Source organism: Porites lutea, chromosome 1 (assembly GCF_958299795.1).
Source record: "Porites lutea chromosome 1, jaPorLute2.1, whole genome shotgun sequence".
NCBI classification, from domain to species: Eukaryota; Metazoa; Cnidaria; class Anthozoa; order Scleractinia; family Poritidae; genus Porites; species Porites lutea.
In genome coordinates, this window is record NC_133201.1 from 45,636,067 (window position 1) to 45,779,229 (window position 143,163).

General features: G+C 39.3%; 8 protein-coding genes across 10 annotated transcripts in view; 6 read left to right on the forward strand and 2 right to left on the reverse strand.

Annotated features, from left to right (window-relative positions):
* Positions 1-3,500: 3,500 nt before the first annotated feature.
* On the forward strand, positions 3,501-18,341 carry LOC140938970 (uncharacterized). The gene is made up of 8 exons (XM_073388518.1): positions 3,501-3,521; positions 9,312-10,009; positions 11,743-11,837; positions 13,611-13,764; positions 14,200-14,263; positions 15,002-15,270; positions 15,945-16,107; positions 16,998-18,341. The coding sequence occupies exons 2-8, from the start codon at positions 9,332-9,334 to the stop codon at positions 17,228-17,230; spliced, it is 1,656 nt and encodes a 551-aa protein (XP_073244619.1). The 5' UTR covers positions 3,501-3,521; positions 9,312-9,331; the 3' UTR covers positions 17,231-18,341.
* A 3,987-nt stretch (positions 18,342-22,328) lies between these two features.
* Positions 22,329-58,149, reverse strand: LOC140952639 (activating signal cointegrator 1 complex subunit 3-like). Its single transcript, XM_073402076.1, has 34 exons — positions 57,842-58,149; positions 56,551-56,596; positions 54,841-55,521; positions 53,159-53,226; positions 50,923-51,089; positions 50,030-50,171; positions 48,538-48,663; positions 47,684-47,884; positions 46,472-46,612; positions 45,943-46,107; positions 44,818-45,066; positions 44,489-44,623; positions 43,552-43,743; positions 42,401-42,625; positions 41,602-41,721; positions 40,586-40,750; positions 39,658-39,744; positions 38,827-39,003; positions 38,109-38,334; positions 35,773-36,026; positions 35,076-35,311; positions 34,403-34,556; positions 33,968-34,053; positions 33,534-33,846; positions 32,709-32,972; positions 32,235-32,372; positions 31,364-31,617; positions 29,478-29,715; positions 28,783-28,917; positions 28,291-28,346; positions 25,893-26,061; positions 24,687-24,953; positions 23,853-24,059; positions 22,329-22,710 (listed from the first exon to the last, which is right to left on the reverse strand). Exons 1-34 carry the CDS (start codon positions 58,055-58,057, stop codon positions 22,414-22,416), a joined length of 6,597 nt encoding a protein of 2,198 aa, XP_073258177.1. The 5' UTR covers positions 58,058-58,149; the 3' UTR covers positions 22,329-22,413.
* Positions 58,150-58,248: 99 nt separating this feature from the next.
* Positions 58,249-63,835, forward strand: LOC140938977 (uncharacterized). 2 transcript variants are annotated; one of them, XM_073388530.1, is made up of 5 exons: positions 58,249-58,294; positions 61,040-61,359; positions 61,851-61,870; positions 62,274-62,395; positions 63,261-63,835. In XM_073388530.1, the coding sequence occupies exons 2-5, from the start codon at positions 61,064-61,066 to the stop codon at positions 63,390-63,392; spliced, it is 570 nt and encodes a 189-aa protein (XP_073244631.1). In that variant the 5' UTR covers positions 58,249-58,294; positions 61,040-61,063; the 3' UTR covers positions 63,393-63,835. The 2 variants fall into 2 exon arrangements, with proteins under 2 accessions (XP_073244631.1, XP_073244641.1); XM_073388540.1 differs by lacking the exon at positions 58,249-58,294 and adding an exon at positions 58,342-58,465.
* Positions 63,836-67,899: 4,064 nt separating this feature from the next.
* LOC140952648 (uncharacterized) lies at positions 67,900-84,815 on the forward strand. The gene is made up of 10 exons (XM_073402086.1): positions 67,900-68,904; positions 71,375-71,529; positions 73,030-73,172; positions 74,026-75,389; positions 76,096-76,245; positions 77,248-77,382; positions 78,487-78,643; positions 79,825-80,045; positions 80,724-82,246; positions 83,702-84,815. The coding sequence occupies exons 1-10, from the start codon at positions 67,980-67,982 to the stop codon at positions 84,281-84,283; spliced, it is 5,355 nt and encodes a 1,784-aa protein (XP_073258187.1). The 5' UTR covers positions 67,900-67,979; the 3' UTR covers positions 84,284-84,815.
* Positions 84,816-91,293: 6,478 nt separating this feature from the next.
* LOC140952658 (E3 ubiquitin-protein ligase TRIM71-like) lies at positions 91,294-94,701 on the forward strand. The gene has a single exon (XM_073402097.1). The coding sequence runs from the start codon at positions 91,510-91,512 to the stop codon at positions 93,709-93,711; it is 2,202 nt and encodes a 733-aa protein (XP_073258198.1). The 5' UTR covers positions 91,294-91,509; the 3' UTR covers positions 93,712-94,701.
* A 15,929-nt stretch (positions 94,702-110,630) lies between these two features.
* On the forward strand, positions 110,631-113,719 carry LOC140952666 (E3 ubiquitin-protein ligase TRIM71-like). The gene has a single exon (XM_073402105.1). It carries the CDS (start codon positions 110,668-110,670, stop codon positions 112,882-112,884), a length of 2,217 nt encoding a protein of 738 aa, XP_073258206.1. The 5' UTR covers positions 110,631-110,667; the 3' UTR covers positions 112,885-113,719.
* Positions 113,720-120,704: 6,985 nt separating this feature from the next.
* On the reverse strand, positions 120,705-129,136 carry LOC140952675 (dehydrodolichyl diphosphate synthase complex subunit DHDDS-like). Of its 2 annotated transcripts, XM_073402118.1 has the most exons (7): positions 128,832-129,136; positions 127,276-127,418; positions 125,896-126,012; positions 125,326-125,427; positions 124,457-124,571; positions 123,467-123,574; positions 120,706-121,097 (listed from the first exon to the last, which is right to left on the reverse strand). In XM_073402118.1, exons 1-7 carry the CDS (start codon positions 129,012-129,014, stop codon positions 120,741-120,743), a joined length of 1,125 nt encoding a protein of 374 aa, XP_073258219.1. In that variant the 5' UTR covers positions 129,015-129,136; the 3' UTR covers positions 120,706-120,740. The 2 variants fall into 2 exon arrangements, with proteins under 2 accessions (XP_073258227.1, XP_073258219.1); XM_073402126.1 differs by lacking the exon at positions 125,896-126,012 and having other exon boundaries at positions 120,705-121,097.
* Positions 129,137-129,171: 35 nt separating this feature from the next.
* Positions 129,172-143,163, forward strand: part of LOC140952689 (PH-interacting protein-like) — a 29,130-nt gene continuing 15,138 nt past the window's right edge. The window contains exons 1-22 of the mRNA XM_073402136.1: positions 129,172-129,329; positions 129,407-129,465; positions 129,533-129,562; positions 129,750-129,809; positions 130,634-130,784; positions 132,727-132,819; positions 133,609-133,694; positions 134,156-134,230; positions 134,848-134,988; positions 135,621-135,701; positions 135,809-135,837; positions 136,803-136,874; positions 137,129-137,199; positions 137,582-137,682; positions 138,549-138,589; positions 138,929-139,027; positions 139,276-139,327; positions 139,505-139,606; positions 140,838-140,904; positions 141,450-141,517; positions 142,256-142,384; positions 142,971-143,048. Of these exons, the coding sequence (XP_073258237.1) occupies positions 129,299-129,329; positions 129,407-129,465; positions 129,533-129,562; positions 129,750-129,809; positions 130,634-130,784; positions 132,727-132,819; positions 133,609-133,694; positions 134,156-134,230; positions 134,848-134,988; positions 135,621-135,701; positions 135,809-135,837; positions 136,803-136,874; positions 137,129-137,199; positions 137,582-137,682; positions 138,549-138,589; positions 138,929-139,027; positions 139,276-139,327; positions 139,505-139,606; positions 140,838-140,904; positions 141,450-141,517; positions 142,256-142,384; positions 142,971-143,048 (1,716 nt within the window). The 5' untranslated portion in view covers positions 129,172-129,298. The remainder of the gene's footprint in view (positions 129,330-129,406; positions 129,466-129,532; positions 129,563-129,749; positions 129,810-130,633; positions 130,785-132,726; positions 132,820-133,608; positions 133,695-134,155; positions 134,231-134,847; positions 134,989-135,620; positions 135,702-135,808; positions 135,838-136,802; positions 136,875-137,128; positions 137,200-137,581; positions 137,683-138,548; positions 138,590-138,928; positions 139,028-139,275; positions 139,328-139,504; positions 139,607-140,837; positions 140,905-141,449; positions 141,518-142,255; positions 142,385-142,970; positions 143,049-143,163) is intronic.

Sequence of the window (143,163 nt, forward strand, 5' to 3'; positions counted from 1 at the left end):
ACGTCGTTACGCGGGGAAACCAGTAGTGGCGTCGCGAAATGTCGACTGTTTTCTCAGGCTGATTTTTTAAATATGATTTTTGACAATCGACTGTGATACATGTAGGTTCCATAAAATACAAAGCCAATGTATTGAACCATGCAATACAGAAACTCTACGGAACCAGTCAAAATATCCGGGATATAACGAAAACACAGATTCCTAACTCATAACTCTTTTTTTTTTTCAAGAACAAACGCACGACTCCGCATTCAAGTATAGGTCTTAAAGGCAACAATGACAATGATTTGCTGAACATGCTGAACTCGGGTATATAAAGAATGAAATATTCATTTTATCTTATTTTATTTTTTGTAAAGAGCCTGTTGTTTCTGAAACAACTTTCCTCTTATCATATGCTTTTGGCTTCGATGAATTAAGTATGAGTTGGTTTCTGATAGACGTGACACTTTTGCCATTCAGTAAATCTGCTCATTTCACTCGTGTATCTTTTCTGCTTAGCAAGATAGCTTAACAGGCCACAATACCCTGTCCAAATCCATTCCTCTCTTATACCCGGTCTGCTAAACGTTTGGATCACTGGAATGAAGATGCCGAAGAAAATATATTGGGTAGTTTCTAAAGAGTTTAATGGTGTTGTGTGCGTGGGGGAGTAATTGATTTTATCATCCACCGTGGAGATGACGTAAATGGTAACCATGAAAGATGTTTTTCAAGAGTAATCCGCTCTTGTTCAGAGCCACTAAATGTTATATAAATATATATGTTCGATATTTTGGTGTTGGTTTAACTGTGCAGCGCCAGTCGGTGTGGTGCTAGAGCCATCGAATATTATATATGGTAAGTTAAAATTTTATCCATAAAAAAAGCACCGTCAGTTACCCTCAACATGCCTCTCGAATAAAGAGTTGAGAACGTGTTTCGATGCGTCCAATTCATTTCCCTAAATATTATCATGCAGTAAAACAAAAAAAACAAAACAAAATGAGAGAAAATCTAGGCAATCAAGCAGGTGGTAAAAGCTCGCTTTTGTTTTTGTTTTCAGTGAAATGCATGGCGGTTTTGAAACACGGAATTTTTTTCTGCGCATTTGAATGCATTTTGGCCACTCAGATCTGTGAGAAAGAATAAAAGAAGTTCATGTCTTCAATTTATGCCTAGTTACAATTAAGGCACATGAATTAATGTATACTGCCGCCCCGTTGGGTTTTAGCGTGTATGTGTAAAATGAAGATTTATTCAACCTACTTGTGTTTTTAAGCGACCAGTCATGTTTTGCTCAAAATTGCAGTGTTGAGAATTCTAATAAACCGGGATTTGGTCCAAAGAAATACGCGATTATTCTTTGCATCAAATGTGCGCTGCATTCAAAAGTTGACGTAAATGTCGAACCAAAACTCATCGTCAAACGACATTAGCATTTTCAATTCGTTTTGTGGATTCATAACGAGGCACAATGAAAAACCATCCAAACTGAGTATTTTTGTGCGATTAAACGGTTTTCACTCAACTAACAGGAAATATCATACAAATACCCGGCATTGTTTTTTCCCATTTATGAGGAAAGTAGCTAGTAGCTCTTACCCGGCCGCACAAAGACCATCTCAATTAGCCGCTCAGTTTTCGGAGCTCTCCGGTCATTATTTATTCAAAAGCAATTCGCGCTTTGAGTTACAGCGATTAATAATCTAGCAAGAAAGAAGACACCTAACTCCACGCAATATTCCTTTATTGCCTTTGGTACCGAGATCAATGCTTGCAGTGACACTGAGTTTGTTTTCTGTGTCAATTATTGGCCGTCTTGTCAGTTGCCTATATATTCCCTTCTGTTCGGACGTGGCTTTTGGCTCAAAATTAAATCTCTAGTGGACCAGTATCAACAAATCGGATGGCAGGCAAATTGTTGGCACTGAGCTGACTGAGATAGAAGCCGGCTCTGAACACATGAAGGTAATGATTGTTTTCATTTATATTTTTTTAGCGTTTGCGTGGAAAAGGAATAATCGGATATAACGGATTCCTGGGGCAAAAAGCCACGAAAAAGGCTAGAAATTATCGGACACTAAATGCTAAATTTCAACGTTTTTTTATTTGTACATCCAGCAAAATACATTTCATCAAGATGACCATAAAATCTTTAAACCATAATTGTGTAAAAGTGCCAGAGTTCAACGTTCGAAACTGTTATTGACAATTTTATGTATCATCTAAAGCAAAAACTCCTCTATACCCAATTAAATGCCGTTGTTTTACGATCAGGCTAGTTTGACAGCGTTTACTTTGAATAGGGTATTTAGTTATTCGTACTCGCAGATGAAATAAGTAGAATCCGGCGTGTTTAGTTTTATTGAATACTTGTAAAGCAATCTTATCAGTTTTTATCCCATGATTCTGGAGTCAAATGTTTGATGGCTACGTCGATTATTTGGGAGTTAGTGGAATTAAAGTTGGCGGAATTTTTGTGAGCAAACGATGTCGATCAAGCTAAAGACCGACAAAAGCCCTCATCGAAACAAACAAATATACAGGTTAGACATTCGATTGGTACATATTTTCTTTTCCGTTTCTAGCTGTCTTCGGGCAATCACACCGATTCTATCGACTGGATACGGGTTTTCCCGTTTAGGGAGAAAACTTAGCTATATATCAACATGGCACAAAAACAACAACTGAGGTGCAATCCTCGACGTGTCACAAATTAATGCAAAAAGACTCAGTCAAGCAGTTACTGTTTAGTGCTCTTGCTGTTAAGCCGGTGACCTGAGTGCGGTACATGATAGTAGGACTAGCTATAGCCCATCTGACAAGTCTAATAAGGTAGCGTTGAAAAGTAGTTAGTATCAGGTTATTCTTTCTCATGGCTACAGGACTGTTTTTTTTTTTTTTTCAGTTTTCAGTAATTATAGTATTTCCCGTCACCATCAACTCTTTTTCTCTTAACGGCCCTTGAGGATGGCCGTGTTTTAGCTAATTTCAAGGCAGTATTTACCTTGAAATCATCCGCTACCCTTTGCAGTCTTGCTCTGTGTTTAGATTTTGTTTTGTTTACTTTTTCTAACTGGAAACGGTTAGAAAATTGTTAACTTTAAACATTATTTCTCGGCCAAATCGTTTTGAGTCATAATATATTTTTGGGCACTGAAACAAATAAAAAGACGCTAATTAAAGAAAAACCTCATTTCATTAGTGTCGCCGAGAACAGTTCATCTTTGCGTCATGTAATTATCCCTGCATCAAAAAATTATATTATTGAATAGGAAAGGTAATAAAATAGATAAAGTACGTTCGTGCTATTGGCTAGAAATGGTGATGAAATACTTAAATCAGAACCATCTAACGAAGCCATTCGCTCGACTATCTCGCGGCAAGGTCTTCGGCACTTCAGTAAACTCATAACTAATTACATAATGAACAAAGAATTTCTTTATTAAAAATTATCCTTTAAACTTTTCTAAGATCGGACGATAAAATGAATTCCTTTTGTTTTGCAGGGATAACATGTAAGGCTGGTACCTATTAAGGTAAGCCAGAGTTTTTTATAACGTGGGAAGAAGCATAACTAAGTCCATTCTTAGGTTAATTATCGCTTATTTCTGAGGCTATTTTAAACAATTTCTTGTGCATTCTTGGCTGGGTTCTCCCTGATAATGAGGTGATAATTGTGTGATTGTTAAGTTCAGGCAGAACCCAGGCGGTGTGCGTCACGAGATTCGACCAATCAGAATGCGTTATTCAATAGAGTGATTTTCGCGCTTGGAAAGAGCCGTTTTCAGAGGTGATATGATGACATTTTCGCTTTATACCAAGCTTGTGTAGGTAATTTCGGCACTATACCGCCGTGGAAAGTTGTTGGGACATATTATCTTGATAGTAGTTACGTTGCTTTTCAATATTTTGCTTTCTTGAGCGTTTGAGACAAGTTTGAATTGCTCGGTAACAGCAAGCCGCCATGATGATGTGAGTGTTCTTTTCGCCGTTCTTCTTGGATTCACGTCTCCTGAGGGACACAGTTATTTTTACAATGGGACGATAATAGTGATGATAATGATGATGATGATGATGATGATGATGATGATCACGATGATTAGTGCATTGCCTTGAATATTTCCCCGCAGCAGGAGCCCATAACTCAATACTCAAGCTCGACCATCTCTATAAAGAGAAAATAGAGAGTTTGTGAGCACGCTATCATTCTCCAAAAGGAGCCCGTAAACAAGGTTCAGAACAGAATGAACAAACAGCTGAAACGTCTGTAAGGACTTCATTTCCGCATCAACTAGCTTTAAAGAAGCATATAATTTTGAGTCAGTTTATATATTGTCAGATTGAATTCGACACGTCGCAATGCAATCAGAAGAAAACTGACACCAGTTTTGAAGGTCATTCAGAAAGACATCATTCGTATAGGTAATAGCATGATTAGTAACGATATTTGGAATAAATACCACGAGTGATATTTCGAAATTGTTTTACGTAACGGCGAGTGAAATTTGAGACAATTTTGAAATATCACGAGTGGTATTTATGCCAAATGTCACGTACAAATCATGCTATTAAATTTTTTCATTTGTTTGTACTACTACCCGCAAAAGGTTTGTAATTTTCACGTGTAGGTATTTCAAATTAAGTTCTCAAACTCATTAATAATTCATTAAGAAAATACAAAGGAAATTAATGTTTAATGAGTGTTTGGAAATCGGATGAAACACTGCTTAGTATTTGCATCCTTAATTTCTCCTTCAAAAATGATTTTGTTTGAGAAGAAATATCAAACATTCGACACAGTGTTTCATCACCAGATGAAACACCTCGAAGTTCGTCAAAAATACTCCGCTGCGCTTCGTATTTTCAACTCTCTTCTCGGTGTTTCATCTGGTGATGAAACACTGCATCTCATGTTTGATATATTACCTGAAATACCACTGCTCTCAGCTAATCAAATTGCAGAAATTTCTCATGCAGTAGCATAAAGTAAAAAATAATAACGATACCGCGATAGAAGCAGAAATAATGGAAGAAAACTGATTGAGGTGTCAAGTAGCATTGGATAGTTACTTTTAAGTTAAAGCACCAAGTATTCGAGAGAACGTAATTCTTAATTTCTTATAGTGGTCGAAGGCTTCACCCTGTATTAGAAACAAAAACATTTCAATATTCAACATTCAGAAGCAAAAATCTTGTCATTTTCCGGATAAATATATTAAATGATTTCGTTTCTTAACCAGAAAAAATTGAACGTTAATTTTTACATCTTTATAATAATTTGTAAATAAGAAATAAAGTAAATGTAAAGGTTTTGGAAGTAACCTTTTATCCGAGAAACCGTAACGCGCCAACTTCTTTCTTTTTTCTTTTCTACCTCTCCTCTCAGTGTTGACAATCTTTCTCCTGGTTTTAATTTTACCATCTTTTAGCACTCTCTTGTTGTCATGATTTTCCAACCTGGAAAAGCACTGGCTACGAGTGGATAGCTTGCCTTTTTTTCCCAATACTTAACAAAGACTGAGTTCTCTCATAAAAATCCACATTCTCCTGCCTGTGCTTAGAAATGCGATTGCCTTTTAATGTGCGAATGAGGACACCTCTATCTTGTCGATCGGATTTTCTTGGTTTCTGATTCAAGCGTAAAGTGTTAAGTTCCTTTTCTGAATCCCACACGGAGCTCCAGGCTAAACCTAATGTCAAGTTCGTCCGTGCACACATTTCTTTATTTGATATTTTTTCCGTTTAACAAAGCCGATTATGCGCTGATAAATTCCATTTTTTATTGCGTTCAGTTATTATTTAGAATATCTATCACTTAAAAGTAGTTAAAAGGTAGCTAACACTGAAAGCTGGCCGGCCATAGAGTACAATCATCCGCATGCGGTAAACATCAGCTCCAATAATCTGGATTCATTTTTGGTGAAAGGGTGTAGCGATTTAAATTCATGACTTATTCCTGATACGACTTACACATGTCTTCCTTACACAACTTATACCTTGTCGTTTCTACTCTTTTAATGATTTAGTTGCTTTAAGGTTACAAAACCACTCGTGGTAAAGTTGCGAAATTTATAGTTTGTTAGTCAAGTCCTAAGCGCTAGACAGTCATTTCAGCTCACAATATGGGTGACTTCTCCTAAAATGTTCTTCAGTTGGTATGCAATTAAATGGATCTGAAGCCAATTGTGGAATTGTACACATTTAAAATCCTACTGATGAATAGTTACGACGTTTAGACATGCAGATATAGCAAAAAACTATTTCCAGTCTGGCCTTCGAATTTACTCACCTGGAAGTCCATTTAATAAATTTTGAAATGTTTATTAAGCTTTAGTTTTTAATCGCCTTGTTTTACGAAAGGTAGCTGTAACTTCGCTACAAACTTGATGCATTTTTAAAACGGTATTACTAAAGGTTAACTGTGCCTTCAAGCAACTGGTTCTTCTTAACTGTCATGATAATTGAAACCCACGCTCTGTGTCAGTGTGCTAAAATTGTGAGTGAATATATTCTGCAGGAAACGAAATTTTTTGAGATAAACCTAAGAAGTGATTTTATAGTTCTCGTTAGAAAATCTTTCTGACTTTTTCTCTTTTTTTATAACACATCCCTATTTGTATCCAAATGATTGCTACTTAAAAGTGGGTGCGACTATGTGGCGTAATGTTCCCCAGCATCAACATTACCTTTTGGGGGACCGGTTTTTTTTAATAATCTTAGGAAGATCCAAGTTAATGGTTCTTTTTCATCCGTTTAAAGAATAGCTAAGCTGTGCCGGTGTTACAATATCCGCAAAGTGATTTGTCGCTCATCCTTGGGGGATTATACTACATGGAAATGAAAATTTCTTCAGTGAAGCTTAAGCCCAGTTTCTCACAAGCATAATACATTTGCAGTCGGAGTTGTTTTGAATAGCTCTGACTGTTAAGTTACATTCATTAGTGTATTTTTTTATAACCTCTACATTATTGCCTATCAAAAACAAGTCTCAGCGAAAACTATTTCTAAAACCATTCTCAACAATACGCCTTGGCTATTCACTGACAATGACCCAAGCTTGCATTTTAATGCCTGCAGTATCAATTAATGTTTATTTATTTATTTATTTATTTTTCAAGTCTCCTATTTTGGACTGTGTTATCTACAAGTCCTAAACGAGCAAAAACGATTCTTTTTTCTTCTATTATTTGTCAAACGATTTATGTTTGACAATAACATTGCATGTTGCGTTTAACTAATAACACTTTGGGCAATAAATAATTTGCTGCAACTTTCCAAATACTTTATAGTGTATACGCAGAATGTGAGCCAGACTCTTCAAAGTCTTAAGACGTAAATCTTGAAGTTTTTAAAACCTAGTTGTTAGATATTGCCATCCATAGTTTAATTTTTCGCAGTCGTTTAAGTCTCTCAGGTATTTGGTTGGCTCGTGAGAGGCTAATACGCTACACTTACAGGTAGAGTACAGGGGCACCCAACGACCGAATGTTTCCAAATACGCCAGAAATGTTTCAGATGGATTTCAATATGCTTTAGAAGCCTGTTTGGTTCATCTGGAGTTGCCCTAAAAACGGTTTATCTGTTCGGATGTCTTAGGGGAACTTTGGTCGTCACGAAAGTTTTAGGTGGCTTTTTCGTCTCATCCGAAAGTGTTAGCTACCCTTATGGGTCTTGGTCGAAAGTTTGGGGACATGAAGTAGCCTACAGCTTTCATTAGAAAATTATAGGGGACGTTTTTTCTTTATACCGAACGTTTTAGAAGACCTTTTTTCACAATAATCGCAATACTTTGGTATTCAAGTGTGAATAATACAACCTCCGAAAATCATAGTCAAGCTATTACAAAACCTCCGAATATTTTAGACATATGGAACGGTTATCCAGAAATTTTTAGCTTTTCCGAAGCTTTAGAAAGTGCTAGGCAATATTTGCTCCTTCGAACAGTTATTTTGCAGAAAAAAATTGCTGGGTGCCCCTGAAAACGGCTATGTTTGTTAACACCTGCTTTTCCCTGTAAGAAATAAAAGAGAGATTTTCAATTACCCGATAAGTTGTCTTAGTATAATTATAGTATCATCAACATTAATTTTACTCAAAGCGCGATCTAGCATTTTCTTACTCCCGCATGATCGCGTAATAAGGACGAAAGTGACTCAACGCTGTTTGGACCATTCTCATCACAAAGCGGTTATAGTTCTTAGTTTCATAGCAGGACAGCGTCACAAATCATAACAGACAATTATTCTGTTTTGAGATGCACCTCAGTCAAAATAACCGCAAATCCTGAAGATCTTCAATTAGCAACTTTAATAAAGAAGTGAAGATTACAGGACATTATTAAGATTTTGTACGTTATATAAATAGGCGAAGATTTGGCGCAAGGGGTACGAAAAAGGGTTACTATTACCCGATTATAATGTTCGTAAAGAATTCTTCTCAAATGTCTGGTTAAGTTTGACTTTTGATTGAGTCTGTGATCGAGGTTTGCGGGGCGACACTTTCCTTCGCTAGCTTTCAAGCGCCGCTGATTAACATTATTTGTTGCAACCCACAATTCTGTATCAAACTACTGGATGGAGTTCCCTAAATGTATCGCGGCGTTTAACCAGAATATCTATATTTCCGGTCGGAACAAAGTTACATTTGTTACATTCAAAGTTACATTTACCTTTCAAGAAATTCAATTTTCTGCTTCGAAGACAGCAGGTGGGAATAATTCCGTTGGAATTAGACAAGTTGTGAAAACAAAATATTGCGGTTGTGGCTCCAGACGTTCCAGAGTATCATCAAAAGCGTTATACCGGCGGCTGCAAAGACCTTTTTCTTCAAAACACTATTTTGCAGGGAATTATTTTACCTTTGAGTTTTGTATTTGGTTTACCGCCTGCTTGGTAATATCTAGGAAGCCACCTAACTTCTAAGAAAATTGCAAGCGTTGTTTCCTTTGCTTTGGTTTGGTATTGTGTTTTGATTTGGTTTTACATGGTGGATCGTCGGACTTGCGTCAATCTTGTACAACATAAATAAACCGTAGCAAAGTTTTTAAAAGATTAGTTGATTCATAAACTGCAGCTGCAAGCGCCAAGTAGATAATTCAGCGAACTCAGAAGGTTATATGTAAATTAAAGGTGAGAGGCAACTTTTCAATAGCGACTCTTCGTCTAAAGGCAAGGTATTGTGTTCTCTTCTACAATGCTTCTTGAACAAAAAAAAGTTATCTTAAATTCGTTAACGCGTTTAATGGCATAAGCCATTAACAAGATGAAACACAAGTTTAAAACTATGAGGTACCTAACAACAAATCATGTTCTTTTAATTCTTTATAGGGAACTAAATAACTTCCTCCATGGATGCAGTATTGGCGAGCGTTGCAGTGCTGTTTGTCGTCGGCGGACTGCCGGCCAAGGGAAATGAACCTGAAAATTCGACCACATCCAGGAGTAAAATCCCTGAGGGTTTCTATCTATCAACCAGTGATATTCATGCTAAACATGTCACAATTTTAGAGATGAAAAATGTTAGCTTTACTGGAAGAGAACTAGGTGCTTCTGAAATATCACATTTATCTGTTGACGAGAAGTGTTCCAGGGGCCTGCCACTGTCTGCAGCCTGGCAGTATTACGGCCCTTATGTGAGGCCAGGAATGCGGGATGGAAAAGTTGCCGTTGAAGGCATTTTTCCTCACATTATCAACAAAATGCTCCATGTCTGTTGTAACAGCTCAACGACAGTGAAATACGGGAAGATTTTTGACTCTATTCGCGGTCTAGAAGGACAGCTAAATCAACCAAAGACGGCTTACGACTTTAGCTTTCCAGTCACTGGAAAAAGCCTCGGAGATGAGTCGTTTAAGGACTTGCCTTATATACCAATTGTACAGGCTCCACGAGTAGCACTGCTTGTTCGGGACAAGACGGAAAACACCAAGACGGCGCAGCTGATGAACACGGTCTTCAAGGCCTGGCCGATTCTCATCTTTATTCTCGTCGCTGCTACTCTGTCTGGTATTATCATCTGGTTATTGGTAAGTGTCTAATTGCATTTAAAGGCTCTTCTACTTTTTGCTTTGGAATGCATCTTTACTTGCGCAAGTTTATGGAAAATCTTAAGCTAAAATGTAAAGGTAATTAAATCTTAATCGTTGAAGAAGTATGAAAAAAAAAATTCTATTTTCTTTCCACAATGTCTTCTGTGGTCGACAGAAACCGATCTGGGAAATGGCAACGGAAAAAATCAACAACAAAAACAGAACAAAAACCGTACCAGACACCTTCTCAGGCTTCTCTTCTTAATATATGTAAAATCAAACTTTAGCTACAAGGGTAATCGTCGATAATTCCAAATTAGCTAGTAAGTACAGTTCAACCTTACAATCGGTTCTTATGTTCAAACTGTACATATTTTCACAAGAAAAACGTAAACATCATTTGAAAAAAAAATCTATCTTTTATTCTCTTCTATACCAAGGACAGCTTTTGATTTTATTTTTTCCACTGATCGATCATGAATCAATATGAACGTACTCGATATTCAGCGCTAGTGAATGTCGTTATTTTCTGTTCAACCTTGTATTAAGGCGAGTTAAGGGTCGATGGTTTATTGTGCTTTACTCCAGTGGGACTCGCTTATCTAAGTGGGTACGGAGATCAAACGTCATCGATCTTCATAACTTCTGTGATGATACTGTTTTGACTGCTCAAAAGAAGATGTCAATTGAAAGGCTAGATTTCAAACCTCAAACTTCTCGAATGAATAGCACTATTAACAATATATATTAGAGCCTCAAACTAAAAACTGAACTTCAATGTCAAATAGCTGGAAGTGATTTTGGCGTAAATAATGGCAAACGGAAAATTTTAGACCCTTCACCACAAAAGCCGTTTTTTTCCTTAGACTGAAGAAGAAGTTGTTACTACTGTCCTCAAAAACGGGATTTAAGACAACAACAGTAAGACCAGAGGTTTACATCTTACCGCTGGCATTGACCCAGCTACTAGAAAAATCATTGTCAGTGGCTTTATCAGTGAGAATGACATAGTGACATATCATGTTTTGCGCTTTCTCCGTCAAAGTTCAATTTGTTAGATTTTGATTTTTTTTACCATGAACACGTTACGACCAAAGCCAACTTTTAGGATCATTATATTTTGTTTGTCGGAGCAGAATGTAAAACAGTTTTTTTTCTTGTTTCTTTCTTTTCTTTTTTATTGTCCCCCCGACTCGTTGTTTTCTTTTTTGGCCGATTTAAAAATTAAAAGTGCCTAGATTATCTCATCTGCTTTATTATTTCTTGAGCGCCTGTTGAGTCGGTCTTCTGAAAGAGCTTTAGTTGCATTGATTCCATAAAATAAAACGATTTTTGGTAATTACCGGTAATATATATGTATTTTTTCTGGGGAGATGCATGGTGATTCAGGTTTTTGGATTGACGGTCATTTGTAGTCAAAACTGACTAATGAATAGGTCGCAAATAAAGTTACTTCTTTGAGCGATTAACTTTACCAATATTTCACAGCACGATTCGGGCAATCTAATCAGTTAATCAGTTTTGATTGGTGGGATTTTAATGGAATTGGAAGATTCTTAGCCATTAGGCGTAATTGCATTGTTACTAAGTGACTAGAATTTTTGCAAATTGAAACTCCTTCTCAAAGGATTTCATTCAAATTATATGTTATCAAGTGGCGTGAATTCGTTTTTTAAGTAAAGAGGAGCGATCACCAGTTGTGATGAGCCCCGTTGATTTTTGTTATACAGGACCGTCTTAAAAACCCGGACGAGTTTCCGAGGCCCTTCATCAATGGAACATGGGAAGGCTTTTGGTGGGCGTTCGTTACTATGACAACAGTAGGGTGAGTGATTACTTCCCGATTACGAAAGACCATGCCTTTTCTTATTTTCTCTTTGTAACTGAAATAAGGGCTTGAAAACTTGCATTGAATTGTCGTCAATTTCACTAGAATGTTGGTAAGTTGCAATTAACAGGGAACTTAAGAACCACGACGAAGTTCACGACGACGACGTCTGTTGACTTGGAAAAGACTGGAACGAGAACGTCAGTTTAGGCGGGAAAAACGATACTTAAGATGCAGTCGATCGGTAGGTCGACGACGTCGCCACTGAATGTAAAACACAAATGTAAAACTGTGATGTTCGTTCGCAACAAAGTTTTTGGCAATGGTGTCTTTTAAAACAATGCAAGATCTTATTTCTCAAGCCGTACGTCTAATTTCATTGATGATGAATAACTTTTTGCGTTGTCTGACCTTTTCGAGTGGAAAAACACCAGCTTTCCGCACGAAGATTATTCGACTACTTTCAACTTGAGTGAGATAACCGAGTCCGAGCGTCTGTCAGAGTAATAGATTTGGAAAAAGAGACATTCTGATGTGATAGCTGTTTTCCATGTAAAGTTTATTTCCTCTATATTAAAGATATATGATTTGCCTTACCGAGTAAATACGTACAAATAAATTTATCACTTACGAGTTCGCTCGCTCGGCCTCCACAGCTGTTGCCATTCTTCGAAGTAAAAACAATTCATTAGTCGAATTTTCAATCAACATCGCTTGTTAGGAGAAAAAAGGAACGATACCTGGATTTACGAGGATAAGAAAATGCAAAGGACTTCAAAAAACGCCTAAAACAGTGAATTTACACCTGCCGAAGCTCTTGTGGATTGCAGGGGACGTGATTCTACTTTGTTTGGCGTCGTCGACGACACCACGACGACGAAATCTACTGGTCGCGCTTGCGCAGGACACTGTAACTCACTTCCGGTCGTCGTCGTGGTTCTTAAGTTCCCTAATAACATACAGTGAAACCCGATTAATTTGGGTACCAAAGGCACATGCCAGGGTGTCCGTATCATCCAAGAGTCAATTTAATAAAACTTTTACACGTCTAATTTACAAGTGTAGCTATTGTTCTCAGACTCTAAAACAATCCCTACACTTGTAAATTACACGTGTAAAAGTTTTATTAAATTAACCCCGGTTGTCTGTTTTAAGAGGGCTCTCAGAAAAAGACCTTACGGATATATGATTTGTCGATGAACAAAAAGACTAATGCAGACATCATTTTTTACTAGAAAACGTTTTCTAATTTCATTCTTAACTGAAACTGTAAAAATTTCCTCCTGAAGAAACCTCATAATCATTTAGCATAGTCTCGGGCTAAACTTAAACCTTTTAAATATTATACTTTAAGCCCGACACTGGTGGTAAGATATTCAGTCATAGCCAGCTCCCAGAATAACAATGTCCGTGGAGTGGGTCGACGATATATGACAGTTTGAGACTCGGGACACCGGTGTCCGAATTAAGCAGGTTAATTTTTAAGTTTTTTCACTGTTCATACTTACTTTTTTCGTTGTTTCGTTTCTTGATTTTAAAAAAGCATTTTAAGTGCGATTTAAACACTATACTAGAATTAAGTGGGTTTAAAAAACCCACTTACTTCTAGTGTTTAGACGGATAAAAACTATTCCTAGAGTCTAAATGTTTTGGAATGTCTGTTCATAAAAGTACTGCAGCTTATACTTGAGCGCCACTGATTAAACATTTTTCGTTTATTTTTGCAGCAATATTTAGTCTAAAATCTCCATAATGTTTTCTTGGTTACAGATATGGTGACCGCGCACCTAAGTCGTTCTTAGCGCGTATTTTTTGTATCTTATGGATCCTGGTTGGAATCATCATCATTGCTATATTTACGGCAATCGTAACAGCCTCGTTATCAGCCAGTATTCAGCACCACTTCACTGTGCATGGCTCTGTGGTAGGTTCTGATATTAGGCTGAGAAAACAGCCGACATTTCGGAACGCCACCAGAACGGTTTCCACGGGCTATGACGTCTGAGGAACGAGCGCAGAAAGTTTCATACTGAAGTTGGGTCACTACCCAGATTTGGTTTTGGTTAGTGCTTCTGATTGGTTGAATGGAATTTCTGGCCTCTTTCCTCCGATTCCTTTCATTCGGAAGCCGCTGGTGGAGTATTTTCAAAGCCATGAATTCCAGATTCTACAAGCGAAAATTTCCCGGATTTTAAAATCGAAAATACTTAATATTTACTTGGCATGCAAGTTCAAAGTTTCAATTGAGTAAAAAATATCCCGCTCTCGAAATATGTTCGATTTTAATATATTTCTTGCCTATTATTCCCCTTCTGTTTTATTCAGTGCAAAGCTTATTGATGTCTTCATTCAATTTCAGATCGGTGCAGTAAGTGCCAGCGAGGAGTTTCGATTCGGAGTCAGTTTGAACGCGGATTTGAAACGTAAGTTTGAAAATTTGTGTGCTTAGTTTTGAAGCTTCTACTTGGAACGTTTATTTTTGGGAAAGTGATTAAAAAGGCGCAAACGGGAGAAGTAAGAATTAAAGCAGTCGCAAGGCAAATGAAAACAAAACACTGCTAACACTCTTGGATACGAAAATGAAGAGTCATAACCGATTACCTGGTGTCCCTGTGAAGGTCCTTCTGGAAAATTCGGGTAAAGGTATGCTGCGCATGCTCCCTCATACCTTTACCATATATCAGGAGAAAAAAATGATAAAAGCAACAGCATACCCAGAACGTAGCTATAGAGCGTTTTCACATGCCGTCACGGCGGCCATATTAATGGTATTCTGAAACAATGAAACGGCGGCGGCCATGATGGTGTTCCAAACAAATCTTGTGGGAGTTGAACTCTTTTCTTATGTAAACAATTCCTTTTGTTCGCACAGATTTGCATAGATGCTGGCCACACGTGAGTAAAAACGCTCTATACCTTATTTTACACTCAAAAATCTATACCCAGTTCCACGCCAAAGGGGTTACAAACCACAGTCTTTGGCGCTGCACATACTTGTATAGCTTATACAGCGCATACAAGGGAATTTCCCGGACTTGGGGTGCTGGCAAAAATGCGAGGTATTGCTCATTAGTCGATTTAGGGATGGCACACGTAATAGGAACTTGAGGTAAATACCATTAGACACATTTGAAAGCTGCAATAATTTTATTTCTTTGTAGCATACCTTTCCATACCAAAGATGAATGAAGACCTAATGACTGACAAATTGAAAGGCTCTTTGATTGACAACTACGTTTTGACTTACTACAGTGACTTTGTAAAAGAAAACGATGTTAGAATAGAGACCACATTTGAGCACTCGATTACCTATGGCCTTTCTATTCGCTCTAATGCCTCATCGAACATGTTGGCTTGCTTCAGACGCTATGTGCGTAATCATCCCCAGGAAGCCTTCGAAATTATTGCTCAGAATCTGGAGCCCCTCAAGGTGAGATGTCTTGTTCACTGTTGGTTATTTTAAGGCTAGAAGTGAGTCTGGGCCGATGCTGACGATTAACAGTTTAGCCCATTGTGACCCTCAGTTTCTGGATTATTTGAAAAGTAAAAACGCGAACTAATCTAAGAAGATGAAATGCAACTATGACGAACTTTTCAATACGTGAACGGTGTTTCAGTCAGATTTTAGATTATTGAACAAGAAAGATATGTATCCTTTTCGGGAAGATAGGATATGCTTTGGGTGTTATAATTGTTCAATTGTGATGTCAGAAATAATTGTTTATTTCAATTTACCGTAAAACTCCGAAAATAAACCCATCCATGTATAAGCCCCTCCAAATATAAGCCCCCCAAACTGATAACATAAAAAAACCCTCCGTTCAATCGCCCCTCCTAATATAAGCCCCTCGGGGGCTTGTACTTTGAAAATTGCCCTTAAATACAAAGTAAAACAAAGCAAAAATGGTAAATTTACTCTCAACTATAAGGCTAGCCCAATCGATTTCGAAACGCAAATTTCCCTCGGTAGATAAGCCCCTCCAAAAACAAGCCCTCAAAAAGGACCCTAAAAAAATATAAGCTCCGGGGCCTTTTTTCGGAATTTTAAGGTATGTATTTATTTTATTATTATTATTATTTTTTTTGCGAATTTTACACGGTTAGAACCCTACAGATGAAGTGAGTCAGGAGGTGAAGGCATCTGAAGGATTGTTCTTTTACAGAGAAAGAGAATTCAAAAAAGTTCTATTCATTCTGTTGGGCGTGCTAGGATTTCTTCTGTTTGTCGGAGGAGCCTGGGAATTGTGTTACAATCGGCCAAGAAGACGTAAGCAATTGAATTGAATTAATTTACTTCAATCAGCGTGCGCAAATACAACACTTTGAAAAATGCCATAATATTCTCTAATATTTAGAATTAGATGAAGCGGCTTCTTTCCAGTCTTCTTTGCTGGAATAGCGCACTGGAATTCAGAGTAGGTATAGGTAGCTTGCGCTAGATAGTAGCTTCTTTTGTGCCGAGGGATCTTTTGTTTTGTGTCCCCCAGAGCGTGAAAACAAAAGAAACTTACCCCACTAGACCCGGGTCCCCCACTCCATGTAAACAGGGTCTTAGAAGCCTGTTAAAGCCGTATTCTCAAACACGTCGAACAAATGGTTCCGGAACAGAATAAACACAGTATCTGGCAATCCTTTCCTTAATAATTAAATGCAATAAACGCGAGCAAAGCTGCGCTAGGATGCAAATTTTACTGGCTATGCAAATTATTGAGAAATTGATGCATAACACTTGCAATTCGAACAGACCAGTTTGCATGATGCACCACCCAACGTAACCCTTTACGAGAAGCTTATTTAGAGATCTTTATTTGCATGAGTGTAAATATGAATGATAAGAAACTTCCTCCATTGCTTTAATTTTTTTAGTTAACTAAGAAACATCCTCCTTTGAGCCTACTGGCACAAGAAGTTGCCATGAAAAGCACCCATCGTAACGACAAAATTCTGGACTAACTTAGAAAAACTCATTCTCACTTGGAGTTTTTGTGAAACCGGCCTCAGTTCGTCATTTTTAAATTGTCAGTTTTCTTTTGTGTTGACTCCCAGATGAGTGTATCGTGAAATGTTTCTGGGAGGTTAACTGGTTCCAAAATGGTGACGAAGCGTAACTTCATAGAGCATTTAAAGTTTGCTTTCTGAATGTTTCCTTTTTTGTAGGACAAAGGAAGGAAAAAGAAACTGATGGCGCGTTAATCTCACTGACGCCAGCACAAAACAAATGCGACTGCCATGAAATGCTACTGAGCCATCAAACAATCCAAAGTATCAAATACAAATCCGCAAAAATCAAAGAACTCATCCGCGAGTACGAAGAATTCTACGACGAATGGCTACAACGAGTCCGCGCAGTGGAGCACAATGAAAATGGTATCACACCACAAATGGTGTGAACAACCCAACAACACGTGACAAACATTACAACAAGTAACTTTGGGCCAACTTGTTTTGGAGGATTGTAGCTTCAATCAAGAATGACCTGCTCTTGTTTCTTGGGCCACATTGTTTAAAGCTAAAGTATGCTGGGAGCCATGCCTTTTTTATGGCGGAAGGATGTGAGAGCTGGTTATTTTATCACTGGTGTTTTGATTCTTTTCACAGTTTTGACAACAATTTCAGATCGCTGCTTACTCATCTACACTCACGGTATTCCCAAGACAACTTTGATTTTTTTTCTTTCGAACCAAAAAAAAAACCTCACTGTGTTTTAGTTTTATATTTAAGTAAATTATATTTTTTTGCACGCAGTTAGGCACTTGTTCACTTAATCTTGTGTCTTGACCAGAATCTTCACATGCCTTGATTCATTGACCAGGCAAGCTTCTATCCTTCTACCTTCACTTTTTGTTTGAGGGGGCAAATAGTCTGATTTTCTTTTGCCTCCTGGCGCTTCCAACCCATGTTCTCCCTTAGACCTGGTTCAGACGTAGAAGTTTTCAGCTGAACCTAATTCGAATGAAGGCCGACCCAAATTATTTAGAACGGCTGCATTGATTCAGACGTCGATCTTAATTGCAACTGAACTAAGTTCAAAGGGCGAAAAATGCTCATTTCGGTCAAACTGCCTACAAAATACGTTATAATAATTTATGCATTAAGTTCGGTACATGAATGTTCGGCGTCTGAATCAAAGCCGTTCCAAAGTCGCTCCAAAGGCGAAATTCCTGGCCGGGCTAGGCGAAAAGAACGGATGAGCCGTTCCAAATTGAAACAGGCTTTCCTAACTGACCCAGACGCCGAACGTTTCAAGTACTTTATTCAATGTATTAGGTTCGGCTGATGAAAAGTTCGGCGCCTTAACCAGGCCTTGGACTATCGAGGGCGTAAGTAGCTTAAAGCAATATTATGGTGTCCATGGACTCGATTTCGGTTTGGGATGACAAAGTTAATTGTTTGCAGAGTATTTTTCTCAGTCATAACTACTGTAAATAGATTTGCAAGAGATAACTTGTCAGGACGATTTTTCGCCTTACTAGTATAAGAGAATGCACCAAACAATATTCATCGCACTGTGGGCCTCTGACTCGAAAGAGTGAGGGCAGCAATGACACGATTATTCGAAAGATTGAAACATTTTAAATCATAAAGCTTCGCAAAGCACTATTTCGTTTAAGGTGATTCCATAGTAAAAGAACCTAACATAGATTTTAGCTTAAACTTGGTACACTGATGTAACAAGTCAAGAAGATGATTAAAAAGTAATAAAAAGTGGGGGTCACCGTGCTCGTTTTGATGTCACAATGCTGACAAATACGGCTATTTAGGACCCTTTTACAAAAACCGCGGGCGGCGCAAAACTAGACAAAAAGGAGAGATTTTTTTGATGATGCATGTGACATCACACAGAATTTGACTTTAATGTATTGTTTATCCACTTACGTACCAGAAAAATGCCTTTTAATGCCCTTGTTTTTACTTTGCGCTCCAAAGTAGAGTTAAATTGGACGCGCGCTTTTCGACCCGTGATGGCTCAATCCGTACAATTTAGTAAAATTGCCAAAAAACTGAACATAGATTTGTGCCAATTTTTTTCTCATCGAAAGGAAGCACTGTCCTTATTATAATCATGAAATAAAAAATGGGGGTCACCGTACTCGTTTTTGCGGTAGAGCTGCAGAAAGTGCGCACCAAACGCATTTTCTCCGATTTTTGAGAGAGGACTGGGGCGAGTTTCAAAATAGAATGTATGTGAAAGGGGGAAGAAAGTGTTAAAAAATCCGTTTTTACAGAATTTACATCGAGATATCACATTTAGGACACAATTTGATACAGAAAGTGTTTAAATGAAAATCAAAGTGAGTAAGCACAAGTTAAACATCCACTATCGAGGTTCTCCGAGAGGAGGTCAAACTCAGCAACACGCGTACTGCTTACGTTATGCAGATTCCCAACACATTGAGTCTCACCTCGGCAAGAAACAACAGCAAGCAAAAATTCCAATAGCGTTTCTCATCAGTCAACTTCATTTTAATAATATTACTTCACATGCTCTTTTTTACGGCGGCCATCTTGTTATGCGCAGTAAGAGATGCGCAGTGCAAAACTAGGGAATCACCTTAAAGCACTTCACAAAGAGAAATTTTGGAATTTTTGTTTTATATTTTGATACTTAAATTAGCTCCTTTTGGAGGTAAAACTAAGACAATTTTCAAGTTAAATTTAGTTTTAGTCATGATTAATATATTATGGCAAAGAAGAACTTCCCCTTTTTCAAAATTGCCACTTAATCCTTGCAACCAATCTCACTTTGTTGTCAGCATTTGTTTGATCGCAAGTTATACTCGTTTGTTTTTATTCACTGTAAAAAGAAAATAACTTAATTTCATGCACAATATATACACATCTGATTTCCACAGACGAAAGGGACGGACCATGCTATAATAACAGAGCCCACGATTTTCTTTACCAGCTCCTTAATTCCTCATATGTAACGTTCCTATCCTGACCAAAAGGAGCGTGAGTAACTAATTGCACAATTGAAAGGGATTTACACAAAACGAACCGTGCTCAGTAGTAGATTGTAATAACTAAAGAAGTATAAGGACTAAATTGCAATGAATATTAAACTTGCATTAAAATGACAAAAGTTGCAATCAACTACAAAACCCAACGACTTCTTTTGGTTTTGGTTGAACCGTACATTACTCTGAAAGTTTAAAGCTTTCCTGCATCTGAAAAGTTTGTTAAATCCCATAGTTGTCCCCATGAAAGGAACCGGGATTCTGGAATTCGGGAAATTTTGCCTGTGGAATCCTGAATTATGGGCTTTTGAATACGGAATACAGCTTAAGGAATCCGGAATCCCACTTAAGATTGGAATCCAGGATCCAAGTTCCACTGACAAAGACGGGAATCCAGAATCCACGGACTGTGCCATAATGATGGCCGTTTATGAATGTAGCTCGTTTTTATAAATGTGATATTTTTGCGCAATTTGATCACACCTAAATATAATTAAAAGGCGCCCAGATACTTAATATGATGTGGGACTTTCTTGTTATTTGCATGTTCTGTAAATTTGAGGTTCTGGAAAGCTGTTTTACAACCTTTAAGTATGATTTTTTCACTCTGTTTTCTTAACGAAACAAACAAATTTAAGAACGTAAAACTACTTTAGCGAACTTCAAATCGACATAACAAACAAATAACATCAACGCTCAAAATTGATTTAGAATCAGTATTAAAGCTATTGATACAAAACACCGTTTACCAACACATGAAGAGATGATAGAAAGTCTGAGAAAGACGGAGAAGCGGAGAAGGCGAGGCCAGGAACGTTTAGCTTAGCCACCTATCGATAAAGGAGTGCCCTGTGTAATGGAAAGCCTGAGGTAGACAGTGGAGCATGGAGGGGGAGGGAGCGTTTGGCTTGGCCACCTATCGATAAAGAAGTGATCTGTACTCCTGACCTATGGAATGTGACCTGTTGAAAAATTTCTCAAGCTGGACAAAATTCCTGGTCACTAGAAACAGCATAATATGCGTAAAATGCACCGTAATTTCTCCTAAACACAAGGCTCCAGTGCTTATGTCAAGCTAAGTTTACTGGGTCTAGCAGTTGATTGAGCCTGTGCCTTTCATTGATCTGAGCAGCCGTACATCTTTCTGTTAAGCTACGTGCAAACGGACGTAACAACTCCCAAAATTGTTGGGCTAACAATGTTGGGAGTTATTGCGTCGGTGTTGGCAGTGGTGTGTAAACGGATGCAACAACGCAGTTAATGAACAGTTTATGATACAGACGCTATATAAATAAAGTTTATTATTATTATTATTATTATTAACAACTCCCGGCAATGTTGGTTCCTTCAGTGCATCATGGGAAGGATACAACCCATAAGACTCTGGAGACCATGTGTAATGCGCGTGCGTGGCCCCAACAATGTTGGAAGAGCTGTGCAAACGGATCCAACATTGTTGCGCTACGCTTCAGCGATCACGGAACAAACGAAAGGTTGGGAGTTGTTGGCTCAGAAGTTTGATCGGTTTCAAACTTTGCGCAACAACTCCCAACAACACGCAACAACATGCAACAGGGTGTGAGACGGACGCAAACATGTAACATCCAACAATGTTGGGAATTGATGAACAACAATGTTGCATCCATTTGCACGGGGCTTTGCACCTTAGACTTCTTCTACAACCAAAAAAAATGCGTAGAAAAGTGACTGTGTTGGTAGGACTGTGGTGCACATGCTCAGCGGTATTACGCGCCAAGCGTGTGTGTGTGAAGACGAATATGCCGGAGATCGTTGTGTTTACCGTTCCGTCTACGTGTTTGTATACAGTGGTACCTCGATATCACGAGCCTCTCGTTAAATCGAGGTTCCACTGTATTACACCTAAGAAATGGCCTTTCCGGCTGGTTAACAACAGTGACTGTATTCTTCAACTCTCCTTTTCAGACCCACCATTTGCCCTGAGAAACGACGATCATCGAGCCTCTTCTTTATTCACTAGGTACTCAAAGAACAAACAAAGACTAACAATAAAATAATTTAATAGACTTTTTATTATAGAGAAGCACAGCCGCTGGAGGTCCGTTTTGCATTTTCAGTCATTAGGAAAAAAAGGATGAAGTAAAAGTGTATTTACGAACCAAATATGGTCCTAAATTTTTTTCAAACTGAAACTCACGGGAAGTTTACGTCTATTATTTTTGTTTTCGTTTCGCTGGTTCCTTACCGGTTAATTGAAATAGAACGCAGGAGAAACTCAAGTTTGCTTGGAATACCTGTAGTTGGGCCCGCGGAGAAGTTAACAATTGGAATAAACACTCAAGGTTAGATATTCAACGACGACTTATTTAGTCCGCGGTTTACCAAGAAGCAATGCACTTCCAGATTTGTTAAAATAGAGATCATTTAAAGATGTTTCTTAGCCGAAATATTTCAGTTACGGTTGGCCGAAGAGGAAATTGTGTTGAAGTGATTTTTTTAAATAACCATCTAACTCTGTTTTACTTATTAACTTCTCCTTCCCCCCCCCCCCCCCCCCCCCGCCCCCGGAGGACGGAAATTTTTTACTACACTGCAAGATATCTTTTCTTACTCAGTTATACATCTAGGCTTCGTATTCAAAAGTCCACCTCAGTATTCACTTGACTACTTATATCAGATTCAATTATCTCCAAAGGAACATCATACTGCTGGTCCATTCCCATGTAAGCGTCGTTGATGAGGTACACCGTGTAGATCTTTCTACCTAGGTCCTCAGGCATGTAGCACGACAAGGGCACGGTACTTGTCGCGCGCACTTGTCCCACTCTCTTCACGGCCAAAAGCTCACCTGTGTCCATCTCGCCAAGGACCACCCACCAACCCACATCTTTCGCTTTAGGGAAATATGGCGCATGTGCTTTTGTGTTAGAGCGCTGAAGAGAAAGAGTAGCTGTTAGGGTTAGGGTTAATATTTGACAAATTAAATGAAACTAAATAAGATCGATGAAGTTTGAAGCAGTGCGAATCTACTTTTAATGACATTTTGATTTGCTGTCATTCAGGAATTTTGCTACCGTGGCAAAGTGACGTAAAGACTTCTCCTCTCTATTTATCAATTATCGTCAAATTATAAACTAGGGGTTACAAGTTACGATCAGATGCTGGGTGCTAAAACATCGATGAAACGATGAGCTGACATACACATTTTACTAATTACAGACGCTTTTATAGAAAAGAGAAGTCGTTACGTCACGTTGCCATGGTAGAAAAATTTTTGGATGACAACAAACCGAAAAAGTCACTTAAAAGTCTATTCGCACTGTTTTAAACCTCACCAATCTTATTTAATTTCACTTAATTTAGCAAATCTTTGGGACCGTATCTATCGTTATCTAAGTTTAGAAAAAGAAAGGGACAATTGTTGTGTTGTGTTCACCTACTCCATAAAGCGGGCTCGTGAAATTAGGAAGTTTCACGTCGTAGTGGTGCAACGACGGCAAAGAAGTGTACAAGATAGCGTGTGCACGTGCAAAGTTGTTGTTTGTTAATATAAACATATTATTTTTCGCTATTCTTCTTGCCTTCGCCGTCGTGGTTGGTTTTGTTGTCATCCAGAAATAGGGCTGCCATGGTAACGTGACGTCACACTTCTCCTCTCTATTGAGCCACTAGACCATTTTACAGGTATGGGCTTAGTGTCCTAGCCTTTGACTCGACATGAGGTTGAGGTTGACCTTGTTTAGCTACAACCTCCTCCCTTTTCTAATGCAAATCTTGCTTAAATGCATACTGCATAAAAAATATATACATAATAAAGCAGGAGGGGTTGTATCAAAACAAGGTCAAATCCGGCCTCGTTTTCACTTGTAACTGTAAAATGGGCTATTAATAAGTGTTGGATAAAGGATTTCGAGGAAGTGCTACAATAACATGTTCTGTGTGATTTGGGTCTCAATTGGCCTGCTGACAATTATACGAAATTAATTTGAAACTACCTTCGCGCGCCTCAATGTTGAATTACTACAACAAAAAACAAATTAAAAAAAATGTTAAGTCAAAGTATGCAACGTTTTACCTTAAAACCAAAACTTTCTCTGGAGATTTCAATTATTATGACGTACTCTTGCTCGGCATGCACTGGGAACCAATCCTTCACGTATCCTTCGGTCTGCGCTGTACTAATAGCTTTAGTTTCCTTCTGTCCGGTCTCATTCTCGGCCCAGACTCCGCGAACCTTTATCTTCACGCTGATTTGAGGGAGACGACCTAACACATTGAACACCTATAAAGATACAATAAAACGAGGATAAAACATTGATTTACGGTCACTACATTCCGAATTTACTAAAGGTGAAAACAAAATTATCCTCAGCAAGGGATTTGACTTTATCAGGCCCATAACTTAACACAACATAACACTTGTTAGAGTCGTTAATGCCTTTGAATAATGATGTGCCTTACCCCTCCCCTCCATATTCCTCATTCTTCTCCACCCACAGCTTTACAGTGGCAACAAGGTCCCCGCTTTTTTAGTACGGGCACGTGCGTGCTCATAAAGTGTCTTACTAGTAACCTGGAGGCCAGGGGTCAATTTAATAAAACTTTACAAGTTTAATTTAACTAATGTTTTCAGACTCTAAAACAATGATTACATTTGTAAAGTACACTCTTGCAAAAGCTTTATTAAATCGACCACAGAGTTAAGTCCACCTAGCAATCTTTTCATCAGTCTTAAGTTAAACTCTTGGCTTTAAAATATGCTTGTTAATGGCCAAGTGGTCTTCCTCCAGTCCGTAGGGGTTTTCAACCCTTTAAATTCAAATTCCAGTCATTTGTTCTAGACGTTTGCTCGGCCTTATGCCCTCCCCTTTTTCTTTTTCTTATGTGCACATTTGTTTAGCGTTTGTACCTCGTTTATTTCTCCAGCACTCAGAGCATCTTCCAGCATAGAATGCAGAACCTTTCTCTGACCTCTCACTGCATCCAGCAACTCAGGTAAACATTCTAATGAGCGGCCCTCTACTCTGAAATACCGCAAGAGGCCTGGGTCAACACAGGGCAGAGTGAGGAGAGTGCAGTCATGAAGCCAACGGCCTTGCACCACCATCTGCACAAGATGCATGCAGCGCAACGCTGTCGCCAGGCAGCCTTCAGCAGAGGCAACGTCAATCATGGCCTGAGAAGAATAAACAAGGCATGCGCTGTCAATCATCTGTGCTCGTGTTTAATGCTCTCATAATAGGGACTTTAAGATCCCATAACGCCACGGCAACGAAAACGTCAAAACAACAACTTTGCAAGTGCATGGCATTTTTCTCTACATTTCATTGCCGCTTTTGCATGACTACGACATGAAAATGCCAAATTTAACGTTTTATGGAAATTGTAAACAGGTGGCGACGAATTTTTTTTTTTTTTTACCTTTCAAACTTTTACTAAGTACTCCACAGCGTTACAATACTAACGTTACATGACATTGCATGATATTACGTTATTACAAATACATTACATTACATTACACTATGAACTTTAAAGTAAAGTAACTATACAAAAAAAAGAAAAATACGTTCTAAATACAGACGAGACTAGGGTACAAAGTACCAGTGCAGAGCCCACTTGTTATTAAATTTATCCATTTTATTAGTTTTAACACATAGGTACTTTTCTGTTTCATACTTAATTTTAAGCTTGGATGAAAAGGCAGTCATGACTGGAAGAGTCTGATTTCTTCTACAACCTCATAAGTATAGTTTAGTTGTCAGTATCAAATAATTCAGTAAAGGGCAATTTGTATATAATATTCCTGTAGGTGGTATGTAATATTCCTGTAGGTGGCGACGAATTTGATTTCTCTTTCTGGCCTTGGACATGTTTCTTAGGAGTTCATCTCCAGGAGGGTTCGCCTACATCAAAGTGGCTTGAAAAAAATCGCGATGAAGACTGAAAGAACGCAAATTCCCTTTACATGCGACGTTTTCGCTGCTGTCGCTTCCTCGAATCTTTAAGTCCCTATTGTTTAAATAAATGACGCTTGAAGCAGCAACTGAGCCTTAATCAGTGCTCGTGTTGCCCACCTCAAGAATACCATGCTTCTATCTCCATTTCTTTGACGTACCTGTAAGATCCTGATGGCTTGATCAAGCACCGAGTTCAAATCCGTCAAATAATCAGTACTGGGCAGCGGTGTCCGAGAGAAATGAGCTTGGAATAGCAGATGGGCCTTGGTATGCGGGCTATCGTACGTGTGAGGGTCTACCTCAAGAGGGAGGCTTGGGGCCAGTTCACTGCAAATACAGAAGAAAGTGCTTAGGGAAACTAAATTACTGATAGCTCGAGTTCATTAAACATGACCAAAATTCACTGAATTACGCAGAATTTTCCAGCAAAAAATGCACGCAAACGAAGAGTTAAAAAAGCAGCATAGGAAAGTATTCGTCTTATCTTGATGTACAGTATGTTGCCCAGTATGCGGACGGTACCAGTATCTGGACACATAAAACAAAAACTCAATTTTTGAGCGCCCTTTTCAGTTATCGGTAAACGAAGTATTTCGAATGAAAGCTGAACATTTCAGCTTTAAGATGAAGGTTTTGGCGAGTTGAAAGCATGCGAAACAGTCGCAGAAGACGCCGTTCTGTTCAGGTGAATAAACATTTCATGGCTAATATTTACGCTGCTTACTGCGCAGTAAAATTAGTGCTGCTCACAAAAGGGAGGGTAATATGTGATATTTTCAAAGAAACGGTTTTATATTTAAAGTGAAGATACTTAAAGAAGTCAGGTTTTCAGGAAGTTTATTAATTCTTCTTGAAATTCGATTTGTTTGGAATAACAGAGCCCAGGAACATTCACTAAGTATTGATGTGAGGTTGCCCAGTATCCGGACAGTTTTTTCTTTGCTGTACAGAATCGATGAATTAGCTGTGTACATTATCCAGATAAGATTTATTTCATATCTATAACTATAATTACAGCTTAGGATATATGAGATAGTCGTAAAATGTAATTCTACTCAATTCCGTACCGAAATTTTCTTCACTCATTCGGAGGCGACTTGATTTCGTGTGCACCGCTTGTTTCGCGTAACTGCATTTTCTATATATGACCGAAAGAGTCGGAGTTGAACCTGGAATTCTCATACTTTCCCCAGTTGTGACTGCTAGAATGGGGTTGCAACGGTCTAAAAAATTTACAAAGGGATTGAGAGATGTGAAAGAAGGAGGAACTAGTGCTAGAAAAACAGGCTTATTGTGGGTCTGTAGGGACTGAGCATGAAGAAATCAACACTGCTGGTCAGACTAAATAGGAGGACCTTTGACCGTCGCATTGAGTTCCCTTCCCCAAGCTTTTTTTTTAAATCAAAAATGAAGAAAAGTCTTTTGCAGATTGCCTAATTGAGCTAGCAAACCGCGGCTTCGGCATGTCCACGGATGCCTTCCTTACATGATCAGTGAAAAAGTTCCTAGACAAGGAAGTAAGAATTATGCCATTTAACAACCGCTCTCGTTCCCCACCATACTCCAGTCATTTGTTATGTTTTATTTCACGATGCTAGGTTATATTTTTGGAATCGATTGCCAGACTACTTTGCAAGTGCAAGAGAAGCTTATAAGTCGCGTGGCTGTCGAAATTTATGTACAATTACGTTGTTATTGTTGTGTCCGGATACTGGGCCAGCTGTCCGGATACTGGGCAACATAGGAGCTCTGCAAAAATATTAATTTCGCGATGGAAACAAAGGCAAAATAGTTAAACTGTCTTTCGTCATATTAAGGATTAAATAGATTTTCTCTGGGCCAAATTTCAGAGCTCTTGGGATTAACAAAGGAAAGTTATTGCAATGTTAAACTGAAGTGTCCGGATACTGGGCAACATACTGTAGCGCAAATTTGTTAGGTTATTTCCCTTAAGTCTCGTTAGGCAAAAAGCAGCAACTATTGAGAAGACACAGCAGCAGCGCGTTGCCAAATCAAAAGCAGACACATTTTCCAGGAAGGAGGAAGGATAAGCGGCGTTCCAGTTGTGAATGCCCGCGGCGCGTAACGACTGAAATGGCGTCCAAGGTAAAGTCAAAATAACATCGACCTGGAGGAGGTAGGACACCCTACGACGGTTACATAATGTAGGACAAACTTACATAAAGTTTAGTGATTAGGGATAGGAGACGACATGAATGATGTTTCACACACAGTCGAACCTCCACTTACAGCCACCTCTCTACAACGGTCACTTTCTTCAGTCCCTAAGGTGGACGTTGTACAGAGGTGCAACTGTAGCCTTCGCAACGAGTCCAGAGTCCAAACTTTCCTACGAAGCACTCGAGCCTAGTATTTTAAGAGCATATTTCTCTGTTGCAGACGCTAATTGGAAAATTAATTTTGGATTTTCAGAGTTGTCATCATGTCTAACTGAGGGGAGGTAACAGATTAGAATTTTCTTGTTAACTGCACACGATGTCGAAGGAAAAGAAAAGAAAAATAAAATTCCGGTTAAACACGCTAAGGAAAACCCACCCGTTAATGATGTCTTCATTGTGACGAACTGGGAGCTGGGAGTATTCCTCTGCGTCCTATCAAATGACAAATGCAAAGGAAAACAAAAAAAGATAAACATAAATAAATAAATAAAAACAAGAATATTTTCATAACAATAGATATCCCACAATTCTTAGCACTGTATACATAGCAACCACTCTTCCAATTGTGTGCATTTGTCAACATCTCAAAGGGCGGTCATCGAAACACCCTCCCAGCCCCCAGGCATGACGCGGTGCACTGCCTTCAATGCACCCGAATGTGCTACTGTCCACACCTGTGAACAGCGACCATTTTTTTACCCCCTCATATCTTATTGTATATTCATGTACATTGTAGGTAGGGAGAATACGTTACTAAATGTATTTACAACTCGCGCTCTGTGATGAGAAATTCTTCGGATCGTGCACTGCACCTGGCCAAAACTCATAGAAAAAGGTGGTTTTTTTTCATAAACAGACTTTCACTTACCGCTAAAATCTGGATGAGTTCTGGTAAGCTACAGTCAGCATGTAACCGTTCACTGAACATGCGCAGCGTCAAATGATTTAAATAGTAGTAAGAAGAAATTCTCCCCAGTGTTGTGGCAGAAATTGACAAACCGTCCTACAAATGAACAAAGAATAATGCTTCTAGTTCTAATCTAAATTTGTCAATTCTACTATGCAGTGCAGTTATCATAAACAAAATCAAGACAAACAAAAATTGCAACGCGAACATTTCCAAAAATCAATAGGCAAACAATCCATTTATCAATCAGTCAACAATCGCTCAATCTTTTCATCAAAAGGAACACTTTTAAACAAGCCTGTGAACAAGTTCTCCACTTGGGGATGGCGAAGAGAACTCGAGCTCTTGATCCTAAATTACTTTTATGTTACAACGAATAAAAATAGCTTGCATTAAACGAGTGACTGTCTCTTAAAAGCAGAAAAACCTCGATTGTTTCAAACTGGAGACTAAAGTGAGCTGCAGGAGCTATGTATTTATAACGCGGGTAGGCCAATGCTCCTATGCAAGCCGGCAATAGCTTAGTTAAGGATAGAGCTTACAAAGCTCCCCCTTCCATTTGTCATTTACCTCACCTCTCATTTGGCAACTAAATACAGCGCCTTCACTCCTTGCCTAACAAAGTAAACACACAAAAACCACTAGCCTTTTTTTACCTCGCCAATCTCTATGCACGCGGACGTCTCCACTTGTGCAACAGCATCTTCCACCAGCCCAGATAGGAACTTGTTTACAGAGTCATTGTTCGTATCTTCCAGCTCATAATAGCTGGGATTCATTAACAGACGGCGGAAGAAATACGTCCACGTAAGGTAGTCCATCGCATCTTGTTTCGAGGTTATTGTTCCTGCCACAATTTCTGCGTTCAAGTGATCTGGGAGCACCTCCAGCAAACTTTAAAAATAAGTAACACGTCAATCGTACATAGATGTAGATACTATTGATTGCAGGGTATCGTGTTCAGAGCTCCGGTAAATGGTCTTGCAATAAGAAAATAATGAAATAATGAAATACAATAAAATAAAATCACCTCAGCACTTACCACCGCAAATTACAACTTTTTAAAATTGTTCAAGTTCGTAGCGTTTTTGTTTTCAAGGCATTTTCTGCTAATGAAAACCTGAGTGGCATCACCTTTTAGAGTTTGCACACCAGTGTTTATGAAGCGCATCAATAAGGGTTGGCAATTTGATCATCAGTGTAATTCATGATTAACACGCGCCAAACGACTCGTAACTTCTCTGCCACGGCAAAATCTTTGACACGCTGAATACCAAAAGTGAAAACTCTTTAGACCGCCGACTGGTTAACACAATAGGCCATTTGCACTAAAAGGCATTGACATCGTTTTTATGAAAATGAAAGTTACACCATTTTGCCTTCGAAAAACGATTAGTGGGTCATATCTTAAACAAAATAATACTCATTTGGTTTTTCAAACCCGCACCATTTTCTTAAAATGAATAAGTTCGTAAATGGTCACGTGACCAAAATGTGATTTTTTTTAAATTATGAATTACCTCGCTCTGAACACATTTTGCACTTAAACTTCAAGGAAAATGTTGAAAAGATGATGTGATAACGTTTACAGCACATCTGAGCGTAACTATGAAACGCGGAACAAGATATAAGCAAGAAGTAGTTTTGGCCGCCATGTTGGAGGGCAAAAGCATGCCCTCCAACATGGCGGCCAATACAAATCATACTACTTTGCTGAAAAATCAAAGTGCCATAAAATATCTCCCTTAAGTGCGTTTCCTCTCAAATTTCGGGTGTAAGATAATTTTTGTGTGCTCTAACAATTTTTGGCATCAGCAAGATTCCAACTCATTGTTTAAAGGAAGCATTGGTCACGTGACCTCTTAGTGCAAGTAGCCTATTGGTCGGGTAACAGACGCCAGAGAGGTAGAGCGGGTTCGACTCCGGCCTGAACAACACTCAAGAATCCGCCATGTTTTACTCCGATAACTATAAATTGCTTAACGTTCCTTTCGAAGTACTTTTGCCTTATCTTACAAGTATTCTGAGGGATGGCGGCACAAGGACAGCTGAGGACGTGGTAATTAAGGTAAGTTACCACCCCAAGACAGTGTACTGTATTTGGTCTACTCTTCGGTGGGTAATTAGCCTGAGAAAACAGCCAACCTTTGACAACGCCACCACAGGTTTCCCCGCCAAACGACGTCTGACAAACGAGCGGAGAAATTTCCATACTGATGACGCGTCACTACCGAGATCTGGATAGTGCTTCTGATTGGTTGAATCAAATTTTCCACGCAGCACGACCAATCAGAAGCACTACCCAGATCTGGATAGTGATGCGTCATCAGTATGGAATTTCTGCGCTCGTTTCTCAGACTTCATTTGGCGCGGAATCCAGTGGTAGTGGAGCTAAATGTTTCGGATGTAATCTGTATAAAAATACGGGAACTCCTTAAGGATACCTTAGGGCGCCTGAAAAAAGAGCATTATTACTGTAAAAACAAGGAAGTCCTTCCTTAGTTGAAGTAATTCACTGCATTTTCGAACTAACTTAAGCTACCTCGACTCCACAGGAAAAGGTTCGTATAAAAACTTCCTATAGAAGTGTTTCTTGATGTCATGTACCAGGATCACAGCCACCCCATGATCATCGTACTGTGGTCTCCCTGCGCGCCCCATCATCTGAAGCACATCAGTAATGGGAAAATCCACGTATCTCCGTGTCTTGCCATCATAGTACTCAGTTCCCTTGACAACCACTAAGTGTGCTGGGAAGTTAACGCCCCAGGCAAGAGTGCTGGTAGCTATCAATATCTGTTGCGACCGAACAAAAAAACCGAAACATAAATCAGGTCAACGCTGGTCAAGGAGGTGTTTTATCAAAACATGAAATTTAACCGTGATTCATGCGATCTCGTGCGCTGTCAATTGTTGAATTTTTGTTTTTGCCCAATGTTTTTGTTATTCTCAATATCTCTTTCGTACACTTTTCCAGTGCCTTGCAACGACTCTCTTTTAGTTGCTTTTCTGTGACTGGCGCGAGAAGTGTGTTTTCCTGTAACTGACACTATGTTCCTGAGCTTGGCATTGGGAGTGCGTTCTTACGTGCACTCTTTACATCCGTTTTATGCTCTTCCGTTTATCCAATCACTACCACATTCAGATTTTGGATGTGTCACACGATTTACTGAATGGTGTTGTGTCAGGCCTTCCTTTCTCTTCTCCGCCCCCCCTCCCCTCTCCCCCATCTAGAATCTCCTCTCCCCTAGCCCCTTAGGAAGGCCTGATACTAAGGCTATCCGGCTTCTTGCACTTGCCGCGAACTCCCCAAGGCTCCCGATAGATTTGAACTTCGGTATATATCCATGTTTACATTAATTGGTCAGACATAGAATAAATAAGTAAATAAATATCTTAACCGTGAGGTTTACCTGAACTTTCTGATTAACAAACAGTTCCTCGGCGATTTTTCTGTCTCTCTCGTGTAGACCCGCGTGATGGAGTGCAATGCCGAACGACAAAGTCAGCTTTAGATTATTATCCTTTACTGTTTGTATCAAAGAATCCATCTAAAACAGAAATACGGGGGAAAAAAAGTTAGGCACAATCAACCGCATAAACGCGACTGAATACTTTGACCACATTTCTTAATCTTGCTCTTGTGCCCATTCTCGAACAAAATCTCTTGCTCTTCTACAGTAAATTTGCAAGGAGCTCGTAAGGGTTTTTCTTTATTCTACGCTTGTTGACAATCACATCTTCCACATACATTTACCGAGCTTTAAATTCATCATCCTTCTTTATACAAAGGGCATGAAAAAATAAAATTAAGCATCCGTTCACTACATTAGAATGCAATTATTCATCTGATATCAAGAACTACCGTTAAGGAAGCATAGCAGTACCTCAGTTTCAGGCATGTGCAGCCATTGTTTAGGATCATCCTCGGACGCCAAGAAAGAAATTAGCTCCAGCGCTGTAAGACGAGTCTGCCGCCTCGACGACACAAACACGAGCACGGGCTTGGTAGGGGAGTGGGTACGAATAGCGGCGAAAGTAGGCTTATTCATTGTTGCCATTCGGGGACAGTAGTGTTTGCCGGGATAACCAGATATGTGGACTTCTAGTGGGACGGGGCGAACTGACGGCCGGAAGTTAAACATACCAGCCTGTCAAATACAAAGACACCGGAAGTAACTTAGAGCTGGCATCGCAAAGTAAAGTACGATACTCTTTTTCTAGGAGCTTGCTCGCTATAACACCCAGTGTAACTGTAACAACCACTGCATGGAGAGGCCTCGAGAGGTAGGCAGTAACTGGAGTTTGTCAGGGATGGCTAGCGGTGGAAGAAATTGTACATTAGACAAAGTCACATGAAGAGGACTTAACATAACTAATAATGAACCAACGACGCTTTTGATCAGCAAGAGCCAATGCGTTGGTTTGTTCCTGACCAAGAATTAAAGGAAGCCACCCAGTTCTATCTGACAGATTAAGCAAAACATCAAATGGGTATCCAACTTGCCGGACTCCCACATGCATTTTTTTTATCATTATAGTTTTAATTATAATTTATTTTTTAAAGAAAGTTTTACTTACATTAGGTAATCACTTACTCACCGACCGACCTACCTACCTAACCACCTTCTTCCCTTTCTGATTAAAATGAACGCAGCCCGATTCTTTTCTGAAAGTACCAACCTACTTTTTCCATTCTATTCATCAGTTACCTGAGCGATTCCGAGCCAGTCTGCAAGATCTGAGGCATTAGCTAAAGCTGTAGACAAGCCAATCACTCGAACTGTCTTCTCGGTGTGTGAAGAGATAAAATTTGTCCGCGACACGATGACTTCCAGAACCGGTCCCCTCTCCTCCCCCAGCAGGTGAATCTCATCAATTACCAGAAGGGACACCGCCTTGACGTAATTACGAGTCTGCCAACTTCGACTGATACCGTCCCATTTCTCCGGAGTGGTCACGATCACATCTGCTTTAGCGATGGCGCGCATGTCAGGGGTCACGTCTCCGGTCAACTCCACGACACTGCAGTGGTAGGGAAAGCAAGCTCATGATCAGTGTCGTTCGATTTTGACGCTACTACTTCACATCACAAATACACTTTTATCATAACGACAAGATCAATTTTGCTTTTAAAAAATAATACCTTCTCCCTAATTTCTGCTCGAAGCGAACTTTCCAATCATCCATTCTTTCGCGAACAAGAGCTTTGAGTGGCGCAATGTACACGGCCTGCAAAAAAATCAAAGGCTTTTAAACACAACAATTAACACAAACAAGACATCCTTTTTCAACATTTTTACAGAGACCAGGTATTAAAAGCTTCACATTGGCTGCGATATTTACAAGAAAGAAACCAATTATGATCTTCCTCAGAAACCGTAGAAAATTGTACATATTGGCAAGTCATCAGATTTATACAAATTTCAAACCCCTTATTAAAGTCTTTTATCTTTTATTTCCTATTTCAGCTTTAACTCGTTTATTCTTTTGAGCCACCACATCTCGTGTCGTCATATTTCTCGCATTTTCTGTGCCTTTGAGCTCCTGTATTCAGGAATTCACGGAATGCGCAACGTACCTTAGTTCCCGGATAGACATTAAAGATGCGGAATATGGCCAACTCAGCAGCCAGTGTTTTGCCAGATCCTGTCGGGGCTCCAAGCAACACATTATGATCTGTGTGATACACCGTGTGAAATATTTGAGTCTGGACTGGATTAAAATGCGTGAACCTAAGGCACGATAAATAAAAAAAATACAAAATAATTCAAAATAAAAATCGGTGAATTGAAACGTAAACAACCTACTGCCAAGCTTGTTATGATTTGTGAAAGCAGGCACAATGCTAGAAGAACGTTTTTACAAAATGCAACAGCAAGTAACATCCTTACCCCCACCACTATCCCTGTGCTTATATGAAATACGTCCATTTCAAGGCACACCCCACCCAACTTTCATGCACTTTCATCACCGACGATCTTGCAAAAAAACCTTTTTCTTTTTTGTAATATATTACAACATATATTTCTCGTTTTCAGTGATCCAACCGCAGAGATAAAACCGGACCACAGACCCATACCTCCAAAGTAGCAACAGCAGTTGGTCAGAGACCCACACGCCTTATAAAGCAATGGCTTCGATAATCAAAAACAATTTCACATCTCAAACAAGAATCGTCTTCATAACGACAACAACAATGACAACAACGCCCTATGGCTCGGTAAATAGTAAGACTCAACATCCACACTCACCGATAAAGTAGCTCGTAGTCCTTGCATTTCAGCGCAGTTATCGGTAAAGGCTGTAGATCCAGCAGCTCAGTGTGAGGAGGGTGTTTCTCTGGTAATATGAGGTGTTTAAATGACAAGGCGCACACCACTTCCGATCCTAACCACCTGTCAGAAATGCCACGCACGTAATACTGTGACGGAAGCGGCTCAAAGATTGGAATCGTGAACACCAGCGTCTGCTCTTCTTCAGCTAAAACCTGACAAAAGAGAGTGAGTGAAACAGATAAAGAAGGATAAAGAAGGCACATGAAAAAGGCAAATAAAATTTAATCTGCCGTTTTGGGGTGGAAGCATCTGTTTCTGTAGTGGAACACACCAGTCTGGTCAAACAAACCGCTCTAAACACTTAACACAAACGCTTTTACAATACCTGTAGGAACCTTCCAACGCGGAAACACTCGCCGAGGAAACGACAAGTGGCCACTTAATAAGGCTCTATTTACAGTGGTTTACTGACAGTTTTGTCCACCGGGACTCTAATAACTGGCCACTAAATACAGGTTCGATTGATGTATGAATACCCTACCTACTTTCTATAGAGTAACAAACCATTACTTTTTCGGGTCAAACCGGTTTCAATCGAAGCAACCTGTTTCTGTAGCGATATATACAGTGTACAACTAACTTTTAAAGCAGCAAAACTCTTTTTCTCGCAAACCTGTTTTTTGTGAAGCAGAAAGTACTCAGAGTGATAAATATGGTTGTTGTCCGGATCCTCGACCCAGATCCACCACGGTTCTGACGTGCATCCATGAACCTTATCATTCCACTTGAACTCAGGCCTGATTGTCAGCCGTACCCGAAGGACAGTTCTTGTGATTGGCTGAATGCTGGAAGCCAATGAGATTGCTGGAATCTGTTCAACACAGTTTTTGACTGTGGGGCCCATGCGCGGATGTCTGATCATGTGACCTAAAAGTCGCAGACAAGCAAAAACAGCTCATAAAGATTTTAGCCGGCTTTTATAACGGAACAATAAATATTTAACTAACAAATACCTACCTATTAACAAATACCGACCTATTTCTCTGCTCTCGATTTATAACAGGATTTTTGAAAAACTTATGTACTCCAGAGTTACCAAGTTTGTCAAAGATTGCAACATTCTCTATGATCAGCAATACGGTTTTCGCAGTAAGCACAGTACTCAGCATGCTGTACTTGATATTGTTAACACAATTCTCCAAAACATGGACAACGGTAAATTTTCGTGCGGTGTTTTCATCGATCTCAAAAAGGCTTTTGATACTGTTAACCATGAAATTTTGTTAGCTAAACTTGAAAATTATGGTATTAGAGGTGTAATCAACTCCTGGTTCAGATCATACCTGACTGATCGGAAGCAAACTACGGAAGTTAATAATGTTGTGTCTGAGGCTGAAACGACCTTGTGCGGCGTGCCACAAGGCTCAGTCCTCGGACCACTCTTATTCCTACTGTACATCAATGATATTTACAAGTCCTCTTCGTTATTTGCCTTTTATCTATTTGCTGACGATACTAGTATAATACTTGCAAATAACAACCTAAAGGAACTCGAAACACTTGTTAATCGCGAGCTTGGCAACGTCAACGAATGGCTAAAGGCCAACAAACTGTCCTTGAACATAAAAAAATCAAATTTTGTAATCTTTCGTCCCCGGCAAAAGAATATGCCCTTCATACCTAGGATTAGAATTTTTGACTCCGTGACTAACACCTACGCAAACCTTGAAATGAAAGATTATGTAAAATATCTTGGCTTAATGATTGATTCAAATCTTTCATGGAAATACCACATCGAATCTATCTGTCACAAAATCAGCAAGTCGATAGGAATTATAGCTAAAATTCGACATTATGTCCCGCGTCGTGTTTTACTTTCAGTTTACAACTCATTAATTGTCCCTTACTTGACTTATGGTATTTGTGGTTGGGGAAATTGTGCCTTGACATTTCAAAGAAAGATCGTAACTCTACAAAAACGGGCCTTACGTCTCATTTACTTCAGTAAGTCTAAGGAACACGCCGTACCCTTCTTTCTCAAATCAAATTGCCTTCCCCTGTCTAGCATATTTTTCAGAGACTGTAGCTATTTATTGTATGATATCAACAGACAGATAGCACCAGTTAGTATTCTCAATCAGTTCGTTAAAACAAGTCAGATTCATAACTACAGAACAAGATCTGTCTCTAGCGACTCGTTTTATGTTAAGTTCTCTAGAACCGATAAAATGTATGCCTTTTTCACGAGAATCGGTGCCCAAATTTGGAACTCTATTCCGTATTCGATTAAAATACTTAAACGTTCGTCCTTTCGTAAAAAAATAAAGGAATTATTACTAAATTTTTTACGGTCAGAAGATGATTATGTCGAAGTCTCCCGTCTTATTAAGTTATTTAATACTTTAGGTTAGCCTCTCTTCGTAATCGTTATGTACATGCCTTGTTTTATGTTAGTTTAAATTCTATTTACTGTATTGTAGTGTCTTCACTGTTATTTAGTCCATCTATATATAAATCTTGTTTTGTAAATTGTGTTCAGCTCCCCCCGCCTCGATTAGTTCATAAGCTATTTGCGGGTGGGAAAGTAACGTAATTAGTTATTTTCCAATTTTCAATAAAATTTGTTGTTGTTTTTTTTGTTTTGTTTTTTTAAATAACCTTCACTCGCAGCAGTGTTCATAGCTCAGTGACTACTGGAACCAATAAATGAAACATAACAAGGTTTAAAATGCCAATTCACAGAAAGCAAAGCAGCTGGCTATTTGCAAGAGCCATGGCGGTGCAGTTTCGGGACTAACCCTCCGAATTGCAAGCTTGTAATGGCGATCAATCCACCATGCCTTCGAGTTGTTTAAGTACGTTTTCGTTTACGTTACTAGCAATACCAGGTACGCTTGGTGATAAGGGAAAAGTTTCTATTGTTTTCTCCATTGTCTAATGAGCGGCATAAAAGGTTAATAGTAACTCATGCCGGGTATGAGTTAAAATTGTAAGACCACAAAAACATACCAATTTCATCAGCAGTCATATCTCTCAACCGATCAACGGTCGCTCTTCTCTCTTCCAGTTTAACAAGTGTCTCATTTTTCAAAATAGTAAACTGACGCAGTGGATTTTCAAATCCCCACAGTCGCTTGTCAAGCATTTTACACAAGCCCAGCAGCCTGTATGCCATGGTTGGCCAACCCTTGTGGAGAGCTATTTCAAACAACCCTCTCATGAGGCGCGCAGCATTCTAAAGGCAAGACAATAACAGTAGTAATGTAAACTGATCTAAGATGTTACAAAAACAAAGGCGCAAGCAGAGGACTCTGAACCAAAAGGCCGCTAGGATAAGAGGGCTCTATGTTAGTTTCAATCAGCCAAAAGATAAAGAAACAAAGAAAGCAACAATGCAAGTCACTTCGCATCGAATTATCCATGTGAGCTTATAATTATCTTGTTTCTCTTTTTTTCAACCAGTGTGGAAAGATTATTTTACCTTCATCACATTTACGAATGTTTCTAAGGCATGGTCTTTTCCAACATAGCTGAGAATCTAACTACACAGCCGTTTTTAGTGTCGTCACGTTAGTGGGGAGGAGCATTGCGTGACGACTCTAAAAAGGCTATGTAGCAGACTAAGAATCTAAATGACTAATCCGAAACTGTGATCCTCAGCGAATAATTTATAAAAATGGTTGGAAATTATTTAGAAAATGCAAGTGCTGCGGTAAGCGTTCTATACCTGAGCGACGTAACCCAAATCTGACACTAGTGAGAAGCTATCAACGAATCCTTTGGAGATGAAGGTCTGCAGAAGGATGTTGATTTTGCCATAACTATTCTCCACTCCTCCCTTGACGTGAAGAGGGCAATGCTCTGCCAAGTGAGTCTCAAGCTCTGGTATCTCATCTTCACGGACCTGTCATCAAACAAGTGATCAATGAACAGTCATCAAATAAGGGAATCCATGTTACAGTCAAACAACCCAACTACACAGCTGGAATTTCTTTTCCCCAACAGCGCGCCCTCTCAGTGGTTACTTTGAAGTCACGTGACAATAGACTGTTTCCCGCCAAAAGTCCCTGAGCGGGCAAACTGCATTATCTATGACGTAAGAGGGTAACAGTGCAATGTCCCTCGCAAATGTTGACTAATCGCTGAGGTTTACTTTCGAAATTTGTAGCCGTAGTTCTTCGAGGCCTATATGACAAATCGTTTAATGACCGGCCACTGGAGAAAGGGACAATTAAGACAAAAATAGCTTGATGAGATCTGAAAAAAAAAAAACATGACAGCGGTCGCTTAAGAAAGGTTACAACCATATGCCACGCTGCTTAATAGTTTATTTACTCAGTGTTTGCTAAGTGCCAGAGAAAAACTTAATATGACTAAAAATCTTAAGTTTCAACCGTGACACCGATCAAACTGCTACTTAGTGTCCTTATCACTCCAGGAAGGTGCCTTGTTTTCTGAAGTTTCTCTTGACCCCGCCACAAGCAAGAAAGACTCTTAACTGAAATTAACTGCCACTTTTAATGAAAACGATGAGGATAGCACATTCAAACAGACTCACCTTGACTTGTTCAAACTCTTGTGAGTGAGATAGCATGGCCAGCACTTCAGGTTCAGGCATATGAGTTTTAAACATTTCATTAAACACCTAAAGATAAGACACAAAAAAAGATTCATTAAGGTTGCTTTTAATGGGTGATGGTGGTATTCCAGATTTGAAATAGACAGAAAAACTACTTCAATTCCCTTTCATAAGGACTTGGAATCAGCGGTGAATGGAGAGATAGAAGGATAACATTCCTGCATATTCGTCATTTACACATCTCTCATAATACACCTTGCTTGCCTCCTCCCCCTCGCCCCCCCCCCCCCTAAAAAAAAAAGACAGAAAGAAAGAAATAAGAAATGCAGTATCACCAGACAACCTTTGCTTTGTTTGTTTGTTTTAATTCTCTGGGCCGGATGGTTCAAAGCTGGGTTAAGATAAGCCAGGGTTAGTGCGAAATTTGAATCCAAATTTGAAGATTTTAAAGCTAATTAAGTTTAATTCATTTTCTCTACAATTTGATGATTGGATGCTCTAAAAAGAATACATTTAAATTATCGGAGAAAATACTTTTGAACAAAAGAAAACGATACCAGATTAAAATTTAACCCCGGGTTAGCGGTAATCGGCCTTCAAACAACTAGGCCCTGGATATTAAAGTAGTCCCAAGAGAAATTAAAAACCATCCTTATGCAAAATTTTTTGAGGGGAAACAAGGTGCATCATGGGAGATGTGCAAGTGGCAAATTGACCATTTTCGAATCCCACATACTACATGACACTGTTTATTCCACAAATTCTGCATAAGTTCTAGTTTTCAAATGCTCTTTGGAGTATGCAGTCTTTCCAAGAACATTGGCAAACAGAGTGTACTATGGGGGATTCACGTATAGATGGCAAATATAATAGCGGAGGTTCCTACAGATTTGTGTTTTATACTCACCTCTATGGTATCGTATTTGATGTAAAAGTGACTGGCGGTTCTTCCGAGGTCTGTTGAGTAAAGGTAGCCGGTTCGTTGATCAAACCGGATCATCTTTGCTTTGTCCAAATGACGCGCTGCGTTTGTGATCAAGTCTCGCCGATGCTGATGCAAAAAGGGATCTTCCTATGTAAAACGCACGTTAAAAATCACATAAATTTTGTAGTTTTTTACTACCTTAGTGAATACAAGTGTTAAATTACTTCCTAATTTTGACTTGAAATTTCATTGTTAATTCATAATTTCACGTGTGAAGTTGCAAAATTGCTATGTGAACGTTTCGCATAATATCAGTGTCAAGAAGGCGTCCATTAAAGATGTCATGTCAGGGAATCAAAACACGTCGTACAAAACCTACAGCGTGTACATCTGTCAGAGCTGGCTTAAGATCAATCTACTCGCTGAGAGAATACCACTTTTAATCAGAATTTTCCAGCCAGATCAGAAGTCTATCACTAACGAGTGTGTACGGCAGAGATAAGTTTCTCGCAGAAAGTCTCAAAAAATGTTCAATTCATTTTCAAAAAGCCTTAGTCCAACCAGCCAGTTCTGACTTATGGTAAGCACTCCTAAGCACGCGAAAAAGCACAATTTTTAACAGAAAAAAAGAAAAGAATTCCTTCGGGTATTTTCTCAAAAAATTCAGAATTGTAGCCAAAATATACGCTTTTAACTCATCAGTGCGAGAAGTGAATGAAGTTCTCGATGTAATAAACATGTCAGAAACTCAGGAGTCACTGTTAGCGTAATACATCACTCATGATATCGATAAGAAATCAACTTTTTTAAGTAACGCGCCTGAAATTAATTCCTTAACAACGACTTTCTTGGTCTTTATTTTTCTGAACTTAAGATTTCAACTCCAAAACAATTGCGTACGTTTCACAAATTGAACGAGATAAAATAAGAGCAACGAAGTTCTTAAAAAAATTCGCTTAGTTCAAGTAAAGTTTTTGCTTCTGACGTCCGACACAAACCTCTTTTGTTCCATACGGGATGCCGTAAACCAGTGGATTGAGCCTCATTCGAACATAAAGGTAGGTGTAACTCAACCATTCTACAGCTTCATCGACATTAGTTACTGTGCCAAGAGCGATCTAATGGCAAGAAACAAGCAAGTTAAGCGCAATTCACAGTAAGGGTAGATATCCATGCACTGTCAAAGTAATGTATGGAAGGTCACGCGTAAACGTAAAAGTTAAACCACGCTCAACTTATAAGTTCACGCGCGGCCTTACATCGACGTCTCTATTTTATTTACGCGCGTAAGTGACAAAGTGACAAGGCAAGAAAGTTTTTTATCATTCCAACAAGAACGATACCATGCGTAAGTCGATTGTACTTTGTCCAAATACCGTTTGAAATACAATGAATAAACTATTCGATGCCCGAAAGTTACCCTATGAAGGGATTTCTTAACTTACCACAAAAACTAACTTAAAATAACTAATTTTCGAAACGTAGTCTTCATTACAGTCCAGTCTATGTTTTCTAATATGCCGTGCGAAGGCACTAAGAGATGACTTAAAAAACAAAATTCACCCTTTTCACATAAACCATAATGCACCTTGTTTACCCCGCCCCAAATTTTGCATTGCCATTGTCTTAGATTTCCCTTGGGACGACTGTAATACCCAGGAGAAATGGAAGCCATTGCTATGCAAAATCCTGGGGGTAAACAACGTGCATTGTGGTCTATGTGAAAGTGGTGAATTGACATAAAACAGCGATATCCTCATGACATAGCCCCCTAACGTGTAAGTAAAATCTGCTCACCTCAGCGTTTAAACTATCGGTAAGACTGGAGATGAACTGACTCTCGATCGGTGACTGCCTTGTGAGAAGCGAAAGGTAGTGACTGAGTTTGTCATGAGAAGTAATAATAATTCCTTCCCCTTGTTTATCAAATTGAGGCCGGCCTGCTCGACCGAAGATTTGCAGCACATCCAAGATGCCGATATCGACAAAAGAGCCTTTTTTAGCATCGTAAACTTGTGTACCCTAAAGTTGGAAAAAATATATAAGAAAGCATTTTACAAGAGATTACTGAAGAGTTAAATCCTACCCTGCCAGCAGAGGTTTCTCTCTCGCATTGCTTTTTGCGTTTACGAAGTCGTTCGCGTGACTTGTCAGTGGCGTAGTTACTAACGCGACTGACAAGCGACGCGAACGACTTCGTAATTGCTAAAAGTTATGCAAGAGACAACCTCTGCTCGCAGGGTAGTTAAATTCTAGCGACTAGCACTGCAATAAATATAGGCTTTCCTTAAAACAAAAAATGGCTTCTTTTTTTATAAAAATTTCGAATCCACACTCTTTTATACAAAAAATTAATTGTACTGCAAATTCAAACTACAAGTCAAACAATAGTACCATAGTATTTAACAAACCAAACATCTAAACTGAGTTCAACTTAGCAAAGACGTTGAATTCAAGCGACGCTGTAACTACTGTATGTCAAGAAGATAGGCAGCACAACAAAAAAAAAACAACAACAACTACCAAGCAAACGAACGAACACATTTTAACCTGGCTTCTGCAAGAACCTTTAGCAGCTGCTGCGAACCCTTTCGTAACCTGAGGTGATCAATATCCAATTCTCCATACAATAACAGAGCATAATAAACATGAAGGCCATGAGAAAAGCGGAATTCAAATTGTCTCAACAACTCATAATGGTATAAATTGTAGGGAGCATGGAGTGCGCAAAACGATAGGGCTGTAAGGAGTCAAAGGCGCGACGGCCAACCAATTAACCGCTCCCGGTGCACTGGTGTCACAGAAATCATGGGTTCGAATCCCGTCCCAGCTTGTTTTATGTTAGCTTCTCTTTCCGCAACCGCTTAATTTACTACACTGTAGATAACTGCGATAAATTTTCTCGTGTTCAATGATTGTTATAGTGTCTCATGACATGAGTATCTGACCTTGATGACCACAGCGTGAGCAGGCAGATTGACACCCCAGGCCAGGGTAGCAGTGCAGACTAGTACACGGATCAGGCCTCGTGAAAAAAGTTGTTCCACCATGGTGCGGTCCTGTCTCAGCATGCCAGCATGATGAATACTGAATCCGTCTGGAAATAGCTCGCGCAGCTGTTTGTTCCTTGATCTCATCACCTGTGAATTACACCCATCATCGATGAGCAAAGAAGTCAATAGCATGAAGTAAGTCGGTCCGTTGACCAATCAAAGTCGTTTTTAGTGTCGTCGCGAAACGCTCCTCGACAGTAAAAACGCCTGTGTAGCAAGACTAACCCTAACCCAAAGCGCTAACTTAATATGAGAAGGAGATGCCCATATCACTAGGGTTTTGGGAATTGGGATGCCTAAAACGCGGAGATGCCAATATCACTGTAACACCGCAACACCAAGAAACTACCCAATATCCAGATGATTCGTGACAAATAAGTCACAAACAATTGGCCGTAATGATCAATGACGATAAACTTCATTGGAAGACATAAGTATCTGAAAACTTTTTTACTCCAGTAACAGATACAACCAGTTCATTTGGGAATATTCCCAGTCCGCTCACGAGATTCCGGTTGTTTACAATCTCGTTCCTAGGGTTAGATCTCTGAGTAGGCCTGGGACCAAGGCTTGGTTGACCACGGTAATATGACAGGAATGGTACACATTCTCAACACACTATTTCTTATTTTGGCAGTTAGACTGACGTAGGTGGGCTCTGAGAAACCTTACCAGCCACGTCATGCGGTTAATAAAGATATCCTTAAAAATACTCAGATAAGACATAACTGTGTTTCTTTTCGAACGGAGCTGTAGAGAGTATAAAAAACCTTTGAATAACAACTGTGAGAAAGTACCAAACGAGCGCGCACAAAGTTAGTTTATTATATACCTGTTTTTCAGCGGCTCCATACTCTGGACTCGGCTCAGCCCGGAAAAGCGTAGCGTCTCCCTGATTGTTTGCCATTTCTCGTAATGTCAGCGCTGTTTTGACGGTGGCATTTCGCGCATGCACAAAAACCATCACCTGGCAATTAAAAAAATAAATTAATATATCGCCTTATATTTCACATTCCAACACTCAATGAATTATACTGTTGCTTAACCATTCATCACAAAAATTGTTGTCCTGTAGAAGACGCTTCAACGTTTCTTGTCTTCAACTGGTGAGCCTGTTTCACATGACCCAAATTTCGTTGGTCAATGTAAACTTTTTCTTACCTGGTGTCCCTGTTGCACATTGTCCAAGACCTTCTCATAGCAAACTGTATCCATGTCATGCAGCTGTTTGACGTGACCCGCGCTCTTGATCCCGATAAAGGTCTGCCCGAGAGGAACGGGCCGAAAACGCCCGTCAAAGAAAAATAGACCCTCATAAGGGTTGACCCGAAGAAAGTTTGCTACGTCAATGTAGTTTGGCAGAGTCGCGGACAAACCAACAATACGGATCATGCTTTGAGATGACTCCACCTGTGTGGACACAAAGTAACGCAACTGAGTTCAATATCAAGACGTGGCGATAACTGATAATGCTTAAAAGAACCTTGGCATCCCGCAGTCGCGTGACCCGCTTTATGCGAAAATTGAGGCAAAGAGATGAAACGAGCACGAGAAAATTACAAAATACTATTTCAATGTATGAAAAATTGTAGGGGGTTGTATGGAAAACTTGCTGGACCGCAAGGCATGTAGCCCAACGAATTTTTCCATTGATACATATAGTGTTTTCTCCGTTACTCAAACTACAAAGGAAGACACGACCACAGTATACTCTCACAATAAAATTACATCAGTAAGGGACCTTAAGGGTTTAAACGTTTCTGTCTCTGTTATCCCAAAATTTGGCATGAGCTACAACAGGTCGCACGTTACCATTAGCTGCAGAGGGCCTACCACGACTAGTACTAAAAAGAAGTAGAAGAGCAGTTAGCTTGTCCTACTAGCTAGTTTACAGGCACTCCATGACTCGAATTAGAAGAGGGTAACTAATTGCAAGGCTACTGACAAGCGTGGGGTTGACCATGAATTTACACCAGGACTACAGAAAAATCTAAACGGAAAATTGCAAGATCCCCGGATGAGCATAGCGTATAGTAAGAGAAAATAACTCAGGTTACTGAGTGGTAATGGCGGGAACTAAACCTAGCTCTGGTCGTCCTTGTAGTCTAACTCCTGACTTTTACTTCAAGGCAGTGTTGCTAGATTTGCTTTTAATTATAAAACCTTAAGTTTTGTGCTTTTAAGAAATGTTAAAGGAAGACACGACCACAGTATACTCTCAAGCATGCAGCAACGTTCTTTCTGAACAATGAACCTCTTCTCCTTTAAAATGATCAGTAAGTTCACCTGTCGAAGGGTCCTTGCTACCAAACACTCGATCACTGAACCTCTGTCATCATGCAAGAGATGCACCTCATCAATAATCAACAACTTCACAAGCTGCGCTAGGGCCACGTCCCCCGTGCTCTTACGCGTCACCACGTCCCATTTTTCAGGCGTGGTTACTAACATCTATGGACAGAAAGAGAGCCATTAAAATTTAAACCCTGGCTTACACGTTATCCTGTTCTTGACATCCTTGTTTAGTAAGTATTTCATTTATTAGCGTCTTGCCTGCTTTTCCCGGTCATCAGTAAGAGATCTTACTGATCCAATAAATTTTTGGCGAACAGAAGACGAAAAGAGCTGAAATACACCTCGCAGCAACCCATTTTTACATTAACTGTAAGGTGGTAGATACCCAAACACATCACGATGAATAATTTCCTTTGTCTTTCGCTTTTCAATTTGTTACTAGTTTCGGTATTCTTAACCGATTTGCGTTTAGAACTAACAAATGTATTGCACTACCCTTGAATGAAAGGGAGTATGTTACCTGAGTCTTGAGGATCTCAGCTTTTGTGAGTTGCATATCTCCAGTGAGTTCACGGACTGCGATTCCCAGAGAAGACAGTCGCTTGCCAAAGTTCTGGACCATCTCAGCTGCAAGGGCTTTCATGGGAGCTACGTAGATGATCTAAACAAACAAGCAAACGATATAATGTCAGGGGTTTTAGGCTAAGCAGCTCTCCGAACGAGGTTAAGTTTATTGACCAAGACCCTCACTGGTACTCTATTAGGATTAAAGGGGCTATTCAAATAATACTTAAGCCTAACAACATGAACAGGGACAGTGGAATGAAGCGTGGATGCCTACGATCAGACATCACAACAGCCGATCGATACCACTGACCGCTGAGAGAACGGTTTCCTCCTTGGATGGAAACCTACCAACCATGAATGAGGTTCGTGATACACCAATCACGAGGAAACACGGTGGTACTAATAGTCCTACTCAGTGATTCTACACTATCGCCTGATGAAGACCAGCAGTACGCGGTCAGAACGTTGCCAAAAATGATAAATGATAAATGAAACCCTTTCAATTACATGAAAATGGAGTTTAGTTCCCAGCGGAGTGAAATGCTGTAAAACAGTACGGATATAAACATCACCAAGTATCGTACTGCATGCTGCCAAAGATGCTTTTTTCTACAGAGCAACTAAGATTTGGAACTCCTTAGATAAATCACTAAAAACATCATGAGACTTTTAAGAGATCAGTTAAGGACTATTTGTTACAGAAATTTCTTTTTAATCAATTTTAAGTTTTTTTACTACTTAAATTTTTCTTTCTTCTTCAGATGAAGACATGTACATTAACATAGAATCCACCTACTCCTCTCCTAATTCAAATTATTCAAGTCGACTGCGTATGAGTTAGCTGAAGCAGCTAAGTGCATTTACACTATAAACATAACAATTACCATTTCCATCGATTTACTAGTTTACATGTACTCCCTTATTTTTCTTAAGGATTGTTGAGCGAGCGAATTATGCCAGCAAGAGTAAAAATCACTACCCGCGAGATCGGTGATGCAAGAGGGAGGACAGAAAATAAGAATGAAAATGTCTTTCGTTTTCTCTCCTTCTGCGTGGACAACTTCCACACTGGAGGAGATTTTCATGTGGGTTCGCGTTTTTCGCTCTTTGCACTATCCATGAGGAAAAGAAGTGACTACTCATAGTCTGTCCATTTACCATTTACCTTGAATTTATCTTTCTTGATGACTCCTTCTTCAATATTCTGCTTTATCTCCCTTAGGATTGTCAACATGGCAATGTTGGTTTTGCCCGCTCCCGTTGGAGCAGAAATCAGAAGATTTTCATTTGTATTATAAGCTGTATCAAACACAATTGACTGGATCCTATTCAGTTTCTTCATGCCTTGGAATCCCATCCGTCCAATCTAAAAAACAATTGAGATTGAAAAAAACAAAAAAAACAAAAAACAGTTGAGATTGGTCACGTAGTCGAATACTAAGTCACCAATGATAAATGGTAAAAGCAACTTTTTAGTCTGTACATAGCCTAAGGAAACAGCCGACATTTACCGACGCCACCAGCAGGAAGCTTTAGCAACGACGACGGCGACGGCAGAGAGGACGTCAAAAAAGAAATAGGTTTATTACGCAAAACAACAAGTTTGCACTGGCATCACGCTTTTTTGTACATTTCTTTACCGTCCTTGCACGACTACGACGTGAAAATGCCTACTGCAAGTTTTATGGAGGACGTAAAAAAGCAACGACGAATCCCTTTTTCTCTCTCTAAACTTGAGTGCAGTCCTCTAGAAATCAACTCCAGGGAAATTCGCCTACACTTGCCATTTTCAGTATATTGGAATAAACGCGACAAAGTTTGAAAAAACGGGAATTCATTTTAAAACTGACGTTTTCGCTGCCGTTGCCGTCGTCAATGCTAAAGCTTCCTACTGAAAGTTTGAGGAACGAGTGCAGAAATCCCATCCTGATGACGTGTCACTACCTAGATCTGGGCAGCGCCACTGATTAGTCGTGCCTTGTGGGAAATCTGCGTCATCCAATCTGAAGTACAACCCACCTCATCCAATGACGAAATAGGGATTGGCGTTTCGCCTTCCCTCGGTGGCACAGGAGTGTTAGGTGGAATGACAACCTCCTCAAACATTTTTGTGTTTTTACGTTTAGCGTCCGCTGGTAAGGCGATCTGTCAGAGAAAGAGCAGAATTACATATAGAAAGTAATTTTAATTACACCATTTGATCCAGTTATCTTGTTGCAACGATAAACCTTAAAGTTGTTACTGTTTCAGGAGTACGCGTGGTTTGGATAAGCATTTCACACTTACACCAATCATATTTCAAGAGCACTCCCTGCATCAGCATACCTGTAAATTCTAGTCGGGGAAAGGTAAGATGTACCGCAGCAGCACTGGAACACAAGCTCTGGTTTGACGTAAAGTTATGGTGCGTAGTGTTATTTAGCAATTATTCCTCGAGCTCTAAGTCAATAGCCCATGAGGCCGAAGGCCGAATGGGCTATTGACTCAGAGGCCATGAGGGCGAGAGGAATAATTGTTTCAGTAAAATCCAACTAGCTGGTCAAAAATATCAGGCCGGAAAAAGGAAATTTAACTAGCAAAACGCGATTCAGCCGCTATTGTTTTAGTTTTCAAAGCTGACGCCTTTCGCTACTAGTGCGCTATAACATAATTATAGCCCAGTAGTAGCTCAGCCAATCAGAACTCAGCATTGATAATAGACTAGTAGTTAGATTTTACTAAAGTAAGTTATACGTAGTTTATGCAGGGCGCATTATTTCTCCCAGAACAGACCCTACATATTTATTGAACGAAACTGAAAGAATAGAGGTGGCGATTTCGTTGGTGGCGAGATAGTTTAATGGAGAGGTAACCAGAAACACGAGGGCGACATTCCAGAAAGGAACAAAGTAAAAGGCTTATTCATAAGCTTATTTAAAAGCAGGCAACTCTCAAACTCTCAAATATTGTATAGATCGACGCTTTATACACTAACAAAAAAAATTATTGTAGTTTCAACAATTAGGGGTCGGTGGATATGAATATAGTTATGAAGCAAACGAAACAATATGCCGCTCCCGTCCTTAAACAGCGGGCAAGTTCTCTGAGACGAGGGGGAAGAATGGGGGTGGGAAACAGGAAAAAAACGGAAAGAGCTCTCCCCCTCTTTACCCAGAGCGCCTCCGCCCCCCCTCCCCTCCCCCTCAGAGAGCTTGCTCCCAGGCTACTCTCGTCCTTATTTTGCTTCCTACTTGGAAGTTAAGGCAGTGTGCATAACGTGTGATTCTTAAGATGTTACCATTCAAATGAAACCTCTTCAGCAGTACTTTCACATGGTACTATATGTTTAGAATGTAGTTCTAACTTCTGAGTCTGTGGATGAAGTCCTACATGTATGGTGTGAAAAATCAAATGAAAACTCTTCAGCAGTGCTTTTGCTTGGAGCTATTCATCTCTTATGATTTTGATTTCCATTTTCGCCAAAATTAAATGCATATTGGGAGTGAGAGGATTAATCTGCATCGTGCAATACCTTGGTGTCTGAAATGAAGGCTGTAGCGCGTTGTGTCTCAGCCAAAGCATCAAACACGTGCGGGTAAACATGACCCGTGTGCATGCTCCGTTTTGGTCGTGATAATAATGGCGCAGTGGCTGCTGCCTGAAGAGCAATCTCTCTAAAAAAAAAAGAAAACAACAGCAAAAATAAACACACAAAGTTAATGCCATCAAGTATTCCAGTGCAGTAGGTAAAGGAGTACCACGAGCTAATCTGGCGGCCCACACGCCGACCATTGTTTTTGCTCAAATGCAAACTCCTTTTGCTACAGAGGAAACTAAATCACCCACACCATACCCTGGGGGCCAGAGACTTAAATAGGCTGATTTGGCAAGAGAACGGGAACGTCACTTGACGACGGCGCGTCCAAATCAAACAAGTAATTTGACCAATAGCAGAGCGGCAAATTGGGCACCGGAAGTCGTGTGTAGTAATTTCCGCGCGCTTTCCCGTCGTCAACTGACGTTCCTGTTCTGTTACTAAATTAGCCTAATGAATAAATTCCCCACTCCACAAAAGAACATACCCCCATTATAGCGGCATAGTTTTCTCAGTCCCCTGGCACTTCATTGTACTGAGAAGAATGTCAACCAAATAAAGCAACATATTATTATCGCCGCCCGGTTAGCTCAATGGTATAAGCGCCGGTCTGCTGAACGGGAGGTCACGGGTTCAAGCCCCGGCCGTACCAACACTCAGGGTCTTTAAATAACTGAGGAGAAAGTGCTGCCATTGTAAAGAGTAGGGCACGTAGTGCACGATGTAGTGATCTATCTCACTTTCACACTCCCCCAACCAGTGATGTAAATTATCCCTGAAAAGCCCTGAGGGGAGTGGATAATAAGATACATGTATTTACAATTGTATACCTCTGTGCTTTCATGGAGTCAGGATCAAAACCAACCGCTCTGAGATAGGTTTCTTGATCAAGTTCTTGCTCATCTGATGCGGCATTTCTGTCTCGGCGAGCCTGACGTCTCTCCTCTTTCCGTTCCTCTTTTCTTACTTGTCGCATCAACTGCTTCTCTTGCTCAGACTGACAAGCGTAGTAAATAAAGAAGATTAACAGTACGGAGCAGTGGAAACCGGTCGTTCCGATACAAACTGAAGTTGGTTCGGTACAAATCTCGGGTCTGTTCGATTCAGTCGAGGTCGTTTCAATAGAACCAGGGGCACCCATCGAGAATATAGTTCAAAACCACTTAAACATAGCATTGTTGAACGTATTTTAGTATTTATGCACCTGTCAATGTAAATCCCGTGGGGGAGGGGGGGGGAGTGCGGGCAAGGGGCCGGGATTTGATGCCTGAGACTATCCCCCTGTCGGGCTTTTGATCGTGCGAAGCGACCCCGGGGTCGGGACATTTGACTTTGACCGATAGAAGCCTGGTATCAATTCAGAAGCGGTAACCAAGTCCGTCCCTCGAGGCTTTCTGAAAGTCACGCTGTTGGAGAAAGTTATGAAGTTTTCATTTGTTTTAATCGCCATAATCCGATACTTTACATGTACATCTAAACAGATAATGTCTATTTTGAGAAAGTTTTTATCTTCAAGTTCCCATCTGATTGTAAACCTCGATTAAAATCGAATTCTACCATGAAAGTCAGAGGGTTTTTACAGGTCACTGATCCGACCTGTTCCGACATGTTGAGCCGATGTTATAAAGCATTTTACGTTTCATTAATATCATAGCACGGTCAATCTTCCTGGAGTGATTATGTTGTTCAAAATAAGAGATGCTAGTGGAGAGAGAGAAATACTTAATTACAGCAAGTAATTTAACGGAGCTTACGTTAACCTTAAATAAAAGTAGTAAGAACGTACTTTTGAGACGTTCTTTCATTCATTTTATATAGTATTATAGTATTGTTTGTTTAGATTTTTCCCCTGGGGTGGGGGCTTTTTTGACACTTTTGATTGACCTTTCGTTTCCCACCCAGGGGAATTTGATCAAAAAATTTTAAAATTTGTCAAATCCCCACCCCTTGCCCATACTCCCCCCCCCCCACCCCCAAGGGGTTTACATTGATAGGTGCATTAAACAGTAGATATAGGCATACATGTATTTTTATCCCCTAAAGATTTTTCATCTGCTCGGATTTCCTAGCTGAAAGTCTTGTGATCCGAAAATTATAGGGATCAAAACTTAACTTTTCGAAAATTTCAGCAAGACAAGAAAAAAGGCTTCCAAAAATTCAAGGTAACCTTTTAGGGTAAAAATCCGCAATTATAAAAAAATGGGCAATTATACCATTTTTTAGAAGTTCGAAAATCCTAGGAGAGGCAGGCAAGCAAGAAATTTTACAACAAATGTTCCGAAAATTCTAGATCTCAAATCGTCTTTGGAACAGATATTTTCCAAAAATTGACGTTGGGTGCCCCTGATAGAACTAAGGAACATCGTTTAACATTTAAAGATGTGGTCAGTCTCTAGCAACTTTCAAATAAATGCTTCTACAAAACGAAAGGAAGGTTAGCCCCGCTCAAAAACAAGTTACCCGATATAGTTTTGTCTCGTTTCGCTGGCTACAAGGAATGCTGGAGCGCCAAAATCATCTGAGTGAGTCTGAGAGTTTTCAACAGAAGCCTGAATAGCGGGGGTTCCAATGGAGACACTCAGGCAGGTTTGAGGGCTCGAGCGCGAAGCGCAAGACACGCGAGCGGATTCCTCTCTCATACCTAACGCTTCACTTTTGGGCTTTAGAAGTCTGAAACTCGTCTGAGTGCCCCCATGAACGCCTGCTATGCAGGGTTATGATCAAGGCGAATAGGTATTGGCCAAATTCTTTTAATGTGGCTAAATGTAACTTAGGCGAGGTTAAACACGAGACAATGCTGGCCATCGGGCTCCACCACTAACCGTATGTAGGGCGGTCTTGGGGTTTAGCAGGGCCTTAGTGATCTTACAGTGCTGTCGCAGGAGTCAATCATTTTGCTCACGTTGCTTTTGCGTGTAGTAGTTATAGTTGTTTTTGGTTTAACTGCATTAAAATATAACTTGGAGATGATTTTATTAACTCCAGAAATAATAGTTGTGAAGCGTGCTCCAACTTAACAGTGTACATATATGAGATTTCTTTAATTCTAAACATTATTGTAGTTACCTGGACAGTTACTTGACATCCATATGATGGTTTGTTTGACTGCCCTGGAGGCTTAACTCTACCATTCCCTGTAATGTGGACAACAAACATTGAACAATGTCGGCGTCTAATGTTACATGCATGATCAAGGATGTACACAATGCATTAGTAGCAGCTTCGTGACATTGAAATATGCATTAAAAATGTTTTGCCCACCAAAAAATTGAAATGTTCTATTGTTAGTTTTAGTGGGGTAAGATAGTGGGTTCAAAAGAGAAGGAGGCCCACACGGCCGGAGTGGGGGCCTGTTTCTCAAAAATCACGGAAATTAACGGCCCGGATTGAGGTTTCAAGAGTTTTACAGATAACACGATAAAATTATCAACTAACAAAACAAAATGAACTGGTTTCTTAACTAGGACTGCCCTTTTATTCTTAAGATTTTGATTTGAATACGGTGTGGCACGAAATTTGTGCGGGTTCTAATTTTTGCGATTTTTGCGTCTTTTTCAGCGATCCGCAAAAATAAGTTCCCGCAAAGAAAAATTACCGCAAATATTATTCCCGCAAAAATTTACAAAATATTCTCTAAGTTAAATTCACTACACAAAAATACAGTACTAAGAAATCGTGTCTGTTCAATTACGACTTGTCTCTTTCGTTCAGAAACAAAGCGGTGTACAATGAAATATCGACGCACACCGTAGTATTGTTTGAAAATATGCATTTCTATTGTACGTACTCAATAAAAACGAAAATATTGTCAACGCTGGGTACTGGGTACTTTCTGAAAATCGCAAAAATTAATTCCCAGCCTGAAAAACCAATCTGCCCTAATCGCAAAAATTAGTTCCTGCAAAACACAAAAAATCGCTAATGATCTGCAAAAATAAACTCCTGCAAAAATTTCGGGCCACACAGTATTAAATTCTGGGCCCAAAAAGTTGCAGGGACTTTCAAGAAACGGGTCCAAAATTCCAGTTTCTGTAGCACAAAGCACCTAGGAGTACCACTACTCCCTCCTGCATGGGATGTTAGACCACTGAAGGGTTACCCCCAGCAGAATTTTCACTACCAGTCCCCATTTATCACCAGTGGAGCAAATTAAGTTTTTCATCAAAGGAAACAACCTAATGGGCAAGGTTTGACCACAGTCCTACAGACACGAAGTTCAAGGTGTTAATCTCCTCAGTCGCCATGTTACATGTACCTCTCACTATAGTATGGGCCCAGTTCAATAATGACAAAAATTTCAGCATTCTACTGAATGAGCTGTTTAGTGAATGGTTTAAGTGCCAAGACAGTATCTGGAATGTCATAGGTTTCAATTCATTCTTTTTAATACACGCCTGAAAATGCTACCAATGATGGACAAGGTATTTTATGATTTATACCTCTAAAACTTTTCCACCAAAAATATAAATACTGATATACTTTTTACTTTTCAATTTTCTGAAATTTAAGATCAACAACCCATCATTGCTCCTCTTTTTGCCTAATATCTTATAAAGTATCAGCTTCAAAAGGGGAGAATCAAATGTTGAGGCTCTTACTTTTGAAAATGTTGTACCCTGTGGGTAAGTTATGATCTGTTATTATTGATCAGTGCAGGTTGAAAAATATTCAGTAGGATAATTATAGTCATTGATAATATTGAAATGCCTACAAGCAGAGGCAACATTTTCAACCTGTTATTAACATACCTTGGTTTTCTATCAAATCACCTGCACTTTCAGACGTTGCTATGACTATTCTGTGTCTGTCTGCCAAGAGAGTTTGAATAAATTCAAATCGATCGAAACCAAGAAGTTCAAACAAGTCATTCTGAATGGCAGCATTATCTTTATCAGAGGCAAGAATGTCAAAAACTGCTGAACAAAGATCAAGGACTGAAACACCACTGGAGCTGTTGGCAAAATACATCTCACACTGATCTCTGAGCCAAGAACCGTTTATATCATCCTTTCTATTAGCTGCCTCACTTGATGGCTTGTCTCTTAACTCAGTTGGTTCTTCCCTGACTGATGCCAAACCACTGTTAACATAAGCATCTTCATCCTCAGAATCAGATAGCAAAGCCTCATCAAGTGAAAGGTCTTTCTTTTGCAATGGTGAAAATTTTATATCACTTCCAAATTCTTTAACAGGTTCCTCTTTTTTTTCTTGACTTCTTTTGTTGATAGTGGCTAAGCAGTTTTCAGAGAGAAGTGAAATTAAGCTGTGGACAATGTGACAAGCCTTGGTAGCTGATGAAGCTGGGAAGGCTCCAAAAAAATTCCTAAGTTTTGTACTTTCACTCTTTCCAATGTGATCAGCCTCCTTTAAAGTTACAAAAATGAATACTGAAGCACTTTCCACAGCCTCTCCACATGTATCTTTGCCAACTAGACAGATAAAAAAAAAGACAAAATATATGGTTAACCCCAATAATGCACTTAAAACACCCTTAAGAGGCCTGCATGGGAGCATGATTCTATTAAATAATATCAAGGTCCATTTCTGTACCATTTACAGTGTACAAGTAATGTCATCTCTTTTTTTGTCTTGGAAAACTGTTCAACTGTTTATTGATTATTGTAAATTTTACAGAAAGCAATATCCACTGCCCGCAGTTAGCAGATTAGCTACATGTAGTGGAGGCTAGCAGTGGTTAAACGTATGTTATATATGTACAAACAGCTCACAAGAAAGATGACTGTTACAGTCAATATAGTTGAATGAATCTTCCAAATATGACTAGTTATGAGCCATTCAGAAAAAACACACCCAACAAGTCACAACAAGGACAGGAAAATACAAGTCATGGGCCCGGTTCCTCGAAAGAATGATTAAGTTTAACCCAGGATTAAGCCAGATTTTAAGCAAGGTTTTCTTGTCTAAGAACATGTCACTCGAGCTTTAAAAAAATTAATACTTTTGTGTCTTTACACTGAAATTCAGTGATGATAACACACAATGTTTCTCTAAGCAGTGCATAGGAAGGTAAAGACAAAAATGAAACAAAATTTTTAATCCTGGATTAGCGTTAATCAGCCTTTCAGGAACTGGGCCATGGTCTCTCCACCGAGGTGAATGCTGACTTATTCTTTTACTATGTAAATGTTTTTATGTTCACCAACATTTTTGAGAAAAGTTCATCAAGAGGGAACAAAGACTTATGAAATTAATGCAAAGGGAAAGGAAAGCAAAGAAAATTGTAAAAAGAAAGCCAAAGTTATGATGTAAAAGTCATGTTTGATTTTCAGGAACTGTACATGTATGTTGCTATAAAAATCTTAAAACTTTGATCACATCAGGAAATACCACTCATTAATCAAAGTGACATTAGGCAATTAACCCCAAAAAACTTATCATTCTAGAAACATATAAGAGCCATTGGAACCAAGCAAACTGAATTATCAATTATTACATACCAATTTCTGCAGATGTTTGAACAAGCTCTTGCAATAGTGTCCTAACCTAAAAAAAGAAGAATTTTGCACTGCTATTATTTTTACCTCCATGTACACTGTAATAATTTATTATATTATCTTCCAGTATGTTTCATTTCATGAAGCAATGGTCATAATAGTACAGTACTGTTACTACTTAGTAACAGAGCATCTTCTGCAATTAAAACGCACTGCATTGTAAAGCTGGTATATGTAATGTGCAACTTAACTGTCCTGCACTGTTCAGTCCTGTGCTGTTCTGTGTACCCTATCTACTGTCCAGTACTTTTACACGTAGAACAAGTCCCTATAGACTTTCAGTTATAAAGAAGCCAGCGGCACTTTCATTAGTTTAAAAAAAAATCAGCAGTTAGTTAATTTAGTTAGTCATAATTATTACAATTTCCTTTTGCTTTTTTACACTTTTAAAATTTTGCATGCACTTTCTTAAACATTGAAATACCAAGGGTCCTCATTGATATCAGCTTGACTAGAAGGGTCTACCATTGTGAAATACAATTAGTACTATCTACACTGTACTTACTGATGTGTACTTTCCAGTACAGTCTTGTACTGTTCTTCACTGCAACTGTTCTGCACAGTAGAGTTCTTTACTGTCACTCACAATACTGTCACTATAATGTGTTCACTGTCTTGTACTATAACTTTACTGCTTTTTACTCCCCTATACTGGCCAATATTACCCTTTATTTGATCTGTGGTGGGCTGTGTTGTACTTCTCCTAAAAACTAGAGCTACTGGCTGACCATCAGAATGGAATGGACGACAAATGGAATGACAACACTATTCCTTCTAAATTTTCTACAACACCAACAATATCTATCTAAATTTAACCTTAAATCTAAATTAATTGGTAAATTCATAGATGACCGGCTCTTGGTGATCTTTGGGGCTTTCATGTATTTGGGGAAGTTCCATTTTTAATCCGAACCCCCCCTCCCCCTCCCCCTCCCCTTCCTCCCACAACTAAGGATGATGGGTTTTAGAATAGGGGGTTCGGATTTTTTCATCAAATAGGCCGACAAGTTCCGACAAATTTTCCAAAAGTGCCGACAAAGAACAAACCCTTTGGATTTCATTTTTCAAAGGGCGCCGACAAAAATTTGAAGGTTCGGATTCCAGTCATCCTTATCAGGGGGATGCGGGAATGCGGATAAAAATAGAACGTCCCATGAATACACCATTTCTGTAGCTAACTAAACAAGCTTAAAAGAAAAACCTTTTCCTTGTCTGTTAACAGTGATATACATACCTCCTGGGCAGCAACTTTGTCAGAGCTTGCCGATTCTAATATCAAACCTTTTAATTCCAGCCACGACAAAGTTTTCGCAAGCTGCTTTCTTGCTCGGAGTTGGCGCTTCCTCTTCAGTAGGTCATTCACATTTTCTGGTGGACGTGAATGCGGATACGATACCCCTGAGAAAGCTCGTAAAGAACCTGTTAACCTTGGAAGTTCTATCGGTGGCATGCTACTAAAATGGAACTCGATCCGCGCCGCATACAACCCCGCATACAAGAAGCAAAATTAATTTGGCTGTGATCAGCAAATACTCCCAAACACTACCACAATACCGTCCGCCATATTCTTTGCGCCCTGAGTTACCTCAACCAGCGGACGTTCCATACAACAGAAGTTATTATATGTACGCCTGAAGAACGTGTCTCTTTAATGTACCTTGTCGTCATGAGAAAAGAGAATGATTTGGTGAGTTCACTGATATTTTTAATTGCTATTTTCAAAGACTGGGTGATTGTCTCAGCAATTGAATCGTGGGGGGTTTTTAATGCCTGTAAAGAACAAAAGTCGCTAAAGATGACAAATACTTATTCAACATTCTTGGAACGGTTTTAACAAACATGACCCAGACCTAGACATGTACTCCTTGCACCATCTTGGATCATAAATTATCTTATTATATTTCTCGTCATCTGTATTTTTAGCTCTTTATTTGGTTTCTTTATCTACAGTTTATGTGAAACCGTATGCTCCTTGCCACGTAATAATACTTAACGCGTATTATTCTCACATTAATCGCCTAGCAAGGGTTATTATGCATGGTTGAATGTCTCTCTCACTTCTGTCTCCATGTCCACGGATGATTAAAGCTTAATGCTCTCAATACTTAGCATGTTAGGTCCTGATTGTACGATTGTAGTAGTTTGAAGTTAGACTGGGATGAGTGACATCAAATCACTTACAAGTAGCTTTACATGAGACTGAAGAACCAATAATGTGACTCTGTTACAACTTCAACAACAGTTTAACTCCAGTTTGGTCCTCTTATCCCGACTGTGTAATCGAACATGCAGTAATCGAAATGAATCAAATTTAATGGAAAGTAAAAAATAAATGATCAAACAAAATCCAACTCACAAAAAAATTTGGCCACATTTATCAAACTTTCGTTAATCAAGCATTTAATAATTTCTGAACTTTTGATTTAACAGTTTGAAAGTAAATTGCCTCAACTGGTTTTGCATGGAAAAATCGCTTTCATGACCCATGCATGACTTTCTAAAGCTTAATCTCGTATCCACCCAATCTGGGAACGGCGAAGCTGACTTAACCTTACACACATGCTGCCTGCGTACTCTGCTGGGTCTGAAATTGAAAGCATTTTACTTGCAGATGGTATGACTGATATGTAATCAATAGCAATAATGATTAGTTGAAAATGTAAGTGTGAACTACAGTTTGGTTTGATTTGCTTGCAAATGAATCAAAATCGATGAAAAAACAATAATGTGTTTGTTGTGATTTCAGTATAGTGGAAAGGTTGCAGTTGTTGTTTGATATTCATTTATCACCAAAATAAATAAAATAAAGAATAGAATAATTTGCCGCTCTGTTATAAAAACTTCTTGAAATTGATCTCTTTGTGTTCACTACATGTATCAGTCTTTCTGAGACTACTGTAGATAGAGTCTTTGATTTTGGTTTAGTCAACAATTATTGTGAACGGTCAGTCGCATGCTTAGATAATTGAACAAATTTTGATCAATTATCTAACAAAATCAAATGGTTCAGTTTGATTATGTATAAAATTAACTTGTTGGGTCATTAAACTGACTAAGAATTCCATGTTTGATTTTATTTGATTGCTGAAATCAATCAAATCAATCAAAATTTTGTTCGATTAGATATGCCGGGACTTATGAACACTAAAATAATATTAATTATTCTTGCTTCCACAGTCAAACCTCCCATAAGCTATATCACCCCAAATGCATTTCCTTAAGATATTGCTTGCAAGAAACCAAAAAATGTACAAATTGCTCTAGTTAACCAGCTCGTTCCCGTTTAAACTTACAGTAAATAAAAGTTTTGTGCATTATTTTTATACATGTATGGTGATGCCTTCCACAGATTAACTTGTACATGCTAATGAGCACAAATATAAACAAGGATGTCAGCAAAGATTTACCTTTTATAAAAGTACTTTAAATGGTCCTCAGTTACCTCATAAAGATCCTGGAGTGAGGGAGACTGGGACTGAGCACAACACTACTTTGCACAACGACAAAACGCACTACGCAAAGCATGATCCAAAAAATTCAACATCCGGTCACTTTCGTATTTTCAGTTGTGTATATAAACCAATTGAGAAAAATAAAATTCCTGTTGTCCGAGGTTTAAAAACAAAAAGGAAAAAACTACATGTAGAACAGAAGGTAAAGAAAAAAACTGTTTCTTTTGAAAATTCATTCATTTTTCTAATTTTAGACTTCTGCACCAAAGGGTTTTCTGGTTTCACCAATGCTGAAAATGATGTTTGAAGTTTGTAGGTCACTAGCACTCGACAAGGCGAAATTGTTTTTACTGGCTTTCTTGCATGCTACTGGTTTCACATAGTTAATTTGGGAGGAGGCGATAACTGAGAAAAGAATAGCAATACTCATTAAAGAAATAACCAAAATAAGGACATCATTATTATCATAAACACTAGAACCAGGGAATAAAAGTTTAGTCCATTCAAGAAAACAAGGAAAAAAACAAAGATGGGTGGGATTGGCAACCTCGCCTTTTTTTTCTTTTTTTTTTTTGTTTTCGTGCAAGAAAATCAACTTACCTGATGTTCAAATTAGCCAAAATTACACGAGTAACCTTCACGTTTTCTTGAATCTAATTGACTAATTGTTTCAGTGATCTGTGCCTGGTTTTCCATAAAAGCAATTTCATGAGCAGCATGAAGTGGAACGACTGAACCACAAGCTGCCAGAAGCTAAGCGCGTGTGGGAGACTTTGATCTGACTGGAAAGTCTGACTGAAAAAGTGATCGAAAATGCTCAACCTGGTGCATGCGTAGACGTTTTGCCACAGTGTTACTTTGCACTGGTACTCAGGCACTAATGCTTGGGCAGCAGTTCTGAACCTAGCCTAAGAGAAGTGACATATAGTTACACTTATTAAATTAGATTGTCTTTGTTGTTTTTTTGTGTACATGTATAGTTGTCTGTGTGAAAAAGAAAGGAAATGCAAAGTAGAGACACAACTTCTGATGGTGAAGTAGATCAAGGCGTTAGCCCAACATTCATACGTAACACTATGATAAGCAGCACTATGGTCAGTGGAGAAGCATCTGAAACTGATGAAGAAGATGATGATGATTTTGACAGTAAACAAAGGAATGCAAATGAAGACGAAGCAGAAACTGAAAAAACACATTTTAAAGACGAGCAAGAACTTGACACTGAAGTGCAAGAGTTTGAGTTAGAGACAGGTGCAGAAGTTAAGACAAGAAGGCAGAAGATAGTTTACAAATTTGATTCGTAAGTACCCATTAAATGGCCTTCTAGAAGAGCACAAAAAACTACTAGAAAATGACACTCTGTTTCCAGGAAATCACATTTAATTGAAGCAAAATAATTGTCCATGGTGCTGCAACTATAGGATTTGTCTACAGCAGACTTATTAAAGAACACTTGCTCTTTGGGTTAACAATATTTTTATTAAACAGCCTTGTATTCAACCCTTCAGAAATTAATTAATTTTTATATGGCCAAACCAAATATCATTGAGACATGCTATAAAGTGTTCCATGCATGGCACAAGTTTCAACAAAATTAATCATTAACCTTGCATTTGCTAGGTGCTTCAGGCCTCGCACTTCTTAAGGAAAAATAATAATTATTTTTCCTAATAGAAGTGCGAGGCCTGAAGCGCCTAATTATTATTGTAGTATTTGTGTAATGTCTTGCACTAAATGAAAATATGTTTTTTTTCCTTCACATGTTGACACTGTTTAACTGCAAATCACAAGACCATTTCATCGAAAGCTAAGTAGGTACCTTTTTGAGACCCTGGCTTTAATAACCTTTCACTATTAATAGTGGGGTACACATATGTAAAAAAAATGGTAAAAATTCAATTTTTTGTGAAAAAATCTTCTAAAAATATAAACAGTACTATGCAAAAGTTGTGCCAAATAAATTTCATTTGAATGATAACATCAAAAGTACCATGTGAAAGTACTGCTGAAGAGGTTTCATTTGAATAGTCATACCATACGATTTCGTCCACAGACTCAAAAGTTGGAGCAATCTGATTAGTCTCTATCCTTCTGTTTTAGAGTGAAGGGATTAATGTCTTCTCAATGAGACTATGAAGGGAATTCCTCTTTGGTCACAGTATTGATTCACATACAGTGCATACAATGGTGTATAAAATGGTGTCCTTTTTATAGGAGAAAGAAATCTAGAATTGCGAAGTGACCTTGTTGAGGGATTAACCCATTGTTACAAGTCAGCAGGGACCAGACTGGAAAGCTCCACATTTTATCTTAGCAGAGCACAAGCAGCAGCTCAGGTAAAAATAATGCCTTTTAGAGACAGATTTTGCTAAGGTTTACGGTTCTTATCTCTTAAGTTTATAAATTTAGCCGGGCATTAAAGAAGAGCTTTTGTTAAATACCAACCTTTCACTGGAAGTAATAAACTTTCAAATTATAAACAGTAAAGGAACTGTGAAGTGCTAACAACATTATCAGTTGGTCAATGGATAGGCTCAATTACCAGCCGCTGTTCGGGAAAATGAGCCCGCACTCATCCCTCGGGGGGGATCAAAGACCAGACCCGGGACACGGCAGAAATCGAGCCTAGTTAGTGGACATCTTCCAAAAAAAACTTAACTACAGCCTTGTTTTGTCATGTGCCTGAGTCCATGATACCATGGATCATCTGATAGTGGTCAGTAGATCACTCATTTTATCAGGTTTTCCCTTGATGAGATGGATAAATAAATTTTTCTCAAGTAACAACCCAAGTTTTGCTGATGGAAGTAACATATAACAGACTTTTTTGCCCACGGAGCACAGAGCCTCATTAATAATAATGTCCCTGCAAGCTCTCTTCATTCTTTTTATGATTCATGCAATGATGAAAGTGCAAAAATTTGGACTGATGAGCTTGACCAAATATTAGTCTTTTATAAGCATCCTAGTTTTTCAAAGACCTTAATGTCTGTAAACTTCTGAAATTTGAAACACCTCTCTCAGCATTTTTCAACCACTTGTCTAATTGAGGTCACGTGACAATGCTGAGCTAACTCAGTCACTGTGGAAGATTGAGCGAGGCAGTCGAAAATTTCTGTTTTTTTAAATATTCCTTGTGATTAGCATTATTATTCTATAATTACATAGGCAATAACTTGTTTTTGTTTTTTTGTATTTCAGGATGTCTCACACAACACAAGCCTGATGCTGGAAGATCTCACACATCTCTCAACATTATTGGAGAGCATTCTCGCATCAGAAAAGCTTTTCCCTCTCAATGTTAATGTCAAATATCAATCGAACTCTGCCTAATATAAGAACCAGTGACTGGAGTTTTCTACCAGCTTATTAGTATGCTTACATGTACACCATACACACAAACTTTAAATCAAGAACTGTGTCTAGTTGCCGAAGAAGAAGCCATATATGCCAGTTTTACCGTCTGAGTTTACGTTTTCGTTCAAGAGAAGACGTTTTATCGGGGTTAAGCATTTTTATTTATTTCTTCCTAATAATTTTGGGTTTACAGTACTATTGTAGCTCTCTCAGTTTTTGGAATTAAGGATACGGAGAGTGAGTTTAGTATCACGACGTGATTTGCCCCTACGTTTAGAAACTGTGTAAATCTCCAATGGCTCACGGGTTTACCAGACCTTTCAGAATGTCCATAAGATTCTAAAGATTTACAAGTCACGTGTTTCTATCGTCGGTGATAGTCACTTCAGTGATTCTGAAGTAAACAATTTTTTTCTCAACGATTTTCGCCTTTCTTATTTTAATTAGTTGGTAAATATGAAAGAAAGAGGAAAAGGTGTTTTGATGGGGTGGGGTATGAGAAGAGGCAGGAAGCAGCCGATCACTACAACAACGTTCTGTTAACCTGAGATCAGCCTCAATTTTCGTTTCGCTTTGTAATAACATTCCGGCGGGCAAGGAGAAACGAAAACAGAGCCCCAATTTTAGCGGTAGCCGTTAGAGAGAATGTATGAGAACCGCTAAAATTGGGCCTGATCTCAGGTTAACGTTCTGTGGTCTATGGAACGAATCTCTCCCTGAAGACAATGAAAAATTTTACAGCGCCAGTTGGATGCCTGAAATGTCAGGGAGCGCGGAGCCGGTGTTTTACCGCCCGGTTCTTCAAATCCTGACCCGATTTCAGACCAAAAAATGTAATTTTCCACAGCCGTTTTCAGACTAGGTCTCTAAAATCCATACCCGTTTTCAGACCTGGCCTTTAGGCAGAAATTATGTTGTCATTACTTAGATTAGAGTGCAAACAAAAAAATTTTTCAGTCGAATTCTCATATTTCTCTTTCTTTCTTGCTCCGCATTTGGAATTGAAACGATATATGCATTCATACACTCCCGTAGTTCCCTCAAAAACCATATATAAGGGAGTACCCTCACCGCGCCCGGGCAGCGCCCCCGCTTCGCAAGTTGCTTCGCAGGACAGTCCGAAGAGAAAACTGGCGAATGGTAAGGTGAAGTGGGGGAAGGTAAATCGTATGCTGGAATCGACCGAATTGCAAGACAAAACTCACTTCAGGTCTATCTGCGTAATGTGTTTGGGGAAAAAGTCGCGGGACAACGTACAAGCCTATTTAATCAGTTTTTAGGCATCAGTGCTTTTTTTTTAATAACAAATATCAAATATCAACCCGCAAATATAATTGCGTGAAACCAATGCCTATTTAGACTGTTTATTACACAAGATATATTATTTCCATTATAAACAGGCCATTTACATGTTCAATTGTACCTTTTATTTCTTTTTTAGAATAGCAAACAATGAGCTATATAGAAATAGTACTTAATGAATTTATTGAAGATTAGTTAATGATGTTTTTATTGAAGTTGTCGTGCCTACCCGTCATTCCGAGCGTGTTTTTTGTAGCGTTAGTACTCAGCCTCCAAGGCTCAGCCTCTATCGTGACAGGATCATGATATGACTGGGTGTATGAGGAACTTGCGTACGGAAGCTTTGAATTTTATTCTTCTTTTAGAGGGAATAGAGGCCTTCTATCGCAAGACAAGTAAGTACTATGCTTGTAAGCTTCCGCTTGGTTAATATAGCGTTGGCAAACGTGTTTTGGTTTCTGTTTCTGGGGTGCTGAATGGTAGCTCGTCATAAATATCGTCGACAACGTGGCGGCGAAATGAGCATTATAATGTCGTTGTCTTAGTTCGAGAACTGTTAGCAGCCTTAACAAGGACTTGAACAGGTTAATGTTTTATATATTGGTGCATACATAATTTAATGAAGTTACTCCAGCTGTTTTTTTAAAATTATTTCCTTGTTTGTGTGTCAATAAGCACGTCTATCCCATGGCCCTTGTGTAAGCGTTTTGTCCTGCAGAATTCAGGAATGTTAGTAATGCAATCAAATTCGCTGTATCGGGCGTTGTATTAGTGTTTCGATTTACTTCGGGAGTTGATAAATTTTTTTTTATCAATTACTAGCGTGGATGAATTAATTGCCAATGATTACTCATTGCGAAGGCACTTTCCATTTTGACCGAAGGAATTAACCGTGATCGATCGAGTTGTGCAGTGTACCGTTTACGATTGCAATATAACAGTAGGATATGTTACATTTCACCGCTATCTTTCGTTCAGAGCTCTTTTTTGTTACGCAGTATTGAAGTGCCCTCGTATAATGTTGATTGTAGCCTTTTTATTGCAATAATTTTTATTGTTTTGGACTTTGATAACCTCAAGTGTTACAACTTTTAGCGTGGGACAATGTTGTCGTTGAAGGCAAACTTGAGCTTATTAGCTTACTATATTTGGTCACAGGTCATGGCGAATGAACTCAATTTATTGTAAAGGTCGCTGCATGTCAAATCAATAACTTTCTTCAAAAGCTCTGATAAACAAAACTACTGTGTGAGCGCAGTTTCTATTATAAGCTGTGTAGTTATTAATTGACACAGAAAGATATCACTGTCTTAAATTTTTATTACCAACTCGGAGCAAATTTGCATGCATAGAACAGTAAGTTATTAAAGAAAAATCTGTAATATTTCCGTGCATGCAGCAATTTCACGCTATTTCACACAAACAGTTAACATGAACAGACCCGAATCATGCTAGATGTGTGGGGGCTGTACGGAAATCTTGATACTGTTCCACACATCCTTCCATATAAGATAAGTTATTCATACATGGAGGCTTTTAATTTCTTGACTGGTAAGTGAAAAAATTATAATAATATTTTTATGCAGAAACAAAATAATGCAAACTTCAGTTGATGTTTCAACAACTTGAAAAAGACAGAACAGAGTTGTCAAAAGATTGACTTCCATTTATTTTTGGTTCTGTGTTAAAAATTATATATTTATCTTTTTCACTTATGAATCTAGAAACTACATGTGTAAAAGCTTGAATTTTAAAAGGATAATTTGTGTATCATATCTGTAATATTGTACTGTGGTGGTTGCAAACAAACCACAACTCTTCATAAAGTCAGTACCATAATATTTTGAATGAATAATGACTAAGGCATATGTATGTTTATATGATGTGAGCAAGCCCAGTCACTTTACAGGGATGGCTTGGCTCATGCCTTATGTCCTTATAAAAATGTTTGTTGTGTTTATATGAGAAGGTGGGCTGGCCTTTAGTGCTTGCTAATGTCTTGATTCAGCATGGTAAAGGAACTGGCCTGTGAAAATCCAGGCTGTTGACTAAAACTGGATTCGTTGATAGCAACATTGACAGTGGCACAAAGCATCAAGTTCTCTGGTTACTGAAACATATACTGTTGCATTTTACCAGGGTTCTGAATAAGAGCCTGTGGCAGGCAAAATTTGCTGGCTATTTCACGTGAACTCGCTGCCAACTTTTCTTTGGAAATTACCCCCAAAATAGCCAAAATTTAACAATGTCATTGTTCTGTTCAAATACTCAAATTTTTGCCCCAGAATGGTTGAAATGCACTCTAAGAGGCCCACATTTCAAAGTTTTCCAGAGGGATGCTCCTGGACCCCCCTAGTAACTTGCACTTGTGGCGCGAGTTGTTTCCTTCTCTGCCTACCCCATAGCTTTTGCCACCTACTTAAAATCTTACTGAAAACCCTGTCTTGCTCTCATTCTGTGCTTCCAGAAAATATCCATATGCCCATCATGGAAGGTTTATCGATTTGAAGCTCCCTACCACCTGGACATTTCAGTTTTGCTTCCTACTTTCCTTTCACCCTCCCTGTTGGAATTTCCAATGACCCTTCATTGGCATGGCATGGATTTTTGTGGAACCACAGTTTTTAGTGCTGCAAAGGATAGTGGGACTGTAGTGGGTCAGTGGGTCTGGTGTTATGTAATTTTCAAAATTTTGCCATTAGCAAGGGCCAAATTTTCAGAATGTTCAGTGCTGGACAATGGTAAGATTTTGCTTTGAATTGAAGTGGTGAGGCCTTTCTAATTTAACCAGTAAAATGTTCTACACAGAAATTACTGTGAGAAATAGAAGTAAAGAAAAAATTGAGACTTGTAGTGACAGTATAAAAGAGGGATTTTATATTGGTATGAAAATTGCAAAAGTGTGACTGACTGCAAGTCAGATCCAAATCCATCTGAATTTCTGTTGGCCTTAGTAGTTGTTACCTTTGATAGGTGAGCCTGAAAATTTCCACCTTAGCTATTTTTTATATGCTCTTTTTCTTCCAACAAAAATTGTTTTTCAAAACAAATTGCTTGCACAGAACTTATTAAGGGCTATGACCATTATTTTCGGTATAAGTCTCTTGAAGCATTTTTTTAAAATTAGGCCCTACATGTTTAATTGCTAGTTGTTTTATTACCAGTAAATATAATTAACTATGCACATTTTTTTCCTTACATGCAGGATGATTTGGTAAATACAAAATACAAAACATATACAGTTTTATACATAAGGACAAGATGTCTGGTGTAGACTCTGAACAAGACAAACAGCCTATCAGCTCTGTTAGTGATGGCAGTGACTTACATTCACCTGGAAAAGACGTCTTAGAGGATCATAGCCCACCTGTAGAGGAAATAAGGGGCATCTCAGAAAAAGAAACTGTATCTGTTCAGGGTGAGACAAGAGAGGAAGTAAAAGATGACAACAGTGAAAATAAAGAAGAACAATCTCCAGTTGCAGAAGTGACTGTTAATGGTATTGATTTGCCTGTTGACGACCAGAAAGAGAGTGAAGTGGCAGACAATTTAGGAGATATTTCCACAGAAAAAAAAACCATTGAAACCCAAAAAGAGATATTAGATGACAAACATGTTAAAAACGAAAGTGTTGTGGAGGATGCTGGGAAGGAAAATGATGAGCATAAAGAGTCTGAAGTGAGTGTTGAAACTGTTGCCATGGAGACAAAAAAAGATCAAGATGAAACATCTGGTGACGTTAAGGAACCTGAAGGGAGTCCTACTACCAGGGTAGCAGAGGGAAGTGGAGAACAAGCTGAAACCACCACTGAAATTAAGGACGATCAACAAGAACATGTAGCTGTTGCTATGGAGACAAGCATTGAACAGGGTGAAACTTCAGCTGAAATAGAAGAGGCTAAAGAGGATCAAGAAGCTGTCACCGTGGAGGAAAATGGTAAACAAGATGAAGTTTTAGATGGAAACAAGGATTTAGAACAGAGTCCTGTTGCTATGGAAGTGAATGGAGAGGAAGTCAAAGAAGTCAAAGTAGAGGTAACAGTGTCTAGTGAAGTGGAGAGTACTCAACCTGAAGCTAAAGGAGAAGCAGTTGAGGTTCCAATTGTAACTACAGCTGGAAAACAACAGAATGGAGATCAACATCAAAACGGGCCCAGTGAAGAGAGTGGTCAGGCAGCAAAAATAGGTAATAAAAGAAATATACCAAGTTACCCATAGATTTATGTATTTAGCCTTTTGATAATGCAGCCAAACCCAGTGTGCAAAGGAAGTCATGTCCGATAGCCCAGGGCCAGTGGATTTTGCAGTCGGGGTTGTGAATTCTGTTCTTAACTTGCCTGAAGGGCAAGTGAAGGTTTTTGGGAAATTCAGATTACAGAAAAAAAGTAATCAATGCTGCTTAATCAACGTCTCACTTGCACAATGTAACTTTTGTAACAGGTTGAGGTAATTAACAATTATTCCTCGAGCCCGAATGGGCTCTGAGTCAATAGCCTTAGTAAAATAGTAAAAGTTAGTTCTAGTAAAATAGAAAAAAAATTTTTTTGTAAAATCCAACTAGTTGGTCAAAAATATCGAGACAAAACAACTTTAGCTAGCAAAACGCAATTCAGCTGCCATCATTTTGGTTTTCAAAGCTGGTGCTTTTCTCTACTAGTGGGCTATAACATATAGCCTAAGTAGTAGCTCAACCAATCAGAATGCAGCATTGATAAGAGACCACTAGCTGGATTTTACTAATTAACAATTTATTATTCCTCGAGCATGAATAGGCTATAATTATTGACTCAGAGGCCATGAGGGCGAAAGGAATAATTGTTTTAGTAAAATCCAACTAGTAGGTCAAAATATCAAGACAAAACAACTTTAGCTAGATAAAGCTAGACTTTAATCCTTTTTTGCCACCAAAATCCGGCGCTTTTCACTACTATTGGGCTATAACATATAGCCTAGTAGTAGTTCAACCAATCAGAACTCAGCATTGGTAATAGACCACTAGTTGGATTTTACTAATACGCTTTAGCTGTTGACCTAATAGACCCTTCCATGCTATTGACACGGACTAGTCAGGAAAATCTTTCTCGGCACCACTGGACATAGTACCTTAAAACTAGTAAAATCTCCAAGTTTGAAAGTGATACATCATAAGCAAGGGAAGATATACCTCTGAAAAGGTGCTAAAATTTACAGATTTTTAGTACTATTTATTGTCTGTAAAATTTTGTGACTTAAAGGCACTATATCCTCATTAGTTTTTTAACAAATCACTTTTAAACTTGGCAGTGTTATTAATTTAAAGGTGCTCTTTCCAGTGGAGTTGACAAATTTGCCCTAACTGGTCCATATCAATAGCTGAAAAGGTCTGTTCACGGTATCTGCCATCATTTCACCAACACATTTATATGGATGATATGAAAACATTTTCTTGGGTGCAAATAGATTTTTATTGTGTCTGTGTTTGTTAAATGTACCAGTAATTCCTTTGAAAAGAGAAGAAAACTTTTATTCCATCCACTTGCCTGTTTATAAAGCTCTGGACATGCCTTTTTATTGTAGGGATATCTTATTGTTTTTGCACACACAAATGACGCTTTGATCACTCTTACCCTAATTTAATCAAATTTTCTTCATTACACACCTGTGTTTGTAGTGTAGAGAAATCAAAATTGAGTGCATTTTTTTTATAATGGTTACCTCTTTCAGACACTCTGACCCAAGTAGTAATTGACAGAACATGCATCTCCCAGTTAGATATCCAGTACATACAATATCTAGATTTGCAAACTTCTGGCTGGCTAGCTGATTCTTGTATTGTCTTGAGTAATTTGTATGTAGCTATTTGCTGGTACAGTCAACTCTCTCTAAGACGGACACCTTTGGGACTGGCACTAGTGTCTGGCACTGGTGTCCGTCTCAGAGAGATGCCTGTCTTATAGAGAGTCAAATAAAGGGAGTTAAGAAAGGCAGGGACCAACTCTAAGTGTAAGTTTTACAGAGGTGTCAGTCCTATAGAGGTGTCCGTTAAAAGAGAGTCGACTGTATATATATACCTCTGATATTCACCAATGAGTTATATTATAAATAACAATTATTGGATGAGGCTGAGTATCATCTGAAGAATTCTGGAGATCGAGGAGGGTGTTGCGGATAACACTCTCCGAGATCTCCAGAATTCTTCAGATGATACATAAGCCTAATTGTTTCATTATTCATTCAAAATAATTCCCAGTTTAGAAACAAGCTAAAACATGCTTTAATACCTCCATTGATGTAAAGATCATCTTCAGTTGCCTGTTTATCGGCAAGTTTAAGAGATAAAGGGTTGTTCAGTTCTGCAAATATTCTCCAAATAGCAAGTGTCAACCGCCTTACTTTGTTTTTAGCCAATAGTTCTTCCTCGTGAAGTGACCAAACCAACTCAACCTTGTCCCCCAGCTCTTCTCAGTTAACTGTCCAGTTTTCTGGGAATTATGCTGTAGAATTGACGTCATTCTTCACATATCCCAAAATTCTTCCAAATTTGGTCAACAGTAGCTGGTTATGATGAATTATCCATGGGATTTGAGCTAATCAGAGATGGAGAAATATTTTGAATACATAATATTTATTATTATCATTATTAATTTCATTGTCATTATTACTTTAATTATTTTTAGCTGAAGACCATAATGCTGTGGAGAAGAGAAGATCGGTAACCATGGACAGTCCAGAGATTGCAAAAGACTCAGACAAAAGTGAAGATGACAAGACCAAAAAGGGGCGATCAAAGACAGTTGGGGATATTGGAGGCAGTGCAACATCACCTGTTAAGGTACATGTACCAACGGATCGATACATGTATGATGCCCTACTTATATACGTACATAGTCACATACAATAAATATACTGTTTACAGGTAGCCATTACAACACCTGAAGGAGAATCATGAGGTTAATCCCTATATTAAAATTATAAGATCTCTCCTAACAGATAACCCTCCCAGCCCAGGAAAGGTTGGCCTCACCATCGGGGTCTACATCCCTAGCTAATCTTTTTGAACAGTGGTGTGGGTTCTTTTACGTCCCACAAGAACCAGATAGGTTAAAGTGCTGTGAAACATGACCTACGGTTTTTCGTCCTTATCCGAGAAGACTAGAAAATTTAACCAGTAACTAATTAAGTTAGATGTGGATTGTACAGGGTTCTCCAGAAAATCTGAAGTAAAAAGGAAAAACCTTAAGTAGGCGGCAACTGATCAGATTGAAAAGCATGTCTTTCATGTGGCACAACTGGTGTAGGGGTAGGTATGGGAGAGGGGGTGGGGGGAGGCTGCTCCATTTCATTGTGAAAATTAATTTGGGGGTTACTGACAAGTGCATTTCAGTGTATTTTGGGCGACCAACTAAAGAAATTTTAGCCATGAGGAGGCCACCATTATTAAACAAACAAAAGTGTTAGGAAAAAATTGAGTGAAATATGATGGATTTATTATTTTCTGTGAGTAGCGGGCAGCTCTGTGTCAGCTAGAAAGTGATTTTCGCCAGTTGCAAGAGCTCTGCAGAGAACCCTGGCTTTTAGCTTCGGTCTGTTTATGCTTTTGGCCAGCAGACCCTTTTGCTTGATTAGAATGTTATATTTAAGAAGGAGAAACAAGATTCTAGTTGCTGGTAGGGGTCTAAGTGTCGAAAGGTGCTCAATATCACTCTTTTGCTTTGTTTTCTCTTTAAGGAAATTCAAAGATAGAGAGCAGTATGGCTAGGGTTCAGTATACCAAGCTTCTGAGGGGTCAGAGGTTCTCAGGGTCTTAATCCAGTCCTGGGGCCTGTTTCTCGAACATCCCAGTACCTTTTCGGGCCCAAAATCAAATATTCAAATCGAAATATAAAGAATAAGAGCGCGGGTCCTGGCTAGCAAAATGCTCCATTTTGTTTCATTAATTTATCATTTTAGATACAAAACTATTGAAACCTTGATCTTGAATGTAAACAACAACAGCTTACCGGGCCCATTAATTATCGGTACTTTCGAGAAACGTCTCAATGTCTCAACTTTTTGCCCTGATCCTACACTATTTCAGATTTTACACTTATTTATTTGTATTTTGAAGTAGATTCAAACCTCTACTTATGGGCACCTCTCAACAAAGGCCTTTGTTGTTTCAGTGGATACAATAGCACGATGGCAACCTCCTCTTTTCCCAAGGTGTCTGTTGTGGAGAGCTTTAACTCTTTTTATTTCCAGTGTTGTTTATCTGCATCATCCTGAAATACACCCATAATTTATGCAGAAGACAAATTCCATTGACAATAGATGTCTGTTTATTTATGAGTAGGAAGATGTTGCTGCAAGGTCAATGACAATCTGGTACACAGATGTCACGGATGATACCCCAACAAAGGAAAAACCTGAGGAGGTAGTCAGTTACTCCACAAGTATTGTGGGTGGGGTTGTGCACCGAGTACCAATTACATCAAAGTAGGTATAAGAGTGAAAAGGCAAGGTCTTAATATTACATGTATCAGTGTGTAACCACTTAATATTTGTAGACCATGGGAACCATGAGCTGCAGGCCAGTGGTTTTCATGTCTATGGTCAATATAAAGAGTATAGGCCATGGAAAATTGTTGTCGGTTTGTTTTCAGCAATTAAATATTATTTGACAATTTTTAATGTCCGTTCCTGTTGAATTTGTTAGGAAAAACATGCACCTGAGAAAGAGAAAAACAAATTGTGCCACCATCATGCCATTCCCATGGTCTACACTTATATTGACCATTACAACTCCCCACCAATCAGTGTGTGAGAAATCACTCGGTTATTGTTAAAACAGTTGTGGACATAACATCATGGATTCACTCTCCTTCAGTGCAAAAACAGTATGGTGACAAATAGAGAATTAATTTTTATCTCAGCCATGCGACAATGAACATTGCATCATGTTATCATGGTATTAAATTTGTCACCATAAAAGATGCTGGCAACAATACTAATGCTAGCAGTATGCTTGGCACTTATTGCGTTAAGTAATTAATTTTGTGTGCTGCCATGTGTGCAATAAGCTATGGAACTTCGTTTCAAAGAGCTGTGTTTTTAAGCATAAAAATTGTGATGTAAAGCTGTGGCTACACAAGCTTTCATCAGTGAGCTCCCTTGAAGAAAACTCTTGATAAAGAGTGAAACTGTCAATCCATTACACTGGCGTTAAACTACTGGTATTCTTCTCTTAATTATCTAACAATGCTGTGATCTCAAAGGGAATGTTTGTTGACATGGATTCAGTTAAAATTTCACTGAGATTTGAAGGGGCGTTTCGTTGTTTTATTTTAAGCTCACCAAAGGGCCCTCGAAAACCCAAAGAAGGAAGTCCACAAACCACTCCAAAGAAGAGGTCTGTCATAGACACCTTGTTTGGGCGGCGTAAAAAGTCTAAAGGGAGTCCAGAAAGTCCTCCAGCGGCCAGCTCTAGTGGTAAAGATAAAGATAAAGAACATCAAGAGAAGGAAGCTGAAGCTAGTCCGAGTAGTAAAGATACTAAAATAAAGGACACACCCGAAACTAATCCAGCTGCTCCTGACACAAGTGATGATACTGGTGTCAAAGATGCGTCAGAGCCTCTTCAGGACGACGCCAATGTGCAACCGGAGGTAAAAGGGACCAGTGATGGTGCTGAGGTAAAGCCAGCAACTGAGGCCGTGGTGAGTGCAGAGGTGGAGGATAGCAAGGATGGCCCAGAAACTAAGCAAGAAAGTGAAGGCAAGGAATCTACTGAGGTAGGAGATTCCAGTGGTGCTGATGCCAAGCACGAAACTGAGAGCAAGGCAGCTGCTGGAGAAGAAGAACTAACTGGAAATGTTGAAGGGAAACCTACTGCTGAAGCCGAAAGTCAAGAAGATATCGAAGAAACTTCCCAGGCTGCGACGGATGCTGCAAAGGAAGTTCCGGTAGAAACACAAGAGGCTAAAGAAGAACCAGTGTCAATAGAAAGCGCCCCATTAGAGAAGGGCAAAGAAAATGTTGAAGGACCAAAGGAGGAAGAGGTGGAGAACAAAGACTCTGATAAGGAGGCTGTTAAACGTGCTCACACAGAGCCCTCAGAGGAAGAAGCAAACTCTCAGCCGTCACCTAAGAAAAAGAAAACTTCTGGTATTTTTGGTGGCTTCTTTGCGCGACGAAAGAGCAAGAAAACTAAGGACCTTGGGTCAGCGAGTGCTTCTGCGGAAAAGGCAGAAGGTGACAAAGTCCAAGAACAGCAGGATGCACCGCCTGCAGTAGAAAGTAACGTAGCAGATGCTGGTGCTGAGAAAGGGCAGGAAGACGCCACATCTCCAAAGTTAGAAGTGACTGAGAGTGTGACTAGCCAAGCTGTTGGTCAAACTTTGGAAACTGTTGAAGAAGAATTAACTGATAAGGAAAAAGTGTATGGAAAAGAAGCAGAGACAACAGCAACGGACAAGTTAGAGGAGGGAATATCTGAAGAAGCTGATGCAACTTCAGAGATAAAAACAACAAATGTTGAAGACAAACATAATGGTGCAGAGGGAGCAGTAACTCAGATAGATTCTGTAGGGGAAAAGTATGCTGAATCAAAAACTGAAGTCAGTGCCGCGGAAGCTCCAGAAAGTGTGATAGTTGCTGAGGATAAAGGAAAAGACACTGAATCCAAACCAGAAGATAAGGACAAAGAGAAGGGAGGTAGGTTGGCTTTCCATTACAAGTACTGCCAAGGTAACGTCAAGTCTGCACTCAATTTATAATGTACATTTAGCTGTGGCCTTCCCACGCAGACGTTCTAGACGAAGCACGAAGAAAGTCTGCATGGGAGGCTAATTTAGCTCCGTTCGTAACTGACCCCATAGACTTTGTACAGTAATAGTGTCAAATTCTACAATACGCCTGTGTAATCGTAACAAATGATGACGAGTAAAATTAGGAAAGTCTTTCAAGTAAGATTTGTCAAATTTCTAAAGTCTCGGGATATAATTAGAATTTGGTCAAAGCGCGTGTTAATACCATGGGTGCCAAATTACCCTCGAAGGTTATCCTTTGTTTGCTGATTTTATCGTGAACTCCATTCACCGAAAAGTTGAAAGCATACTTTTAAAGTTCCTAATTTTCTAAATTTGTCGACAAAATGTTCGTTAGAAAATTGTGCGCTTTCCTCTGTTTAGGTTATTTACAGAGTCTTTTCAAGCCCTGACATCTTCATTCGTAGCACTATAAACCTGGAACGTTGTTATAGCAATTTTGTAATTTCAAAAGTCAAATTATAATTTAACGCTGAAATTTCGAAATTTCGTGCCAGAATTAAGGAGTAGTTTATCAACAATGATATTATCTTTGACGTTAAAAGCGAAAGTGAGCTCTGGGTAGTTTATCAAGGTGTCCATTATCATTTCAGCGGAGAAAGTGTCCTCGCCAGAATCAGAAGAAGCTAAAGATGAAATTTCAAAGCAATCTGTTGTCTTAAGAAAAGAAGTGAGTGCTTCATACAGTCCCAAGACACGACGTATGCAGATGAGGATAAGCTATGCTGAGAAGGATGGTGAAGGCAAGTATTTTTGCTGATTTCAGCATCAGATAGTCTTTAAACCCTTGCAATCTCGGAGACAATTATGTAGGCAGCTATGTAATACAGTCCGATGTGTGTAAGGTCCTGCAGATGCAACCATTGAAATTGAACTACTTAATGATATTTTGGTCCCGTTTATTTTATTTCATTTCTCTTCTTTTAAGAAGAGAATAATAATTAAAATTATTTAGCAATATTTATCTTCAAATATTTGTTTTCCAAGCGTATACATTCAAAGTTACAAACCGCAGAGGTGAACTTTGAAAATCTGACAAGTGAACGTCAGTTTTAAAAAAGTCTGCTATCCGCTCTAGTCTTCTTCAACGTTGTCCATCTTGGCCTTCTTTGATATTTGCTCAATTATTAACAATAAAAATTAATGTAATGAAGGATAGTATTTATCTTGGTTTGTTAACTAGGGCTCGTTGATCGTTGATCTTCGTAGAAATTCCTTACTGGTGACACGTCACTACCCAGATCTAGGTAGTGACGCGTCATCTGTAAGGAATTTCTACGCTCGTTCCTCAGACGTCATTTCGTGGGGAGAAACAGGTGGTGTCTTCGCGAAATGTCGGCTGTCTTCTAAGGCTATAACCCTCGAAGTAAAAAAAAGCAAACAAGCAAACAAATGAGCGCTCTCGTTTTTAAATGTTCCATCACTGGGCAAAGTAGACTACGAGTAGTCCCCATTTTTACTCAGAGATAGTAGATCGAGCGAAACGCAAGCGCGCGTGAAAATCATGTCATCCCACTCGAGAAAGGCGAGACGCGTTTCGCCTTTCTTGCATGGGATGATTTTCACACGCGCTCGCGTTTCGCTCGCTTTACTAACCCTGAGGAAAAATGAGGACTACTCGTAGTCTATGGGCAAAGCGGTTACCCTTGTATGTCATTCTATTTAGTGGCCATTTTTGTGATGACTAAATTTGGCTAATTTCCGCGACTCGGCTCCTTTAAAGATTACTGTGTTTTGTTTTGTAGGTGGTAAAGAGGTTGAGGTGATTGGTACACCTGAACAAGTTTCTGAACCAGCTAGTCCTAAAGGTAAACCTGATCTTCGAGTATCCTGCCGATCTCTGGGTGAGGCTGATCATGAGGGATGGCTCTCTAAGAAAGGTACGAGAACTTGCGGTGGGAAAGTCACCATGCTGGTTCCTCTATTTCTTTAATTAGGGTTACTGCGGTCATCGAAAAGTCGAGGGATTGGGAAAAAAAAGACAGGGAAAATCTCATTTCTTGCAGTAGTGAGGAGTTTTTTTGTTCAGAGCGCCAACAGATTTAGTGAAGATGTTAAAAGCATACGTTTTGTCTGGAAAGAAAACTCGTTAGGTGATCGATTTTGATGCATTTGATCCTGCAAGAAATCTACATCTGAAAGTACATTCTGCAAAAACAACAACGAAACGTCGAAACGTCGAAAATAAGGGGAAAATATTTTAAAGTCTGCAAGAGAAGCGGAAAAAAGTGTAAAATACATGATCAATGTTGTTTCAAAGGCGGACTCAGGAAACTCAGAATCTTTTCTTCCTAATGAGTAGCAACCTCATCAGTCATAACACTGTGGTATGACCGCTCATGATTTAGACAATCTGTACAGTTTTGTCAATGACGAAGGAAAACGATCTGCGTTGACCAGCGCAAAGGTCGATGCAATAAGCGTACATTTCATGACATAATTATGTGAGAGAATTTGATAAAATTAAGGCATTTTCTCTTTGGTGATCATTATTTTACTTCTCATGGCCGTTCCTCTTGATGATGCATTAATGGGGTATACTTGTTGTCAAAGAGAGATTCAAAAGCTGATGTATCGCCGAGCGCTAGCCTTGGCCCCCTCCGTTAATTTAGAAAAAAGCTTACAACGACAACGGTCGAAGCTCAAAACGCTTTTTTTCCAGCAAAATTGTTCTGCTTAGGTTTCACGTGATCGAATATCAAACTGTGACAATGATCAGATTACGAGTGATAGAAGGTCCAAAGGCGTGTAATCAGATTGCGTTCAGTGTATTCCATGCATTCTCAGTGGAAGTCCGAACGAACGCCGTGCAACCTGGAGATTAGGATTACGGGCTCCTCTTGTCGCCCGCAAAAAGGTGACTAAGGTATTTAAAATCTGGAAGACACAGGCGACTCGGAGAAATACAATAAAAGATCGGAGTTCTTCCAAGAGGATTCGAGCCCATTTCTGACTTGCGACATGTTCTGTGATCCTTTTTACAGGTGGAATGCTGTTTTTATCAAGCTGGAAGCGAAAGTGGGTGGTACTGAAGGATGGCAAGCTTTATTACTTTAAAACTGCCTTTGACCCTGAGGCCGGTGGGATTATTAAGATGAGGGACGTCACGGTTGCAGAAGCTCCTGAAACCAAAAAGAACTTGTAAGTCCTTACCAATGAGCGCCATATTTATGGAGCGCGGAGAGGGAGGGAGGGGGGGGGGGGGGGAGGTGGGCGAAAAGCCTTGTTTTTCGTGTATTCCTGCCTTCCTGCCTTTTTTGTTTCCAAATCTATAGCCAGTATTTCATTCAGTCAAAAATGGCTCAATAAGGTCGTAGAGGTGGGGTCAATGAACATGCGGGAATTTTTCGTTGATTTTTCGGATGTGTTTCATGAACGAAAATTGGTGAGGGGTTAAAATTATGGGACCAGAAATGCCCCCTTAAAACATCAAGAATACTACAGGGCAGCAAATAATAATGTCTTTGCAAAGGACCCGGTAACCAGTTTAGTCGGACAAACTAGAAAGTTGTAGGACCGACGTACATTATTTTCTCTCTTAATATCTTCAAATACTACACAGATCGCCAGCTTCAAAATGATAGTCTTTGGGTTTTTATCCCTGCGCTTGTCATATCCTACCGCTGGTTAAGAGTTCGGTCCAACATGGGGCAAATTTGGTCGGAAATTACGGTCTGATTACCGACTGTTACTATTCGTAGTTTCGGTGGTTATGTCCTGTTATTAGCGATCTTCATTTTAGTAATAGTTACTGAAGGGGAAACAAATCTGTACACTGAAATTAAACAGTTTTTCTTGTCGCTTCAGTTCGCGCCATCAAGCTATGCAACATAGACATGCTTCAGTAAGAGAGTAGGTGATACAGTCAGCGACATAACTACAATCAGAAAATTGTTACGCTAGATGTAGTATATAAATTATCCCTATCCCCGACTTAAGTTGGCTTTTCTGGGTGTTTCCTTCGAATACCTTCTCCTTCTCGGCAGTGCGCACTGCTGAGAGAGGGAAAGAACAAATAAAAGCATACTCTTGCCTTTTTCTAGCACAGCGTTCTAGAGTGACGTCATGTAAGTGTGCAAAGAAAGTCGTGTCCAATAGTCCGGGGCTCAGAAAAGATTTTGCGATCGGGCTAGTGAATTCCGTTCTCTCTTGCCCCGATAGCCAAGCAAAGTTTTTTGGGGGGAATTCAAATTACAGAAGTTTGTATGGTCGATAAGAGTACAGACCATAGAAAATTGTCGCTGTTGCTGAACTAAATGATCACCTAATTTTGAAACCGATTCACTTCCTTAAATTAAAGGTGTGTTTTCTTTCTTTACCAGCTGTTTTAAGTGTGAACAGCCGGGAACTAAACCTCAGATCTACTTGTTTATGGCGGACAGTAAGGAGGAGATGGACAATTGGCTAAGAGTGTTAGCAGCCGCGTCCAAAGGTGAAATCATTCAGAAGATGTCCAAACAGAACCAGCTGTCAGTCAAGGATGAAGTAGTCATGCGAAGGAAATCAGGAAGTAATTCAGCTCAGCGCCACAGTTCTGTTCTTGGTTAGTGTTCGCGGTTTTCCTTTGTTCCTGTTTAATAGAGAGCTTTAGCAACGAGGACGGCGACGGCAGCCACAACGTTACTTTCAAAATAAATCTACGTTTTTTTTTTTCAATTTTTGTTGCTTTAAATGTCAACGGTACGTGAATTTTCCTTGGAGTTGAATTCTTGGGAACCGCACGAAAGTTCAGAAAGTGGCAGAAAAATTCGACGTAGTGTTTACGTGCTCCAAAGAACGTCGCGTAAGGAAATTTCACGTGGTGGTCGAGCGGGGACGGCAAAGAAATGTACCAAAAGGTGTGCTGCACGTGCAAGTGTTTGTTTTGCTTTTTTGACGTTCTTCTCCTATTTTCCGTCTTCGTTGCTAAAGTTACCGAGTTGCACTGTCCTTACCGAAGAGATTCTCATAAGTTAGAAGGAGTGGCTCATTTTTATACCGTAGGTTATTGAATATGTGAATTTTTCGACCCTTTTTCTCTCTTTTTTCGAACCACCGTAGAAATCATATAGACGTAAGCCCCCATCTGCCCCGCCCCCCATGTAGCCCGAAACCCCTGCTCTGAACAGATTAGAATTTCCACCTTCTTCATGATTCTTCCGAGACTGGAAAGAGGATCTGAACCACAACTCACTACTTCAACTTTACGTGAATATGCGTGCGTGTTATTTTATTCTGTTAGCTGTTGGAGGACGTCACGAATTTTTGGAAGACGTAGAAGATTTCAAGACCACCCGTCGGAGGTCCATGCCTGGTTCCTTCAGCAAGGAGATACTCAAGGAAACAGAGGAGAAAGGTAAAGAAACTGTTGTCCCTAATGTCACAGTCCCAGAATCTTTCGAAGAACAACCTAAGGATGAACCTAGCGGTGCTATCACAACCCTTAGTGCCGACAAACCATCGACACCTAGTGAGGCACCTAGCGATGCACTCACAGCACCTTCTGATGCACCCGTTTCTCCTAATATCGATGCACCCACAGCACCCAGCGACGAACCCCTGGCACCTAGTGACGCACCTCCGAAAACCAATGATACAACCTTGGCACCTAATAGCGATTCACCCACAGCACCTGGTAATACACCCTTGGCACCTGATAGCGATGCATCCACAGCACCTAGCGATGAACCCCTGGCACCTAGCGACACAGCTCCAACACCCAGTGACGCACCCTTGGCACCTAGTGACACAGATTTAACACTTAGTGACGCTCCAGACACAACCCCGACATCCATTGACGACCAAGAAACACAATCTAGTGATGCACCACCTGCACCTGGAGAATCGACCCAAGTGCCAATCAAAGAGCAAACAGTACTAGTCGTCGCCCCTTCTCTCTCAGAATCCACAGAGGACAGTCAAGAAGAGAAACCTGCAAGCGAAGAGTTTAAAACCACTAAACACACAGTCTCCGTGATGGTAGATAAGGTGTTTGTGGGAAGCGAAAGGGTGATTGTTGAGACAACATCTTCTGTTGAGGCATCCTCATGTGACTTGGAAACGCCAATGTTACCAAGCTCTGGTGATGCAGTCCCAGAAAAAGACAGAGGAACTGAAGAAAGCTCCAAGATCTCTGCAGAAGTGGCAGAAAAGACAGAAAAGCAGGAATTGTCGACAGAGGCCGAATCTGCTGTGGATAGAGCGGATGGAGCTGTGAGCGTCACAACGACGAAAAGCACAGTTACGGTTGTAGAAACTGTTAAATCCTCCATTAAAATCTCCGAAACAGTCAAGACCTCGACCGCAGTGTCTACATCTGAGAAAGTAGAGCAGTCTTCCCAGCAGACCTCAGAACCAGAAATCATGGAGGAGGTAACGCCATCAGAAGCTAGTTCTGCCGAACAGTTGGAGAGCGAGCCATCGGTAACCCCACCACTGTCCCCATCTAAAACTAAATGGTACTTCTCTTTAGACAGAAAGCAGGCTTGGTCAGTGGCACCTGAGACCGACGAAGAAAAGTCTCCCAAGCGCCGAAAGTCCTCTGACAGAAGCTCAATTAAGTCGACTAACAGCGGCCGGGAATCGATTTCGTCGTTGCCCGAAGAGGATCAGTTTATGGTGATGTGCCGAAATATTAGGAAAGCGCGCCTGTCCATATATGGTGAGCCAGTGGTGGATGGTGCAGAAAGACTGCGGGCGTTTTCCAATGCAAAAGAGGATGATAAGACACTCCTTCGACTTAGAACATTGGAAAGAACTCTGAAGGTGAGTTTTACGAAAAGGATCTTCATGGAAACAGATCGTTTCGATACAAGTTGTTTCGACACAAGTCTCTTCGATACGAACTCAGGCAGTGAGACTGCACAACAATTTCGATCACTCCAAGTATTGTTTACGCGTGAAAAAGAAAAACACTCGGGGTGAATATTCCTCCCTTCGACTGAATCAACTTGTCTCGAAACGACTTTTCTCTCAATGACTTGTCTCGAAACGGCGGGTAACCATCTTCACTCTGGCGCTTTCCGCACTTTCTTTAAAGGTTGTAAAATGTGTGTCAGCGTTCTTTCCTTTTTCGGTATGGCCCTCCATGTACATTTAACTCCGAAACTACTGGAAATTTTCAAAATAAATGTGTGTGTAAATGGCAAAAAAAAAAAGCAGTATCAAAGCTAATAGACGTTTTCAGAACGTAACGAAATTTATCCCTTAACGTACTTCGTGGATTTTGCAAGCGCAACTTCCGCAAATACAACATAAGACATTACTGTGCACTAGTATGAAATAAGTCTTACCAACTGGTGTATAACCCCTCGGGTTCACTTTTCTATATAGTGATTATCGAAATACCACTAAATAGAATTTAAAATGCTGCTCTGGACATTTAACCGCAATGAAGCCTCACATCCAGTTCAGGCCTAGCCTGCGTAGCAAGCGTTTCCGTTCGGTTTCAGAGCAAAGAAATACCGAGGAAGGGGACTTGCGGTTTTGACCGCGCGAGAAATGAAACGAGAGCCAAAAAGTAAAAGAGGGGGAGGGGGAGGGGGAGGGGAAGGAAGAAAACGCTTGCAGACAAACCCCTCGATTTTGAAAACCTGCGGTCGCCAGCGAACGCAGCGCCTGATTGGCTCAGCAAGTCAAACAATATTGACATGTGTCGATCAAAGGTTTGTTTCATACTGAGAGGTCATGTATGGTACCTGATACGCGTATTATTTTTATTATGTCGGTGCGCGAACTCAGGCATGACAGGTCAGGTGGGTGTTTTTCAAAATCCCGGGGTTTGTCTGCAAGCGTTTCCTTCCTTTCTTCCCCACCCCCTCCCCGCTCTTTTACTTGCGCCACTTTTCTCGCGGTCTTTGACTCTCGTTCCTCGTTCTTTTCTCCTAAACCGCACAGAAAAACTTGCTACTCAGGCTAGTTCAGGCCCCCACTCCCCTCAAAAAGAGCTGGAGCGTGATATTTCAAAATAACTGTAGGTAAAAACTCATGTTTTTTGGAGGAAACGTAAGTAAAAATAATAGTTCCGAACTCCGCTTTTCACTCTTTATAATAGAAGAAGAAAAATCCCCCCCCCCCCCCCCCCCATAAAAAAGGCAAATGCTTGTGAAGAATTTTGACCACGATACAGCGGGGAGGTGGGCGAAGTCGCACGTTAATGGTGGTATCAGTGTAACCTCGCATTCTCGACTACCAACAACAACTATCTTCTTGCGTTTGTAGGATAAAGAGAAGCATCTTTCTGACCTTGAAGAGCTTCTTAGCCAGCCACAAATCAACAGAAGGTCAATTTATGAGTGGAAATTGCGCAATTCCGAATTGCTGGACGAACTATTTCCTCAAGAGAATATCGAGAAACTGGGAGAGATTGAAAGCATTGCTGAGGGAGGGGAGGACGAGGGGCAAAAGCAAGAAAACGTGGGGGTAGAGGGTAGTAAGTCTCAACAAGACGGAAGTGTTCAGGAGGAAGAGGAAACACTGGATAAAGCAAACGAAGTGGAGAGTACTTCCAAGGACGAAAGTAGTGAAAATGTGAGCGAGAAACAGTCTGCAGAAGAAGGAGAGAAGGAAATTGAAGAGGTGCATAAATCAGCCGATGACGATCAACAATCAGCAGAGAAACAACAAGACAAGGACAACGAAACACTGACCGAAACACAACAAAGTCCATCTGAGAGTCTTCCTCCCACAGATTCTGAGAATATACAAGGACAGGACTCTGTGGGTGAAAAACAAGAACAAGAAAAAAACATTGCTGCCGAGGAGCAACAGGAGGGTAAGGACAAATTAGACACTCACCTTTGACATTCTTTGAAATGCAATAGTAAGGTGTTATTTTCTCTGGGGAAAACACAGTTCACCAAACAGTAATATCACCGGTTGGTTTTCCTTTTGCAAAATTGGAAACACTATCGTGTTTCCATTACTTGGGGTAACACCAGTAAGTGTTTAAGATGACGGGGAGAGCTTTGGAAACAGTGAAGTCTTTCGCTTCTTGTATCGGCTTTTAAAGGGTGCTGGGTCAGAATAATCCAGTTTGACACAACACAGACCCAGTTTCTCGTGCAATCTTAAAATGGCCACTACTTGTCCGGATCGTCTCGATCGCGTCGATTTTGGAGGACGATTATATTGAAAGCCGTCTATTTGTTTTATTAATGTTCGATCCCATCAGTCTTCCGAATCGTCCTGCATCGCATCAAAGGTCTTTCCGTATGATCGCCTCGATTGAACCCATTCTTAGGCGACTCAAGCGATGGAAACGATCCGGATATTGTTTTGAAATCAGGCTTAATGCGATGTTTAGGGAGACTATGAGGACGTGAAAACGGATCACGACTTTTATTTTCTCTCTTTGCAACCTCTCCAGAAGAATTCGCCTTTTTTTGGCTTATAAATGTGATCCAAAAAACCTTTTTAGACCTCATTTATAAGCTAAAAGAAGGCGAATGTTCATGGCGAGGTCGCAAAAAAGTTCAAAGAGAGAAAAGAAAACTCGTGATCCCTTATTCACGTCCTCCACTGTCTCCATAAGACGATTCGATTTCACTTTATTAGTGAGTTTTTGTCTGACCACTGTCATCGTTGCAATTTCCCGTTTAAGCACCGAGTTTTAGCGCAACATCTCTTTATGGCAAAACCCAGTACAGTATGTTGCCCAGTATCCGGACGGTACCAGTATCCGGACACTTAAAACAAAAACTCAATTTTTGAGGCGCCCTTTTCAGTTATCGGTAAACGAAGTATTTCGAATGAAAGCTGAACATTTCGGCTTTAAGATGAAGGTTTTGGCGAGTTGAAAGCTTGCGAAACAGTCGCAGAAGACGCCGTTCTGTTCAGGTGAATAAACATTTCACGGCTAATATTTACGCGGTTTACTGCGCAGTAAAATTAGTGCTGCTCACAAAAGGGTTGGTAATATGTCATATTTTCAAAGAAACGGTTTTATATTTAACGTGAAGATACTTAAAGAAGTCCGGTTCTCAGAAAGTTTATTAATTCTTCTTAAAATTCGATTTGTTTGGAATAACGGAGCCCAGAAACATTCACTAAGTATTGATGTCAGGTGCCCAGTATCCGGACACTTTTTTCTTTGCTGTACAGAATCGATGAATTACCCATGTACATTATCCGGATAAGACTTATTTCATATCTATAACTATAATTAAAGCTTAGGATATATGATATAGTCGTAAAATGGAATTCTATTCAACTCCGTACGGAAATTTTCTTCACTCATTCCGAGGCGACTTGATTTCGTGTGCGTCTCTTGTTTCGCGTGACTGCATTTTCTATATATAACCGAAAGCGTCGGAGTTGAACCTGGAAGTCTCATACTTTCCCCAGTTGTGACTGCTAGAATGGGGTTGCAACGGTCTGAAAAATGTCACAAAGGGCTTGAGAGAGATGTGAAAGAAGGACGAATTAGTGCTAGAAAAGCAGGGTTATTGTAGGGTCTGTAGGGACTGAGCATGAAGAAATCAACACTGCAGGTCAGACTAAATAGGAGAGTGACCTTTGACCGTCGCATTGAGGTCCCTTCGCCAAGCTTTTTTTTTTAATAAAAAATGAAGAAAAACATTCGTTTGCAGATTGGGTAATTGAGCTAGCAAACCGCGGCTTCGGCATGTCCACGGATGCCTTCCTTAAATCAGTGAAAAAGTTCCTAGACAAGGAAGTAAGAATTATGCCATTTAACAGCCGCCCGCGTACCCCACCATACCTCAGTCATTTTTTATCTTTTATTTCACGATGCTAGGTTATATTTTTGGAATGGATTGCGAGACTACTTAGCAAGTGCAAGAGAAGCTTATAAGTCGTTTTCCTGTCGAAATTTATGTGCAATTAGGTTGTCATTGTTGTGTCCGGATACTGGGCCAGTTGTCCGGATACTGGGCAACATAGGAGCTCTGCAAAAATATTAATTTCGCGATGGAACCAGAGGCAAAAAAGTTAAACTGTCTTTTGTCATATTAAGGACTAAATAGATTTTGTCTGGGCCAAATTTCTGAGCTCTTGCGATCAACAAAGGAAAGTTATTGCAATGTTAAACTGAAGTGTCCGGATACTGGGCAACATACTGTAACGTGCTGATGAGTGATTTCGATCTTATCCTAAACATAGTCGATCTTATCCTAAACATTATCTTTGTATGATCACCTGCGTTAAGGTTGCAGAAGATTTTGTAGAGAGGCATTTTAGGCCATCCTTGTCCGAAATGCATTTCACGCAGAAGTTTCTCTTTTATAAGAGAGTTATAAAAGACAGAAATATATACCTTATTTTTGATAAATTCTGATAAAAGATAAAAAATGTAGGTTTTTAAGTTGTGTAGGAAAAAAAAATACTATCTTTTGGTATCCAGAATTGTAAGTTATATAAAGCAAGATGGACAAACGAAAGACCTTTCTCAACTCACGCTCAGTGGGGAAGAGCTTATTTTTTGTTGAATTATGACTTTGGCCAAAACGGTTAAGTAGACTTTTTTCTTAGCAGGCTTAATGTTGATTTAACAAATATTTAATCTCAAACACGACTCTTACACTCAAGTGATGATAAATTATGAGGAACACTGATAACGAGCAGCAACTTTCTCAACAGTAGGGAGCTTTAGAAATAACGACCGCGACGGCAACGAGAACGGCAAAAAAGCAATACGTTTCATTAGGAAAACAACAACTTTACCACGTTCATCACGCTCTATTGTAGATTTCCTTGCCGTCACTGCACGACTACAATGCAAAACTTCCTTGCACGAGATGGAATAAAAGCGAAGAAGTTTGAATCAGCGCGAATTCACGTGTGTGACGTTTTCGCTGCCATTACCGTCGTAGATGCTTAAGCTCCCAAATCTCTCACTGAAGGCTGAGTTGACGAAGTCTTTGTGTGGTTTTGAATTTCAATTATTCCTTTCTGGCAGGTCAGCTTCAGGTGGGGGGGAGGGGGGGGGGGGGTGGCGGGGAACCTTCCCAATTCGTGACAGCGTTGAGTTTAGGACTTAACGGCGTCCTCTTTGTGCCAATAGCGTTTGGTGTCTTGTGTATGCTTATGAGACAAGGGCTAACAATGAAAATTATTTAGATCGATGCTTGGAAGTGGACTAAGTTCGAGCCTTTGCTTTGGCATATAAAAAAATTGAAGCCCCTCAACGATCACCACCCGTGAAATATGAATCACTTGGTGAATAGTGCTGTTCCCTGGTCCCAGAGGTTTTTTCTTGAAAATTTTCTCCGCGCGAAAGCGAGCCGTGAAGCGGCGAAAACGAGTCTCGGCTCGCTCTCTCTCACGCTGAGAAAAAATTTCAAGAGAACCTCTGGGACCAGAGAACTTGTCCCTACGGAACAGTTAACTTTGTGACCCGAGGGATTAGTCATTGGGAGAGGCGAACAAAAACCTTTATCGTACAAATTGATGAAAGTAATCTCCGCTTGGAGAGGGCTTGGCAGCTCTGCTATGAACACTTCTTTCTTCTACGTTTTTGTTTGAGATCTTTTCAGTTGATTTTCAAAAGAAATCTGCATGATTATTTTGCCCTTTTTATCGCTGCACTTTATCATCCATTAAGTAAAACCAATCCTGAGTCATGAATGTTTTCCCGCGCTTGCTGGCACCGGCCGCTAGATGTATTTGCTTCAATATCTGATTGGCTCACTTGATTGCCATCTCTTTTGATGATTGGCCAAAGTTGATACTCAGAGTGTTGTTTTACCACACTATGATAACAATAAACCGCGTTATCGCGTATTTTCTTTCTTGCACCGTCCTTTTTTACGATGAAATCACGATATGTCCGACTTGCGATAAAGGACCCTCTCCCTCTCCCTCTCTTCGATTGTTAAGGGACGGTTATTTTCGTGCTCGATCAGCAGATGCCCAGTTCCCACCGTCTGAATTATGAAAAGTTTTGTGACACTTCTCCTTTAGTTGACTTGTCGCTGCTGGAGTAGTCACTGAAAACTATAAGAGGAAAGAAAACGAATTTTTTCAGTGTTTTCCATAATAAACTATGATGCCCTAATCCTTTGCAACACCATGTTGGCCATTTTGAGTCTGGGTTGGTTATGGCACTGTTTTAAGGAAATCAAGAGCTTTTTATTGGCTATAACGAGGTTGGGCGGGAAGCTGGTTCACAACTCGCCCCCAAAACAGTCCCATAGTGCAATTCGATTCAACACCGACCCAGTCTCCCACGCAACCTCAAAATGTCCAATTCTGCTTATTGCTCTGCATACATTTGCTATAGTGCTGTTGAGGAGAATTTGATTCACAATCAAGATATTTGACCTTTTTTCATCATTTTCGTTATTCTCGTGACCTTTGTGTTTGATTAAAGAGTAATTTTCTAAGGAGAAATTATATGCCGGTCAAAATTAGGCCTTAAAGGGTTTTATTGGAAACTTGTATTATACGCAAAGGAACTCTCCATTTCAATGCAATGAAGTTTACATTCATGTAAAGGTTTCTTAGTGGTGGTCATAAATGAGCTAAACATAGGTAGACTTCAGTGTTTATATTGAATAATATGAAATCCTATACATTTACATGATAACGTAATTAAATAATTGTTTACTCTTCTCAAATATAAATATGAATATATAAATAAAAAAGCTATTTTTGAGAAGCTAAGGCTCGAACATTTCTTGCCCTTTGGAGCTGGAGTCATGTGGCGTAATTTCCCTACAAATCACATGGTTAGACTAATAGCATGGCCAAGCTTAGTCTCCTTCGCAGCCGTTATTAGGGTCGTCACTCGTCACGCAACGCTCCTCCCCACTAACTAGTGGGGAGGAGCGTTGCGTGACGAGTGACGACCCTAATAACGGCTGCGAAGGAGACTAGGCCAAGCTTGAGTCTTCTGATATTCAAGATAGTTTGCATAGCTGGCTGTATTGTGTCGGATTGCCGCCAAATCGCACTCGACTAGTACACAGTACCGCCTGCTACGTAGGCTTACATTCAAGACTGATTATCTTTATATATTAAGGTCTGAATGGCTCCTCATTTTGAAGGATTTGTATAGTGGAAAGTACTACGATGCTAGCTATACAGCAAACGCTCCCATACAGGCTCTTTGAATTTTTTCACAATTGAATACGTATCTCCTCACCATCAAAAGCCATCAAAAAAGGCAATCTGTGAAGTCACAGTTATAAAAATAATTCTTATTTATTACTGATTCTAATGAGAATCATTTCCATTTTTAAGGTTTTGCGCTTCACCTTATTTTGAAAGTGCGGTTAGTGGAAACTCGGGAATGACGTTGTTTGACTAGTTCTCCAAGCCCGAAGCGGGGGGGGGGGGGGTGGGGTACTCAAAAAAATTTTATACAGGGAGGCTCTGCTCCGTGGATCAACCCCTTACCCTTTCATATACCATTTTTTCACGAAAAAGGTACCCCTTTCGTATACCTTCTATTGAAAAATGGCACCCCTTTCTCATACCTTGTTTAGAACTTTTCTACCCTTTTAACTGCTGTAAATGCGCTGTCATTTAAATAGGAATCAATCACAAAAATAGAACGTTTTCTCGACTTTATAAAGCCATAAAATTCACCTGTTAGCCCTTTGGACCCTTTTACAGACCCAAATGACAGATTTCCCTACCCTTGCATATACTTCAACAAGTAAAATCCCAGTATACCCTTTCATATACCTGCAGTCCGAAAAAGATACCTTTTTCGGGCGGAGCCTCCCCCTATAGGCCATTATAGGGAGTACTCCACCCCCGGTCTCTAAGTTTGCCCTATGATGTTCTTTCCAATCTGGGTAATTTAACCTTGGTAAGTACCGTCTGTGAAGCAACGCCGATATCCTTAAGATTGTTCTAGATCCCCACCCCAACAGACTAAACGAATTACCGGAAGAGCGTTTCTGCTTTTAACAGCCCAAGCATGGCGCGTACTCAAATCCTGGTACACAGGTGGGGCAGGTGGGGGCCCCGAATAACGATTTCGGCGCTGTTTCACAGGCGGGCCTAACCAGAAATTAGTTTCGTCTGTGGCAAAGAGGATTGGAAGGTCTTCCCGCGAGCCTTCTCGAAGCGGGTTTTTGTCATGTTGACGTTTTCTGGGGAAACAAAAATTTTCGTGATTTTGATTGGTTTGCGCGCAGCGCAGGGTAGGACCCTATTGCGTGAGGTAATTTAAGAATAACTGAGAATGTTCTTTAATAATGTTTTTTATATATATACATGAGATTGGGTTCTAAACGCTACGATAAGCGCACTGAGGAAATCGGTTCCTTTAAAAAAAAATTTTTTGGTCTAGGCATTATTATATAGGAAATGTTAATATTTAAAGGAGTGGAGAGGAAATATGCTTCGGTCAGACAGGTTCTTTATCGCCCTATCTTGAACAACAAGCTTGGTCAATAAGGAATCTTTAACCATCTTAACAAGCTTTAAGGGATTTATTTTATGGCCCAAAATAATAGAGCGTAGTTAGAACAAAGTTCGAAGGAAAGTTAGTGTTTTTTGTTTAATGTTTGTATCCTTTGAGTTTATCAGAATCAAGAGTTCATAATAATCCTATGATGATGTCTTGCCAGAATATATTGAGCTAGTATAATGTATTAATGTATCGCGATCACAGGAAAAAAATAACAGATTCCCATTTTTGGATATTTTAGGGAATTTAAAGAATACCCACAAAAATCCCAAATTTGGAAGAGTGAGACAAGTCCCAATCAGGGAACTTGGTTGGGAATTCCCTGGTTGGGACTTGTCTCACTTTGCCAAATTTGGGATTTTTATGGGTATTTTTTAAATACCCTAAAATATCCAAAAATGGGAATCCGTTATTTTTTCCTGTGGATGAATCAACGACCAACAAATAGAGTAACGCTTAATCGATATCAAACACTTCCTTGCAATCACGTGACTGTTACCCACCGCAAGCGACTAATCACCGAGGAGACGCACTTCACTCTCTAGTCAATCAGATGTAAACACGAAACGGAGCTGTGTCACGCTAACAATATTCTTCAAAATAATCTTCCGCGTCAGTTGGATTCCTTGTACCTTTAATTTACAAGATGGATAAGCCAACACCAAACCTCGGCCTTCCAAAGCGAGAGGAAATAACCTGTCCACAGTGTAATAACATATACTCCAATCCCAAACAATTGCCCTGCTTACATGTTCTCTGCCTAGAATGCCTTAACAACTTGGCAACGACGAGCGCACAAGACAAGATCAAATGCCCGATCTGCCAGATCGAACTACATGTTTCAGACTCAAGCTCGATGGAAAATCTGCCAAATTGCCTCCATGTAAATAATTTGCTCGATATTTTGGCCATCAAAGAGCACCACGCTTCGAGTGTGACTTGTGTAAACTGTGATCAGACAGTCGAAGAAGCATCTTATTGTTTTCATTGTGACAGGTTCTGGTGTCAAGCTTGTTTGAATGCACACAACGTTTTGAAGGAGAACAAACTGCATCGTGTTTTGGCACTCAAAGAGATTGGAGACTTTGAAGATGTCCTCAAAGGTTCAGTCACCCCTGTGGCCGGCCCATCGTCTGAGCAAAGAGATCAGAGTAGTGAAGACATGACTGCCTTAATAAATGACATTTCCCGTAAGCTTAATGCTTCAAGAGAGCCATCAAGAAAAATCACCAGTTGCATTCACGTTCTGGAGGAGAACACCCGTCTACTGGATTACCGTTCTAGGACCAACAAGGAAGACATACAACGAACAGTCAATGCTCTTATCTTGACACTTCAACAGAAAGAGCAAGAATTGGTGGCTGAAGTGGAAAACCAGACCATTAAAGCGAAAGAACCACTCGAAAAATCCAAAGGCGAATTACAGGAGCAATTAAAACAGAGGGAGCAATTTATTTCACAGATTGAAGCTCTTATCCAACGCTGCAAGACTGCTGGATTACTACCGAGTACCAAACTAATAATAGATGAGCTATTTGAAGGACTCCAAGAGCTAGAAGACCCAGACATGTTATCCACCACTGAATGGAAAACTGTTACTACGTTTGCTAAAAACAACGAAATATTTCAATCCCTTCAAAGTCTCGGAATCGGCCACCTTACTACCACGAAAACTGCAACAGAGGCAAACCAGTGCGCGGTAAAATGGTTTCAGAAAGCTACAGTCGGGCTGGAGGCAGAAATTGAAGTGATCACCAGGAGTTCCGAGGGTAAACAGTGCTACTGCCCGGGGGATTATATCTCTCTGCAGCTTATCTCAGCAGAGGATCGCAACACTGTTGTTGAAACCAAAATCACCGACTATAATAATGGCAGTTACAAGATTTCTTTCATCCCAAGTGAGGGTGGACATCACTTACCAACCATTCAAGTAAATGGAGAAACCGTTGGTGGTTTTCCACCCCTTCTTATCAACCAACGGTCGTACTTGCCTGTCAAAGCCATTATGGACGGAATTATAGAGACCCAGACTCTTCAGCACAATGTTTTTCACCGCGTGGCTCAGGCTTCGAGACCTCGCTCAAGAGAGATGGAGGAGAAGACTTTAAAACGTCCTTGGGGAGTGACTGTTAATGACAAAAATGAAATCTTTGTAACTGACTTAGGCAACAATCGAATCGTAGTTTTCAACGAAGCAGGAACGTTCATCAGGTCCTTTGGACACAAACTGGTAAAACATCCAACTGGAATATGTATAAATAGTAAAGGTATGATTTTCGTAGTAAACAGAGGTAACGACAAAATTTTACTTTTTAATTCCAAGGGAGAATATGTTACAACAGTTCACAATGGTGACTTGCTGAAGCACCCACGGGGAATATCGCTAGATCCGCAGGGGAATATTTTTGTCTGCGACACGGGAAATAAATGCGTTCGCTTTCTTTCTCCCAATGGAAGTATTTTAAAGACAATCGGAAAGGGTGGGTTACAGTTCCCATTTGACTGTTTGTCGCACAATGGGAACGTTTATGTCTCGGATCGTGATTCCCTGCTTATTAAGGTATTCAGTCAAAACAATGGGAGCATTTTGCATGAGTTTGGTGTTCAATCATTGGAGCCATTAGGACTAGCAATGGATAAAACAGGCCACTTCTTGGTGTCTGGAATTCGGTCAAATTACCACAGGGTTTATGTTTTTACTATGGATGGCAGGCCTGTCACTAAATTTGGGGGATCATTTGGTGGGGAGTTGGGACAATTGAACACACCTACTTCTGTTCCGGTTTTAACAAATGGTCGTATTGTTGTTTGCGACAGTCTAAATTCCCGTCTTCAAGTTTTTGCTTAGTTCAATGCTGTTGAGTGCAAATCTGACTCTTGCCTAGTCAAGATTTCTGAACAGTTTTTACGGAACATTTTGTATAATATTTTTGAATGAAATTCTCAACGTGACATTGCTTCAGTATGCAGTCAAATCTCTGCAGGACGGACACTGTCTTTGGAACAGGCACTAAGAGTCAAATAGTCAAATAAAGGGAGTAGAGTAAGGCAGGGACCAACTCTAGGTGTCTATTTTACCAATGTGTCCGTCTTATGGAGGTGTTCGTTTTAGAGAGAGTCGACTGTACATCAAACATATTGAAGATCAAAATTACCTAATGCGCAACGCAATCACGTCTTTTTCTGCGCATGTTCTGGTACTGTGCGGACGTGTTATTGAGCTCCGCACTAATAGTGAAATTTTAAGTGAAATTCTGATAATGACTCGAAAGTCAAGTTCAAATCCCAGTGCCAAATCCCTTCAAGAAGAAAACGAAGCTTTGAAGAAAGAAATAGAAAGTCTGAAGAGTGAATTTAAACGTATTCCTGTTAATCTATTAAGCTATGTTTTTAACGTAACCTTTTTTCTGTTCCATATCTTTTATACAACTTAAGATATTTATATAAGCTTAAATAACTTTTGTGGACCTGTTAATTTAATATAATGCGCATTTTGTTTTAAAGAGACACTGCTTACCTAGACTAGCCTTTGCTATTTGTGGGCTATTTGAAGAGTAGGAATTGTTGTAGTTAACTCTTGTTTACGTTTCTTCAGACATTATTTATATGTCAAGTTGCGCTTTCTAACATTGGAATCCCTGGCTGGGAGTGCTTCTAAAATCTTGTTAAATCGCACGGTGCTGGCGTGCTGAATGGAAGTGTTATAGACCGCTCTTAAGTGAGTTTTTGTCTTAAGTATATTTGCACGCACAAACTGCCTCAAATGGCTTTGCTAGCCGTCAACAGTACTTATTTGTATAAAAAAATTGCAATTACCAATATATATTGTTGTCGTTGTTATTGTTGTTTCGTTGTCGTTACCTGCGCTCCGTGGGGATTTTCTGTCGCACCATTTGCCCCACTTCTTATGAGCACCTGCAACACAGGCTACTAAAATTCTGGCCCCAGTTGTTCAAACGTTGGATAGCGCTATCCAGCGGATTAGTATTAGTGAAAGTAATTGTACTATCCACTGGATAGAGATTTATCGGGTGGGTAGTGCTATCCTGCCTTTGAACAACCGAGGCCTGGTTAAGGATTGGTAACAATTTTTCAGTAAATTCTAATTCAATCCGGAATAAGATCAGTAGAGTCCACTTTAAGTGTTCAAACCTTACCTCTGAGACTTACCGGTCTCGGTTGGTTGTTAATAATATATATTATGAACGTTACTTAAATTTTACAAGAACTGAGAAGAACATTACGTGGTCATACGGACAGCATAACCAAGTGTGAGTCTTCTGACAGTCTGAGTACTGTATGAACAATTTTGAAGGATGGATTTGTATACTGGAAAGCACTACGATGCTCGTATCCACCAAACGTTTTCATGTGGGCTCTTTGAATTTTTTCTTAACTCAAAACATCATATCTCCTCACCTTCAAACGTCATTGTTATAGCAGCAAGCCTTTTCCGAGGAGTTGACGGTAACTGCGAGGTAACTGCGAAGTCTTTGATGTAAATCGGAACAATTAACTCAAATTCTTAGTTGTCAATGATTTTGGATGAAATTCATTTCCATTTTAAAGGTGCCTGACCTCATTTCAAAGTGAGGTTTTTGGAAACTCAATCGGGAATGACTTATTTGACTGGCCTGAGAAAACAACCGACATTTCGTGCCACGCCAAAACTGGTTTCCCCGCGAAATGACGTCGGAGGAACGAGGGCAGAAATTTTAATCTGGTGACGTGATACTACCCAGACCTTGGTGGTGCTTCTGATTGGTTTATGCAAATTTCCTTCGCTGCACGACCTATCAGAAGCACTACCCAGATTTTTGTATTGACACGTCATCAATATGGAATATCTGCGCTCTTTCCTCAGACGTCATTTCGCCGGGAAACCAGTAGTGGCGTCTGGAAAAGTCGCTCGTTTTTTAGGCTACTTTTTGACTAGTTCGTCATGTTCTTTCCAAATCTGCAGCCATTCTTTTCGTTAAAGTTCGAATTCTAAGGGCAAATTGGTGACTTTTGGAAACTTTCTATTTCCTCCAAGCATTATAAGAAATATTAATGTTAACATTTAAAAGAATGTATACGTAGAGGAAATATGGCAGACAAAAGCGCACAATTATGACCGCTGCATAAAGATTAGACGAGCTCCGTGAGACGGCGAAAACATCGCCATGAAATTGCTTCTAGTTTTTACAGGCGATTTGAAAGAGTGCCTAAAATCTTAAAATCTCAGCTCTTGTCGCGTGACAACTAAAAATCACTTGACATGTAAACACGTGCCCTAAAAGAGTCTAGGTTGCGGCATAAGATAAATTTAACTTCGAATCGGCAAAAAAATTTTTTTAAGCTTGATAGTCGTCTTTTGACAAAACTTCCTTAGAGTTACTCCCGTATATATAAAGCTGTATAGGCAAATCCTTGTTTACATAGTTTTTTGCCTTATTAACATACGCTTATCATCATCTCAGTGATTACGCTAATGAAATAAAATCTCTGAATAATTATTAAAAGCACATAAAAATTTTAGTTATCTCTGAAAATTTGAGCCCGATATACTGAATAGTTTCGAAGATTCACTTTGAAAAACCCCAAACTTCACGGCAAACGTTTCTGCCACACCCAGCAATTTCGCATTTTTTGATTGCTGCTATTTCTTTTGTTATTGATCGTAAAGAGCTGAAAGTTGCGCAAACTGCTCAAATTTACCAGCTCTTTCAAACCAAACTTGTAGTATACGGTGTCGTCTTTGATGGGTTAACTCATATACTAATGAACAAAAATGTTAATGACTTCAGCAAGGTTTCACCAAAAGACCAAAGGATGTGGGTTTTTTTTGCCGCGCCAAAGGGTTTCGTTTTTCATCTCTTTGGTGTAATGCCCCACTCGCAACAAAGTTCTAACATGTTTGAAAGCTCTTAATAAGTTTAACACGGTTAAAATGTGTTTCCATTCAAAGAAGCTGCCCTATGATTTTTGTCAACTAAGAATTTGGACAAATAAAATCATAAGTCAAAGCTATTCCCTTAGCTTTCTTGCATTAATTTTTATTTCAGTAAGCCCAAACGTCATTTCATCAGTAGCTGGAATATGATCTTCCGGGTGAGGGTAGTCCTGAATAGGACTGTTGATGTTGACAGTGACTAATGTTCTGACAAACTGTGGGGTAGTCATCTTCACGGTCAAAGTGACTGGTATCACTTCAGTGATACAAAGTTGGGATTCACGTCGGTGATACAACTCACTTTGTTCGGTCAAGATGGCTGAATGTTAGCCACTGAAGATCTTTTTGTCCCGCCATCCCAGTTCACTGAACAGCAAGGACTTGTTATTTTTAATAGGATTTTTATTTATTTCATGTCTCGCTAAAAAAGTTTTAAGTCATAAGTTTCCTTAAGGAGAGACTTTACCAGTCGCTAATCCCCCTATAATAAATTGTTCTTTTACACCAATCAATTTTAGGGTTACGGAATTTCGGCAAATAACTGTTCCTTGTGTTATTTCCATGCATGATCTCTTAAAGTTATTTTATGTCACCAGATGCTCTCACTGACATTTTCCCATCTACAGCAGGTTTGGACAGCAGAGCAGCAGTGAGCAAAACGTCGTCCAGCCAGGAGGATCCATTTGAGGGGACTGACTGCTTCAGACGATGACAACATATGACCTGCTAGAATCCTTTGAGTTGACCAGAATATATTGGACTATAGATAAAATTTGCGTTTCTGGCAGTTTAAGTTTCAAAAAGCAAAATGTATTGCGTAGAGTCATTGGGTAAGAAAAACACTTACGATATCAAACACTTCCGTGTAATCGCGTCACTTTTACGCACTGAAAGCGACCAATCAAAGAGGACACGCGCTTCACTGGCTAGTCGCAACGGAGCGGTGTCATCCTACTAGAAAATTAGTAACAATATTCTTCAATATAATCTGCCGCATCACTTGGATTCCTTGTACCGTTTGTTTACAAGATGGATACGCCAAACCTCGGCCTTCCAAAGCGAGAGGAAATAACCTGCCCACAGTGTAATAACATATACACCAATCCCAAACAATTGCCCTGCTTACATGTTCTCTGCCTTGAATGCCTCAACGACTTGGCAACGACGAGCGCACAAACTGACAAGTTCAAATGCCCAATCTGCCAGATCGAAGTGCATGTTCTAGACTCAGGCTCGATGGAAAATCTGCCAAATTGCCTCCATGTAAAGAATTTGCTCGATATTTTGGCCATCAAAGAGCATCACGCTTCGAGTGTGACTTGTGTAAACTGTGATCAGACAATCGAAGAAGCATCTTATTGTTTCCATTGTGACAGGTTTTGGTGTCAAGCTTGTTTGAATGCACACAACGTTTTGAAGGAGAACAAACTGCATCGTGTTTTGGCTCTCAAAGATATTAGAGACTTTGAAGATGTCCTCAAAGGTTCAGTCACTCCTGTGGCCGGCCCATCGTCTGAGCAAAAAGATCATAGTAGTGAAGACATGACTGCCATAATAAATGACATTTCCCGTAGGCTTGATGCTGCAAGAGAACCATCAAGAAAAATCACCAGTTGCATTCACGTTCTGGAGGAGAACACCCGTCTACTGGATTACCGTTCTAGGACCAACAAGGAAGACATACAACGAACAGTCAATTCTCTTATCTTGACAGTTCAACAGAAACAGCAAGAATTGGTGGCTGAAGTAGAAAACCAGACCATGAAAGCGAAAGAAAAACTCGAAAAATCCAAAGGCGAATTACTGGAGCAATTAAAACAGAGGGAGCAATTTGTCTCACAGATTGAGGCTCTTATCCAACGCAGCACGATTGCTGGATTACTACCGAGTACCAAACTAATCATAGATGAGCTATTTGAAGGACTCCAAGAGCTAGAAGACCCGGATATGTTATCCACCACTGAATGGAAAAGTCTCACTATGTTTGCTAAAAACAAAGAAATCTTTCAATCCCTCCAAAGTCTCGGAATCGGCGATCTTGCTACTAAGGAAACTACAACAGAGGCAAACCAGTGCTCGGTAAAATGGTTTCAGACTGCTACAGCCGGGCTGGAGGCAGAAATCGAAGTGATCACTAGGAATTCCGAGGGAAAACAGTGCTACTGCCCAGGGGATTATATAAATTTGCAGCTAATCTCAACACAAGATCGTGACACTGTTACTGAAACGAAAATCACTGACTATACTGATGGCAGCTACAAGATTTCTTTCATTCCAATTGAGGGTGGACATCATTTACCGACTATACAAGTTAATGGAGAAACAGTTAGTGGTTTTCCACCCCTTCTCATCAAAGAACGGTCGTTCTTGCCTGTCAGAGCCATTGCAGACGGAATTATGGAGACCCAAAGCCTTGCGGGTCAGGCGTCGAGACCTCGCTCCAGAGTTATGGAGGAGGATACTTTAAAGCAACCTTGGGGAGTGACTGTTACTGAGAAAAGTGAAATCTTTGTAACTGACTTGCAAAGTAATCGAATTGTAATTTTTAATGAAGCAGGAAAATTTATCAGGTCCTTTGGGCACAAACTGGCTAAAAATCCAACTGGAATATGCATAAATAGTAAAGGTATGATTTTCGTAGCAAACAGAGGAAACGACAAAATTTTACTTTTTAATGCCAAGGGAGAATATGTTACGACAGTTCACAATGGTGGTTTGCTGAAGCAGCCACGGGGAATATCGCTAGATTCGCAAGAGAATCTTCTGGTCTGCGACACAGGAAATAAATGCGTTCGCTTTTTTTCTCCCAATGGAAGCATTTTAAAGATAATCGGAAAGGGTGGGTTACAGTTCCCATTTGACTGTTTGTGTCATAATAACAAAGTGTTTGTCTCGGATCGTGGTGCCCAGCTTGTTAAGGTATTCAGTCAAAGCAATGGGAGAATTTTGTATGAGTTTGCCGGTAAATCGTTAGGGGAACCCTTAGGACTAGCAATGGATAAAACAGGCCACCTTTTGGTGTCTGGAATTCTGTCAAATTCCCATAGGGTTTATGTTTTTACTTTGGATGGGAAGTTTGTCACAAAATATGGAGGATCCTTTGGTGGGGGGTTGGGACAATTGAACACACCTACTTCTGTTTCGGTTTTAACAAACGGTCGTATTGTTGTTTGCGACTGTAGAAATTCTCGTCTTCAAGTTTTTGCTTAGTTTGATGCGGTTAATTGCAAATGTGACTCATGCCAAGATTTCTGACATTTTTTACGGAACATTTTGTACTACAGTTTTTGTATGACACTTTTGACATGAAGTTACTTTAAGATGATGTTACACGAGACGATTCGCAACGACGATTTTTAGCGCAACACAGCGTTGTTATGTAGGAACAATATTGTACCTATTCGAAACAATTTCGCAACAATGATGCAACGCTGTGTTGCGCTAAAAATCGTCGTTGCGAATCGTCTCGTGTAACATCACCTCTAGTATACAGTCAACTTTCTCTAAAGGTGATGTTACACGGGACTATTCGCAACGATGATTTTTAGCACAACACAGCGCTGCAATGTTGGAGCGATGTTGTAATCAAACGAAACAATGTCGCAACAATGCTGCAACGCTGTGTCGCGCTAAAAATCGTCGCTGCAAATCGTCTCGTGTAACATCATCCAAAGACGGACACCTTTGGGATAGGAGCTAAGTTTCCGTCTTATAGAGAGTCAAAAAAAGGGAGTAAAGAAAGGCAGGGACCAACTCTAGATGTCCGTTTTACCGAGGCCTCCGTTAAGAGAGAGTCGACTTTATTGCTTTAGTTCTTTGTGCTTCGCAGATTAAAGTGATCCTTGGTTATAAGGGCTCTAATGCAGATAATTTTAGGATTAGATTGAGTAAGGTTAAGTGTGCACTGAAAACGATGTGTGTATGTCCTAATGCGTTTGTAAGAAAATATTGTGAACTAACAGACCGAGACATAAAGGACATGAGACTGAAAGGGCATTTTTGTTCATTTCGTTTAGCAAACTGGAGTTTGCCTTGTGATATGGTAGTGACGCTTGATCGAATTTTAGTTATATTATTGTTTGTGGTCAACTCTCTCTAAGACGGAAACCTTTGGCAACGACACTGAGTGTCCGTCACGGTCTTAGAGAGATGTCCGCCTCAAAAAGAGTCATGTAAAGGCAGGGACCCACTCTAGGCGTCCGTTTTACCGATGTGTCCGTACTATAGAGGCGTCCGTTAAGAGAGAGTCGACTGTATTTCAAATATTTTGGAGATTAAAACTATCTAATGCCGAACACAATCATATATCTTAATTACTCATATTATTGTTAACTTCCTTACTGCGGTAAATCCAAAATAAAAAGCGCGTTCTATTGTCGGTATTGAAGACTGTAGGAACACGCGAGATTACGTCTTGTTAGTGTTTATCTAGACATGATTTGTTAACATTGAAATCCATTTTAGCTGGTTGGAAGGGTTATAGACCTCTCTTAAGTGAGTTTTGATCATAACTATAATTGCATGGACAATCCGTCTAGAATAGCTTTGCTAGCTGTGGGCAGTGTTTATTTTTTTTTAAATAAATTTAACTGGGAGAATTACCAATAAACTTTTGTTCTTGTTGATGGTGTTTATAACGTTGATGTAGTTGTTGTTGTTGTTGCTGTTTTATTGCTGTTACCTGATCGCCATGGGGGCTTTCTATCGCACCCGACCTATTTCCCCCGGCTTTGCCCCTCTTTTTATACGAGCACCTGCAACACAGGCTTCTAAAATTCTGGTTATGGATTGTTCACAATTTTCCATCCCAATTCAAACTAAAATAAGGTCAGTGGAGTGCATTAACTCTTTGATAAGAAAGTAGTTTTACGAGAACCTTAACATTCCAAATAGGTTCATGTCGAGTCAGAAATTGAGAGAGCTGAGTTTTTAAATGTGATGTTCTGAATCAGATATCTGCTTTGCAAAGTGATTGATTATGGACGCAGTAGTCGATAAGGCGTGCATAGGTCGATGAATATGCTGTCAGCTAACGCCTACCAACTTATTTTACACGTGCACTGACGTTTCTCAGGGAACAGTGTCCCAATGTAAAAAGTACTTTCGAGCCGGGTTAGCAAACAAGACAGGTCTCCGCCTTTTTAATTTTATGGTGATAATTCAGTCCAAGCAAGATAGTCAACTAGACTGGCATGGAGACAAACAAAAGAAAAATGACTCAAGAAGTTAGAACTAGGGTCTTACTGAGCTGAGGCCACCTTCATTGCCGGGGATTAGCGAGACCATTGGACTGAGAAGGATGATTCCCTGCACCCGCTTCCCTTGGAGGAACTATGATGCATGATTATCTTCGAGAATTCAAGGAAATGACCGGTCGTTTTAGTTATATCCTAAGGACAGGCCTTATATTTGCCTTCTGGTTGACAGAAAGACGACATCGCCAGTGATCGTGAATTGCACTTGCAATTTTCGATATCAATTTATCAGTTGCACTCTGATTTTAAGCGTTCAGTGCTCAGTAACTAACAGGTGATAGATGGGCTATCAGGAGGGCAATGCTAAAAGTACCTTGCAGTAAAACGTAAAAGAGGGCTAGTGCACTGGATATATCGCGCAGTGTCAACACGCCGTCCATGGAAACCAGCCAAGTGTTGTTGGGGCTAGTGTGTTTCTCTAGTAATATGAATTTTTAAATAAAGTATTACCGACCAACCTACCTTCATTTTGAGGTTGAACGCGAAGACTGGGTCGGCGTTGGGACGAATTGCACTATGGGATGGGGACACTATCGCTTTCATATACCATTTCCCAGCTACTTGAAGCCTTTGTTTCAAAGCGCAGCTAAGTGTAGCCTGCGTAGCAAGCGTTTCCGTTTAGTTTCGGAGCTAAAAAAAGACCGAGGAACGGGATTTTCGGTTTTGACTGCGCGGGAAATGAAACAAGAACCACTCCCTCCCCGCTCTTTTACTTGCATCATTTTTCGCGCGGTCTTTGACTCTCGTTCGTCGTTCTTTGCTCCTAAACCGCACAGAAACGCTTGCTACGCAGGCTAAGCTAAGTGCAAAACCATTAATATGAAAATAATTTTTATTTTCATGCAAACAAAACTCGTTTTCAGTCAAGATGCTTTCCACTTCGTTTTGCACCTCGTTTTGAAAGTGAGAGTTTTTGGAACTCTGAAATGGCCCATTGGTTTTCACAAAGTTGCGCGAGAAACTGGGTCAAACTGACTGGATTGATGTTGTGTTACATTATGAGACTACGCAGCTGTCATTTCTTTCATTGTGTAAGGCGAAGTTGCGGGGGAAACTGGGTCAAACTGACTGGATCGGTGTTGTGTTACATTATGAGACTACGCAGCTGTCATTTCTTTCATTGTGTAAGGCGAAGTTGCGCGAGAAACTGGGTCAAACTGACTGGATCGGTGTTGTGTTACATTATGAGACCACGCAGCTGTCATTTCTTTCATTGTGTAAGGCGAAGTTGCGCGAGAAACTGGGTCAAACTGACTGGATCGGTGTTGTGTTACATTATGAGACTACGCAGCTGTCATTTCTTTCATTGTGTAAGGCGGAGTTGCGCGAGAAACTGGGTCAAACTGACTGGATCGGTGTTGTGTTACATTATGAGACTACGCAGCTGTCATTTCTTTCATTGTGTAAGGCGAAGTTGCGGGGGAAACTGGGTCAGAATTCATCCTCCACAACATTCCCATAGTGAGCATAGTGAGCATGGTGCGTTTCGACACTAAGTCCGATCCAGTATCAAGTCCGACCGCAAAATGGTCAATACTTTCGCTTGTTTATTAGGTCCGGTGATTTCGTATATATAGTGGAGGTTATTCATAAGTATGTTAGTTGCACGTTACCCAAGAGCCCCATCTTAACTTAGCCTTGAGGCTTTACGAGCTTTTCAAAAAGTTTACTGAAGCTTTACAGCTGATTTCATTACTATGTATACACCCGGATTTTCAGACATGATTCGACGGTCATGATTCGACCTGTCATGATTCGACACTAATCACGTGACGTATCGCTTGGCAGTACGTAAACCGTAAACGGTTGCAAAAATAATTGAGAGTTATGCCGTAGGATCCGAAACAGTGAGAGAAAAATCTGGCTAGCAAGGAAAGCTTAGCACTAAAGGACATAAGTGTAACGAAGCTAGAATCCCGACAAATGCGTTTTACCTGAAGAGGAAAGCTTTGTTGCCTGGAAAGCGGCGACATGATACAGAAATTATGATAACATATGATCAGGTGATAAACCTGGAGTTCGATTGCCGAGTTCGAATGTATTTCTGTAGGCGATTTCATAATGGACGAAACATTATCAATACGGCGAAAAGCGAAATAGTCCGATGGTTTATCGTTTGTCTTCTTTCGTATGACAAGGTTTCGGTATTTTGCCGTTGTGAATACCACCCGCAATTTACATGTAACAGTGATGCAAATTTAGTTAACAGGGAGGCAAATTTATATTTCTTCAAGTTGGTACTTTTTCGTCCTTACTTAGCTTCCGCATGGTTAAAAAACTACAGGAAAACTTGACGTTTTGCAGAAGAAATCAACAGATAAATTGATCAGTCTGCCGTTGTGAAAGATTTTGCTGGAGAGTTTGAAAGTTTGTCGACCGTTGAAAAATATCACAATGTTCGGTCCTCGACCTATGACCCTAGTAAGCACAAATAAAGAAAACCATACAAAAAAGAAAGCAACATTTGTTGTTATTGAAAAAGGGTAAAGTATGATATTTCTTTAAAGATCAAGGTAGAAGCCCAAAAACAGTTGAGAAAGGAGCCGAAAAACTTATTAATCGTGACGTCCACACGCCCGATAACATGTATTACGATCAGATTGCGTGACTTGTATTATAGGCTGTTGTCTGAAAAGGAGAACAAATTTATGGATCACAGTCCTCTTTTTCTGAATTACAAGAGAAACATTCAAGCTATCACTAAAGTAACTTTCAGATTGTGTGCTTTGATTCCTGTAGGATACTGTACTGCTTGGTAACCTCTCGGTCGAATCATGACGGTCGAATCATGACCGTCGAATCATGTCTAAAAATCAGGGTGTATACACAGCACTGAAATCAGCTGTAAGTATACAGTTTCAACGGGCGAATGTCGATCTCTTAGCCAAAATGTAACTTCAGTCTCCGTAAGGCTGATACGCTGGACATGACGACCCGCCAAAGAGCGAGTTCATTGCATAGCAGTTAAGGAGAATGAATGAAATTATCAGGCCAGCTATTGTTAGGAACCTGCGGAAGCTCAACCCAGGTTACCTTTCAACAACTCCTGGACACAATCTCCCCTTACCCATTTACCTCCCAAACATTCTCATGCAAGAGCAGAGTAGAGAAAATATAAGAAGATAATTACTGTTATTTTGACTTAATAACTGTCAGTGGTCCCTACAATGTGACTTTTCTTTTTTTATCATTATTTTGTTACTTCGTTGTCGTATAAACAGGTTAGATGTCTCCACTCCACTGAAGTGATCGTGAGTCAGACATATAAATCTACCTGGACAGAACAAATCTAAACACTGGTGTTTTCAAGAAGAAGTGTTTTGTGTCAAGTGAAAACTAAAGCCGACGCACGCATAAACACAATTACATAAGAGTCTGGAACCACGAAGCACTAAGAAACTTCTATTTTCTGTGGCCTTAGTTCACGAAAACACACTTGCTATTATTTTTAGGACCAGAGAAATTGTTGGGTTATTCATCTATTGTTTGTTTAGCTAATGTATAATATATTGAATAAACCAAAACTTCTAGACGCACTCTTACATTAACAAGTAAACGCGAGCACCAGCGTACTAACAGGAATAATTAAAAAACCTGTTGAGTACCTGTGCTTATTTGTCCTTTATTTGCCACATAGATAAATTACAAAAAAGAAAGATAAATGTAGAAAGCAATGGCGAGGAGGCCTAAAGGAAACTATATAGCTTATGTTAATTAGGCCTCCTCAATTACAACATAATCACCCTTATGCCTTGCTTGCTAACATTAATCAGCGTCAATGCATATATACTGATCTGGACTACTTATCTGGACATAAGTGCATCCTGAAGCACCCTGTTCCAGTTAGTTAGGTCTAAGCCTTTCAATTAATTATAATTTAAAATACCCTTTATTTGGCAAAGTCGTGTTAACTGTTACAGCCCCACACATCAATTTCATTTACAATTTAAGTTCCTGAGGATGATAATAAAAATAGGGAAAATATGCCACTTAGAACTCTCATGATACGCGTCCAACGGCCATTCGGGTTACAATGCCAATTAACATTAAGATACAGCAGTGGTTATCTGAGTCCAAAATATTACTTTAGAAATTTTGAGAGGGTAAAAAAGTTATACTATTGACAGCTTCGATCACCAAAAAGCGCTTTGCGCAAATACTGTAAAGTCCTGGAACTCAGACAAGCAATTTGAAATCGACATTAGCATATTCCCCACTTTAGCCTGACTTCTGTCATTAGAAAGTCGTTTGCCTGACTTTTTTCACCCCCAAAAAACAGTGCACATCAGTCACTGTCCACGTCATTTGTGCGCTGCTCTATTTTGTGTTTTATAATACAGTTTATATCAGTCAAATCGATATTGGCTTTTGTCACTTAAGTACCATAAGTGCTTCACCTCATGACAAAGCTTTACACGCTATATGATTTAATTGGTATATATATTATTCAGTCAAACACCTGTAAACGGCAGTTTTCAAATTCGCAAACAACAATACGACCGTTTGTTAAAACAGTAACATTGGTAGGCTTTCCAAATTGGCCCAGCTCGCCCCCACGTGATCCCCCAAATGCAGTGACAAAACGTCCTTCTAAAGTGTATACAAGTACTCTATGATCATTTGAAAAATTTCCTGAAGAAACTAAAAGGTTACCTAGTCTATCCAAGGCCAGTCCAAGTGGTTCTATTAATGCTATTTCACTGTTTACATTCGTACATCTGCCAAACTCATACAGAAATCTCCCATTGCTGTGGTTGTAAACTTTAACTAGATTGGCATTACGATCAGAGACAAAGACTTTATCCTGGTAACACAGACAGTCAAAAGGAAAGTTTAGTCCACCCTTTTCCCCTATCTTTCTTAAAAAACTTCCATTTGGAGAAACAAATTGAAGACAGTTATTTCCTTTGTCGCAGACAACAAGATTTCCCTCGGCATCTAGCGATATTCCCCGGGGTTCTTTAAGCAAATCACCGTTGTGAACTACTGTTATATATTCCCCCCTGGAATTGAAAAGTAATATCTTGTTATCACCCCTGTTTGCTACATAAATCCTACCTTCATTATCGATGCATATACCCGTTGGTTTGTTAACATAATCCTGTCCAAAGGATCTGATAAACTCCCCATTTTCATCGAAAACTGCAATTCTATTGTTGTCCATGTCACTGACAAAGATCTGATTTAAGTCATTTACAGTCACACCCCATGGGTTCTTTAAATTGTTCTCTTCAATCCATCCCGAAGCATCAGATACCAGGCCCATGAGACTCTCAGTGAAAGTTGGTGCCTCAACAACTCCATTTGCAATCAATCGAACTGGGAGAAAAGACCTTTCTTTGATGAAAATCGGTGGAAAATCGCCGATGATTTCTCCATTGACTTTAACGGTTGGTAATTGTTGCCCAGATTCACCTGGAATGAAAGAGACCTTGTAGCTGCCGTCGTTGTTATCAGTGATCTTGATTTCTGTAACAGTGTTTCGATCCTGTGCAGAGATTAACTGTAAAGACACATAATCTCCAGGCAAATAGCACTGTTCTCCCTCCGAATTCCTGGTAATGACTTCAATTTCTGCCTCCAGCCCGGCTGTAGCTGCCTGGAACCATTTCACCGAACACTGGTTTGCCTCTGTTGTTGTTTTTCTGGCGGCAAGATGACCGATTCCTAAGTCCTGAATTGATTTTGAGATGCCCTCGTTTTTCGTAAACATAGTTACAGTTTTCCAGTCAGCGGTTGATGGCATATCTAGATCTTTCAGCTCTTGGAGATTTTGAAATAGTTCATCCAACATTTTTTTGGCGTTAACGCATTCCACTTCCGTATTGCGTTCAATAAGGGCTTCTATCTGAGATACCAATTCCCCCCTTTTGTTTAACTGAACTTGAAATTCTTCTTTGGTCTTGCTTAGCCGTTCCTGTGCTTGAATTGTTTGATTTTCAGCTTCGGTTATTAATTCTTGTTCCTTTAGTCGGAGAGTCAAGACTAACGATTTGACCGTTAGCTCAATCTGTTCCTTGATGGTCTTAAAGCGATATTTGAGTAAACGAGACTTTTCCTCTAACAGTTGAATGCAACAAGAAATCGTGTCTAATGATCCTTTTGCAGAGTCAAGATTACAAGCGATATTGTTGTCTACAGCTGTTGCACTATTATTCTCTCGACGCTTAGCGTACTCAGATTGGCATACAGGGCCTTGTTTCTGTTCGAGAATATCTTCCAAGTCATTGTCTTGAAATGCGCTAACAGCAACCACGCGATGTTCCTGATTTTCCCTTAAAATATTGTGCGCATTCAAACAGGCTTGGCACCACAATTTGCCACAATGAAAACAATACGATATTTCCGCGCTTTTCTCGTCACAATTAGCACAAGTCACGTTTGAAGAGCTACCCTCTTTGATCGCCAGTATTGCGAGCAGATTCTGCAGCTGGTGAGAGCTTGGCAGAGCTTCCATCGTGCCGGTCTCCCGCACAACAACTTCAATCTGGCAAATAGTAGAGGGACATTTGATCTTGCCATCATCGGTGCTTGTCCTTGCCAAGTCGTTGAGGCACTCGAGGCAGAAGACGTGAAGGCAAGGCAGCTGTTTGGGATGTTTGTATGCGTTATTGCACACCAAGCAGGTTACTTTTTCTTTCAGGCTTTGCGTGAGTAACTCTGAAGGGCCTGCCATTTTGTAACTTTCCACAAGCGCGAGTATTTTAAGTTAATATTCCACACGGTCTTGTAAATGGTTGCAATGAAATGGGAAGATGACAGGCTCAATATAACACACTCATACAGCTCATAACAATGATTGGCTTTCTTCGATGAGAGCCTGTCATTGGTTACGCCTACGCGAAGTACTCAAGCTCAGGTCGTATCAAAGAGGATCATAGGCATCACGTAATGTTTGCCACAGTTGGTAAGAAAGGTAAAATAGTCATGTCACGCAAAAAAGACGAGCTCTATTTGGCTAAAAAGAAGTAATCTTATTCTGATTTTAGAGCATATAGTACTGAATAGAATCAGGAGCCGATTAGATCGAATTAAACCGGTCGAGAGATATTGCGTCCAACAACTCGATAATCAATGTCGCTAAGGCCAGGGCCAATGGACCGTGGTTGCCATCCATTTTGGTTTCTCGGTAGGAAAACGTCCTATATAGAAAACTAAATATCGGCTAAGTCTATTTTTGTTGATAATTAATTCACTTCAGACGGTAACTGCACAACAGTTCTAGGCTACTGCATAATTTTTCATGTCATGCAAAAGCCGAATTCAATAATTGTTTGAAAATATTTCCAAGTTCTAAACAGACTTTTTTCAAAACATTTGCTTGTTTCTAGGGACATTTTCAGAATATAAACAGATTTCAAAGGAGGAAGGTCCGAAACCGACCAGGGTGACAGATCAGCAACTGAACACATCTGCTCCCTGTCAATCCCGCGCTGTTCGAGAATTACCAGTCAGAGGGCGACACCATAGTCTTTCGAGACTGAAGGATGTTAGTAACACTCACTAGCCCGGATATCCCAAGGTTTACCTTGTCCTATAAGAAGGAAATTTCTTATGCTAATGAGCACACGAAAAAGGTGGAAAAATTTCGGTGCTCAACGAGGAATGAAACAAATTTTGAAGTGAATGAGAGAACATGAGCGAATTTAAGCTGTAGCGGGGGACCTACGGGGCTACCTCCCCTTTTCTTCTTTTCTAACTCTTGTTTATTTCTTTAAAAGTCTTTTTAATCAATGCAGATATGACAATTAGCACACCATAAGCCAGGTCCTCTTTTTCTGAATTTTCTGGATCCACCATGGAAGAACCAATCTCAAAACGGAAGGGTTACAAAAGTTCTTTTGAATAACAAAAAGCAACAGCTTCTAGCAACATGCAACAACAGGGTGCGCAGATATCACGGTTAGCACACCATAAGCCAGGTCCCCTTTTTCTGAATTTTCTTGATCCACCATGGAAGAACCAATCTCAAAACGGAAAGGTTACAAAAGTTCTTTTGAATAACGAAAAGCAACAGCTTCTAGCAACATGCAACAACAGGGTGCGCACGGACGCAACGCGTAACATGCAACAATGTTGGGAGATGTTGGCCGACAATGTTGCGTCCGTTAGCATGTGCTTTTATTTTGAACGATTGAAGCTTACAACAGGGAGTTACCCGATTCCGGATTAAGTTAATCATTTTGATCCATATATACACTATTCCCCCCTGGTCTTGCTCGCATCTCATTTAGAAGATCTGCACGATGTTGACAAGGATGGCAAGAGGACTGTTTTATGTAGAAGTAATGGTACGTTATTATTGCATGGTTCCTGTACTTGTGTCCATGGATTAAAAAAAACAAACAAAGAAAAACAAAAACAAAAAATCAGTGATATCCTGACTGTTTTCCAGTTCGTGTGACAAATATGAGAAACGTTACAATCAAAACAATGTATATTCCAAATGACAATGACCTATAGACCCGGATATGATTCAATGTCTTCCTCTGTTTCTAAGAGATAACGACACGCTGCGCAACACAGATTTCAGTGTCGCATGTGTTCTCCGTCTTAATGAATATTCAGCTAAGTTTGACTTTAGAACACTTTTGATATCTTTCATCCAAACAAGATGGATATCCCAACTCTGATGTACAATCTAAGGGAGGAAGTAACCTGCTCGGTGTGCATGCAACTGTACACAAACCCTAAGCAACTGCCTTGCTTACACATTTTTTGCCTTCAATGTCTTAACAACTTAGCTCGAACCAGCGCCCATAGTGGCAAGATCAAATGTCCACTCTGCCAGAGAGAAGTCGCAGTTCCCGAAAGTGGTACTTTGGAAACTCTACCTAACTGTTTTCACATGAAAAATCTACTGGATATTCTAGCCATCAAAGAATGCAACAAAGCAAAGGTTACTTGTGGAAACTGTGAGACGAAACGCGAAGAAGCATCCTATTGTTTTCACTGCGGCAAGTTCTGGTGCAATGATTGTTTAAACGGACATAACATTTTACGAGAAAACAAAGAACATCGCGTTCTTGCTCTCACAGACTTTGAAGACAAGGATTTTGAGCATGTTCTCAAGCGGCCAGTGTTTTGTCAGAAAGGGCTCCATGACAAAGAAGTACTCAAGTTCTATTGTAAAGAATGTAATGTTCCCGTGTGTCAAACTTGTGTTATTGTAGAACATAATAAACATGATGTGGAGCATTTGGAAGTTGCTGCTAGAGAGGTGAAGGGGAGCATTGCTTGTAAACTAGACGTTGCGAAGGAATCGTCGAACACAATTTCCAACTGCATCAGAAAGCTAGAGAAAAAATCCCTCTTACTGGAACATCGTACAAAAATTAGCAAGGAACAAATTCATGAAATTGTCAACTCACTTATCGTGACTCTTCGACAAAAGGAACAGGAATCAATTGCGGAAGTGGAAAAACAGTATCTGACGGCCCAAGAACGGATAAGGACAAGCAAAGATGAATTACAGGATCAGTTAGATAAAAGGAACAATTCCATTTCACAGATTGAGGCACTTGTCCAACGAAGCCCGGCAGCAGAACTTGTGAGAGCCAAAACCATCATAAATGAGATGCCTCAAGGACTGTTAGAGCCACAAGGTATGCAGCCAAGTGCTGACAGAAATATCACTTTCCCAGTATTTTTCAAGAATGAAGAATTCCCTAAAATCATCCAACAGTCAAGAATTGGGAACCTTGATGAAGTGCCGGAAACTGAAACAGAACTGCGAAAGTGCACAATAGAAGGATTTAAGGAGGGTACGGAGGGTTTGGAGTCACAGTTTGACCTAATTACTCGAAATTCCAAAGGAGAACAGTACTACTGTCCTGCGGACGTGATCAGTGTTGACATTGTTTCAAACCAAAATGAACACGTTGCTGAGGAGATTATCATTACTGATGGGAAAAATGGCAGGTACAAAATTTTCTACATTCCCAGAAAGGCTGGAGAGCATTTAATGAGGGTTAGAATAAACGAAGAGGAGATGAAAGAATTTCCGCTAGCCTTAAGAATCACGGAACGATATTTCACGCCCCTGAGATGTATTAGAGTAGGAACCACAGAGGCAATTAAACTGAAATTTCCATGGGGAGTTGCTGTGAGTGACTCCAATGCAATCTTTGTGAGTGATATGGATAACAATCGTATTGTTGTTTTCGCTGAAAATGGTGAGTTCATCAGATCCTTTGGAGAAAATGTTCTTCGCCGCCCAACAGGTTTGGTTGTTGATAACACGGGTGGATTAATTGTAGTAAATAGAATTGATGGCAAAATATTGTCATTTACATCAACCGGCGAATACATTGGGCCTTTTTACAATGGTGATGTACTGAAAGAACCCCGAGGAATAGCGCTGGATTCAAAAGGAAATTATATTGTCTGTGACGCGGGAAATGGATGTGTCCGGTTTATTTCTCCCCAAGGAAACATTTTCAAGACTATTGGGAACGTGTTTTTGAAACTACCTCTTGACTGTGTTTGCTATGAAAATAAAATCTTTGTTTCTGATGGAGAAGCCCATCTTGTTAAGGTTTACAATAGGAATGGAGGATATTTGTATCAGTTTGGAAAACAAGGAAGTGGGGATGGAGAGTTTGAAAGGCCATCTGGACTAGCAATAGACAAAACAGGCCACCTTCTTGTTTGCGATTTCAATAACAATAGAATACAGGTCCTTACTATGGAGGGAGATTTTGTCACAAAGTTTGGGAACTATGGGAAGAAAAAGGGGGAAATGAAGGGCCCTAGTTACATCTCTGTACTAAAAAGCGGACACTTTGTTGTTTGTGAATTTAAAAACAATCGTTTACAAATTTTTGAATAGCTCAGGAAAGGCCTTCACTGAACTAGCAAAACAAAAAAGTAAGTCTAATCAGAGTACTAAATGTTTACAGTAGGAACAGTGCAGTGGGGTGGATATGGATTTGATTTCAATGGGGACACGATGACATGTAACAAGTTGACTAAGTAACTCGTTGTCCCGCTTTTCAAAGGTTGCAAGCCAGGTTTAGTTACTGAACTTTTCATGAGCTGGACCTAATTTGAATTTTAATTAAGTGCGTAAAAGCTTGGCCAAAGCTTTTGAATCACTCATTGAAAACGACCAGTTCAATTTGGAAGCCCTGAACCGTTTTCCCGCCCGCATTTGTCAGTCGGCTTGGAATGTCGACTGTACCTTTTTCGGAACGGCTCCACACACCACCCTTTAATTTCTGTTGCCTAGTCTAATGCATCTTCTTGATTATAGATCAAATACTACAGAGTGTATTACATTGCCAATTTTAAAATTGTTTTGGCCCAAGCTGCATCTTCAGCCTCTGAATCAACAGGCATACTTTTTTTTTGTTAATTTGGATCGGCCTCAGGCTTTTCCGAATTCAATTTACGTCGGTTCGTGAAATATGGACTCAAACGGGAGTTGCCTTAAGTTTGCAGATTGGGCAACATTAGTAACTAAAGCGCCGTTTGTAATACTCTCAGCGGCGTCCTGAAAAAAAACTAGGCTTAAATTTGCCGGTTGTAACCGCACCTAGCCTGCGAAAACACCCGTTTCTCCTCGCTCTTTGCCGCTTGGGACGTTTCGCGTGGAGGAACGTCTGCGACTCAGTGGCAGAAATTCCATACTGATGACGCAAATCAATGTTTACATAATAAATCCGGTAGTCATGGGGTTCCAAATATAAATTTGTCCAATTTTACGTGTCTTCTGGTCGATTTTGGTAAAGTATTGTGTTCATCTGCCAACGAGCACCAGCGAAACTCAAATGCTTCTTCTAGAGAAGACTATATTCCACAAATATTGACTGTTTTGTTAGAGATTCTTAGCGTTTACATTTGACCTTTGTGGCCTTTTGTCTTTTGTCTGTCATTCGTAAACAATAGCTAAAGCAAAGTAACTACTCCGTCGACCAATCAGCGCTTCTGACCGGATTCCGGACAGATTTTACGTCATCAGTATGGAATTTCTGTCGCTGAGTCACAGACGTTTCTCCGCGCGAAACGCCCCCAGCGGCGAAGAGCGAGGAGAAACGGATGTTTTCGCAGGCTAAACCGCACCAGGAAAGCTTTCTTTTCTAACATTAATTAACAGGTAAAATATGAGTTTCCGTTCTTTAAACAAGCCATAACAGACATTTACAAGTCCAGGTGAAATATTATAAAGAAGCGCGAGGACCAAGCCACCAATGAAAGTAGATTAGAAATAGATTTTTTAAAATAGGTTTTGTTGATTTTTGTTGACGTTAAAGTTTACTAAATAAATTAGAGTTTATTAAGAACTTAAGGTATTTCAATAATCTTATTGAAGTATAAGAAGTACGTTCGTTGTCAATACTAAGCTTTGCCCGAAATTGTCTGTGATGTGTTGATATTTAATAAGAATGGATTGGACAGTATCAGTTTCACAGGAAAAAATAACAGATTCCCATTTTTGGATATTTTAGGGTATTTAAAGAATACCCATAAAAATCCCAAATTTTGCAAAGTGAGACAAGTCCCAACCAGGGAATTCCCAACCAAGTTCCCAGATTGGGACTTGTCTCACTCTTCCAAATTTGGGATTTTTGTGGGTATTCTTTAAATTTCCTAAAATATCCAGAAATGGGAATCTGTTATTTTTTCCTGTGTTTCTTGTATATATGCGTTATTGATCAAGCGTGAAGTGAGATGGATGGATATTGGCTAAAATGCAGTTCTTTTTTGTGTTTTTATGGACCAAAACGAAGTCGAAGTGTATAAAAACCCAAAACCAGGCCAATACCTATCAATTTTGACTCAACTTGAGTCAAAATTGATAGATATCATGTATCGTAACTTTTTCTTTCGGGATTAACGCGGGAAATGAGACTGAAAAATTCTCTTAGACTAATGTTCAGAACAAGAAACAGTCTGGGAAATGGCGTTGGGTACCTGATATGATACGGATATGAGCTTATAGAACCTTCGGGCCTGAGGACATTAGCATCTCCGCGCGATCAAAATACACTGGAACTCGGACATCTGCCATTAGGCAGGCAATTCGACCCTACTTCAGCAAAGATTCCAATCGTTAGCCGGATTCCGGATTCTTAGAGCTGGATTCCGGATTCCGAAGCCCAGGATTTCCTATTCCACAAGCAAAAATTTTCACATAGTTTTTTTACACGAGGCGAGTTACACGAATTATGAATAAGGCTCATCATTCAAATCCATACATAACCAAAATAAATGCACAATGCTAACAAGAAAAGCAATTACACTAAAAAGAATCGTTCTTGGTAAACCTGAATGGCAGGAGTCGATTACCGGCTCCTGTGAATGGTCATTATTGCATGGTTTCTGCATTAGGTCTGATGCGCGTCCACGTAATGCCTGTAAAATATCGTGACTATTCCCAGTTCGCGTGACAAAGATGATGAAATTACAAAAAATTATTTCAAATTACCATGATTTGCAGACCCGGGAATTGTATAAGTATCTTTATAAATTCTAAGTAATCACGAGGCGCTACGCAACAATGATCCAGGTGTCACTTTATTTTAATAACTTAACTCCAAGTTAATATCAAAACACCGAATAATTCAGATCGTCTTTGGAACAGTTTCGACACCTTCCATTCAAACAAGATGAATGTCTCAACTCTGATGTACTTTAGAAATTCGTCATAGTTATGATTATAAAAATAATAGCATTTTTTATTGCAGTAGTTTCCACCTAAGACTATAAATATCGGTATTTTGAACGACTGAAGCCTACAATAAGGGGTTAAACGAATTCTGCATAAAGTAAATCATTTTAATCCATGAATACACTAGTTTCCCGTAGCCTTGCACGCAGCTCATTTAAGCCCCCTGCAAACGGACGCAACATTGTTGCCCAACAACTGGCAACATTGCTGAATGTTACATGTTGCGTCCGTTTGCACACCCTGTTGCATGTTGTTGAGAGTTGTTGGGAAAAGTTTGAAACCGGTCAAACTTTTAGCCCCGAGCAAACGAACGCAACGTTGCTGGCCAACAACTCCCAACATAGTTCCTTTGTCAATTAGGACTGATTCGCCTCCTTTATGTTCGCTTGTTCATTAATAAAAAGAAAAAGAAAAAAAAGAAAACAATTGCATGATATCGTGACTGTTTTTCAGTTCGCGTGACAAATATGAGAAACGTTGCGAATGATATATATTCAAAAAACTATAACCTTAGACCCGGAAATCATATAAAACATCTTCCTCTAATTCTAAGAAATAACGACACGCTGCGCGCGCAACATTGTTTTCAGCGTCGTATACTTGGATGGGTTGTCCACGAATATTTTAAAAAGGCTGAGGTCGACTTTTGAACAGTTTTGATAATTTTTTTCAAACAAGATGGATGTCCCAACTCTGATGTACAATCTAAGGGAGGAAGTAACTTGCTCGGTGTGCATGCAACTGTACACAAACCCCAAGCAACTGCCTTGCTTACATATTTTTTGCCTTCAATGTCTGAACAACTTAGCTCGAACCAGCGCCCAGAATGGCAAGATAAAATGTCCGCTCTGCCAGAGAGAAGTCGCAGTTCCTGAGAGTGGTACTTTGGAAACTCTACCTAACTGTTTTCACATGAAGAATCTACTCGATATTGTAGCCATCAAAGAATGCGACACTGCTAAGGTTGCCTGTGAAAACTGTGGAAGGAAAAGCGAAGAAGCAGCCTATTGTTTTCACTGCGGTAAGCTCTGGTGCAATGATTGTGTGAATGCACACAACATCTTTCGAGAAAACAGAGATCACCGCGTCCTTGCTCTCAAAGATTTTGAAGACAAGGATTTTGAGGATGTTCTCAAGAGGCCAGTGTTCTGCCAGAAGGAACTCCATGATAAAGAAGTACTCAAGTTTTATTGTAAAGAATGTGATATTCCCGTTTGTCAGACTTGTGTCATTGTCGATCACAATAAACACGATGTGGAGCATCTGGAATATGCTGCTAGAGAGGTGAAGAAGAGTATCACTTCTAAGCTGGCTGCTGTAAGGGAGACATCGGAAGCAATATCCTGCAACTACAACGCTGAAGAGAAGGAGAGAAAGTCCCGCCTAATTGACGATTGTTCTAACAACAACAAGGAACGCATAAGACAAACAGTAAAATCCCTGATCTCGAGTCTTCATCAAAGAGAGGAAGAATTAATAGCCGAAGTGGAAAACGAGAGAAAAATAGCTCAAGAGGAACTTAGGAAAAGTGCAGATGCTTTTCAGGATTTTTTGAGAAAGAGGGAGGAATCCATCTCAAATATTGAGGCTCTTGTCGAACGCAGCACGGGTGCAGATTTGGTTAGGAGGTCGACCAAGGCAAACATAGTGGAGCTCTTCCAAGGAATTGAAGAGCAACAAGATATGCCATCTACGACCGAGAGAAAAGTATATTCTAAAGTGTTTGTTAAGAACGAAGCAGTCCTTGAAGAATCAGTCATTGGGCGCCTTGAGCAATCTGTAACGGAAGCAAAACAGTGTTTCACTCATACCTTCAGATCAGCTACTGCCGGGCTTACGACGGAAATTGAAGTGATCACGAGCAATTCTGAAGGAGAACAGTTCTATTGTGCTGGAGATTATATTACTGTGCAGCTTATCTCAGTAAATCAAGACCTTAACAGCAATTGCATTGCTGAGGAAGTGAAAATCGTTGACTGGCAAAATGGGAGGTACACGGTTTCTTTCATCCCAAGTAAAAGTGGACAACATTTATTAACTGTTCAAGTAAATGGGGAATACATTACAAAATTCCTACCTGTTGAAATAAAGGAACGATGCTTCAAGCCGTTAAGATTCTGTGGAGAAAGAGCTATCCAGGGTCGAACATTGCGCAAGCCTTGGGGAATAACTGCAAATGACTCGAATGAAATCTTCGTAAGCGACATGAACAACAATCGTATTGTGGTTTTCAATGAAAATGGGGAATTTACCAGATCGTTTGGACAAAATACCCTTAAGTGTCCAAATGGGGTGCTTTTTGACAATACAGGGAGAATTTTTGTAGGAAATCGACATGACAACAAAATATTAGTGTTTGGGCAAAACGGAGAATACATTTCAACATTTCACAATGGCAATTCACTAAGCGAACCAAGGGGAATATCATTTGATGCTGATGGAAATCTTATAGTTTGTGATGCGGGAAATAATTGTGTTAGGTTTTTTTCCCCTGATGGGAGCCTTTTTAAGACGATAGGTTCTGGTAGATTACGTATGCCATTTGACTGTGTATGCCATAATAGTAAAGTGTTTGTTTCTGATCGTGAAGCTCATCTGATAAAGGTCTACAATAATAATGGTAGATTTTTGTACGAGTTTGGAACCTATGGAACTGGGGATGGAGAGTTAAATCATCCAACAGGTCTAGGAGTGGACAAAATGGGACATCTTCTTGTTTGCTCCTTAGATAATCATCGAGTGCAGGTTTTTACTTTAGATGGGAAGTTTGTTGCTAAGTTTGGGGAATATGGACAAGAGTTGGGACAAATGTTTAGTCCTACCTCTGTTTCGGTGCTGAAAAGTGGTCGCTTTGTTGTTTGCGAGTTTGAAAACAACCGCTTACAAATATTTGAATAGTGGATTTATTATTGTCCTTCTTCCTTTTGAAGAATAGAAATAAATGAACATGTATAATTCATGTTAGAATTAAGTGTACACTATGTTGTGCCTTTCTTAATAATTTTAAATATACAGGCTGCTTATATGTAATAATTTGCATTTCAAAAAAACTTAAACAGTGTCCTACTCAGTGTCTTTTATTTGAATTGTTATGGTTAGCATTTGATTCACGGTCTCAAAAGTAATAACCACCTAGTAGAGCATGATGATAGTGAACAGTACTGTGTACAACAGAGACATTCTTGGATTAAATTCATCAGGGGGAAAGTAAGAAGCATAGTGACTCAATCTGTGGACTGATGATCCTCTAAGGGCAAGTTTTTTTTTTACTAATAATGGATTGAAAAAAAGAACATAAATGAAAAGTAGGTGAGAGACAGATACAATGTTTTGTTTAACTTTATTTACTGCATATCATGCCCAATTTAAAAAACCCCTCATTTTTTTTCATTTCAAGAAATAAAGAACTAAAAAAGTACTCTATGGAACACATGAAAATATATTATCTTGAACTTTAAAGTTTATAACTGTTTGACCAGTTTACTAGCCTGCGTGCAGACGTTTCACATTTCCTCAGTTACATACACATGCAACTAAGGCAATAAGAGACATTTTCCGCTTGCTACGACTTCAGGAAATAAGAAGACGTCTACACGTAGGCTGATTATGACAAATATTCTCTATCTCCCTAGCAAAGTCATTTTCCCCGCACTGTTGAATCTGAATACTGCTACAGTGGGACCTCCAAACAACGAAGGGCCAAAAGAATGGCAAAATATGTTCGCTATAATGAGGTTATTTTTCATGTATTTTACTATTGCTGGGGTAAAGAGAATCAGTCGTTATGTAGAGGTTCCCACAATATCGGACAAAATATAAATTTGTTTGAACGGTTTCCACCTACATTTGCTTGCTGAAATTCTTTCAGACATTATCAAAGGCGTAAGCACCCCAATTTGCTTTAAATTATGCAGTTTCTTACAAAAGGTTGTGTAATCAAAATAACAAAAAAGCAGATATAAGGAAAATCCCGAGACATAAACACCTCAATGAGTCAATCATTGTGCAGTTAAAGTTAATACATACATGTACATGCTGAGCTGGTGGAAATAGAACGTTCTGTGAAAAAAAAAACCGCACTACTGAATGGCTGATCTTTTTACAAGAAAATTATGGTTTTCTTGCAAGCGGTGTTCACAAAAGTAGTACATGTAGGAATTAAAACTCTCACAAACTGAAAGAATGGGCTTGAAAAACAATCAATGAAAAACATCTATTTTGAAGAAACAGAGTGTTTCAGTTTTCTCTTTCCTCTATAAAGGCAAAAGAGTTCAACTGAAAGATGTTGATAAAAAGTTGCATCAGCAGACTGCCAGCAGCCCCGGTGGGGGGGGGGGGGGGGGGGAGGGGGGGACTCCCTTATATAAGTCATGGGGATGTTCTTCGTCTCACCTAGAGGTGCAAATTGCAGATTTTGGTGGCACTACCTAGGATGCTTGGGACAGAAAGTCACTATAATTGCCATTCAGTTATCGCTTAGGGCTGTGGTTAAAAAAAAAATTACAATGCCGTTATGTCTGTTTTAGTATGGTCTCCTTTAGGGATCAGTTTAAGCCTCAGCCACACCCACATTGGTCTCCCTTACGGTTCACTTTTAATTTTTTTCCGTCACTTTTATATGGGAGTCCCCCTCCACCAGGGTCAGCAGTCCCGTAGGATTGTCAAGTGAGTATGTTAAGTGCAAATAAAGGAGGCAACCTTGTGAGTCCCTTTTTCATCAGTTTGCTATTTTGATTGCACCAACTTATAACATTAAGAACTTCTAGGAAAAATAATAACATACATAAATAATATATCTTGAACCATTTTATGAACTCTTTTGCACTCAATTTAAGGTCTCACGTGGTTCTGCTCATGCCATAGCCTCCCACACAGATGTTCTTGGGCTTTGTCTCGTGAAGGAACGTGTGCCAAACCCTAAGAACATCTGTGTCAAAGACTACTCATGCCACAGAATAATATCGTACTAATACAGACATTATTTTGCCCACCTACATGTACCCCTATACAAAACACTAACTTGGGCATAAATTCTCCAGATACTGTTTTTTCTTGCTATCCAAATGGGCAAGAAATTTGTCTATTCTGGAATTCTTTGATTCTCTATAAGCATCAAGTCTCTGCTGTATGCAAGGCTTTGTTAACAGTTCTGTTATGTTGCAAATGCGCCCTGGTGAAGCACGATATCCATTTGCATGGGAGATCTCATTAGTTGCCGCACCATTCTGCTCACATGTTTGTCTGGCATTTGATATGTGACCATTCCCATTGGTGACTGAAGAAGATTCTTCTCCCATTTCATCCAAGACACACCTCAGATCCCATTCTAGCTCAGCTTCTAACTGTTTTCTTCTGTTGTTCTCTGTGGAATCCTAAAAGAATGATCAACCATAGAACAATTTTATTGATGATCACTATTTTGTATCCATTCCTTTCCAGGAAAGCTTATAGTACTGTGTTTCCTCATCTAAAGCCTCCAGTCCTTATAAATGAGTCTGAGACACCAAAACTTACATGTAAGCCTTCAGCTTCTATCCACTATCCACTGCTGAATGGTTATTTTGCGTAATAATTATTATTATTGATCATCAAGAAGCAAATATTTTCCATGTGGAAGTACAAACACTGAATGTGCAGTATACAATGTAAATACTGGTATAGCACAAATTCATAGGACATATTATGCATAAGTATCAGTATTAGTATTAGTTTACAGCTGTTCTTATACTTCATGAAAGTACAAATTCAGGAGGATAGATCATTCTTTAAATTGAAGTTTGATGACATATTGATTATAATGTGAAAACCAGCAATTGTTTTTTCTTGTACATGTATTTGTGACTCTCCACAGGATTTTAATGCTAAAGGTGAAAGCAGGTGCACGACACGCTTTTACTTTAAAACAAAAGAATTTATTTTAACGCGCATTAGCACGCTTGCAATCTTGCCTCATTAGCAATTTCTTTTGTTTCAGAGGACACGCTTGAGACAATTAAGCGTGAGCAAGTCGAACATAAGAGCGTGTTAAAGTTTTCAAACAAAAGCACCATGCGAAAAAGCACAACACGCTTTCAGTGTGTGCAAAAGCATGCAAGGCGTGTTATCTATAAGCTAAATAAATTTCCTCTACAAAAAGGAACCGTAAATGATTATGAACGGCACCCTTTTTTGGTAACTATCGAGAAAGAAAAAGTTATACCTCAGCGATCGCAGCGATAGTATCTGATTGAAAAAACGTTGTCGCTTGAAAAGTATAAACAGTGAATGGTGGGACCTACTGGATTTATGGGTAGAACTATATTAGCATTGCAAAATCAAAGTTCTTTCCAGAAATGTTTACTGACGAAGCTGTGCAAAGGTTATCTTAACTTTCCTTAATTTAAAACACATTTGCAGTTTTCTCAGAAACAGTGATCTTTCGGACTTAAATCACTTTCTTGCCGATCGCAGCAATCGCGATCAAATATAATAGAAATCATCAATTTACAGGATCGCTAAATTGTATATATTTTTTCGCGATTGCAAGGATTGTAGTGATCAAAATTAATAAAAACCAGCCTGCTTTTCTAGATGTACCAAAATTCCAAAACTGTTTCAACGTTGCTTAATAATTAATCAATTATTGATCCGGCCGCCGGGCAATAACACAAAAAGTGAAACCGGTATTTAAACAATGTATGCAAATTTGTTCTTCTTGAAATATTACCGATTTAGCGCCATCAGAAGTATTACGGCCTACAATTATTTAAGTGTCTTAAATAGTCTGCTACACGGCCGTTTTAGTGTCGTCACGCAACGCTCCTTCCACTGAAAACGGCTGTGTAGCAGACTATTATTTAAGCGGTGCGAAAATAATTTTTTAGTATGTCGCGCTAGTTTACTGCGTCTTTTAAATGCCTATTTTGATGCACGAGTGTATTTGTCACCCTCCTAAAACTTGGAAGTGCCGACATAACTTCAGTGCCTCGCATGCAATAGCAGGCCTCTTTGCGATTCCGGTCAACAGCCGACAGCCGGAAGAATTGGTTTACACTGATCTCGCGTTAATTCCAGGCTAGACCACCATTAAGTCGTGATTTTCAAATGGCCATGGTTACGATCAAATTCCAAAACAGTCTCAATATTATTGGTATATTTGATTCACTTCGACCAGTTATCAATGCTGATTAAATCCGCTGAAAACCCAAGCCATTTTTATCACCCTAGTAGTTTTAGTAATCAAGCGTGTTCAGCGTGTCTTACCCAAATTGCACGCTAACCGTGCTATAATTCGCACACTTACCATGAAATATGGCACGCTACAAAAAAACAAAAGGTCTAGCCTGGTAAATTTACCAAAACATAGGCAAGTGTGTCCGTCTTTGTTTTTTTCAATTTAATATGCGCATATCCGTGATCTACAGCACGCTAAGCGTGTCGTGCAAGCGTGTCGTGAGTGTGCTTTCACCTTCAGCATCAAATTCCCATGGAGGGTGGCATTTATAGAACAGCTATACATATGTTATTTTTTTACTTGGCAATGACAATCCAAGAAGGTTGAAATGTCATAATGTTTTAACAGTAAAAAAAGAAACGATTTTGAGTAACATCTCATTGCAGTTTTTCAAAGTCAAATAATTGGTCAATAACAATAATCAAATTATTAACAATATTAAGAAATTCCAAGTTTCAAGAAGGAAACAAAGAAGTGTTTTGCAACCTAAAAAGATATAACCATTTACATGTATTTTACCATACCCACCATAAAAGTTTGATAATTCCACTGAAAGGAAATAATTGCACCATAGAAATCCCAGACAGAGAATTCAGGCCATAGAACTTTAAGAAATGACAGTGATGAATGGGAACACTGCAATAAAAAGGAAAGAGATTACGGTGTTACACAAGGTGATGATGGCAAGCTATATGACATATATTATCATCTCAAGATCCCAATAACTGAAAGGGTGGCAAATGGTGACTAGACCATTAAGGGTCTCCCAAACTTTTGATCCAATCTTGAAATCTTTGAAGCATTTGAAGCAGTGCGTGGAAAAACCCACGAAAGTAACTTCCAATAAACATTTGATTCTCCTTTCAAATTTCCTTGCGTTTCCTTGCAAAATGAAAGGAGAATTTGACGTTATATCCACTGCTGTTGTACATGTACTTTCGGTACACAATACTATTATGCTGTTATTGTCTCCCAAATAGTTAGGGATGTGAATCACAGTCAGTTCTGAATAAAACTATACTGAAAACTTCAGCGTGCAAAGAAAGTCGTGTCCGACAGCCCGGGGCTAGTGGATTTTGCAATCGGGCTAGTGTTTTTTGTTCTTAACTTGCCCGACGGGCAAGTGCTGTTTTTTGGGGAAATTCAAATTACAGAAGGATTACTATCAATCCTGCCAATCAAAAAGGGCTTTGGGGCTAGTTGAAATGACTTGTGGGCTAGTACATGCTATCTACAGCTTGCCCGAATGGCAGGCTGTAAAACTGAAACCTCATTGAATAACAGCTCATAATAACCTAAGAATGGATTTTATCCACAACATTAGTGGGGGCAGTACATGTATGGCCAAGTGGTTAGTTCCTGGAATACATGTAATTATTGTAATCTCAATCCCTGCCCTAACAGCTTGCTAAATTTGTTTTCAGTAGCCCTAAGTTTAACTCCTTGGCCACACTAATACATGTAAATAGCATTGGAACTATTTTTATCATAATAATTAGAAGATACGGTGTGACTTACCTGCCACAACAGGAAATCACTAAAACGCACCTCTCCAGAGGTTCTTATTAATATATCAGGGTGGGGCGATGGTGAAGTGTACAGACATCTCTCTAATAAAGACTCGCTAACATCACTGCAGATTGAATAAGAAAGTTATAACTAATTTTATTACACTGTCTTGTGTACTTATTAATTTTTATTTCATAATACTACAATCACGTACATGAAGTAAATGGCCTATAGCTACCACAATAGTTCACCATGAGTTCGTCTACACAGTACATAAATATGACTGTACAATCAGTACTCTGGAAGGCGATATGCTCTAACCTTACCAGGAAGCCAGTAGTGGTGCACAGATCTAGATTACACTAGATGGTAAATCATAGATCAGAAACCCAAAGCAATAAGTTGTTTGAAAATAAATTTTTAGTATTGTAGCTTAAAATAACGTCACCAAATTATAACAGTAATGTTTAACCCCAAAAAAGATGCAGCTTGAAGTATCTTTGCTTGAAGTGAATCTCAACTTTCCTATTAAAGGTTCCTTCTTAGCATTGCCTCATTTTGCATGTCCCTTTTGATTTTCGTAAATTGTGCAGTTCTTGTTAAGAGATTTTCCCAATTATGATTAATGATCACAGAACAAATTATTGGTTGGGTTAATCAGAATATTTCTGATGATCGACGATGAAAATTAATCTCAGTCAATCCCCAGCACTGGAAGCCAAATTACTTTTTAAAAAAGGGCTTCATTTACATGTACACGTAACAAGAGGTCTGGCTGAGGTACAGCTGTAGCATTGAAGTTATACCCCTAAAACTTACATATCAATAAAAGCAATGATTTGTAAACATGTAGAAATAAGTTTGCAAAGTACTATCACCTTGGTTTCAAAAAACCCAGCTCCACCCCTTCAGCTACAGATTTAACAGCGTTGGAGATTTCATGTCTTGATGTATATGCCAGACATACATTCAGGATTGCTCTGAGGGAAAAAAAAAAAGAAAATTTTCAATTTGAGTGGCAGCTAACCCCAGGGGACAAAATAAATGTATGATCATGATTACTCTGCAGACCAAAAGAGAGTTATAAATTCTGGTTTCCTTGTATGTGGAATTGTTTCCACTTGTTTGGTTGGTCAACATTGCTAAATGTATTTAATAATTATTGTTTATAGTCTTGAGGTAGTGTCTGACCAATGATTTTTTCTGACCGATCAGAAGCCTGCATTTGCAAAGGTGTTTGGGAAATGTCTTATGGGACTCAGTTCCCCAGAATGTGTAAATGAAAACTTTCATTATCTGGATTTTCCTTTTTCAAAATTAACATTTCCTGACTGGCTACATGTACCTCTGAGTCACTGAGGATATTACATGTTAAGTTCCTAAATTATTACATATACACTGGGCTATTTCTATCACTAAGCAAAAATGCTCACTTTATTTTTGCTTACTTTTTGTTATTTTGTGAAAACTTAACCACTCTAGCCACTGATCTTTGCAGACCTTCAGGTAACATTGTTAGATCACCAAGAGCTCTCACAGATACTCCATGTTTTTGAATCATTTCTCTACAAGGAAACAACAAAAAAACCTCACTAATGTTTTCCAGTGCTCTCCTTCTACATTTACATTGGATAAAAAAATAAAATCTATAGAGCAATGGTCTGAATGTGGTACATACTACATGTACGTGTACAGGCCATCTGATAGGGTGCGATAAAAAATCAGAAATTGTGCGATATTTTCAGGGTAGATTGTGACATAAGATAGGACTATTATGCGACAATTTATGCAATTTTTTCAGGGCAATTTACATTGTTTTACCAGGTTTCAAAGGCGAAAAACCACTTTAATGCTGTTTAATGGGCAATTTGAATGCAAAGGAATAATAAAACATCTATTTTAAAACAAAATAGTTAAATGGTCTGATTATTTTGACCCGCAAAAGGAAAAGGACACTTGCTTAATATTACATAATGCCCTTAAACCGCTGACCACACTGCTTGTCTCTGACATCAAAATGGCTGCCCAGATACCGTGATCGAAGGTTTCAGATGTCTTGCAAGGCTTTCTAGCCTTTCTTTAGTGGTAAATCACCTTAAATAACATTAAGATTGGGAAAATGTTTAATTAACGTTAGAATTCATTGTTTACTTTACTTGACTTTAGCATTTTTTTACGAATTATGCGACTTTCCTCAAATTGTGTGATCAGATGCGATTTGAGGTCAATTGTGTGAAATCGCACCATTGCGTAATATCAGATGGCCTAAGTTAAGCAAACTCCCTCCTATGGTCCTCTCCTACTTGCTCTGGGAGCAAGAGAGTGGGAGAACCTGGTCTGCTCTGTCTGGTCACATGTCTTCTAGAATTTAGCAAATGACAAACTAATACTGGGAGAGAGGGGTGGAAAAGTAAGCTGTTAGTCTCAGAGGGTCAAGAGGTTTATCAACATTTCACCATCTGTGTTTCGCAATTCGTCCAAGAGGGCAAATGTGAAGGACCATGCAAATACATGTAACTCAGTGTACTCAGTCGCTGTCCCCAACAATGAGGACACAAAATCAACAGGCCACATATAAAATTGATAAATTTCTTTCAGGTTTTAAATGTACCCCTTAATTTTGACATAACATAGATCATGTGACCCTGAGCTACAAAGGGCCTACAGGTGTACTGCAGCTTGTTGAATAAGCAGAAAACAAATTCAACATTTAAAATAATTATTTACCATTGATACTCACTCAACAAGTTGCAACTTGTTGAAGAGCATAGAACATCTTATACAGCAGTAGAGATACATGTACAGTTTTAAAGTTTGCTTCCTCTTACTTTTCTTCCATGAGTCTGTCAAATTTTTGCTTGGCAAGCTCCATCAGCCCATCAACTTCATCTTTTGATCGTTTGAAGTTTTCAATACTGAAGGCATAAACTGTTACCTCAGGAATACCAAGATCAAAACACCACTCTAGAACCTACATGTATAATAAAAATAATGATCTAAGCTATTAGAAAAAAGAAAGATGCATGCAAATTATGTTGGCTATGTAGCATGGAATCTCTAGCAGCACATTGTTGAAGACACCTTATGGAAGCTCTTGGGCAATTACGTGAACAAATAACTCAAAAGAAAACCTATTTCACATTCTTCACAAGTGCCAAGCAAAGTTTGTACAGTGTATGTATGGACTATTAATGCTCTTCATAAAAGTAGTGAGTCCAAGCTTGAAGACCATTGCTGATTCTATTTGCACCAAGCTCTTTGAAACAACATCCTTTACACTTACATTGACCCAGTTGAACCAAGCTTTGTTATAATTATTTAGTACTTATATTTTTCTAAAACACTCTACTTTTTCTTTGATGATGACTGTGGTTTATTGTGAAAACCTTGTCGTTTTTTTTACTAATACAAATTATTTTTTTAAAACTTATTCAGAACTTTGCAGTGAAACCATTCACCTGCAGCAAGTGGTTCCATTTGAGTTTTGAAAATTTTGACATCATTTCTACAGTCAATTAGAGCTTTTATCATAACTGAGCGATTTCTAGTGTGGTGATTGGTTGAGAGCTATGTTCAGTCAGAGTACAGAGCATGGAAAAGACATGATGGTGTTGCAATTTTTTTTTCTCCTTCTCGGGAGCAAGATGTCCAAGAAATTTCAACGGAAATAGACATCAAAACAGTTACTGTCAATGTTATGGTAAAAAAAACAAACCGACAACTATTTTCTATGGTCTGTATTCTTATCGACCAAAGAAAATCAGATGATGTCAAAATGTTCAAACCTTTGCAGTGAAACCACTCGCCTGCGACTCATTGCTTTTGAACATTTTGACATCATTTCTATGTTTGTTAAGAGTACAGACCATGGGAAATTGCTGTCGATTCGTAAAATAGAACATGGAGAATTGTTGCAGTTTGTTAAAGTGGGACCACTACATTATTTTTCTGTAATCTGATTGGTCACATTACAGTAGCCGCACTGTAAGTACACCTCTAACCCTAAAACTTCATTAAGTAGATCAAAGTTCACTATAAAATTAATGAAATGTACTCATTTCCCTAAGGGTAGGGCCAGAATGAAATTAAGGGAAGGAGTAAAATAAGATTTAAGCGCATGAGTTTCTATCTATTTAAAATTACAGGTTTGCTTATGGTATTATGGCTTAACGGTTACGCAGCACGATTTCATCATCCTTGGTGGGGCACTGGCTGACTGAGTTGGGGGACGGCCTGTTCTTGGCCTAGGATAGCATGCAAAATGAATGAAAAACTCACCAATATATCCTAGAGTATCCTTTAGAGTAAGAAATTATTCAAAATATACCTCGTTTATAAACCTTGAAGATAGATAGATAGGACGGGAGCTTTCTTTGCAACCTACCTCGGTCAACTTTTCGAATCCCTTTTCGTGTCCTTTTGAACGCTCACAATTCACCTTCTTAGCGAATCTCCTATTTCCATCCATAATTATTGCGACGTGTTGAGGCATCGGACCGGCTTTTATAACATTATTACAAAAAGATCGAAGATATGAGATCTTCCGTTCTTCTTTAAACCACGACATGTTGGAAATGCCGCGTTTTTCGGGACGAAAAGAACAACAAAATACTGCTCGCACCGGCCAGCCGGTCACGAATTGAAGAGACTATTGACCATCTGAGCGTGCGCACTGCTTTCTTCATGATTATGCATGATGTCATGACAAAAAGAAAGTCGAACGCTGTTTGCCGCCATGTCACGCTTAACCGTTGTTGGTGAAAAGGAAAGAACATTTTCTCGAACTAAGAAAGCGGCATGACCGCTGTAGCATCAAGAATACCTTTTTCGTACATCAATTAACATAGAACGATGAACAACGTGGATGAGAATATTCAGCGAGGTAGGTTTTGATCGGTCGTGTTTCAACTCATATCCCCCTCACATTCTTATCCTCTTCTTCCGTCCGAAATCTTACAGAACTCTACTTGCTGATCGCCAAGTTCCTCTCGAAGGGTCCCTGTAGCCGTGCTACTGAGGTAAGTTGAAGTATTGTACGTTTATTCCGTTGAAATCATCCACTAACGAGTCGTGTTTCTCACACAGGCCTTGACCGAGGAACTCGTCGAACATAAGGTAAGCTCCCCATTTCTCTAAATCACATTGGACATAGGGGTAGTTACACCTTTAAAATAAATTTGAAGGTTTCCCTTTAACTATTTTTCTGTATTTGGGAATTGTAGTCCTCAGCGAGTTATCCAGACAATAGTGTTTGATTCATGCCATGTTGTTAAATGATCCTTTCTCACACTTTTCTTCACAGCTTCTACGACGCCGGACAGATTGGAGGGGCCAAGAACATGACCAAACCTACGAGGAAACGGTACTCTTTTGCCCCTATTTACAAATCTACTCTCAAGCGACTTTTTGAGCAAATTTCGGTGCCAACCACGGATCAAATTTTTTTGATATTTTTCATCGGAAAACGAAAAAATATTTTTCGCGCTTCGTCTAAGCGAAGCCCGAAAAAAAGGGTGAAATTTATTTTGCGATCATATTTTCGACGGGCTAGCAGATTGTGTTTTTTCGCTGCGTTCATTATGAAACTTGGGCAGCCTCTGACACCCAACAACTTATGCATACCAAGCCTTTGTCTATTCATATGGTAATCGGATATTTATGGTGTTTATCGAAAGCGAGCCAATCAGAGGTGAAAGCGGAACGTGTTGGGTCAGATTTCTATTGTTTTACAATGACCGGATTAAAATTCCAGCTGTCAAATATACGTCAGAATAATGAAAACTTAATTTTCATTTCCGCTCCTTCGGTTGGCGCGTGATTGATCTCACAGGAACAGATGCTTGGCGATAGAACTAGGCCGTGAAATCTTGATATTGCTGTATTTTGCCCGCTTAAAATCGCCGCATTTTAGCTGGTTAATTGTGCTAGAGACAAATTGCTCGTTTAGCCACAGTCGTTTTTATTCTGTCTTGTTTTTTCAATTATTATAAAGCGAAAAATAAAAGTAGCATTATATGAAGAAGGCCTGGACACTATATTTTATTACGCGCCATTGCGTTGCGGTAGATTGTGATATAGGTATTGCGGTCATTTTTTGTTGAAAATTGCCTTTCGTTTCAAATAGGCACCAAATGCAAGGACTTCAGTAACAGGCAAAGTTTTGTAAAGCATTTTTCCATTCAACAGATCGCTGAAAATCGCCATATTCCTGATGATTTCTTGCTACGTGTAGCCGAGCGACTTGTTCCTTTGGTGGAGCAATGTGTGCCTGGCAGCGCACCGGGCTTTCGGTCCTTGCTCGGGGCTGGAAGACAGAGCATGCTACGAACATCGTCAGGTAATTAGAATACGTCATGGGGGTTATCAAACAGAATGCTAGAAATGACTGAAGAGTCTGAGTTCTAAACTATCTTTTTTTCTGCAGAACACATGAGCTCATTGGTGTCTGAAATCTTTTTTTCATAGAAAATTTATCCCCAAGCAGTCCACCCCATGCACTTGTTTTTGTAAGATCCTATTGATAAATAGCCGTAAAAGAAGGGCTCACCCCTATCTTAATAATAAGAAGCAGGGGGAAGCTTGAAGCCTGGTTTTCATATCTCTGGAAAATCCCAGACAATTGGGGAATTTATTGTTTCCCGACTGTCCCAGATTTTGGCGACTAATGAAAACTCGAACTCGTAGATATCCCCGATCGTCTGGGATGGACGGGGACAAATCTGGAGAATCAGGAGTGTTTCTATTTTCCCGACGCGTCCCAGATCACGCATTTGTGCACAAATTTGGCACACTTTCCATTTCCCGCCAAACTCAATATCAGGAGAATCGAGGACAGACTTCTGGTGATTATCTGATACATCCGTAAACGCTGGGACGGTCGGCAAAAAGTAAAATCCCTGATCATCTGGGATTTTCCCGACATATGAAAACCAGGCTTGAGCAACGACAATGGTGATGGCGACGAGAACATCAAAAAAGCAATAGGTTTATTAAGTAAGACAACAACTTTGCACGTGAAAACACCTTTTTGGAAAATGTCCAATTTCACATTTTATGGAGGACGTAAACAAGCAACGATGAGTTTTTCTTTCTCTTTCTTAACTTGAGTGCGGTCCCCAAAGAAATCAATGCCAGGGAAATTCACCTACATTTGGCATTTTCAGCAAAGTATAATTAATGTGAAGAAGTTTGACAAAAAAACAAATCAATTGCGGCTGAATCCAGGGCTCAAAGTTAGCGACTAACTGGTCGCATATGCGACTGGATTTTTGGTTGTGTGCCGAAAAATTCATGTGTAATCGCACCTGTGTGCCGTAAAACCCAAAGCACAGTGTGACTGACTGACTTCCGACTATACTTACGAACTCGAACTAGAAAGACGGTGTATGTTTAATTGGTCTTTTCTCCCAATGGATTCTACGAACTCGAATGTTCTTTTTCGTTTCGATGTTTTACTCCATCCCAGACTCTTCTGTTTTGTAATAAACACCGCTGACACATTCAAATATATGCTACGAATGAAACATGTACTTTTTGCGGAATGGATGATCATGTCGATTGTTCAGTTTTAACGTCAATCAAAACAAAAACAGTGCGGATTAAGAGCCTTTTTTTCCAGGTAAGAAAGTTTTTCAAGTCGTATTCCAGTTACATGTAAGTCATGGCGCATTTAACAAATTCATGGGATGGGGCAGTGGCAAGCACCTCCCACCAATGTGATTTGCGTTAAAATCCTGGCATCGACGCCATACATGGGATGAGTTTGTTGTTGGTTCTCTCCCTTGGTCAGGGAGTTTTTTCTCTGGACACTCTGGTTTTCCCCTCTCCCTTAAAACCGCATACATTTCCAAATTTTCAATTTGACCAGGATAGATGTAGAACAACTGTATACTGTGCTACCTCAAAATCTTTATATTTTATTTATTTCATCTGTCTGATTTCACTTTTTCAAGGCCGTAATTATGTATTTTATGCTGCTTTTCAGAATTTAACCCTAAGGGTGGATTTCCCATAATGGGTAATTTTTAAGGTGTACATGCTTAAAATTTATATTGCGTACAATAAAATGGAGGTGATGTATGGAAGGCTGCACATAAATGTAGAAGTTGAGTGAGGTTCACCTTTTATGTTTATGCGTGGCTTTTCATACATATTGCCTCTGTTGTTTTTACACACATGAAATTTATGTGTGTACTCATGTAACAGAAACACAACATTGGAAATCCATCCTAAAAGGGTTCCTATGAGGTGAAGTGATGTTGTCCGTTTTATGTTTGTAGAAACAAATACACCAAGCGTGAGTTCATTAGCAGTATGCCATCATGGAGCCCCTTTGCTACCACCAGTGAAAAGAAGGATTCCAGGAAATATTGGTAATAGTTTTGTATCATTTTATTTTGTAATTGTTGGATTTTGACCAGCCTGCAAATACAGCTGCTTCTCATTGCTCCAAACCATACTGTGTTTTTTTTTGTGAGAGAGACGTTTGCCTTTGGCTTCACAGATTCCATTCTGATAATTGATTTTGCTTAATTACATGTAATTCAGTAGTGGTTCTTTTCATGTTTACCATGCCTTATCTGACTTTTCTCTAAGAAACATTAAAGGGGGCCCATTGCTCTGAAACTGTGAAATCCAGAGTGCCCAGCATGGCAGATGATTTGTATGAAAAAACTAAGATTTTCTAGTTGCCCAGGTACAAAAGTTAGGTGCCGAGGCCACTGGGCTCTGCTAGGCACATCCTTCCCCTTGTCGATTATCATAAATTTGGGAACTGTTCTGTGGGAATTTGGCATGGTCTAGCCAAAGGTGAATAATAACATGCATATTCCTTGTAAAAAGTGTAGTTTCGTGGTAGAATTAGCCTACTTTAAGTAAATTATTTTTATGTTTAGACCTTCTGCCTTACATGTATCTCAGGCACTTGTAAACAATAGCTAAAAGGACCATTTTTAATTAATATCTCTTTGACCAATCAGAGCTCCAGACCAGATTCTGAACAGATTAACACTATCAGTACAGGATTTTCAGGGGCAAAATGCTCACAACTCAAAGGTTCTCTCTCTTGAAATGTTGTTCCAGTGATAATTAAGATGCGGCAGTATTTGTAGGTTAAGCTTTCACCAACTTACTCCCTCTTAAAATGTCTGTTTTTTTCTTAGGTCAAGTGCTTTGCAGCAGAGAGATAAGTGGAACATCCAGCATCAGAAATGTTGCTCAGCCAAATCTTTACACAAAATTGTCCATGGTATTTTAACATATCTTTATCTATCATCTTCACCTTGATTCTTGAAACATCTATCTCATTACTTCACTACTACTGAAAGATGCCCGTTGAAATTTTTTTGGAGGTTTTTTTTTTCCTGGGAAAATGCTCCACTTATCCTTCCCTGAACCCAACCTTATAGAAATGCAACTTGAAACTAGCATGTTGGTTCAGTAAAAGGGTAGGTGGACAGGTTTGCAGTATACTTACAGGAATTGCAGGTATGTTGGAGAGTTTCCAATTACCTTTACATGTTCATGTACATGTCTGATATTGCCATCTTTTAATCAAGAATCAGAGGAATCACTCAATAGAGAGTAGCCAGCCAAGAGCAGATTTGGGTGTTCTGGGTGTTCTGGGTGCTGTGCTGTTTGACGACATCACAGGTGTAACCCTGTGGAAAGAACAAGTTTATTTATCTCGCACTGTTCTTTTTTCATCAGCATCGAAGAATCCTGGGCCATTTGTCGGCTGTTTACTGTGTTCTGTTTGACAGAAGTGGAGAATGCATTATTACGGTGGGTAGTCGTTTTCTTTTTCTTGTTCTTTTAATTGTAACAAATTGATCGAAACAAAAATGGAAACAGATACAACAAAAACCAACAAAAGTCCTACTTCAGAGAAAGACTGTAACAGGAGCTGAAACTTTGAAATCATGCTGTTGAGACCCAATAAGATGCCTGAAGTCCATAATAGCACAAGTTCCATTTGTTTCTGACAAACTTTTGTTAGTTTTTCAAGGGATTCAGTTTATATGGACAGGGTGTCCATAATAGTGGGTGTTGACTAGGCGAGAGTTGGTTGTATTGAGCGTAGAGAACCAAAGTCCTTTTTTCTCATACAATTTACCTTACAAAAGTGACCCCACCCTTTATTAGTTGAGATAATCATGTCCAAAAATGAAAATGAAAATTGTAGAATTTTCACTATTTTCGCCATTGCTTGCATTTCTGGATATAAGTGTATTATTTTGGACTTTCATCAACATCCTTTTTTTAAAGAAGGTAAGAACCAAATGAATATTCTCTGTAAAAGCAACTTATTGCATAAGATCTACACATGTATGCTCTTCTGGACAAATCTAGGTTCTTATTAACACTGTTCTTTCAAAATGATTTGATGTTATTTTTTATAGGGAGCTGATGACAGCCTGGTGAAGATTTGGTCCAGTGAGGATGGGCGTCTTCTGGCAACTTTGCGAGGGCATCAGGCTGAGATTTCTGATATTGCAGTTAATTATGAAAACAATTTAATAGCTGCTGGAAGCTGTGACAAGGTGTGGAGTTAAATACAGCAGTTTTAGTTAAATTTTGTCAGAGTTGAAAGTGTATAAACTAGTGGTTGAATTCCATAATTTTTGGCCCAGTTTGGCTCAGATTCCTACAGACAGAAAGATCAGCCCATTAAATTATTAATTGTGTTGTCTACATGTACATGTATATTACAGGTCAAAATTATACACCTAAGATTAAGATTTTTTAATCAACAGGTTGATTCTCAATTTTCTTTGTCTCCTAGCCCTAATTCATGAATAACATTATAGACTTATGTATAATAATGATGTTGGGCCATTATCATGCTGATAAATAAATTGAATCTTGTTAACTGGCTTAACAAGGCAGTTGTAGGCAGTTGGAAAATCAAGCAAAAGCAATTATCCATGGATTTGTGACATCCCCGGCAGTACATGCAAATTTGAGTTTTCAAATTATTTAGGGAACAATAAATTGCTGACCATGGGAGAAACCTGGCATGGTTACATGTAGGAAACAGTACAAAATACCTGATCCCGCATATTGGCGACACATGGAAACCAGGCTTTAGTGGACAGTTTATGACCGTGTAATTTTTGAGTTCTCCTGTTATTGTTAGTAATGATTCATTTGCTTGTCGTCTTTAATTTTACAGGTGATTCGGGTGTGGTCTTTAAAATCCACCCAGCCTATAGCAGTGCTGCAGGGTCACACAGGCATGATAACCTCTCTCCAGGTACTAAATGTCAATGCTTTATAGTGATTTGAGTGTGACATTACGTTTTTATTTGTGTGAATAGTAATTTATTGACTGTCACATTGTTTGTTTGTTTTTGTCAACAGTTCTGTCCATCCCCATTAAATGAATCCAGGTAATGATTACAAGTATTAATTATATATTTTATTATTATTAATAATAAATTTATTATTTTTATTGCACAAATTACATGTGCATATGATCAAATGCTTATCACATTACTAAAGCATATTAAAAAAAAAACTATAAAAAGTTGAAACTGCATGATTTAAAATGTACAAACTATCTATTGAACCTAATAAAAAGCTTTTTTAAAATATGTCTTAAGCAATATTTCAAAAGTATTAAAATTTTCCTCGTTACAAATATTATGGACAATCTGTTCCACAATTTCGGTGCTGCAGCCAAGAAGGCACATTCACCAAGTCTTATATGAGTATCAACCCTTGGAGCTTGTAGGATCGGAGGAGTCCTTTGTTTAACCTCAAGTTATACCCTCCACTTTCCTTGATATTAATAAGTTCACAAATGTAACTTGGAGCAAGTGCATATATTGCTTTAAATGTAATTATCATAATTGTGAATTTTATCCTAAATTTAACTGGAAGCCAGTGTAATAAATATAAAAGTGGAGTGATGTGTGAAAATCTACAGTAAAGGTATATTAGAAATCAATCTTGCTGCAGAGTTCTGAAGGCATTGAAGTTTTGTTGTATAAATATATGGACAGAAGACCATGACATAGAATACTGTTACAGTAATCAATACATCCTATTACCAATGTTTGTGTTGCTTTGGTACTTAATTATTTTCATATACGCCTGACATTTGTGAGATGGTAATATGCAGCTTTATTAGAACTTTAAAATACAGCCTATTAATAAATATATTTTTTTATTGCTTAGATGTTTGCGAAATTGTTTAATTTTCATTTAACACAACTTCATTTATATATTAGGCAAACCAGCCAACTTCCATTTATCTTGTGGTACATTGAGGGGCTCAAGCCACTCAGAAAACCTACACATGTCAGTTTATTAGAATATAATTGCAATGACTGCATGCTTTGTCCTTTCTTAGATATTTGGTCTCTACTGGTGGTGATGGAACAGTTTGTTTTTGGAAGTGGGATTTATCCACCCTTAAATTTGAGTAAGTACATGTACTTGTACATGTACATGTAAATACAGCATAATTTATTGGTGCTTAAGACAGCAAGTAAAATATTACATGTGAGTACCCAACAACTGAGTGTCTCTCTTAATGTAAAAAATGAAATCAATGGTGGATTTCACCCTTTACCTTGGAAAATAGTTTTATTTCAGAATAACATAACTCTGATACTGTACAAGGTTTACGTTTGGTTTTTTTTTTGTACTGAAAGAGTGTCAACATTTTTACTTCAGACCCAAGCCCATAAGGTTTATTGAGAAGTCACGTCCTGGTACCCAGATGGTGTGCTCATCTTTCAGTCCAGGTCAGAAAAAAATTCTGTAATAAGGCCGAGTACATGTATGCTAGCATTAGATTTCAACTGGTGTATGTATTGAGTTTTTGTGCATTATAAAGGTAAATTGGTAACTATAAGGAGATTCAAAAGGTCAGACACATAACATGTACTTTGGCCTTGCTCTGAGAGGAAAAGTTTGATGCACTCAACTCACTCCTTCATTGATTCAGCGGTGCAGATTCTTCAGTGATATGAATTGAATTAAAATGCAGCTGTAAACTTGTTTAGAATAAAATATAATAATTAATTGGCTTGGCTTGATAATGTACATTGTACATGTGGTGCTGGTACAGTTTACCTGACAGTACATTTTATAATGGAATGTAAAATTAATTCTTGTGATTTACAGGAGGGAGTTTCTTAGTGTCAGGCAGCACTGATCATATTATCAGAATCTACCAGATGACCCCAGGACCCCCTGAAAGAATTGCTGAGTTAGATGTCCATAATGTAAGTAGACTTGTGTTGATGTATTTGCTCCCTCGGCATGTATAGTGTGTAGCTCCAAGTGATCTGTTCATAATAATGAACCTGTCCTCCGCTCGTAACAGTGCATAATGCTTTCTGGGTGCAAAGTATGAGCACCCCAGGCCTAAGAAAAGACAGCCATCTACCCTTAAGTGAGATGCTTCAGGCACTGTGCTAAAAGTGGTAGTATTTTGCTGTTGTGGACAGTTGCGGTCACCAAACGATGAAATGCAAAAGATTGAAAAGACAAGGAACAATACCCACACCAATAAAACAAAAGCAAGCAAATGATAGTTCTTAAAAAACCAAGAAACATACTAAAAGGGAGACTTCCAGGGAGCATCAAGTTCATACACTGTACCTGCTGTGTACCTATTGTGTACATGTAGAATGCCTTGCAATTTGACAGGTTCACTGGTGTTGAGGTGAATGACATGCTGGAGGAAAATGGGATTCAAAATGGTCATAAATTAATGAGTTTTTATTTTTTCGTCAAAAGCATTTTTGAAAATCTACATTTAATGTTGTCAATATCTCTTAAACTATTGGAGACATTTTTAGTATTCCTTTTCCTCAAACAAGGCTGTGCTCAAGCAGAGTCTGGTGGTCCTGCTGGGCACTCTGGATTTTACGGGTTCAGAGCAATGGGCCACCTTCAATTTTCCTCAGTGCACAACCTTGTCAAATGAATTCCTTTGTGTTCAGATTGTGCTTCTTTCCTTGACTAAAAAAGCCATTTTTGTGACATCATCAATAATAATATTATTCTGATATCACAAACATGAAATTTGAGAACCTTTTAATTTACAGCCTGTAGATTACTTTTTTTTCACTATTTTGTCTTTTAGGATCATGTGGATAGTATCCAATTTAGCCACAAGGGAGACAGGTATAAATTTAGTTAATGAGTAGTACAAGGCTGTCCCCCAAGCTACTCTGAACTTGACTTCCAGGCTATATGTAACTTCCAGAGGAAAATAGACAAAAAAGACATCAACAATGCCTAAGTGTTGTTTGCATGGCAACTTGAAATCTTAGTGACAGTTGTGTAGTACACTGTGATCTATTACTATTTTGACATCAGTTTTCTTGGAAATTTGAGAGAAAGGGAGCATGAATACATTCATGTATTTATATGGACTTGCATATTATTGGTAGAAACTAATAATATACAAGTGTATTTGATTCTTACTGTTTTTTTTTTTCATTTTATTTTATGGTTTATTAGGTTCCTCAGTGGTTCAAGAGATGGCACTGCAAGGATCTGGTATTTTCACAGATCTGCGTGGAAACATATTTTGGTTGATGTCAGCAAACGACTTCCTGGGTAAGGTCATGGTATTCAACAAAGTGAAGCATAAAGATAGCATGTACAATCATTATCATATACTTGTTTGTTTGTGTTTCAATGCAGTACCTTTTCATTTACGTATATTTTATTCTGTGTACATATTGTAATAAACTGTAGTAGGTTTCGTTTGAAATGCAAATTAAAATTTTTCAGTGATAGCAAGGATTTTAATACTGTCACCTTATGTTTCATTTTTTGCCTGTATTTTCAACTCCTTGTTTCAGTTCGCCGTTAGTGGAGGAATCTGTTAGAGCTCTAAAACCAAGAGTGACCATGGTGAGATTTTTGCAAGTTTTTTGCAAATGACACTGGAATTTTTTCTTTGGTGATCACACTGAGGGTGACTTGGCAGTAAAGCATCAAGAGAATTATGCCGTGGTTAATTATATTGTTTTCTGATTAAGAAATAATGTTGTTGAGAATTAATTTTGACTATTTTAACTGTCCTGAAAGGTTGGTTGGGATCTTTGGGACCAGCATGTTATCACTGCTGTCAATGACAACACTTTGAAGGTTTGGGAAGCTGCTACTGGAAATCTTTCACTTGTACTTTCTGTAAGTTTTATTGTTGTTCACTTCTGTATTAGAAGTATAAAAAAAAGGAGAAAAAAGTTCAGTACTAGATTCTGGTGTCACGTGAGGATGTACATGTTTTAGTATTTTAAGGTGGCTGAACACAGTTATGGCAGTTTGTGAGTATAATGTCATTTGCCAAATCATGGCAAGAGAAAGGTTGCAGCTCACAAGCTGAAACTTGGCAGGTGAAAAATATACTGATGACAGATTTTGACTGACAGGTAAAATGTGACGTTTTTGAAGTTTCCATGGCAACATGAACGATTGAATGCAACCTTAAAATTTCACGTTTGCTCAGTTTACATAAAATTCGCTTATCAGATTTTCCTATAAACTTGCACACAGCTTACTATAATTAATCATTACCATCTGAAACTTATTTGACTGAATTTTAACAAACAGGTTTTTAGATATATCAATAATATGATTGTACTGTAATTATTAAATGTGTCACAAAATTCGTCTGTAGAACTTCCATTTTAAAGTTCTTATTATTGAAAGTATGATAAAAGTAAAAATTCTGCCAAATATCACAAAATTTTAATGAGCAGATTTTGAGAAATTGTCTTCTGTGCATGTGTACCATTCCTTTTTTTGCCGCCATGTTTGTTTGTCTAATTTAAAACACGCGCCGTTGCGCGAGTTACCGCTGACCACTCGCAAAACTGTGTTCAGCCACCTTAAATGGGACTTAAAGGTGATGTACATTCCTTATCTCTCAGAGTGAAATCAATGGCTGTTGTAAAGTAGTTCTGTTTTTGGAATAAGAAAACAAACCTATTTTGACACCATTCAAATGAAAGTGATTACAGATTTTCAGGACTTGGCTCCAACAGAGGCTCGGTGCAACTTACTTTTTCCCTTGGAGAGAAGGAAAAGTTAGTCTTGTCACAACTTACATAGTGGACACACTGGATTTCAAAGACAGAGCATTTTGGCTGCCTTCCTTTTGTTCTAATTGCATGTTTCTGTAAAATTGAATGAATGATCATGATCTTACCATGGAGATGTGGTGTGATAATGAACGTCTAAGTGGTTTAACTGATGTCAAGCATTGTGGTCCAATAGTGAATACCCACTGAATGTGGTCTGCTGTATCAAGTCAAACTGGCTGAGGCATCTAGAGTGATTTTCCGAGTAAAGCAATGAAAAAAAAAAAAACTGTAATAAGTAAGTGCAGTGATGTACATGTTCTCTCTCTTTACTTCAGGGACACCAAGATGAAGTGTTTGTTTTAGAGGCTCACCCAACAGATCCTCGCATACTTCTTAGTGCAGGTGCACTTCATTACTTAATAATTATGCCACGTTTTCCTTTTAAGCCAATGCAAAATGATCCAAAAATGTTGTACAATATTGGATCTTTTACAGGTTGTACGTGTAGTTTAACAAATACACCTAAAAGTAACTCGAAGGTACACTGTATTTACAATAATTTGGCAAACCTTAAGTTTTCTTTATCAGAATGCGAGATGGTGAATACTGTCAGCTTGTGGAAAAGTTATTCCAACTTTTTAGTGACAAAATGAAAGTAATATGAGACTGAGCCAGGAATAAAAACATTATTGTTATAACCCTTATCTTGGAAAGTCAGTTATACACTTGATCCCTCGAGCCAGTTTTACTCACAGAGAGCCGAGACATTAACTTGTCCTCATCTCTTGCCTTAAGTTGATAACCCCTAATGCTGACAAAGTATTTTTTCTAGATAAATACATCTTAAACCTTTCTACACGCTTTTTCCTTCTTTGCCTCCCCTAAACTTGTCTGTACTTATTGAACTGTTTCCATCAATAACTTGCTTTAATTTGTTTTCCCCTTAGGCCATGATGGATATGTCATATTATGGGATCTGAGGATTGGAGAGAAAATAACGAGCTTTTACAATTCTGTAAGTTGCCCCTGCTCTGTTTCTTCTTTTCATTTTTATTGCTGCTCTGTACATTGTAGCAGCACCTGGTGTAGACTGTGAGTGGTCGTCCTTTTTTTCTCAGAGCCATGTGCAGCGAACGAAAAGGTTTGCATTCTACCTTGTCTCAAAGTAAAAATAAGAGACTGCTCGAAACCTACACCTGGTGGTCTCCCTATGACTTACTTTTATCGCTGGGTTACCGATAATCTTAATGTTTGCATAATTATTAATTCTATGCTAGGCTCTCTGGATTCCAAAGGCTGAGAGCTTTTGGGCTCCCTTCTAAGTGAATATCCCTGGTTGTTGGCAACAAAAATGTATAAAAAAATCTAATGGCAGGCTAGACTTGGAGTAGTCTGTCATTTTCTGCAGGGATAGTAGAGTGAGTGGGTGTAAAAACTGCCGCCAGTGAGAAAGGAGAGGATTCACACATGCGCTTGAGTACAGTATTAGCCTCCCCTAGTATCCCTGAGGAGAATGAGGGACTACATGCACTTGTTGTCTAGCAGCCGCTAAATTATGAATTTTTCTTCAAAATTTTATTCAGCACTAACAACCTCTAATATTCTAATTTTTGTTACTAGTTAATTGTTTTTGCTAATATTCAAGTTACGTCACTTTCTGGAAGAACTTCTCAATAGACTGAGAACAACTGTTAACAATCCATCTTATCTATTATCCCACTGTTCTATTTTTGATTTTTGTGTTGTTTGTTAGCTTGAAGGCCAAGGTCATGGAGCTGTGTTTGATTGTAAGTTTTCATCTGATGGCCTGAAGTTTGCATGTACAGACAGTCATGGACATCTCTGTATCTTTGGATATGGCTCAAGTGACCGATACAGTCGAGTAAGTACCTTTGTACTTTTTATTACTACATGTTCTTTCAAGAATCTGCCTTTTACTTCTGTGTGATTCACATGCGGGCTAACTACTCTGACTAATACAGGTTATTACTTCTTTTACTCATTCTAAAAATTCACTCCAATGAATTTCAACAGTTAGAGCACTCGAACACCAACTTCTGGATCTTTTTACGGTTTTTTTTATTTCAACATTTCAGTTCATAAACCCTATTTTTGTGTCTCTCCACCTTACAGCATGGTGAAAAGTCCATAAGTTATGTCTGTTTAAGGGAGTTGTTTGTCTTAACAGAGTTGGCTGTTAATATAGAGTTGATTGTACTGCATGTACATGTACTGTATGTAGCATAGCTTTTATTTTCACAAACCTTTTGCTCTGTTATTGGCTGCTTCGCGGGCACATGACGTCTTTTAACCTAACAGTTTCCCGTCAAACATTTCTGCGCGTTCAACATTGCAAAGTAAGACATCAAAAGGTAACGTGTTTCTGGAGCCAAAACTCGAGTAGACGTAATTGTCATGGTGCAAGGTCGCATCCAGACTAATACACTGTGTTTGTTATTATCTGACAGGTTCCGAGTGAGCAGTTTTTCCACACGGACTACAGACCTCTCATAAGAGACTCCAATAACTATGTTCTGGACGAGCAGGTACTGTTTATACATATACTGGGCTGGTGATTAATATTCTACGCCATTTTTCAATAGCAATATTTCTTCACGCAAAGCATGATAGTTTTGTTGAGCTTGTAACAGTTATGAGAAT

What these genes read in the sequence shown, in the direction of transcription:
- LOC140938970 (XM_073388518.1), top strand. Translation starts at nt 9,332, where the DNA reads ATGGATGCAGTATTGGCGAGCGTTGCAGTGCTGTTTGTCGTCGGCGGA. An exon ending in GTTACTATGACAACAGTAGG is followed by an intron (nt 11,838 to 13,610) that starts GTGAGTGATTAC and finishes TCTTGGTTACAG; the next exon opens with ATATGGTGACCGCGCACCTA. An exon ending in TTTGAACGCGGATTTGAAAC is followed by an intron (nt 14,264 to 15,001) that starts GTAAGTTTGAAA and finishes ATTTCTTTGTAG; the next exon opens with CATACCTTTCCATACCAAAG.
- LOC140952639 (XM_073402076.1), bottom strand. Translation starts at nt 58,057, where the DNA reads ATGCCACCGATAGAACTTCCAAGGTTAACAGGTTCTTTACGAGCTTTC. An exon ending in TAGCAAGGACCCTTCGACAG is followed by an intron (nt 45,067 to 45,942) that starts GTGAACTTACTG and finishes GTGTCCACACAG; the next exon opens with GTGGAGTCATCTCAAAGCAT. An exon ending in GAGAAAGTTTTGGTTTTAAG is followed by an intron (nt 22,711 to 23,852) that starts GTAAAACGTTGC and finishes CTTTCTCTTCAG; the next exon opens with CGCTCTAACACAAAAGCACA.
- LOC140938977 (XM_073388530.1), top strand. Translation starts at nt 61,064, where the DNA reads ATGCAAAGTAGAGACACAACTTCTGATGGTGAAGTAGATCAAGGCGTT. An exon ending in ACCATTTCATCGAAAGCTAA is followed by an intron (nt 61,871 to 62,273) that starts GTAGGTACCTTT and finishes TCCTTTTTATAG; the next exon opens with GAGAAAGAAATCTAGAATTG. An exon ending in GAGCACAAGCAGCAGCTCAG is followed by an intron (nt 62,396 to 63,260) that starts GTAAAAATAATG and finishes TTTGTATTTCAG; the next exon opens with GATGTCTCACACAACACAAG.
- LOC140952648 (XM_073402086.1), top strand. Translation starts at nt 67,980, where the DNA reads ATGTCTGGTGTAGACTCTGAACAAGACAAACAGCCTATCAGCTCTGTT. An exon ending in GTGCAACATCACCTGTTAAG is followed by an intron (nt 71,530 to 73,029) that starts GTACATGTACCA and finishes ATTTATGAGTAG; the next exon opens with GAAGATGTTGCTGCAAGGTC. An exon ending in CCTGAAACCAAAAAGAACTT is followed by an intron (nt 78,644 to 79,824) that starts GTAAGTCCTTAC and finishes TTTCTTTACCAG; the next exon opens with CTGTTTTAAGTGTGAACAGC.
- LOC140952658 (XM_073402097.1), top strand. Translation starts at nt 91,510, where the DNA reads ATGGATAAGCCAACACCAAACCTCGGCCTTCCAAAGCGAGAGGAAATA.
- LOC140952666 (XM_073402105.1), top strand. Translation starts at nt 110,668, where the DNA reads ATGGATATCCCAACTCTGATGTACAATCTAAGGGAGGAAGTAACCTGC.
- LOC140952675 (XM_073402118.1), bottom strand. Translation starts at nt 129,014, where the DNA reads ATGTCGTGGTTTAAAGAAGAACGGAAGATCTCATATCTTCGATCTTTT. An exon ending in GATTCGAAAAGTTGACCGAG is followed by an intron (nt 127,419 to 128,831) that starts GTAGGTTGCAAA and finishes TTATACATGTAG; the next exon opens with GTTCTAGAGTGGTGTTTTGA. An exon ending in GTGATTTCCTGTTGTGGCAG is followed by an intron (nt 123,575 to 124,456) that starts GTAAGTCACACC and finishes TTTTTATTGCAG; the next exon opens with TGTTCCCATTCATCACTGTC.